Source organism: Thamnophis sirtalis, unplaced genomic scaffold (genome assembly GCF_051295495.1).
Source record: "Thamnophis sirtalis isolate CommonGarterSnake01/CBP01778 unplaced genomic scaffold, rThaSir2_p1.2 scaffold_19, whole genome shotgun sequence".
In the NCBI taxonomy this organism is placed as follows: Eukaryota; Metazoa; Chordata; class Lepidosauria; order Squamata; family Natricidae; genus Thamnophis; species Thamnophis sirtalis.
The window spans coordinates 1,041,741-1,184,790 of NW_028261399.1; the positions used below are offsets into that span (position 1 = coordinate 1,041,741).

The 143,050-nt window shown below is 45.7% G+C and overlaps 2 protein-coding genes, 1 long non-coding RNA gene and 4 pseudogenes across 8 annotated transcripts; all 7 read right to left on the reverse strand.

The window, feature by feature from the left end:
• Window positions 1–9,724: 9,724 nt before the first annotated feature.
• LOC148042278 (serine/threonine-protein kinase MRCK gamma-like) lies at window positions 9,725–12,874 on the reverse strand. 2 transcript variants are annotated; one of them, XM_087703055.1, is made up of 3 exons: window positions 12,825–12,874; window positions 10,987–11,117; window positions 9,725–9,991 (listed from the first exon to the last, which is right to left on the reverse strand). In XM_087703055.1, the coding sequence occupies exons 1-3, from the start codon at window positions 12,864–12,866 to the stop codon at window positions 9,781–9,783; spliced, it is 384 nt and encodes a 127-aa protein (XP_087559181.1). In that variant the 5' UTR covers window positions 12,867–12,874; the 3' UTR covers window positions 9,725–9,780. The 2 variants fall into 2 exon arrangements, with proteins under 2 accessions (XP_087559181.1, XP_087559180.1); XM_087703054.1 differs by having other exon boundaries at window positions 12,786–12,873.
• A 736-nt stretch (window positions 12,875–13,610) lies between these two features.
• On the reverse strand, window positions 13,611–21,077 carry LOC148042279 (uncharacterized). Its single transcript, XR_015695224.1, has 4 exons — window positions 20,833–21,077; window positions 18,247–18,367; window positions 14,070–14,114; window positions 13,611–13,650 (listed from the first exon to the last, which is right to left on the reverse strand). It is a non-coding gene; the product is annotated as an uncharacterized LOC148042279 (long non-coding RNA).
• Window positions 21,078–24,577: 3,500 nt separating this feature from the next.
• LOC148042280 (lymphocyte-specific protein 1-like) lies at window positions 24,578–40,559 on the reverse strand. Of its 4 annotated transcripts, none has more exons than XM_087703058.1 (6): window positions 40,430–40,559; window positions 38,453–38,534; window positions 36,849–36,986; window positions 29,855–29,935; window positions 27,632–27,747; window positions 24,578–26,139 (listed from the first exon to the last, which is right to left on the reverse strand). In XM_087703058.1, exons 1-5 carry the CDS (start codon window positions 40,447–40,449, stop codon window positions 27,655–27,657), a joined length of 414 nt encoding a protein of 137 aa, XP_087559184.1. In that variant the 5' UTR covers window positions 40,450–40,559; the 3' UTR covers window positions 24,578–26,139; window positions 27,632–27,654. The 4 variants fall into 4 exon arrangements, with proteins under 4 accessions (XP_087559184.1, XP_087559183.1, XP_087559182.1 ...); XM_087703057.1 differs by having other exon boundaries at window positions 27,626–27,747; XM_087703056.1 differs by lacking the exon at window positions 27,632–27,747.
• Window positions 40,560–40,676: 117 nt separating this feature from the next.
• Window positions 40,677–109,450, reverse strand: LOC148042281 (serine/threonine-protein kinase MRCK gamma-like; annotated as a pseudogene). The gene is made up of 26 exons (XR_015695223.1): window positions 108,054–109,450; window positions 107,530–107,635; window positions 106,705–106,838; window positions 104,903–105,033; window positions 103,826–103,907; window positions 100,365–100,581; window positions 98,740–98,802; window positions 97,753–98,340; window positions 96,363–96,460; window positions 95,726–95,810; window positions 92,364–92,484; window positions 88,971–89,088; window positions 81,423–81,540; window positions 80,782–80,867; window positions 77,800–77,937; window positions 77,499–77,579; window positions 76,740–76,838; window positions 75,678–75,788; window positions 74,361–74,492; window positions 72,533–72,642; window positions 61,851–61,932; window positions 60,238–60,375; window positions 59,935–60,015; window positions 59,176–59,274; window positions 58,114–58,224; window positions 40,677–40,798 (listed from the first exon to the last, which is right to left on the reverse strand). The product of XR_015695223.1 is annotated as a serine/threonine-protein kinase MRCK gamma-like (transcript).
• On the reverse strand, window positions 43,596–56,907 carry LOC148042282 (prelamin-A/C-like; annotated as a pseudogene).
• Window positions 109,451–120,030: 10,580 nt separating the features above from the next.
• On the reverse strand, window positions 120,031–133,694 carry LOC148042283 (prelamin-A/C-like; annotated as a pseudogene).
• Window positions 133,695–137,800: 4,106 nt separating this feature from the next.
• The window catches only part of LOC148042284 (prelamin-A/C-like), a 6,240-nt pseudogene continuing 990 nt past the window's right edge, over window positions 137,801–143,050 (reverse strand).

Here is a 143,050-nt window from a genome sequence, read left to right on the forward strand (position 1 = left end):
CAATATTTTATTCAAAACAATTTAGCCGAATAAATGCATGTAGCATTCAAATATATAGGAACTTAATTTTTAAGATTCTAATCCATACAGTAATAACAGTAATGATCAAGTAATCTCACAGATTCTTTCAAACTTATGGAAATAATTATGTTGGCAATGATTTTAAAATAAGTTGGTAATTACATAGAAGCTGCCTGGCTTTGATTTGGTGAATAATATGGCAAAGTTATTAACTTTCATTATTTATCTTTCTAAGCAGATGGATAATTTCTCTTGTACTGTATAGCTTTCTGAGGACTATATAATTTGCTATAAATATTGAATGCATTAGAATGTGAACCAACTTTACGTGGATTTTTTTTTCAATAGGTAGAGGATCGTAGAGTAGAAATGGAACGTAATCTAATTAGCATGAAAGTAAAATATCAGTCATTGCAAAAACAGCATAATTTCACCAGAGAACAGTTGCAAATACTCGAGGTATGTTAATTTAAAATTTATTCTAGAATTTTATTCTTTCTAATAGCTAAGCATTTCTGTTTTGTACATATATAAAATTGTTACAGAATTAAGATGAGATACAGCTATGGAATTAAGAAAGCTGTGTTTAGGTAACAAAGCTATTTCATCTGTGTAATATTAATATCACTTACTATGTAAATGCTACTTTTTTAGAAACAAGTTGCCTTCTAGCGCAAATTATTTTTGAATTCTTAAAACAAAAAAAAATGGTGAATGGTGCCTTCTTTAATCATGAACCAGCAAAATGTATCGTTACCTTCCTGGCACAAATATCCACATCTTGCTTGGGGAATTCTGGGAGTTGAAGACTACATATCTTAAAGTTGTCAAGATTGAGAAATGCTTATCCATTCTATTTCTGTTGTAGAAAACAAAGTATTAGTATGAAATATTAGGAAGATTTTAGCTTTGGTTGATGTGCTATTCTTAGTCAAAACATTTTCCAGAGTACCCATGCTTGGTATTTTCAGTTGATATTTTCAGTACAAACGAATACTTACAAGAACTGGTGTTAAATCTCATAGAACTGACTTGGCTAACTACAGGTAATCCTCGACTTATGACCACAATTGAGCCCAAAGTTATGTTGTTAAATGAGAATTTTGTTAAGTGACGTTTGCCCCATTTTTTGACATTTCTTGCCACGTTAAGTGAATCACTGCAGACGTTAAGTTAGTCACATGATTGTTAAGTGAATCTGTCTTCCCCATTGACTTTGCAAAAGGGTTTGCAAAAACTACGATCACATTACTCTGGGACACTGCAACCATCGTAAAATCAGTTGCTGAGTCTGAATTTTGGTCATTTGACCATGGGGATGCTGCAAATGGTCATAAGTCTGAAAGTTTTTCTGTGCCGTCGTAACTTTAAATGGTCACCAAATGAAAAGTTGTAAGTCAAGGATTACCTTTACTTTTTGAACAGATACTGTATGAACCAGTGTCCAAGCATCTGAATTTTGATCATATGATGATGGGGATACTGCAAATATTGTAACTGTGAAAAACAGTCATAAGTCGCTTTTATCAGTGCAGTTATAACTTTGAACAGTCATTAAATGAACTGTTGCAAGACGAGGACTACCTGTATATTTCATATACATGTAATTAAAAAATGACCAAAATTTGGTTTGATTTGTAGCTGCAGATGGCTGCAGATCTTCGAAGAATGATAGGTTCACAGGGAGAACATGACCAGCTGGACCCTTTACCCAACATGCTTCAACAAAGAAATGGTGAAATAGAAGAAATGAAAGTGAAACCATTAGAAAAACCAATGGTATGTACATGACTAAATTATCAAATCCTTTATTGGCAGTTAGTGAAGGAATGATTTAGAACTAATCTGGAAAACGTTACATAGTATAAGCCCATGCAGCAAAAAGAATCATGAAATAAGAGTGAGTGGCTTAACCATAAATACCTGAGATGTACAACTGAAGAAAATAGATCTCCCATAAAGGAATTTATGCCGAAAATAACATGGGGCCCATCTCTCTCTGACACACAGGGAATAGTGGAGAGTACGCCAAAAGTGAGGGATTCCCAGGCATATAGGTGATGGCAGCAAGAACTATGAAATCAAGGCAAGAGGCACAAGCAGGGTGTTTAAATGCAAAAGGTTTCAGGAAAGGAGTGTGTGAGGGAGCTCCCCAATGCATCATGGATATTCAGTGGCAAAATACCGTAATTAAATTATAATCATGCAATTTCTGTTTCTCAGTTTATAATGTGGTTTTAAGAATGAAATAGGAGCAATTTGCTTTAGAGAGCCCCAAAATTGGAATAAAAATGAAACGGGGCCATGCTTCTTCCAACGATTGTCAATCCTGAAGTGAATGTGGCTGAGGCCATCTTTGAAGCTTTAGGGTTGCCACAAGGAAGAAGAAGGGACAGGACAGGGGAAAATAACTAACTGGGGGCTTGTAGTCAAACCAAGAACATTCCAACACGTGACTGGGGGAGAGGAGGAGTGGAGTGACCAAGCAACTGGCCAGCACCTCTATTGGACAATATAACTGATGACTTGGGGGAAGGGTAACTTTTTAAATTTTATAATTAAAAAGTAATTAGATGAAAACCACAGGAACTTTCAGAGTTGGTTTTCACCAGTTGTGTCAATATGATGTATCCAATAAAATGTTCTTTGAGGAATCTACTTGCCTTGGAGTTCTGCTTTCTATGGGTGCATTACTTGGAACACTGACAGATACAGAAGAATGACTTTGGGTTGTTTTTACCCTTATCCCAAGCATTGTTCATCATGATTGTAGATGATACTGAAAGACTTGAGGAACTCCATTACTGAGGAATAGTACACACAATAGTTTTCTCTGTCAATCTCAGTTCCAGGAAGTACAATAAAGAAGGGAAGTGGTGTTACAACTTTGCATTTATATAAAGACAAGCTTTAATATTCGTTGAGCAAGCCATTTTGGAATAAGATAAAACCCAAAACGTGTTTTCATGGTTGTGTTTTCTAGGCTGATTTCACGAAGCATAAAAGCAATAAAATACCACAAATATCTATTTGGTGTGTAAGCTGTTAATTTCATTAATCATTTGATAATTTTCCTCTTGAAGATAGTTGAATTTATATATTCCCTTATACATATTTTTACCTCAGGCTATAGCATAATTTCATACATTGAATGGGATGATTTTCTTCAAAGATATTTTCATTTGTTGCCATACCTTTTTGTTGTGAACTGATAACTGAAATTACCAAAAGCCAATAGTGTATTAGTTTTAATTTTTTAAATAATTGTTTACCCAGAAGGTATCTGAGAACTCAAGAGAGCTGAAACAGTGTAATGCCTCAGAAGATGCTGAATTTGAACCCGACTATTATCTTGATTTGCTTCAAATGAAACTTGAAAATTCAGAATGAGTCTTGTGAATTCTAATTGTGGAAATTGACAGCCTGAGTAAGCCATGGCATATTCGTTTAAATTAGAGTATTAGTTCCTTCTTATCTAAATGCTAAATTGTTAGATTTTCTTGATTGTTGTTTTTTAACTTTTTTAATTTTTGAACTTTCTTGATTAAAATACCAAGTTAACTATTAACTATTTTAGTAAAATAAGCCTTGGTTATACATTACATAATGTTAACATTTTTAATTGAAATCAAGTAATACTACAGAGCATATTGTGTGAAATCAGCCACCATTGCTTATAAGTAGTGATTTATGGTATATCATGTGTGAATTTAGCAAGAACATAATACATAATACCTGTATTCAGCCTTAGTATCTTAGTATAAATCATCCCAGGGTCACACAGTAAGACATAGTTTGTTGAATAAGATATAATGGCTGGGCACAATTTGTTGTTGTTTGTTGTTTATTAGTTTTGTATGCCGCCCACTCCCGAAGGACTCCGGGCGGCTCACAATAAAATAGGGAAAGGAAAATAAATAAGACAATATCGGATTCCAACAAAAGAGCTGAGTTAATGTGTAGGTAGCCTTCAACTTACATTATGACAAATACTTCCCCTCCAAAAAAGCATTTATGACATGGATTCCAGTGATCATGTGATTACATTTTGGGTATTCAACCCACTTGCATTTATGATTTTCAGTATCCCAAAGTCACGTGACCATATTTTTTTATTTTTGTTGCTGGAAACCGGCATTTACTTCTGGTTTCTGGAAGAAGCTCCCATTAGGGACACTGAATTTGCTTGACACCTGTGCCACTGGCTTAATGACCATGGTGATTTGCTTAATGATTGCGGCAAAACAAATGTAGAATTAAGTTAGTTACTTTATGTTTAACAACCAGCACTTTTTAGTATTGTAATTTCAGGCTAAATTACAGTCATAAGTCATAGATTAACTGTAATATCCTAAACTAAACAAATCATATCTTACTTACCATGTTGTATATGAACCCAATATCCATGTCCAAATGTTTTACTTGGATTAGAAGACTACATATAGCATAAAATGTAATTTCTTTATCCTGCCACTGATTCAACTTTCAGAGGATAAAAAAAATAAATAAGGAAAAAAACACCTGTATGCAACAAGAAAGCCAGAACTTTGAATATTAGTAGATATTTTAGAAATAAATAAACCATGTTCTTTAGAATATTAACATGAGTTCAGAATTCTGGATGTTTCTTCCCTGTTTATCTTCCTCTGCCATACACAGTAGAGCTAAGCCGAGAGAAAGGCACTCACTGATTTCCCCTATCTGAAGGTGGGCCCAAGCTGATCTTTCCTGGTCTTAGTCCAATACCTTAATCATACACCACTTTCAATGTTTTAATATTACTTTATGAGCCAGATTCAATGATATTTTTCAATGATAATTGAAGTTGTTCTCTTCCTTCAATTTTTTTCTTCTGTATTCTCTCCTGAAAGCGACAGATTTTCGCTGGCTAGAAAAGTCACTATTGTTCTGTACTGAGAGCGTCATAAATCTTTTTGAATGGTTTTGGCTGCTAATTTTGCTTCATATATTACACGTTTTTAATCCTAATATCTTTATATGGGGATTAAGTGAAAAAGATGGAAGGAACTGAGACCTGCGATGTGAAGGTTGACTTTATGCAATTGTATGTTTTCTAATACTTACTTTTTGTTTCCTTATTTTTAGTAAAGAGAAAGAAAATTTGAAAAAAGAATTATCTTTACAGCGGATGAAAGCTTTATTTGAAAGTCAGAGAGTCTTGGAGATGGAGCGAAAGCTTTTTGTAACTGAAAGGAAACTTAAAGCTTGTCGGAGTGAGAACACCAGGTCAGTGCAAAGACAATCATCACAGACCTGCATCTCTGTACTGCTCATGCTTTTTGTTTGTTTGTTTGTTTGTTGTTTTTTATTATCATTTATAGGCCGCCCTTTTCACTGAGGGGACTCAGGGCGGCTTACAATTAATGGGCCACGGCCCGGCGTCCACCATGTGCCTGCGCGTAGCACACGGATGCATACTTACAGCCCACGATGCTTCAGCTGCTGGGCGGAGCATCGCGCAGATGCCGTATGCTCCGTGAGCATGCGCAAAAGCCTCGATCAGCTCAAATACAGGCAGGGAGGGCGGGTGGTAGTATTAACAAATACTTCCCCAAAATGTTGGAAATGCGAATCAATACACGGAATATATTACCATTTATGGTGGACCTGTGAGGAGGCTAAAAAGTTTTGGGAAAGGATCAAAAATTGGCTGGAGGCAATAATAGGGGTTAAAATAGAATGGAAACTGGAAGTTTTTTTAAATTAGGAATAATGTCTGCGAAATACAAAAAAGAAATCCAGTATTTAATATTACATATAGTTACAGTGGAAAGGATCACCAGAAGGCCCCAGTATGCCCGTACTGAGGTGTACCGGTTGTATCTCATCACTGGCCCCCACCCACCCACAGTGCTGACCCATAAAACTGGGAAGGTTGGAGACCCCTTCGTGCACTCCACCGCAAATCAAGGCCACTGTCCCTGCTCCAGAAACTGGGGGAGCAGACCAGACCTGTTGGGAGTATACTCCTAGTGTTGGGTAGGCAATATAGATTTGTATACAATAACAAATGGTCGATGTTGCTTTAAATGAGTGAATGTACTTATCAGCTGTGATTAACTTTGCAATAAGAGGGAGTCAGGAAAGCTCACTCCCTCTCTCTGCTTGATACTACTTACTCGCTTGATGGCTGGAACGTGAACTGCAACTGTAAGCAATTGTTTGTTCTTTGAATTGTGTTTGGACGAATATCTACTATCACTGCTTGTGAAGCTATTAGTAGTAATAAAGCTACTTGATTTTACTGACAGTGTCTGAGACTCTATTCGTGTGTTTTCTACTACTAGCAACGTTCCTTTTCTCTCAGTGTACATTCCACTGCACTACTTTCTGTCTCCGAACGGAGAGACCCCTAACAAGACCCACCCACTCCGATCTCCCAGAACCGTAATTTCAGGAAACACCTATGATTGCGGCTGAGAGGGCGTGGGGGATGAAGGGCAGCCCGTTGTCGTAGGCCTCCTTCAGCATGTAGACCGCGCGGTCGCAGTGCCGGTTCTGTCGCAGCAGCTGCTGCAGCTCGCTCAGCACCTGGGTCCACCTCCGCATCTCCGCCTCGCTGTCGGCCAGGAAGAGCACGGAGCTGGTGGTGGGAGGGCAGGAGAGCTGAGTGGGCGTCACCTGCGGAAGGAATGGGGTAAGTGAGCAGGATGCCAGCCGGTGCCCGGCAATGCTCCAAGCCGCACCCCTCCCAAACCGGCTGTAGTAATTTGAGATCTGACTCCGCCGACAGCATGCGTGGAATCCCCCCCCCCCCATTCTGTCCCCATGACGACACTGAGAGTTGACACCCCTTTTTATAACAGGTCTTTTTATTCACAAGGATAAACAAAAAAACCCAACATAATTAGTCCCAACAAACCAAGTTAATCCAAGAAATCCAAATTGCTGTATACTGAAAACGAGCGGTTGTTCATTTCCTATTTATTTCCTCCTATTTATTTCCCAGCCAGGGAGGGACTGGATAGTGTCTGCGTCTGCTTTTCCCTGAGAGCCGTCTTATTCCTTTCCTTTGCTCTCCTCTCCTCTTTGCACATAAGCACATCTGGGCCCCATCTGTTCCTCCCCCTCCCTCAGCTCAGGCCCTGAAGGCAGCTGCCTCTCCACCTGGGGGAGGACGGAAGGCCCCGGCTCTGCCTCCCCCTCCTCCTTGCCTGGCTCTGCTGCTACCTCTGGCAGCCGACGGGCCATGATAGGTTTTTGTTTGTTCCTATAGAAATGGCTAGTAAAAATTTTGGGGAACAAACTTAAAAATGACTGCTTAAAAAAAGTTGACTGGCGGTGAAATACAAAAAAGAAAAAATTATGTTGGTGAAATACAAAAAAGAAATCCAATATTTAATACTACATATACTTACAGCGGCAAGGATCACCTTCGCCCAGAAATAGAAAAACAAACTAACCCCAAATGAAGATGAAATAATAAGAAAGATTATGGACTGTGCTGAAATGGATAAATTAACGAAAGAAATACAGGGAAAGAAAGAATCAGAATTCTACCAGATATGGGATAAATGGTACAGGTGGATGGAGGAAAGAAACAAAAATCAATGATAGAATTTAACAATACTCAAAAATAATAGTTATGAGTAAATAAGAGGGTTAAGAATGATGAAATCTAAATGAAATACGATAGAAGGGGAAATAATATAAGGTGAGCGATATCGATTGATGATTGCTAAGATAAAAAACAGGAAGTTCCTGTTCGCACTGTATTGTATAAATGTGGTGTACGTCTAATGTTTGTGTGTGTGTATTTTACATGCTTGTTAATAAAAATCTTTAAAAAAAAGTTGACTGGCTAACTTACCTCCAAATCAAAACTAAATACAATAATGATACTAAATTATATAACGTCGAAACACAACCACACGAATTGAATAAAATTATTCAAAGCGCAGATAGAAAGATGATAGGGAGAATATATAAATTTCTCCTGAAGTATAAAATGGAAGAGGAAATTGTAAAAGAACAAATGATAAAATGGGCACAGAACTTTGACTATAATATTGAATTAGACAAATGGGAAAAATTTTGGGGAACAAACTTTAAAATGACACTATCAGTTGCGTACACAGAAAACCAGTGCAAAATGTTTTACAGATGGCACCTGGCACCAACAAGGTTAGCTAAAATCTTAACAAATACTTCCCCAAAATGTTGGAAATGCGAATCAATACACGGAATATATTACCATTTATGGTGGACCTGTGAGGAGGCTAAAAAATTTTGGGAAAGGATCAAAAATTGGCTGGAGGCAATAATAGGGGTTAAAATAGAATGGAAACTGGAAGTTTTTTTTAATTAGGAATAATGTCTGCGAAATACAAAAAAGAAATCCAGTATTTAATATTACATATAATTACAGCGGAAAGGATTGCCTTTGCCCAGCAATGGAAAAACAAATTAACTCCAAGCGAAGATGAAATAATAAGAAAGGTTATGGATTGTGCTGAAATGGACAAACTAACTAAAGAAATCCAGGGAAAAGAAGAATCAGAATTCTACCAGATATGGGATAAATGGTAAAGGTGGATGGAGGAAAGAAACAAAAATCAATGAAAGAATATAACAAAACTCATAAATAATAAAGTTATGAGTAAAATAAGAGGGTTAAGAATGGTGAAATCCAAATGAAATACAATAGAAGGGGAAATAATATAAGGTGAGCGGTATCAATTGATGATTGCTATTAGAAAGAACAGGAAGCTCCTGTTCGTATTGTATTGTGTAAATGTGGTGTACGTCTAAGTTGTGTGTGTGTGTATTTTACATATTTGTTAATTAAAAAGAGAAAAGAAATGGCTACAATAGTTCATTTAGCGATTGTTCAAAGTAACAACGGCACTGAAAAAAGTGACTTGTGACCATTTACGACATTTACGACCATTGCAGCCTCTCCATGGATACACAATTGAAATTAGGATGCTGGCGGCCACTGACTCGTATTTATGACAGCTGCCGTACCCTTTTGTGACCTTCTGGCGAGCAAAGTCAATGGGGAAGTCAGATTCACTTAACAACCGTGTTACTAACTTCACAACAGCAGGGATTCACTCAACAACTGCGGCGAGAAAGATCGTAAAGTGAGTCAAAACTCAAACGATTCGCTTAGCAACAGAAATTTGAGGCTCCACTGACTACCTACATATAGCATCTTGCAAAAGTAAAAAAGATGAGGTAAACTTATTCTACTGGGCTCACAAGAGTCCGAAGTCAATGCTTTTTCTTCTTCTTCTTTTTCCATTTTCCCGTACACTTTTTCCTCTTCCCCTTTCCCTCCCCTACTTCCCCATTATTTTCATTTTTCTTGGTATTCGATTTTTGGATAAACTAATAAAAAATTGAATGTCAAAAAAAACCCAGTTGGGGCTTTGAACACATCCTTGTCGCCACCGTATAGGCTTTTATTTATTTTTTTCAGCGTACTGCCTTCAGACATTTTCAAATCCTGATTTTTCAGAGGCTCTTTTCCCACAAACCTGGCACAGACCCCCCCTTTTTTGAGCTTTAGTCCTGGGAAGCCCCCCTTGGGACTCAGCAGCTGCCCCACATGGAGAAACCACAGTTTAGAACAGTGTTTCTCAACCTTGGCCCACCTGAAGATGCGTGGACTTCAACTCCCAGAATTCCCCAGCCAGCGAATGGGAGTTGAAGTCCACGCATCTTCAGGTGGGCCAAGGTTGAGAAACACTGGTTTAGAATCTGTGCTCTCTTTGCAAGTGAGCTGGGAGACCCTCAAAGGCCACTCAACAGGACTCGTTCATTGCTCTGAGATCTTGCACTAACCACAACTCGAAGGTCCCCATTGGGTACCAGACAAAGGCATTCCCATTCCGGATGTTTCCTGTCCCTTCTGGTTCTTACCCGGAAGATACAAGGCACATCTTTATTGTTGGCGTGGATGACATCGGAAGCCAGGACAGGAGCCACGGAAAACTGCTCATCCCTGTCAAAATGAGTAAGAAAAAAATTGTACCCAGTTCCTCATGAGGAGTGATTAAGAATAACAGTATAATAGTTGGAAAGGGACCCTGGAGGTCTTCTAGTCCAACCCCTGCTCAAGCAGGAGACCTTGTGCCATTTTGGACAAATGGCTGTCCAGTCTCTTCTTGAAAACCTCCAGTGAGGAAGCACGCACAACTTCATAAGATAAGTCATTTCACTGATTAATTCTTCCCACGGTTAGAAAATTCCTCCTCAGTTCTAAGTTGCTTCTCTCCTTGATTAGTTTCCACCCATTGCTCCTTGTCCTGCCTTCAGGTGCTTTGGAGAATAGTTTGACTCCCTCTTCTTTGTGGCAGCCCCTGAGATATTGGAAGACTGCTATCATGTCTCCCCTGGTCCTACTTTTCATTAAACTAGACATGCCCAGTTCTTGCAACCGATCTTCATATGTTTTAGCCTCCAGTCCCCTAATCCTCTTTGTTGCTCTTCTCTGCACTCTTTCTAGAGTCCCAACATCTTTTTAGTATCAATGAGTAGAGAAAATGTCTAAGTGTAATATCATAGAGGTTGGGAACTTCCACCCCAGGAGCCTAATGTGGCCCATCAATCTGATCCAAACCTCAGATTCCTCTAAAGCCACTCTACGCATCATTGCTGGGTTTGCCTAAGATATCTAAGAAGGCTGCCAACGATCTAACCCAGAGCTTCTCAAATTTGGCAACTTGAAAATGCGTGTGCTTTAACTCCCAGAATGCTTTAAGAGGGGTGGACTCCCACTCCCAGAATCCCCCAGCCAGCATGTTTTAAGAGAGATGGACTTCAACTCCCAGAATCTCCCAGCCAGCAGGTTTTAAGACGGGAGGACTTCAACTCCCCGAATTCCCCAACTAGCATGCTTTAAGAAGAGTGGACTTCCACTCCTAGAATCCCCCAGCCAGCATGCTTTAAGAGGGGTGGACTTCAACTCCCAGAATCCCCCAGCCAGGATATACTCACCGCATATCTGTGACATGCATGACACCCGGTGAGATCTTCCCTTCCGAGGCATCGAAGAGAAAAATCTTAAAGTCACTGACCACCACGAAGGCCTTCTGCCAGCCCTTCCTCACCCCGGAGGGTTTGGGCACCTTGGGATAAAAAGAGAAACAGGCAAACTCGTTTTCGCCAGAGAAGCAGCTTCGAGTCCAGGAAATATTTTCATTCCTGCAGGGCAGGAGATCCACTCAGAGCATGGGACGTAGAATAACAAGGCGGGAAGGGACCTTGGACGTCATCTAGTCTAACCCCATACCCAAGGCAGGAGACCCTTTGCCATTTCGGACTAATGGATGTCCACTAATTTCTTTAAAAGCCTCTGGTGTTGGAGCACCCGTATCTTCCGGAGGCAATTGATTAATTGTTCTCACTGTCAGGAAATTTCTCGTTAGTTCCAATTGGATCTCTCTCTAACCATCTTCCACCTGTTACATCCTAGGCCAGTGATGGCGATCTTTTTTAGCACCAAGTGCTCAAACTGGAACATGCTTCCATGTGCATGTTTGCGTGTGCCAGGGCACCAGAAACCCCAAACACCAGCTAGCTGGTGTGCGCATGCCTGTTTTGGGGCCATTTTTGGCTGTTCTCAGGGTGTAATTGGCCAGGAAACAACCAAAAAACAGCCTGAAAAATGGTCTGGTTTTTGGCTGTTTTTCATGCTGGTTTTTTGACCATTTTCATGCTGTTTATTTGGGCTGTTTTCATGCTGTTTATTTGGTCCATTTTCATGCTGTTTTGGGGGAGCATTTTCATGCCGTTTTTCGGGCCGTTTTCTGGCACTCTTTCACCCATGAAGAGCAGCTGGCGTGTGTGCCCCGGAAACCACATGTGCCCACAGAGAGGTATTTGCATGACAGCCCTGGCACGCATGCCATAGGTTCGCCATCACAGCCCTATGCCAGTGGTTCCCAAACTTGGCAACTTTAAGACTTGTGGACTTCAACTCCCAGAAGCTCTGCTGGCTGGAGAATTCTGGGAGTTGAAGTCCACAAGTCTTAAAGTTGCCAAGTTTGGGAACCACTGCCCTATGCTATCACTTCATATTTAGTCTGGAAAAGATTTATTCCCATCTTGCTCATTTTTTTCTAATTCATAATCCAGCTTCCAGCCTCGGATCTCTTAGTGGTGTCCCATCCAGGCTCTAACCCAGCCCACCCCTTAGCTTTTTTTTTTCCCACGGTCAAGCAAACTTTGAATTACAATCCTGAAGTTGGACAACTGCCATTCCCAAGATCTGCCCTACGCAACAAACTTGAGTCTCTTACTGTTCTGTCCCAAGCCTCTACAATATATATGGACGCAGACTTGGCTGTCTGCCACAACTAAGGAGGGAGATAAGGAACCCCTTGGCTGGGAGCCCAGAAAGCTATCTCTATGAAACAATCTTCTCCCAATCTTTCTCTATGGCTGGATCAGTAAATTGTTGTTTTCTGCAAAATTCTTCTCTCGTTGCCCCACCTATAAGCTCTCCGGGAGGGGCCAATCAGTAGCCACCTGTCCCTATTTCCTTCTGTGAGCCTTTTTCCAAAGCTGCTCCCTCCTCCTCGCAGCATACGTACGTCAGGGTCAGCCTCCCTTTGTTCTTCCTCACTGCTCCCTGACTCAGACGCCACCTGGTGGCCAACAGGCATCTCTAGTCCCTGCTCTGACTCCGAACACCCACCAGAGTCTTCCTCAGCCTCCAGGGCAGTCCCATCGTGGTCATCGCTGTCAGGTTCCACCAACAGCTCAGCCGGCCGCTGTTGGGTCACAACACTTACCGACAAATACCCCTCAAAGGCGGTGCCAGTTCCATTTACCGGATTCACCCCCAGGGTTTTCTGCAGCTGATCCGGGGGCATGGGGCAGATGGAGGTTCCGGCCGCCCAGGACACGTGGCAGACAAAGTTGCAGGCTGAAGAAGAAGGGGGAAAAGCGAGAAAAAACATTTTCTTGGTCTGTTTAAATTACTTAGCCCTTGCAGGAAGAGAGCTGTGTTGTCCTAGAGTGGCCAAAAATCAGGGGGAGGCTTGTAACCACTTTTCCAACCTCTCTTTCTCAACCTCACCAACTTTTAGAGGTGTGGACTTCAACTCCCAGAATTCCCCAGCCAGCCACTGTGTTGCTTGAAATGGCCCTTTAAGAGGTGTGGACTTCAACTCCCAGAATTCCCTAGTCAGTCACTGTGTTGGTTGAAATGGCCCTTTAAGAGGTGTGGACTTCAACTCCCAGAATTCCCTATCATTTTAGTTGAGATTGCCCAAAGCCTTTTGATGTACATCATAGCTAAGCTGTAGGCGAAGAACCAGCTGGAGCAATCATTTCCCTGGCTTTTAATTAAGCTATGGTCTGTTCTCCTGCAATCAAGTTAAGTTTCTAGTCCTCATGCACCACAATGAAAACGTGCCAAACAGGAATGTAGAGAGATTGCCGTGATAAGGGTCTGTGTTTTGGGGGGCCTCGGGAGTCATTCCCAACCTGCCCCCCCTTCCCTTGTCCCCCTCCTCCCCATGTACGGTGTCCCATAAGATGCCACTCACCCTCACACGCCAGGCCTTGGCGGACCAGGCCGAGCATCAGCGATGTACAACGCATGCACTTGGTGTGGGCCGAGAAGCTGTGGGTTTTGAAGCTGTGCGTTTTGGGCTAGGAAAAAAACAACAGGGAGAAAGTTTGCAGGATGCTTTCAGGTTAACAGATTAGCAGAGTTGGAAGGGACCTTGGAGGTCATCTAGCCCAACCCCCAGCCCAAGCGGAGACCCTACACTCTTTCTGACAGAGGGCAGTCCAGTCTCTTCTTGAAAGCCTCCAGGGATGAAGCTCCCACCACCTCCGAAGGCAACTTCTGTTCTTTACAGATTAATAGACTTGGAAGGGACCTGGTAGGTCATCTAGTCCAACCCCATCCCCCCCCCCGCCCAAGCGGAGACCCTACACCATTTCTGGCAGATGGCAGTGCAGTCTCTTCTTGAAAGCCTCCAATATATATGTCTTTTCTTTGCAGAAAAAGGACAACAAACTTTTAAATTTCAAAAACTTTCACGATGAAGCCCTTAAGTCTTCACCTTAAGGGATGCCGAATGGCCACTCTCGCCAACGGGGGCTCCTGCCTGCATGAGAAAAACACAAAAGCGTAAGAAGAAGTTACGGGGAGCAGAAAACATAGAAATTGAAATACTTTGCGCTAACCTGGTTTCTGAGTTTTGCCCATATTTTTTTCCCAGGTTCAAGGGGGAATCTCTTCCCACTGTCCTCCGGCCCCACATCTAGCCCCAAGCCACGTTTTATCAATCCTTTGCTGATTGTTTTGGCGAAATCGTTTATTAAGCGATGCCAGCTGGACAGAGAATGAAGAAAAGGGGCCAGGGAGAAACACAACAGCCGTAGTTTTGGATAACTATATTGGTTTTAAAAAATACAAATACTGCCCAGTTGCCATCAGAGCACAAAGCACCCCTTGGCAGACCCCTCCCCCGACAGCACCCCAAGTTAACAGCACAAGGAAAAAGGGAGGGGCTTCCGGGGGGAGGGGAGAGCTTTCCGAGAAGGATGGAGAAAGAGCGTCCGGCTGGAGCAAAGACCCCTCCTCAATCAGTAAGCATCTGCACCAGGCAGGAGCAAGCAGTGGGCTGGTTTAGTTGGTGCCCCCTCCTCCTTTCCCACCCACCCCCAGTTTAAAGGCAGGCTTGCTCTCCCCACGAAGGAGGCAGGGCGCCCCTCAGCAGCCGGGGGTCTCCCTCCTGCCAGGGTTCCTGAGGAAAGAGCTTTCAAAAGGCGCCTCTCTCCAAGTGCAAACGAGATCAAGGGCAGGAGAAAAGGGGGGCTGGGGGGGACCCCCGAGGGATGCAGAAGTCAGAGGGACCAGAACTGGTTCCGACTGCAATCCCAGCTGGAAGCAATAGCAATAGCAGTAGACTTATATACCGCTTCATAGGCCTTTCAGGCCTCTCTAAGCGGTTTACAGAGAGTCAGCATATTGCCCCCAACAATCTGGATCCTCATTTTACCCACCTCGGAAGGATGGAAGGCTGAGTCAACCCTGAGCCAGTGAGATTTGAACCGCTGACCTGCTGATCTAGCAGTAGCCTGCAGTGCTGCATTTAACCACTGCGCCACCTTGGCAGAGAGGCAAAGAACCATCTCCTCTGGGCCAACTGGGCAGGATAGGTTAGGGGGTGAGGCTCAGGATTGGCTCCCTCCGGGCATATGGGACGTACGTGAAGGGGGGCAGAGGAAGTCCAGGGGTGCCTCTAGAGGAACTCTGCAGCTCTTCCTCCTCCCTGGGAAGCCGTGCAGAGTCGGGGGAATCGTCATCCTTGGTGAGAAGTCCTTCCCCATAGGAGGGTCCACCGTTTCCCAGCAAATTCTCAAAGGGGGAGAAGGGCCCAGAAGAGCCATCCAAAAGGACTCGGGGGGCAGGGATCCCATCCATGGATCCTCTGGGGTGGGGGGCAATGTTCCCTCTAATTTTTTTTCAGTGTGTGCGGAAAAGTATAGTGTTTGAGGATTTTCATTCCTGAGCACCTGAATTTTTTTCACAGATTTCACCCAAGACAACAACAAAATCAGTGTTATTTGAAACTCAAAGTTATGTTTATTCAAGGTATTAGCTTAATTTAAAGTGTTATATAATATATAACTATATAATATATATAGTAAATTGAGGACTACTTGTATTCAAGTTCAATGGATGACTCTCTATGGGGAAAGGATCAAAACTTCCCTCTATCCACATTTTCCATACTATGAATTACTTTATATGCTTTATACTTCCCCCACTTACTATCCAATAGTCTGCAGTGATATTAGCAAGTTATGAATAAATTACCCATTGATGTAGATTAGCAATTGGGGTACATAAACCTATTATTTATTGAGTTGCACGTATACAACATTTATATATTGGATGGCTGTAAACTATATTTAACCATTTGTTTTTATATGATGATCCAAGAACTGGAACCATTTGCTGTATCAATGCTATGGATGGTAACACCTAGCTGACCATGGCTGATCCCCCAAAAACTAGTAGAATCTTTACTGCTGTCAAAACAATCCACATGGAGGTTAGGCCAATTTGAACTTGCTAAAGAAATCTGATCAGTCACCTTTGAGAGGATGAAGCAATAGAAAATAAACTTGGCTTTCAATATATTAAATGGCTCATTTAATATACAGCCCTTTCATATGCAAATAGTATAATAATGCATGGAATGTGTGATGATTTGTAAGTACTAATTTTCAGATGTAAAAATACAAAGATGCATAAAAGATGCGAACCAATACCGTAGCTTAGTTTTCTATTTCCTGAAAATTATCCCTTTCTTCTCTTGTGCCATTGGTAAAAAAACAGAAGACTAATTCAAAGCATTTAAAAAGAAAATACATAATGACAGCATGCAAGTGTCAGCAAAACCCTCCCCCTGACAGATAAGGGAAAGAGGTATATGACCCTACACTTTCAGAATCAACCAGAAAGGAAACCCCTCCCAGACTAAACGTGGGTGTGTGTTGGCCCTGATCCAAGCTCTTTCTCCAGGTCCTTGGCGAGAACAGGGGAGCGCCACTCCTTCCCCCTTCCCCAACATTGGCTGTTGCGCTTCCGCTTCCATTAGCAACGTGGTTGTTAAGTGAATTGCGGTAGTTTTTAAATTAGTAATGCAGTTGTTAAGTGAATCACTGCAGTTTTTAAATTATTAACACGGTTGTTAAGTGAATTACTGCAGTTTTTAAATTAGGATCACGGTAGTTAAATGAATGGCTGCAGTTTTAAAATTAGTAACACGGTTGTTAAGTGAATCACTAGTTCTTAAATTAGTAACATGGTTGTTAACTGAATTGCTGCAGTTTTTAAATTAGCAATGCTGTTGTTAAGTGAACCATTGAAGTTTTTAAATTAGTAACATGGTTGTTAAGTGAATCATTGCAGTTTTCAAATTAATAACACGCTTGTTAAGTGAATCACTAATTTATAAATTAGTAACACGGTTGTTAAGTGAATCACTCGTTTTTAAATTAGTAACAGGGTTGTTAAATGAATCACTGCAGTTTTTAAATTAATAATGCAGTTGTTAAGTGAATCACTAATTTATAAATTAACACGGTTGTTAAGTGAATCACTAGTTTTTAAATTAGTAACAGGGTTGTTAAGTGAATCACTAGCTTTTAAATTAGTAACACAGTTGTTAAGTGAATAACTGCAGTTTTTAAATTAGTAATGCAGTTGTTAAGTGAATCACCGCAGTTTTTAAATTAGTAACGGTTGTTAAGTGAATTGCTGCAGTTTTCAAATTAGTAATGTCGTTGTTAAGTGAATCGTGGCAGTTTCTAAATTAGTAACACGGTTGTTAAATGAATCAGAGTTGGAAGAGACCTTGGAGGTCATCTAGTCCAACCCCTCCCCCCCCCAAGCCGGAGAGCCTACAGTGTAGGCGGGGCCAGGGCTGCAGGCGGCGGCGAACAGGAAGGGAAGCGAATGCCAGTCAGCATCCCTGCCTTCTTCCTCCGAGAGCCGCTTCTTTGCCAGCCTTTCAGCTGATCGTTGCCAGGCAGCCCCCGTGACACGCGGACCCCTCTGCCAACAGCAGAGAGCCCTATGGGCAAGAACTAGTGAACCTAACTCCCGATTTCCCCTCATGAATGGAATAGTATCATATAAATATTCCTGCCAGAACCTTAACTAAAATTAAAGTCTCTCCTGGGCTAACTCATTGCTCTAATCAAAAGGACCGAATAATATGTGACCTCCATATACTCTTCAGAATGGACAGAGCAAAAAATTCTGCACTTAGGGAAAAAAAACAGACTATGAAGGAATTTAAAAGACTTTAAGTCATAAAACATATTTTTTTTCCATTTAATCCATTAAACATTTCTATTTCTTACCCCAATTGAGCCCATTTGGTGGTACTGCCCTAGTCAACCCACAGCTATTCTCATGCCATAAAATATCCAATGTGGCCATTCAATGTAAAGAAATTACAGTATCCCTTTGAATAATACTATAGAGCTTGGTGTGGTTTCGTATATCCAATAAGTCCAAATACGGGGGTTATAAACCCTGGTTAGTATATTGCATGAATTTAGCCAACTGTGTTTTATTCTATAAACCATGGCTTAATGTGACTTTATAGTCTAAGCATTCTTAATGAGTGAAAAACATTCATACATGACCCTTAAAATATGTCTCATTGTCAATCAGAGAAGAACTATGTCCATAGAAATTCTTCACATAATACTTACTGAGAGACAGAAAAAGTCCTATTTGGAAATGATAGTGCTGCAATGAAAGGTAAGTAAAACATAAGCAGACTATGTGGAAAAACACTAGAGTTAAAATCCAGGGTTCAGACCAATCCGTGTCCTATGAAAAAAACCGAAGATAAATTTATCAGAATTATAATTGCAGATGAGAACCATTCGCTGACAAAAGTTTCCAACCACATCTATGTTTACAAATATACTGAATGAATGCAACCTGCAGCCCATTAGAATCCTAGGTCTGCCTTATATCCCCCCACCCTCAAACAAGAGTCAAATGTTCAGGAACAAAGGAACAAAGAAAGGGTTGCCTCCCCCCCTTTCTCTCTCTCAATTGTTTCTTTTTCCTCTCTCTCATTCTCTCCCTCCATCGTTTTCTCATTTCTCTTTCCCCCTTTCTCTCGTATTGTTCTTTTTCCTCTTCTCCTTCATTTGTTTCCCTCTCTCATTTCTCTTTCATTTGTTTCCCTCTTTTCCCTCTCTCTCATTCTCTCCCTCCATCGTTTTCTCATTTCTCTTTCCCTCGTTCTCTCTTATTGTTCTTTTTCCTCTCCCCCTTCTCTCTCTCATTCTCTCCATCATTTTCTCATTTCTCTTTCCCCCTTTCTCTCTCTCATTCTCTCCCTCCATCGTTTTCTCATTTCTCTTTCCCCCTTTCTCTCTCTCATTCTCTCCCTTCATCGTTTTCTCATTTCTCTTTCCCCCTTTCTCTCTTATTGTTCTTTTCCTTCCCCCTCCTCTCTCTCATTCTCTCCCTCCATCATTTTCTCATTTCTCTTTCCCCCTTTCTCTCTCATTCTCTCCCTCCATCGTTTTCTCATTTCTCTTTCCCCCTTTCTCTCTTATTGTTCTTTTCCTCTCCCCCTCCTCTCTCTCATTTGTTTCCCTCTCTAATTTCTCTTTCATTTGTTTCTCCCTTTCCTCTCTCTCATTCTCTCCCTCCATCATTTTCTCATTTCTCTTTCCCTCGTTCTCTTATTGTTCTTTTCCTCTCCCCCTCCTCTCTCTCATTTGTTTCCCTCTCTCATTTCTCTTTCATTTGTTTCCCTCTTTTCCCTCTCTCTCATTCTCTCCCTCCATCGTTTTCTCATTTCTCTTTCCCCCTTTCTCTCTCTCATTCTCTCCCTCCATCGTTTTCTCATTTCTCTTTCCCCCTTTCTCTCTTATTGTTCTTTTCCTCTCCCCCTCCTCTCTCTCATTCTCTCCCTCCATCATTTTCTCATTTCTCTTCCCCCTTTCTCTCTCTCATTCTCTCCCTCCATTGTTTTCTCATTTCTCTTTCCCTCGTTCTCTCTCTCATTCTCTCCCTCCATCGTTTTCTCATTTCTCTTTCCCCCTTTCTCTCTTATTGTTCTTTTCCTCTCCCCCTCCTCTCTCTCATTTGTTTCCCTCTCTCATTTCTCTTTCATTTGTTTCTCCCTTTCCTCTCTCTCATTCTCTCCCTCCATCATTTTCTCATTTCTCTTTCCCCCTTTCTCTCTTATTGTTCTTTTCCTCTCCCCCCTCCTCTCTCTCATTTGTTTCCCTCTCTCATTTCTCTTTCATTTGTTTCTCCCTTTCCTCTCTCTCATTCTCTCCCTCCATCATTTTCTCATTTCTCTTTCCCCCTTTCTCTCTTATTGTTCTTTTCCTCTCCCCCTTCTCTCTCTCATTTGTTTCCCTCTCTAATTTCTCTTTCATTTGTTTCTCCCTTTCCTCTCTCTCATTCTCTCCCTCCATCATTTTCTCATTTCTCTTTCCCTCGTTCTCTTATTGTTCTTTTCCTCTCCCCCTCCTCTCTCTCATTTGTTTCCCTCTCTCATTTCTCTTTCATTTGTTTCCCTCTTTTCCCTCTCTCTCATTCTCTCCCTCCATCGTTTTCTCATTTCTCCTTTGCTCTCTCATCTCTCTCTAGAAACCTGCACTAGACCACGGAGGTGATGCAATGGTCCCATGTGGGGAAAATGGTTATAAATCACTTTCGGTGCCTTTGCAAACTTCAAACAGTCACTAAATAAACGGTTGTAAATTGCGGACTGTCTGTACCTGCCTGGCTACCCAAATCTCTCCAGCTGCTCATCGCATGGCAAAAACTACTATAATCACCCCCCCCCGTCGTGCTTTTTACCCCCGCAGACGCCCATACAATAACAACTGTCCTTGGGTGCCAGATTACAACCGTCGTTGCCTGCCGTTGCTTATCGGTCGCCCCGATTTCTTCCTGAAACCACACGGGGAGCGGGCAGTTGGGAGAGACAGCGAGCTCAGCCTGACTGGCTGGCAAAGCGGACGATCCTCCCCACTCGGGATTCTCTGGACCCCCCCCCAAACCCCCCCCTTAAGCCCCTCCCCCCTCTGGACAGCTGCAACCTCCCGCCCCCCCTCCCCGCCTGGCAGGGTCAAAGAACAAACCCCCCACCCACGCTTTTCATTGCAAAGCGCTGGTTTCCCCACCCAAGAAACCGCAGAGCTCCTTCTCCTCTGGCTCCAACTAGGGAACGGCTCCACCCGCGGGATGATCGTGGCTCAGCCCAGCAAGAGCCGGTCACCCCGCACCCTTCCAGCAAAGGCTCCGCGGCCAGGAATTACCGTGAGGACCCTGGTGACCCCGATGCCCGGCAGGCGCCCTGGGGACTCCAGGATTGGGGAAGAATTCCTCCACCTCCTCAGCCGAACAGGCCTCCCGAGTCTGTCGGTGAGGGACGAACGGAGGTTGACTATGAAGCACAGAAGAGGAATTGGCTCCACGCGCAGCCCAAGGCTCGCGCCCCCCTTCTTCGCCGTCGCTCTGCGGTCCGTTCCGAGAGAAAGCCGGAAGTGTTCGTTGCAACTACTTTCACCTGTGGCTCTTTGGGAACGTGGGATGGGTATTCTCGCGAGAGCCGGCCAGCTAAGGTTCCTCCCTCTCACCCGACGCTGGCAGTGACTTCTTTCTCGCGAGATTTCGCTAGCCTACGGTTATGTAAATGGGGCGGGGCGGGTGTGGCGCGGCGTTAAAGGTGGTGGCGGGAGGGCCCGCCGGGCGCGCCTCCCGTGGCGGTCTTGGCTGAAAGACGGGCGGGAAGGGGGAATAGGAACAGGCGCGAAGGGGGAATAGGAACAGGCGCGGCGGCTTCTCTGAAAAAAAAGGAAAGCGTCGAGAAGGGCAGGAAAGTCAAACTAAGCTCTGAGGAAAACGCTCGTGTAATTTGAAGGGCAGAACCGCTTTTGTAATGGCGTCTCTTGGGAAGGAGGCCAGGAAATTGGGGAGGGGGGGCGGGGAGAGATGAATGCAGGTTGTTCGGGCGACAGCTGCGCCTTGAACGCTTAGCCTCATTTCAGGGACTTAGTATTTACCGTGTGTTCCATTCGAGCACTCGAGGCACCGACAGACGTTGCGGAGGAGAAGCGAAAGGAAAGCCGTGAAGAAGGCTGAGGGGGGGGGGGCAGAAAAAAAGCAGGGAAAGACGCCTATGAGAGCAGCCCGTGTGATTATTGTGAGTGGAAAGTTAATGTAGAGGACTGGAACGAGAATTTTAGGTGCGGCTTCCTTGAACTTTACGGGTGGCCTATACACTTTATTCTCTCAGGCTGCTTCTGCCCATCTAATTCTGCCTCCTTTTGCTTAGCGGCATCGATTTTTAAAAACAAAAAAGAGCTGAGATCTTGTGGAGTTAATAAAACCCTGAGTAAAGTAAATACATATATATATATAAAGGAGAGTTTACTGACAATACCTTACGGTTTGTCCCACTTGTTGCAATCAAGGGCTCAGATAAAAAACACCTGATATTCTCAGTCTCTCCAAGCGCACAAAATGTCTTTTCTCTAGCTAGTATCGCTGTGCCTGCAGGAATAACTTTTTGTCTTTTTCATTGTCGCTCTAGCAGACAAGTTTGGTTTTTGGTTTTATTAGAATTTGGTTTTATTAGAATTTGTAGGCCGCCCTTTTCCCTGAGGGGACTCAGGGCGGCTCACACAAAACCGGGAAGGGGGAATACAGACATTAAGATACAACATATAATAAAATAGTAGGCAACATACATTCATCATTCGGGAGGGGTAACTATCCTTATCCCCAGGCCTGACGGGCGAGCCAGTTCTTCAAGGCTATGCGGAAGGCTTGGACGGTGGAGAGGGTACGAATCTCCACGGGGAGCTCGTTCCAAAGGGTCGGGGCAACTGCTGAGAAGGCCCTCCTCCTTGTAGTTGCCAGCCGACACTGGCTGGCTGATGGAATGCGGAGGAGGCCTAATCTATGGGATCTTATTGGTCGCAGGGATGTAATTGGCAGAAGGCGGTCTCTCAAGTATCCAGATCCACTGCCATGTAGGGCTTTATGGGTGACTAATAGCACCTTGAAGCGCATCCGGAGATCGACAGGTAGCCAGCGCAGCTCGCGGTGCGCCCTGGTGCGTTGTCAACGTTACTACTAGTCTTGGATGCCGGCTGCTTTGGCTGCTGCATGTTGGCCTTCTGAGCAAGTCCATTTCCAAGTGTTCTGGAAGCTCCACTAGGAACTGAAGGAAGAGCAGCTACAGGGGCTGCTGGCTGCTTCTTGCTGGGAACCCTGTTTGGTGGCTGGGGGGGCTTGCTGGCCTTTTGCTTGGCAGCAGGGGGACAAGCAGTTGCCACCCCACTGGTCTGCGAAACTGAGGTTCCGCTAGCAGCTCTGCCACCGTCATCCATCTTCACATTCACAGGCTCCAGGCGGGTGGGATGTGTCTGAATGGCTTGGCAGGTTGTAGTTTTCACTTTGGTCCTTTTAGGGAGCCCACGTCAAGAGCAAAGCAACTTTCAGCTTGCTGTGGCCAAGGTAAACCACCTCATTCAAACCGCACACTGCCAGGAGCTCGCTTGCCTTGCGCCGGGGAGCAGCGCTAACCGTCCGTGCAGCCTGAGTCTGTTCTCAGCCCCCGCCAGCCACAGTCCACCTCAGTCCACAATTCCTGCAAGAGGGCTTTGGCCTCCAACCTTGTTAGCTAAACTCATTTGGACTGCAGTTCTTCAAACTCTGTTTGGCAGTAAGCTAGTTTGAAGACGAATGTAATTCCAGTTGCTCTTGGGAAAATTTGCTCAGTAATGTGGAATACACCGCCCCCCCCACGAAATTTTTGGGGATATTCAAAGGGGGGGATGGAATATTTCCCCTAAAGGAGAAATGGGGGGGGAACCTTAAGGGAGGCAGAAATCAGCCTGTTTCCCTGCCCCAAGAAGAAACTGAAGCCAGTTTATAGAAATGCTGATTTGTTAATCTATTCAGAAGGAGAAGGAAAGAACTTCAGATAAGCAACACAAATCAAGCGTTGATAAAATTAACTTGAAAGCCTAGAATTTATATTTCCCCTTTTGCCTACAAAACTAGCCATGACCCCATAGGAATATAGACCGTATAAAACCCATCCACTCTAAACTTCCCAGAACCTCACATGGTTGGTGGTTCTGCCGCTTCATTATATCCTGGCTTGGAACGGAATCTGGATATTTCTTCCAACGACAAGTTTGCTATCTGAACTGAAATGTATTTTTTTATCTTCAGAAAAATCTGAAATGTCAATTGGGGAGAGAAGGCATATTGTGTCGCTTTTTCTTCAAATAGTTCTGAAAATTGCAGCCAGAAGGGGATTGTTCACTTTGCCTCTAGTAGTCGTAAATAAAACCTGGTTAGATCTAGCACTCAATTCTATCATTAACCACATTGTAAATAAGGCATTTAAGCACCCTATTGTTGAAAGGGGGAAAGCATTTTAAAATCAGAACAGCTGAAGGTAAATTTCGCCTGCTGCTTCATTGGAGGGGGGGAGGTGTTGAGTTGAAGATCAGGTAGTTCAGTCATTTAGAATTTGTTAACAAAAACATCTTTATGCTCGATTAGTGGAATGTGAGGAAGGTGCCCTCTTGGAAAAGATTGTGATTTGCCTGAGGAAGTTTTAGCTCAGATCATAGTTGTTTTTTTGCCTCCTTGCACCAACTTAGGTGGCAATTTACTAGCAAGCAATCGGTTTATACTCTAGCTTTGGAGTTTGGAAAAAATCTCTCATCCAAAAAGGCTTAGTTAAAAATCAAGATTATTTCTAACACCCTCTAAATCTTCCCTTGCGTTTCCTATTTTTAATTAGTTTTTCCCTTCTGAGATCTTTAATACGCTGATTCTCCGTTTCCAATAAACTGACTTGGGTTTTTTCCATAAGGGGGGGGGGGCATGCATGTTCTTTCATTTTGGTAACCTGATTCCAGAGTGATTTTGGGCTGCTCCCAATATAAAGCAGTAAAATGTAACAAATTCAATAAAAGTAACACAATGGCAGCCTGTAAAGACTTTTAATTTAGTAAATAACATCACATGTCTGAAGGTGAATCTACATCTACACACAACTACATATATTAAAATGCTGTATTTGTATTAAAACAGTTCATTTATTTTGTAAGGATATAGATTTAAGGGCATAATGGGTTATGTACAAAGTATTTAATTATTCCATACTCCACCTGAACTCGCATTGAAATTTGATAAAAAGCATAATTTTGTTTTAATAAACGGGTTCAGAGGAATGTTTGTAATGATTACAAAAGAACATTAAAATATACTTTTTGCTAAAAATTTTCATCTTTTTCCAGAAACCTATCTGATACTAAGAATTACATTGTTAATTAGCCAAATAGGTCATATCAAAGGAACAGAATAAACCACAAAACATTATATAGAAAAGCCATCTGCATAAAATGGAATACAAACATTAAATGAAGAAAACATGATACAATGTTTCTGTTGTCCCTACAGTTTACTTCTTCTGACCCACGATATGTAGATTTCAACTATTTTATTCAAATAGAGGATTGCTATATGATTTTCAAATTCTGAGCACATGAAATATGCTGCTTTTAATATAAGTGTCCTAAATAACCAATATGTTAAAAGTTCTGGCCTAGAAGTCAAGAGACCAGTTCTAGTCCACTTTGGGGGATCATCACCTGGTCCTACAGACAAACAGGAATGCAATCCCAAAGTATTTACAAGAATCTGAAAAATGATAAGAGCCTGATGAACCCATAAGCATTTAATTAAAAAACAGGAACAAGTTCATATGACAAACACAGCAACCCACATTATTAAATTACACTTCTCATATAAAAGTTTGAATAAAACGTCCACAAAGTCCGACAAATTTACAACCAAGCAGATTTAGCCTAGGCATTCACAAAATGGAGGGAGACAAAGCATGTATTGCAACACAAACCACATGATTTATATACTGCAATACAAATATATTTATAACTGATATTAGGAAGGCTGAGGATTTGCCTCATGTCACAATGCAACATTTTCTCACTTTTGTTTTACTGAAGTTTGTACCAACAATAATTACTTTTGTATCATGAAAATGTATAAACTATTTGTTATATGCTATGATAATTCCTAAATGGAAATTAATCATGAGTGGCAATTATGTAGCTAACCAGTTTTATGAACTGGTACTTATTAAAATTTACTTGTTCATTTTGGCATATTTGATGCACATCATCATAAAACCACGAACAACTCCTGTATTGAGCTATGATAAAACAGTGCGTTAGAGAAATTCTAATAAACATATGAGATGCCTTATGACTGGTTCAGAATGAAATAGTAGTCTATATAGCAAAATGCCATATAAGAATTGCTCTAACAATGGGCTCAAAATGAACATGATTTTTTTTCATAGAACTGTGAGAACATAAGACCATTTATAAAGGAATGTAAAAATCCCTAACTTCCAACCTCAAGTTAATAAGGGTGACAGAATAGTTGGTAACATAACCAGTTACAAAAGATAGACTTATTCATTGACTTTTCTTATTTTCTCTCCTTGCTTTCCTTTTCTGCTGTATTGTCTTTAGTTCCGTCATTACTTTCACTGTTTTATAAACCCAAGCAATCTGAAAAGCAAAAACAGATTATGACATGTGAAATTCAATTCCTGATTGTGTTCTCATTTCTCCGGGGGCCTCTCTTTATGCAATCCAAATCTCCAGACATTAAGAGAAGATGCTATCAAGCTTGGTAAAGCCCAATATTTCAAGTACTGTCAATTTTTCCAAATGAGAACAAAACCTCATTAAAAATACAGAATGTTACGAAAATGGTAGTGAATAAACAGCAAAATCATCCTAAGTCTTTGTTTCCTCAAAAAAAAAAAAATCCCACTTTCTAGTTCTATCTACCTCAAACACCTCACTACTTAGGATTTTACAGATTAGAGAGATATTTTAATTCGTATAATCCTCTACAAGAGGGGTGAATTCCTGATTCTTCTTAGGTTTTCTAGTGAAACTTCTCGCATGCAAATACATTTAATGTTCTTTGAAAGGATGGGTATTGCTGGTTTCCATTACTACCCTGTTTTGAGATGATAATAAAAGACACGGAAGGTATGTTGAGCAATGAGGAAATAGAAATGTTTGGTTCCTGAGAGAAGCAGATATACGGTAAGAAAAGGAACAGTGATATGATGGAAGCAAAAGATGCTCTTAAGTTTTTTCTGAACTTATCATGAATAAGTGCTAGGATGGTTGCCATTACACCAACACGGAAAGAATTCTTTTCACAGCTTAAAAGGCAGTTCATATGAAATCCTGACTCAAGAACAATTTTTATAAACATTGAATATGTAGAATGAATAAAGTGTTTCTATGAAAAAAAATGGATTCTCATTGCTAGTAGAGAGTTGAGAAATGTTATTCTAAGTAAATGCATGCCTCCCCCATACATCCCTTAAAATACATCACCTAAATCATTCCTTAAATATTCCGTATGCCTTTGGGCTTAAAATGTGACTGTACCAATAAAGGTCCCTGTTTGAATTGTCCATTACCTTAGTAAGGGAGGAACATGACAAGGAATCGCTTTATAAAGGAGCACTCTCTGCTTCTGCTTATAGAAATCTGATAGCAAAGCCAGTCATTTTCATTTTTTTCATTTTATTAAGATTTATAGGCCGCCCTTTTCCCTGAGGGGACTCAGGGCGGCTTACAATCACAAGGGAGGGGGGTGCAGTATCAAAAGACAAAACAAAATGTGAACAAAGGAAAAATAATAAAACACAACTTTCGTTCAGCAATCAACACTCGGGCGGGTAAATTGGGAACCTATCCCCAGGCCTGCTGGGAGAGCCAGATCTTGAGGGCTGCGCGGAAGGTCTGGATGGTGGTGAGGGTATGGATCTCGACGGGGAGATCGTTCCACAGGGTCGGAGCTGCAACAGAAAAGGCTCTCCTCCGTGTAGTCGGCAGTCGACATTGACTGGCGGATGGAATTCGGAGGAGGCCCAGTCTGTGCGATCTAATTGGTCAGCCCTTGGTCAATTATTATTGACTTTATATGTGCAAAAAGAATTTGCAAATGCTATTTAGTACATCAGCCTACCTTTACCTGTGAGTTTGGTACCAGCACAGCTATTTTGCCCTCGCCCCATCTTCTATTGGCACCCTTTTGTACTGTCCATGTCCAGTTGCCACATACTTATATTTCTTGCCAGGAATCTTGACCTAAAAATGAGGATGAAAAATTGCAATTTCAGTGGTTAAAACCCAAATCCTTACTATTCTTCCACCCTACAGTTTTTGAAGTGCTTTGAAAAAAACTAAGTTTGACCATTAGCCATCAAATATGGGCTGATTTCATGCACTGTGCTTCTGTTCCTTTTTCTTTGGCCTGGAAGTTTAAACAACCGTTCATTATTTGATACCAGAAAAACCCGAACCTATGTCTGTGATGGCAAATCTATGGCATGCATGCAAGAGGTGGCATGCAGAGTCCTCTCTGTGGACTTGTGCGCTGTCGCCAGCTGATCTGATTCCTGGCATGCCGGCTAACTGGTCTTCATGGGTGCCAGAGCGCCAGAAAATAGGCCAAAAAACAGGCCATTTTCCAGACCATTTTCAGCCCATCTTTTGGGCATTTTTGGGCTGTCTTGAGCTAAAAGTAGCCACAAAAATGGTCCCAAAACCAGCCCAAAAACAGACATGGATGCCCAGCCAGCTGGTGTTCAGGTTTTCGGTGCTCCGGCATGGCCAAAGACCAGCTGGCAAGTGCATGCATGCACACTGGCCAGCTGTTGTTCAGGTTTCCAGTGCGCACACATGCATGTGCATGCATGCACAGTCCGGTTTGGGCACTCTGTGCCAAAAAAAATTCACCATCACTATCCTATGTCAAAAACCAAAATCACCTCAAACCTCTGCAGAAAAATAGCTCAAAAGTTAACAAGCAAATCTGCTGAATTGTTATTCCAGATGCTCCTACACTTTAAATCAGGAGTCCCCAATTCCCAGTCCAGGGATGGGTACCAGTCTGCAGTCATTCACAATTATTTATGTAAGATATGCAGTTGCATACATTCCCCCCCCCCCCAAAAAAAATAAATAAATAAAGGCAATAAATAAAATGAGAACAGGGTCAAGAATAAAGTTAGAAAAAGCAATATGGAAAAGAGAACATAAATATACATTGTAAAGGGGAATTTTGGTGAGTCCTCTATCCCCCCTTCTGTTTCCCATCCACTCTTCACTCCTTAAATATTTGTGTTAATACTTTACAAAGCATCGGAGGTTTTTCTTTATTTAAATCATCCATGGTTTTCGATCTCGACTCTCTTCCTCAAAACCATATTCCAAATTCCTGGATCCTCTTTACTGTGCAATATGTTCCATATAAGGGAGAATTTCATTATTATTATTTTATTGTATCCTGCCTGTATTATTTTTGCAAGTAACAAGCGGCAAACATACCTGAAACTCCTCCTCTTCTATTTTCCCACAACAACCACCCTTTGAGGTGTTGGGTTGAAAAAGACACAACCTTCTGAGGTTGAGTGGGGGGGACACAGTTGGCCACTAACATGGAATTAAAATTTATATCCAATCTATTTTCACAGAAAATTAAGAATATATTTGCACAACTAGCTTGGAGGTAGTTTACTTGCAAATTTTCCTTCCCTGCGTTCAATCCCTCTCCATCCCCTTTTTGGATAAAGACATTTATACCAACCAAACAGATGATGACAATGAAGAACATAGAATTCTGATTTGTGTGGAACTGGGCAGGAATACGTGACCCAGGATTAGTCAATGTGAACATTTGTTTTTAGCTCCATAGGTAGAAGCAATGTGCCTCTGTATGTCATTTGTTGGGAAGCGCAAGCAGGAAGATGCTATCACACTCCTGACCGGTTGTGAGCTTCCTCGGGCAGCTACTATGCTTCTGGCAAAATAAAACACTGAATTAAATACATATTTCACTTGATATAGTGGAACAATTTTCCTTTAATACCATGAACAGGAGAGCTTGCATTCAATGAGCTGAGGAGGAGCCAACTGCATACAGCCACAATAATGGGAGAAAAAATCTTTCTTTTAATAGTCACAGGGTGGCTATAGAAGTCCTTCAAGGGTGCTTTAATTTGACAATGCGTGAAGCATCTTTTCAAAGCTACATTAAGGAAGAGTAAAACTAAGCTCCTGTGTTGTTTCATTTTGCATCACTTCTGGGCCCTTTTCCAGCAAAGCCCCACCAGGCTTAACATGGATGGCCACTTATACAGAAAAAATTAAGCTTCATCATAGCATTTCTCCCAAAGGAAGCAGCAATCCTCACCTTAGAATTTGCATCTGTTTGGGGGTTCTCCTTTTGCTCCCAAAGGCTTCTTATGTTCACAATGTCTCCAGCCACAATGTCCTAGGAAGAACACAGACGTGATGAGAGATGTTTGAAGTGCCCTCTGTGAAAAGGTCTTTATGTTTTGCAAGTCAGGTCAAATCTAGAGTCCATATAGGTTCCATTTGGTTGATGACATTTATAACCGGACATCATTTTCATCACAAGATCAATCTCTGTAGAAGAAATTGTATCTTTCCAATGGTAGGGATTTGACCACATTTCAGACATTTCAGACATTTTCAGACATTTATTACGATTTATAGGCCGCCCTTCTCCCTGAGGGGACTCAGGGCGGCTTACAATCACGGGAGGGGGGTGCAATAATACAAGACAAACAGTGAGTAAACAAGATAAATTATAAAACACCAACTTGCATTCAACAGTCAAGCAACACTCGGGCGGGTAATTTAGAAACTTATCCCCAGGCCTGCTGGGAGAGCCAGGTCTTAAGGGCTGCGCGGAAGGTCTGGATGGTGGTGAGGGTACGAATCTCAACGGGGAGATCGTTCCACAGGGTCGGAGCTGCAACAGAAAAGGCTCTCCTCCGTGTAGTCGCCAGTCGGCATTGACTGGCGGATGGAATCCGGAGGAGGCCCAATCTGTGCGATCTAATCGGTCGAAGGGAGGTAATCGGCAGAAGGCGGTCTCTCAAGTACCCAGGTCCACTACCATGGAGTGCTTTAAAGGTGGTCATCAATACCCTGAAGCGCACCCGGAGATCGACAGGTAGCCAGTGCAGCTCGCGGAGGATAGGTGTAATGTGGGCGAACCGCGGTGCGCCCACTATCACTCGCGCGGCTGCATTCTGGACTAACTGCAGTCGCCGGATGCACTTCAAGGGCAACCCCATGTAGAGCCCATTGCAGTATTCCAGCCTAGAGATCACAAGGGCTCGAGTGACTGTTGTGAGAGCCTCCCGGTTCAGGTAGGGCTGTAACTGGCGGACCAGGCGAACCTGGGCAAATGCCCCCCTGGTCACAGCCGACAACTGATGGGTAAAAGTCAGCTGTGGATCCAGGAGGACTCCTAGATTACGGACCCTATCTGAGGGGTGTAAAATTTGACCCGCCAGCCTGAGTGTTGGAATATCAGCCAAATTGTTGGGAGGGAAACACAACAGCCACTCGGTCTTGTCCGGGTTGAGTACCAGTTTGTTAGCGCTCATCCAGTCCTTAACGGCCTCAAGGCCCCGGTTCATCACGTCCACCGCTTCATTGAGTTGGCACGGGGCGGACAGATACAATTGCGTATCGTCCGCATATTGGGGGTATTTTATCCCGTGCCTCCGAATGATCTCGCCCAGCGGTTTCATGTATATGTTAAATAGTAGGGGGGATAAGACCGAACCCTGCGGCACCCCATATGTTAGGGGCCTCAGGGACGATCTCTGCCCCCCCGACCAACACCGACTGCGACCTGTCCGAGAGGTAGGAGGAGAACCACAGTAAAACAGTGCCTCTCACTCCCACCTCCCGCAGTCGTCGCAGAAGGATACCATGGTCGATGGTATCGAAAGCCGCTGAGAGGTCAAGGAGAACCAGGATGGACGCATGGCCTCCATCTCTGGCCCTCCAGAGATCATCGGTCAATGCGACCAAAGCAGTTTCAGTGCTGTAACCGGGTCTGAGGCCGGACTGGAAGGGGTCAAGATAGCTAGCTTCCTCCAAGGCCCGTTGAAGCTGGAAGGCCACCACCTTCTCAACAACCTTCCCAATAAAGGGGAGGTTGGAGACAGGACGAAAGTTGTTTAAAATGGCTGGATCCAAGGATGGTTTCTTCAGGAGGGGTCTCACCACCGCCGTTTTAAGTACGGCGGGGAAGTGCCCCTCCCGAAGGGAGGCGGTCACGACCGCCTGGATCCAGCCATGTGTCACCTCCCTGCTGTTGGCAACCAGCCAGGAGGGACACGGGTCCAGAATACAAGTGGAGGCACTTACAGCTCGAATGGCCTTGTCCACATCCCCAGAGGCAACATCCTGGAACTCAACCCAGAGATGGTGTGGCAAATGGTCCTCCTGTGTCTCGGCTGGATCTACTGCGGTGGAGTCCAAGTCCGATCGAAACCGAGCTACTTTGTCCGCCAAGAATTGAGCATAGTCCTCAGCCCTACCCTGCAAGGGGTCTCCCGCATCCCTCCTATTGAGGAGGGAGCGGGTTATCCTAAACAGGGCGGCTGGGCGTGACTCGGCGGACGCAACCAAGGCAGAGATGTATGATCTTTTAGCAGTTCTTAGTGCTCGGACATAGTCCTTGGTGCAGGTAGTTAAAAGTGCTCGGTTCGCCTCGGACTTATCGGACCTCCACAGGTGCTCTAGGCATCTCCTCCGGCGTTTCTTCTCCCGGAGCTCCTCGGTAAACCAAGGAGGCCTCCGGGATCCACTGACCCGGAGGGGCCGTAGTGGCGCAATCCGGTCAAGAGATTCCGACGCCGCCGAATACCAGGCGGCAGCCAGAGTCTCCGCCGAACTGTGGGCGAGAGTATCAGGAATGACCCCAAGCTCCGTCTGGAACCTCAACGGGTCCATAAGTCGCCTGGGGCGGAACCACCTGGTCGGTTCCTCCTCCCTACGGTGGGGGTTTGGCCTCCGGAAGTCAAGCCTCAGTAGGCAGTGGTCTGACCACGACAGGGGTATGATCTCATTACCCCTCAGACCAAGATCACACATCCACTGCTCCGAGAGGAATACGAGGTCGAGCATGTGACCCGCTGCATGGGTTGGGCCCCGAATTACTTGGGTCAAGCCCATGGCTGTCATGGAAGCCATGAACTCCTGCGCCCCATCAGAGCGTTCACCGAGCGATGGCAAATTGAAGTCCCCCAGAACTATAAGCCTGGGGAACTCAACTGCCAGCTCGGCTACTGACTCGAGGAGCGAGGGGAGGGATGCTGCAACGCAGTTGGGAGGCAGGTACGTTAGCAGCAAACCCACTTGACCCTTGAGGTCCAACTTTATCAGCAGGGACTCACACCCGACAAGCTCCGGAGCAGGGACCGTACGAGGTAACAGAGACTCCCGGATTACAATAGCCACACCGCCACCCCTTCCCTGGGCTCTCGGCTGATGAAGCACCTGAAATCCCTCTGGGCACATCTCTACAAGGGGGACTCCTCCTTCTGTGCCCAGCCAGGTTTCAGTAATACATGCCAGGTCTGCCCTCTCGTCAACAATTAAGTCCCGGACGAGGGGAGCTTTGTGAACAACAGACCTGGCATTTAGCGACAACAGCCTGAGACCAGGGTCCTGACTGCTCGCGCCATCTGGTCTTGGAGTGGGACTCATAGGGCCGGAAGGAGGGATCTCTGTGATGTAGGGAACCCTCCTTCCCCGGTAATGGCCCGCCCTAAAGTCCCCGCCGTATCTGCCTCTCCCTGTCATGACCGCTATGCTCCGACCCACTCCCGTGGCCATGGTCCCCCCAACCACCCCGGTACCCCCCGCCTTCCCCAGCAGGTCCTCCGAGTCAAACATTCTCATTTATCCACACTAACAGTTCCCACGTGAAATTTAAAACATATAAAAATACAAAAGCAACAATTACTAAAAGTGGGCCATTCATTCAATTCCAACCAACTCCCATGCACTCAGCATACTATTTTAAAAAATTGCGCAGTTATAATATATAGTAATATGGAAACAGTGGAGGAAGCGGTAATCTGCTCCTCTCCCTTCCCATGTCCTGGGGAGGTGTCCTTGGCCACCAAGTCAAAAGTGCGTAACATATAAGGTGGCCGTACACAAGCAAGATTGAATGTGAAGCTCCAAAGTTCGTAAAAGGCAACCATGTAGTCTTACCCCGCTGGTGGAGGTTAGCGGGCTGTATATTCAAGAGTCTCTTTCCTAAAGGTAGATGAGGGCCCCAATGTAGGGGACCAAAGTTCGAGGCTGACTTGTGCCACTCTTGCAGATGGAGGGAAAAATGCTGGTGTTTTCGGGGCTCAATCCTCGTCACTGCAGCCGCCATCCTCTATCGCTCCCTGCCAGCCAAGCCACAATCCTACTCCTCCCAATGGTCAGGCAAGCAGGGAGCAAAGTCCGGAGGGGGCCACAACGACGCAGAGCCCAATTCGAAGACCGTCCTCTTCCCTGCCCGGGAAGCACACCAGTTAGCCTAGGACAGCCAGGTCTTTCCTAGGGGCCGCAGGAGAAGGCAGCAGATAATAAATAATAGAGTAGGTAACAGATAGTAAGGTGAGCAAAGATAGATCTGAGGGGGGGGGGCGTCTAGGACGGTAGCAAGCACACCATTCAATCCGCAGTTTCAATGCAGCCTCCGACAGCCCCCTTCTTTAAAATGAACAACTAAATTAAAATTAGCCCCTCTCAGCTCACTAGTCACCAGGGCTCACAGTCACAGTCACAGTCACTCAGCTCCAGCGAAGTCAACAGGCTGGCCAGAAAGGAGGATGTAAGGATGTAATGCTGTGAGTCAGCTGTTTGGCGCCGCCATTTCCCTCCATGCTTTCCTCCACATGAACAAGGATTCACTTGTGTCCAGTTTGTGGATTCATTGTGCAGCGTATTTTCTACATTGATTGGCAGAGGCTCTCTAGGGTAGCCAACAGGCTGGAGAAGGGGGCGGGTAAAAGCTGTCAACCGATCAATGGGGTGCATAGTTGGCCCAAATGCTGCTTTTCTTTGTACTTTGTACGTTCTTTGTTTCTTTCTTTTTGCTCCAGAACCATCCATTCGATTTGAGTTTTTGAGTTTTGAGTTTTGAGTTTTATTAGAATTTGTAGGCCGCCCTTTTCCCTGAGGGGACTCAGGGCGGCTCACATAAAACTGGGAGGGGGGGAATACAAACATCAAGATAGAAACATATAATAAAATGGTAGGCAACATACATTCATCATTCGGGAGGGGTAACTATCCTTATCCCCAGGCCTGACGGGCGAGCCAGTTCTTCAAGGCTATGCGGAAGGCTTGGACGGTGGAGAGGGTACGAATCTCCACGGGGAGCTCGTTCCAAAGGGCCGGGGCTACTGCTGAGAAGGCCCTCCTCCTTGTGGTTGCCAGCCGACACTGGCTGGCCGATGGGATACGGAGGAGGCCTAGTCTATGGGATCTTATTGGTCGCAGGGATGTAATTGGCAGATTTCTTATCCGACTTCTTATTCTCTGACATTTTGATTCTTTCTCTCAGTGATTATATTACTTTTTGACAGTGCCTCCCACCCCCACCTCCCGCAGTCGTCGCAGAAGGATACCATGGTCGATGGTATCGAAAGCCGCTGAGAGGTCAAGGAGAACCAGGATGGACGCATGGCCTCCATCTCTGGCCCTCCAGAGATCATCGGTCAATGCGACCAAAGCGGTTTCAGTGCTGTAACCGGGTCTGAAGCCGGACTGGAAGGGGTCAAGATAGCTAGCTTCCTCCAAGGCCCGTTGAAGCTGGAAGGCCACCACCTTCTCAACAACCTTCCCAATAAAGGGGAGGTTGGAGACAGGGCGGTAGTTGTTTAAAATGGCTGGATCCAAGGATGGTTTCTTCAGGAGGGGTCTCACCACCGCCGTCTTAAGTGCGGCGGGGAAGTGCCCCTCCCGAAGGGAGGCGGTCACGACCGCCTGGATCCAGCCATGTGTCACCTCCCTGCTGTTGGCAACCAGCCAGGAGGGACACGGGTCCAGAATGCAGGTGGAGGCACTTACAGCTCGAATGGCCTTGTCCACGTCCCCAGAGGCAACGTCCTGGAACTCAACCCAGAGATGGTTTGCCAAGTAATCCCCCTGTGTCTCGGCTGGATCTACGGCGGTGGAGTCCAAGTCCGAACGAAACCGAGCAACTTTGTCCGCCAAGAATTGGGCATAGTCCTCAGCCCTACCCTGCAAGGGGTCTCCCGCCTCCCTCCTATTAAGGAGGGAGCGGGTGATCCTAAACAGGGCGGCTGGGCGTGACTCGGCGGACGCTACCAAGGCGGAGATATACGTTCTTTTGGCAACTCTTAGTCCCCGGATGTAGTCCTTGGTGCAGGTAGTCAAAAGTGCTCGGTTCTCCTCGGACTTATCGGACCTCCACAGGTGCTCTAGGCGTCTCCTCCGGCGCTTCTTCTCCCGGAGCTCCTCGGTGAACCAAGGAGGTCTCCGGGATCCGCTGACCCGGAGGGGCCGTAGTGGCGCAATCCGGTCAAGAGACTCCGACGCCGCCGACTGCCAGGCGGCAACCAGAGTCTCTGCCGAACTGTGGGCGAGAGTGTCAGGAATTACCCCAAGCTCCGTCTGGAACCTCAAGGGGTCCATAAGTCGCCTGGGGCGGAACCACCTGGTCGGTTCCTCCTCCCTACGGTGGGGGTTTGGCCTCCGGAAGTCAAGCCTCAGTAGGCAGTGGTCTGACCACGACAGGGGTATGGTCTCATTACCCCTCAGACCAAGATCACGCATCCACTGCTCCGAGAGGAATACGAGGTCGAGCATGTGACCCGCTGTATGAGTTGGGCCCCGAATTACCTGGGTCAAGCCCATGGCTGTCATGGAAGCCATGAACTCCTGCGCCCCATCAGAGCGTTCACCGAGCGATGGCAAGTTAAAGTCCCCCAGAACTATAAGCCTGGGGAACTCAACTGCCAGCTCGGCTACTGACTCGAGGAGCGAGGGGAGGGATGCTGCAACGCAGTTGGGAGGCAGGTACGTTAGCAGCAAACCCACTTGACCCTTGAGGTCCAACTTTATCAGCAGGGACTCACACCCGGCAAGCTCCGGAGCAGGGACCCTACGAGGTAACAGAGACTCCCGGATTACAATAGCCACACCGCCACCCCTTCCCTGGGCTCTCGGCTGATGAAGCACCTGAAATCCCTCTGGGCACATCTCTACAAGGGGGACTCCTCCTTCTGTGCCCAGCCAGGTTTCAGTAATACATGCCAGGTCTGCCCTCTCGTCAACAATTAAGTCCCGGACGAGGGGAGCTTTGTGTTGTTTTTTTAAAAAAAAGTTACCTTGCAGGGCATTGATTTTGCAGATGCCTGAGCCATTTCACCAGTCTCCCAGAGGCTTTTTATGCTGGCCACTGCGGCACTATTGGTAGGAAGGTCAATGGAAGGTTGGCGCACTGGCTTCGGAGTTTTGCTGGAGATCTGCAAAATAATACAAGGGTGAACTGGCTTTCTAGTTTCAAAAAAACCTCTCTCTCATAGTCAAGTTTCTTTATGAAGCACTGAGTTGATGCATCCGTTAGGGAGAATCAGCATTATGGTAGCCATCCAATTTAGCAACTGATCAGAAAATGTCCATCCCTCACAGCCTTTGTGCCAATATAATAGCAATAGTGCTTAGAGTTATATACCATCCCATGGTGCTTTACTGTTCTGACCTAGGTTTCCTGAGAAAGCATAAACCACAATCTTAGTCCCCCAAACCCTCTTTTATTTATATGGCTGTGACTGATGATCATTCACAGCCCAACAGAAGATTCCGACAGATGTCTGCTCTAGTTGCCATAGTCTTTTTGGGTAACGTTGATAAGCACCCACCTTTATCTCCCTTAAAATGCTGCCAGAGACCTAATTGCCAATTAGTTTTGCAAGGCCAAACCTAGCAAGAGTCATATGGAACTTATCAGATCTTGAACCTACCAGATGAACTAATTGCTTCCTGCAAAGGCTCATGTACATTTGCTCCTTTTTTTGTCTTATGGGGGGGGGGGCAATCATCTCCAAGCCTTTCTCCCAAGTCATCCCTTTTTTCTTAATTGTTCTTGCCTTCTGGCAGCTCTGTGCATGTGCACACTGGGAACAGGCTCCCACTGTTCCTCTGCCTTGCTGATGTCAGGCTCCGGAGGCTGACATCACTATCAGATGGCCCTCGTTCCCTCTCTGCCTTCAACACAGAGCCTTTGTCCGAGCCTTCCCCAGACTTGAGGACTGGCCCATGTTCCTCCCCAACCTCCTCACTGTCCGACTCTGCTGCCGGCTCCACAGGCCGCTGGCAGACCACAACATTTACATCCCTCTCTGGGTAGTTTACAATATCAGCACATTCCCCCCTAACAATCTGGGTCCTCATTTTACCACTCTCCAAGGGATGGAAGGCTGAGTCAATCTTGAGTTAGTCAGGATCAAACTCTGCTGTGGGCAGAGTAACCTGCAATACTACATTCTAACCTCTGCACCACCATGGCTCTAATCTTTCATCAATGGCCATGCAAAGAAAAACAGTGCAAGAAAGCTCAAACACCTGTGGCGCACACACATTGCCTTCATTTCATAGTCATAAATCAGTTACATCAGATAAGACAAAGGATAATGCCATCATGGGTTAGAATACCAGAAGAAGGTGGATTTTAGCCCATTGGGAATTAATTGCCAAACAAAATATTATAATACAACTCTACTTTTTTGGCTGCCATGGAAAGGAGGACATCTGCAAAAACACATCAAAAGCTAAAATCTTGCATGGGTGACAGTAGTGCTCAGTTAACTTGCCAATGAGTGAAAATCAATGGACTTATGCTTTTGAATGGGCTTGCTGTAACACATTTTTTAAGATGACTCTGAAAGTACTTCTTTGAAAAGCTTGTCAAAGTCAGTGAGTTTAAACTCACCTCAACGGCTTGAGTGTATTGCTCAAGTTTATCATCAATCTTGGAAACTGGAAGTGGTGCTTGGGTCTTCTTCATACTGTTACTGGAAGGAAAGAAGATGGTAGAAAGGGTGCTTACCACAGACCCAACATTTCAGAGCCTAAACACCATTGTTTATTTAGAATTATGACCAGTGATTTCCACAATTTGCATAGAACACATAGCACGCTGAATGGCAATGTGGCTTACTTATTTATGGCTTAGTTTTTGGATGAACCCCAGCGAGGATGATTTTCTAAATCATGATTCATGGTTATCTGTATCAAATGGAGTTTATTTAGTAGCCTTTAGTTAAGCAAACCGCAGTTTACTATGTTATATAAGCATACACAAGAAGAACAAGTGGCAGCACAATTCAGAGTAATTTGTTGACTGAACCCTGATTAGGTTTGGCGGAGGGGCCCCCGAGGGCTGCCTTCCATGGGGAACAAGCACAACTCGGCAGCCATCCGGGGTGGTGGTAGTGGTGGGGTGTTTCCCAAATGCAAAGGGCTCTGGCTGTGGGGCCAGGACCCCCCCCGGGAGAAATTTTGGGGTTTTGTGTTGTTTGTAGAATTTTAAAAGAATTCTAGAGACGAGGTTCGGAGTAGAAGAATAAAGTTCATTTTTATTATCCAAAAATCAGAGCTAATTTGAAAACGGTTTGCAAAGCGTTGGTGGGTCTCACCCTGGCTTCACCTGAGTCACAAAGGAGAGCCACACCAAATTCGAAAGTGAAACAGTAGTTATACCCTCCCTAACTCCTCCTACTCCTCGTCAGCTAGCCTGACGAGGGTGGTTACAGACCAATCAGAGACAATAATTACCCTATCTTTTACCTTATTTGAGAATACAATTTTTAACCAATTAGCCCTTGGCATCCTTCTGGCCAATCAAGCAATCACATTTTCCCGCTCAATTCATAGCCACTCCTCTTACAGTTCATTGTTCTCCTCTCAAGTATTTACATATTCCTTCTCTCCGCCATTACCACGTGGTATAGCTCCCCCTAGGGGACTATTTCAGTAAAATATAAACACTTTATATTATATTATTACTCCAGTGTGACCGTGTTGTGCCCAGGATTTCTTCCGTCTGTTAGTCTGCAATGGAGATTAAGAGTCCGTTCAGAGGCCCCCAGTGACAATGAAGGCAAGCAGACAGCCGAAATCATCCTCAGTTGTAACAATTGTTTTCATTATTCTCAGGTGTAGAAATTGAAATATTTACACCAACAAAGGAGAATCTTTGTAGCTCAGAGCTGACACGAGGGATCCTGGGGGGCTCCCCGAGTTGGCTTGTTTTCTTGCAGGCGTTTCAAGGAAGCTCCGGCAGCACCAAGGATCCCTGAAATACTTGCCTGCCTCTCCTTGTTTTAAACAAAAGGGCCAAATAACTTTAGTAAAGCCAGTCCTTATTTATTGTTCATTTCATGAACTAAATTGACAGGCCATCCATGTCACAGACTCTGGGCAAACTTCCCCTCTGTGTGGACTGGGTGGAAATGAGGAGATCTCGGGAATCACAGGGTGGAATCTTCCCCAGCATTCACGGCTACTGAAAGAAAATACAAAACAAATGCCTCTTAATCAAAACCTGAAATGGGAAGAACGGAAGTTTTGCCTTTGTGTCCATTGGACACTTCAGACCACCTTGCAAATTTAGCCTTCAGCTGGTTAACCTGCTTCCGTTTAACAGGCTTGTAAATCTAACAAGTAAAGAGAGAAATGCGTTCAGCCTCAATTCCAGTGTAATCTTTTATTTCTGGAATAGTTAAATGTAACGTGGATTCTACACTGGGCTGTGTTTTAAAAAGTCATCGCGGGCTCCGGAGGAAGCCGGGGGGGTCAAAAGGGCCAAGTAGGAATCTGGTAGAAGAGAATAATTTTAGTTCAGGGTTGAACTGTGGGGGCCTTGGGGCTTTCTGGCCTTGGGGCTTTTCTGCGCTGATGAAGTTACCTAGTTTGGTAATGAAACATCCAGGTTCACAGAGCACCAAGGAGCCCCCAGATCCGAATCCAGCATCTCCAGCCCCAGGTGGGGTCTCGGTCCGGGTGGCGCCAAGCTCTGCTTCTTCCCCTCTTCCTCCCTTCTCCAGAGCCACTGCAGTGCCAGCGGAGATCCGGGCGAGTACAACCTGCGTTCTCGCACAGTGTTGTGTGGCACATGTGGGCAGCCGGCAGAGAAGTCATCCGGGGGCACGAATGTGGGCACCAGCACCATGTCCACCGGTTCCTCCTCCTCCAGCTTCACCATCATGCGCAGCTACCTCAGTGGAGGCACCAACCTCGGGGAGAGCCTCCTGCCCCGCTCCTACATCCTGGGCAGCTATTAGAAAGAATAAAATTCTAGAATAAATTTTAAATTAACATACCTCGACTCTTTGCAACTGTTCTTCAACTTGAACTTGAAGATCTCTATTATTATCTCTATATAACCTACTATTCAGTAGGGAGCGGGTTATCCTAAACAGGGCGGCTGGGCGGGACTCAGCGGACGCAACCAAGGTGGCTATATAAGATCTTTTCGCTGCCCTAAGAGCCCTGGTGTATTCCTTGGTGCAGGTGGTTACTATTGCTCGGTTCGATTCGGACTTATCGGACCTCCATAGGTGCTCCAGGCGTCTCCTCCGGCGCTTCATCTCCCGGAGTTCCTCGGTAAACCAAGGAGGTCTCCGGGATCCGCCGCCTCGGAGGGGCCGTAGTGGCGCAATCCGGTAGAGGGTCTCCGATGCTGCCGAGTGCCAAGCAGCAACCAGAGTCTCTACCGGACTGTGGGCGAAAGTATCAGGAATAACCCCAAGCTCCGTCTGGAACCTTGACGGCTCCATAAGTCGCCTGGGGCGGAACCACCTGGTCAGTTCCTCCTCCCTACAGTGGGGGTTTGGCCTCCGGAAGTCAAGCCTCAGTAGGCAGTGGTCTGACCACGACAGGGGTATGATGTCGTTACCCCTGAGACCAAGATCACAAATCCACTGCTCCGAGAGGAATACGAGGTCGAGCATGTGACCCGCTGAATGGGTTGGGCCCCGAATTACTTGGGTCAAGCCCATGGCTGTCATGGAAGCCATGAGCTCCTGCGCCCCATCAGAGTGTTCGCCGAGCGACGGCAAATTAAAGTCCCCCAGGACCATCAGCCTAGGGAACTCAATTGCCAGCTCGGCTACCGACTCGAGGAGCGAGGGGAGGGCTGCTGCAACGCTGTTGGGAGGCAGGTACGTTAACAGCAGACCCACTTGACCCTTGAGGTCCAACTTTACCAGCAGGGACTCACACCCGGCAAGCTCCGGAGCAGGGACCCTACGAGGAGCTAATGACTCCCGGATAACAATCGCCACACCCCCACCCCTTCCCTGGGCTTTCGGCTGGTGCAGCACCTGAAATCCTTCTGGGCACAGCTCTACAAGGGGGACTCCTCCCTCTGGGCCCAGCCAGGTTTCAGTAATACATGCCAGGTCTGCCCTCTCGTCTAAAATTAAGTCCCGGACGAGAGGAGCTTTATGTACCACAGACCTGGCATTTAGCGACAGCAGCCTGAGTCCAGGGTCCTGATTGCTTACGCCATCTGGTCTCGGAGTGGGACTCATAGGGCCGGAAGGAGGGATCTCTGTAATGTAGGGAACCCTCCTTCCCCGGTAATGGCCCGCCCTAAAGTCCCCGCCATATCTGCCCCTCCCTGTTACGACCGTGATACTCCGACCCTCTCCCGTGTCTCTAGTCCCCTCAACCACCCCCATGGCCCCCGCATCCCCCGCCAGGTCCTCCGAATCATACATACCCATGCACTCCCCCAAGCAGTCCCCACGTAAAAGTTAAAACACAGAAAATTACAACAGTATAATAATAAAAAGTGGGACATTCATTCATCTCATACATATCCCATGCATATCCCATACAAAGAGAGGAAAAAAAAGATGAAAGAAAAGGAAGAAAATAAAATAAGTTGCGCAGTTAATTACAGGTTTAAAATGCGAGGTCAGTTAACAGAGCTGGCTCTTAGTGTTCAAGGTTGAAGTAGCTGGAGACCAGTTACAGTTCGGGTGGAATATATGGGGGGGTGTCTTATAACCCCTCTCTTCTTCTGCAAATTTATAAAAGTTCAACCGGCCGGAGCAGTCCAAGATGGTAAAAGGTTTTCTTGTACAGGCACTGTCTAGGGCGATGGCACGAGGGCAGTCACAAAGGATAGTAATAGTGACAATAGTCCAAGTCAGATGGAAATATGCCAACAAGCCTAGGAGTCCAGAGGCTGTGGCAGAGAAAGGCCAGATGTTAAAATGCCACAGTAAGCGATAGTCCAGAGCCAAACAGAGAACACAGGGGGAAGCCTCACAACAGCGGGGGTAAGCAAAGATGGAGTCACTTCTATAGGGCCACCTGACCAGGCAAGAGCGGAAGAGGGGGGCAAAGACGGGGCGAAGGCAAAGCCATACGGGAGGGAGAGCCATCCGAAGGGACTGCCGCGGCACCAGGCAAAGCCAGCCGCCCAGCTTCCTCAGTCCCAGTAGTAATGATCGTCCACTCTCCCTCCGAAGCAGCAATAGTCCAGCAAAGCCCCTAAAAACCACAGCCAACACGCTCACCGTCAGCAGTGTTCTTATCCGTCTGCTCTCTCTCCAGAATAATGGCGGCTGAGCAGAGCCCCCACAGAGCGCTATCACCAGTTCCAGTAATTCCTCCATCCGTCCGCTTGCATTCCGGGGAGATGGTAAACAGAAAAAGCCCCCAGGGAGTGCAGCTAGCAAGACGAGGGCACCAGAACCTTTAAATAGCGCCGAGGAAAGTCGCTGCCAGCGAAAAACGCCAAAGACGCCGAAATCCGCTATCGCCGTTCCCAGCGTGGCTTCACTTCCTCTACCGTCAGGCAACACACAGACCTCCGATGATGTTTGAGCGAGTCGGGGGCGCCCGAGAATGGCAGCCCCCGCAGAGGTCTGGCCCCTTCGGATCCCCCAGACTTCGGACATCCCTAAGGAGCTCTTCATAGAAAAATTGGCTCGGTTTTCTTGGGGTTTCCAGCGTTTTTCCGTTTAAATCAGCACGGAGAAAAACGCCTAGCAGCCATCTCGGATCTCGCACATGCGCAGATCTGTTCTTCAACTTGAACTTGAAAATCTCGATTCATCTCACGTTCTTCCTGAATTTGAGTAAAACATTGTTAATTTATCCAAACTTAGCTCTGCTTCTTCCCCTCTTCCTCCCTTCTCCAGAGCCACTGCAGTGCCAGTGGAGATCCGGGCCATCTCCCGCTCCTTCTCCGCGGCTGGTATCCCGCTCCCAGGCCAGGGAATCCTCCAGGTCCCGCAGCTTTGCCTCCTTGGCTGCCAGCTTGGGGGGGGGGGGAAGGCAAGAGAGGGGTGAGGGCCTGGACGGGGGAGGGGGGGAGCAGACCCCTGCCCCAGATCCCCAATCCCTTTCCATCCCAACCCAAAAGGGTGGAGGGCAAGCAGGGTCTCCAACTGCGGCAGGGCTTGACCCTAAAGATTGCAGGGGGGGGGCACTGGATGTCCTCCCCCAGGGAGGGAAGAGGGGAGGCCTCCCATCGGGAGGGGGCCCCGTAAAGTGGCCAACGGGACGTTGCCCCCCAGAGCCAGTCCTCCACATACGGCGCTTCTGCCCATCGGCTGATTTTTTATTATTATATATATTTTTATTCTTTTTCTTTAAAAAAAACCCTTTTTTTCAGGGCCACCGTAACACTGAACGGTCACTAACAAATGGTTGTAAGTCCAGGACCACCAGCACCCCCAAACCTTCTAAGGGGGGCCCAGAACCAGGTGCCACAAAGAGACGCCCTTCCTGCGGCCGGAGCTAAAGCGGCTGGAGGCCGAGCGGCCGTGGGAGCTGCCCCCCTCCCGCCCCTCCCCCCGCGGGGCCCCTACCTGCTTCTGCAGCTGGCTGAGCTGGGCGGAGAGGCTGTCGATGCGAATCCGTGTCTGCTGAAGCTCCTCGTGAGCCGTCCCAGCCAGGCTGCTGTTCCTCTCGGCCGACTGCTTGGCGTTTTCCAGCTGCAAAGGCCAGAAAGAGGCTTATGGCAAAGGGGCTAGACCTCAAGGCTGCTCAGACTGCTCTGCAGGGCAGGAGTGGGGACCCCTCCCCCTCCAAGGCTAAGAGCTTGGCCCTGTCCTGTCTCAGTGCCCCCACCCCCCACCCTCTCAAGGCTGCGGTGAGGGGGAGCAGGGGGGCCTTCTCTGGACTCCAGAGCACCTGAAAGGGAGGGGGCAGCAGAAGGATGGCGGCTTGGGGAGGATGGGAGTGGGAGTCCACCCCCCAGCCACCCCCGGGCGACCTACCTTGGCTGCATAGGTCGTCTCCAGCTCATCCTTGTAGAGCCTGTCCTGGGCCTCGTGCTGCCCACGGAGGTCCTGCAGCGCATCGGCCAGCTTGTTCTCGAACTCCCGCTGGCGCCCGTTGTCGGTCTCTACCAGGCGCGTCTCGTGGCGGCGTTTGCTCTCACGGAGCTCCTGCCGGGGGCAGAGGGTGAGCAGGGCATCCCAGGACTGGCAGGGAGGCACAATCCCCCCCAACCGCAACCCCTTCCCCCCCCAGCCCCCCCTGCAGCCCCCAGGATCTCCAGCTCCTCTGTGGGGCCGTTCCCAGATGTGGGGAGAAGAGGCTGCAGGAGCTGGGCTGACTGCCTGGCCCAAGGCAGGGTGGCGAGTTCAAGTCTCCCAGCCCATGGAGAGGGACTCTCTGTCGCTTAGGTTCGGACGATTAGTGATTAGCTATTATTAGTGAAATGGCTTGAAATATTGGGAAATGTAAACTGGGGGGGGGGGGATTCTTTGCCACTGTACAGGTAGTCCTCAACTTACGTCCACTGTTGAGCCCAACATTTCTGTTGCTAAGTGAAACATTTGTTAAGTGAGCTTTGCCCCATTTTATGACTTTTCTTGCCACAGTCGCTAAATGAATCGCTTCAGTTGTTAACAACCTAGGTTGTTAAGTGAATCTGGCTTTGACTTTGTCTGTCAGCAGGTTGCAAAAGGGGATCAGGAAAGGACCCTGGGGATGGAGGCCACCGTCATGCAGGGGAAGGACAGTCCCACACCACGTTTTTCAGGGCCGTTGTAACTTTGAGCAGTCACTAAATGAACTGCTGCAACTCCAGGACTACCTGCATGAAAAAAGTTTGAAGTCTCCACTTTTTTCTCTCCGTCTCTTGTCTCTTCCTTCTCTAACTTCTGTTTTTTCTCTGTTTTTATTTTATAAGGAAACTTAACAATAAGCTTTATTTTAGAATGGGTGGGTCTTATACGGAGGGAAACCCCCAACTCAAAGTAAGGGGGAATTCGTGACTACGAGAGCTATGGAGCAGCAGGGTCCCCTTTCTAGACAGGGCAGGGTTGGGCTAGATGACCTCTAAGGGGACCTTCTGGATTCTGGGACTCACCTCACTGTAGATGTTTTTCTGGAATCCAGCTCCTCCTTCAGGCTCTGCAGCCTGTTCTCCGCATCCATCTGCCACAGCATTTTATCCTGAAGCTGCTTCTTGATGTTGGCCAAGGCTCCCTCCAACTGCAGGGGGACAAAGGAGGGACCCCCGTCACGCCCAGAAGGGAGAGCCCACCCTCTTTTTTTGGAAAAGTTTTTTTTATTGTTTTAATTAAACAAAAACAGAAAAAAAGAATCATCCTTCATTACATCTTGTAGAAAGCGTGTCGATTGGTTACAAATACGTTTTGTGCGTTTCTTCCACAATCATTACCTATACCATTCATATTGAATTGTATATTTTAAATCTTTATGCATTTTACTATCAATGTACCACAATTCTCATTTAACTACAATTATTTAAGTGTGCTTTAAAAAAGAGGGTTTTAGTTCAAGCCAAAAAATAAAGTGACAAAAAATAGAGGAAAAAAAATCAATCCGTTCACTTCAAGCGGAGAAACAGGAAACCTTACGGTCACTTCAATCCACAAAATATCGTTACAAAAAAACCCAAAAACTTTCCAAGGCAGTCCAATAAGAATTAAATTCGTCGCTTTATTCTTTTACTTAAAGGACTAATTTATCTTTTAAAAAAAGTTTCTTTGGCCAATCTTCTCAGAATAGAAAAACAAAAAACCTCACCCGATGGACTCACTTTCACTTCCTTCTTTCCGGAGCCGTCTCCGACTTCGTCAGCTTAGGGCTGCCTGTTTGCCGCCAGCTTGAAGCGCATCCCTTGGGTCAATCAGAGACTTTGCGATGTCCCTGAGACCAGCAAGGCTTTGTCTTCCTGTTCATCGTCTCTACGGGATGGTTTAGGTCCAACTGGACCGTCCAGTGGCAAAAGTGTTAACAGCGGTCTTGGACTGTCGAGACCGCACGTTGTGTTGTCGTGACATTGGCTCCTCCGAGGACACCTCCAACTGCAGGGGGACAAAGGAAGGACCCCTGTCACGCCCGGAAGGGAGAGCCTGTGTAGCCTCAGCTGCTCCAAAGGAGCACCATCCTCTTCAGGTACCTCTCCCCTAGTCAAGAACTGGGAGTTTAAGCCATCCATCCCGATTCAGCTTCTCCCACTGAAGGTCTCCTCAAGCCTCTTAAGAATCTGCAGGGAGGGAAAAACGCCAGAGAGTCTGAAGCAGAAGGAAAGCCAGAAGGCACCTGTCAGCAAATGAATACTAGCAGGAGGTTGGGAGTTCTAGTCCGGCCTTAGGCACAGAAGCCCAGGGTGACTTTGGTCTAATCACCAGGAGACTGGGAGTTCTAGTCCCATCTTAGGCACAGAAGCTCCTGGGTGTCTTTGGTCCAACCACCAGGAGACTGGGAGTTCTAGTCCCGCCTTAGGCACAGAAGCCCCTGGGTGACTTTGGTCCAATCACCAGGAGACTGGGAGTTCTAGTCCCGCCTTAGGCATCAAAGCCCCTGGGGGGACTTTGGTGTAATCACCAGGAGACTGGGATTTCTAGTCCCACCTTAGGCACAGAAGTCCCTGGGTGACTTTGGTCCAACCACCAGGAGACTGGGAGTTCTAGTCCCACCTTAGGCACAGAGGTCCCTGGGTGACTTTGGTCCAATCACAGGGGGACTGGGAGTTCTAGTCCTGCCTTAGGCACAGAAGCCCCGGGTTACTTTGGACCAATCACAGGGGGACTGGGAGTTCTAGTCCCGCCTTAGGCATAAAAGCCCCTGGGGGGACTTTGGTGTAATCACCAGGAGACTGGGAGTTCTAGTCCTGCCTTAGGTACAGAAGCCCCTGGGTGACGTTGGTCCAACCACCAGGAGACTGGGAGTTCTAGTCCCGCCTTAGGCATAAAAGTCCCTGGGGGGACTTTGGTGTAATCACCAGGAGACTGGGAGTTCTAGTCCTGCCTTAGGTACAGAAGCCCCTGGGTGACTTTGGTCCAACCACCAGGAGACTGGGAGTTCTAGTCCCACCTTAGGCACAGAAGCCCCGGGTGACTTTGGTCCAATCACAAGGGGACTGGGAGTTCTAGTCCTATCTTAGGCACAGAAGCCCCGGGTTACTTTGGACCAATCACAGGGGGACTGGGAGTTCTAGTCCTGCCTTAGACACAGAAGTCCCTGGGTGACTTTGGTCCAATCCCAGGGAGACTGGGAGTTTTAGTCCTGCCTTTGGCACAGAAGCCCCGGGTTACTTTGGACCAATCACAGGGGGACTGGGAGTTCTAGTCCCGCCTTAGGCATAAAAGCCCCTGGGGGGACTTTGGTGTAATCACCAGGAGACTGGGAGTTTTAGTCCTGCCTTAGGTACAGAAGCCCCTGGGTGACTTTGGTCCAACCACCAGGAGACTGGGAGTTCTAGTCCCGCCTTAGGCATAAAAGCCCCTGGGGGGACTTTGGTGTAATCACCAGGAGACTGGGAGTTCTAGTCCTGCCTTAGGTACAGAAGCCCCTGGGTGACTTTGGTCCAACCACCAGGAGACTGGGAGTTCTAGTCTCACCTTAGGCACAGAAGCCCCGGGTGACTTTGGTCCAATCACAGGGGGACTGGGAGTTCTAGTCCTGCCTTAGGCACAGAAGTCCCTGGGTTACTTTGGACCAATCACAGGGGGACTGGGAGTTCTACTTGGGCGTGAAAGCCGACCGTGTGACTTTGGCACCGCTCCTTCTCTCTCAGCCCAGCCCACCTCACAGGGTTGTTGTGCTGGGAAAAACAGGAAGGAGGAGTAATTTGGTATTGTGGCCAATTTGAGTTGTTCATAAAAATAATAAAGGCAGGATATAAATAAATAAACTATAGAAACAAACAAACAAATGGAAAATGCCCCTGGGCAGGGAGGAAGATCCCTGGCTGGGGATGATGGGAGCAAGAGTCCCCACAGCCAGATCCTCTGAAAGGCCGGTGAATGGAAGAGTCCATTTGCTGTCCAGCTGTCCATTCCTCCTCTCTGCCTTGGCAAATGGTGGGCTCCACCGCCCCCTGCTGGCCTCACCTGGTGCCTGCAGACGTGAATGTCAACTGGTAAAGCATTTACACAATGAGCTTCTCCAGCCCCCCCAGCCAGTTTGGGGGAGCAAGTGGGAGGGTGGGGGGAGTGAAGGTAAAATGAAGCTGATCTTAAAATCCAGACTGTCCTGGAGCACAGCCCAGAGAGGGTGCAGGACGGACATAAAGTGGGGAAAGCAGAGGCAAGGAGGGACTAAATTCAGGACAGTCGATGGCACCTCTGTGGCCAGGAGCAGTCTACCTTTGAAGGGCCACAACTGAGCACAGTCAACAGCTCTGCTGGTCCTCACAGACCAAGGAAATCCTCAACCTTGGCAGCTGAATGATGGGTGGACTTCAACTCCCAGAATTCCCCCGTCAGCTGCCAAGCTGAAGAAATATTCTTCTGTATCTTCCTGCTGTTTTGGCCTCCTTCCGGCACAGCACACGTTAAAGCCACGATTACAGAAGCCACCCAAAGAGGAAGCATGGCCAAATTAAAAGCATCGCAGGAGCCCAGCCACCCATTGTCCGGGAGGGGGAAGAAACTCAAAGACCACCAGCCTGCCTTCTGTCCTGGAAGCCTAAAAAGGTCGACCAGCCTAGGAAGGACCTGGAAGGCTGGTGACCGGTCTCCTAGCACAGTGGTTCCCAAACTTGGCAACTTTAAGACTTGTGGACTTCAACTCCCAGCTCTGCTGGCTGGAGAATTCTGGGAGTTGAAGTCCACAAGTCTTAAAGTTGCCAAGTTTGGGAACCGCTGTCCTAGCAGAAGGACCCTTCCCCTTCTGCACAAGAGACATTTACAGGCATAGTCTACCTGAGCCTACAAACTCACTCCTCCTGGCACGTTTTGGGACCGGGAGTCCAAAGATGGACGCGGGAGGGAGGCCCAGAAGGAGAAAGAGGCCCCCTCCCATCTCGAGGGCGGAGCAGAGGGACCCCCGGGGTTCTTCGCAGGTGTGCCTGGTCTACCTTGGCCAGCTGGCCTCTGAGGTCACGGACTTCAGCCTCCAGGTTGCGCTTCTCCCCCAAGGCGGTGCTGAGCGCAGCCTCCTTGGAGTTGAGCAGGGCCTCCACATCCTCCAGGCGGGCCTGGGCAGCGAGCAGGTCTCCTTCCTTCTTGGCGTTCCTGAAAGGGAAAGAAGCGGCGATGGGGTCAGGAGGAAAGAGCCTTCCCAGCAGCCCCCCCGGAAGGCAAGATGGACTTTGGCAGTTATTCACTTAAGAACTGTGGCAAGAAAGGTGGTATAGTGACCAAAGTGACAATGGCATTGAAAAAAGTGACCGATGGCCATTTTTCACACTTAGCAACCATTTTCACACTTAGCGACCGTTGCAGCATCCTCATGGCCACGTGATCAAAATTTTGATGTTTGGCAACAGTTACAATTTATATTTGTAAATTGTAGTTTTGCTGAATTTTTTTTAAAAAATTACAATACTATTTTTGCGTTGTATGAAAAATTTTGTTGCTCCGTATAACATTTTTAATCAACCCCCCTCCCCCCCCCGGTCAAAGGTGTCCCTCTTTACCAATCTGAAAATCTGGTCACCTTACCCTTCGGGGGGGGTCCTGGGAGGGGAGCTGCTGCTGCTGCCAGGGGGCTTTGGACCCCCCACCAAAAAAGACCTGAGCAGGAAGAGGAATAGGTGACCGTGATTGTTTTAGGTGGCCATGATGGGGGCTTTGGGCAGCAGGGAGCTGGGCTGGGTGGGGAGGGCTGGGTCTTTCCTGACGGTTGCAGCCCCCCCCAGCCCCCTCCCCTCCCTCCACTGTGACATCAGAGGTGACCCCACCAGGGGTCACTAAGCAACGGCCACTGGGAGGGCAGCCACAGAGGTTTGAGGCAGGATGACAGTTGGCAGAGGCTGGCAACCACAGTCCCCTAAATCAGTGGTTCCCAAACTTGGCAACTTTAAGACTTGTGGACTTCAACTCCCAGAAAAAAAAATAACGCGCATGTGCGAGGAAGATGGCTGCTTGAGCTTTTCGCTCGGGCATGAAGAAGAACAAACAACAGCTGATAATTCGAGTTTTGCTGCAGTTTGATGCCGGAAGAGCTAGGCCTGGTAAGAGGAACTTGAGAGGAACAGGGAACGGCGATTGTTGATGAGAAGCCTTCCCGGACAGCCCCTGACAGCCCCAGACAGAGCAACTGTCGGAGTGGCAGCGAGTGGTAGCAAGAGACTGTGAACGGCCTCCCCCCCCCCCCCCAGAGATGATACGGGCGGCTTGCAGCCGAAAGAACTGCTGTGCTTTGTTTTGAGCCCTGGGAGGTGGTGGGGAAGAAGCATACGAATGGCTCCCCTCCTTCCTCCCCCCCCCAGAGACTGCGAGCGGCGGCTGTCTGGAGTGGCAGCGAGAGACTGTGAACGGGCTTTCCCCCTCCCAAGGAGACAATACGGGCGGCTCGCAGCCAAAAGAACTGCTGCGTTTTGTTTTGAGCCCTGTTTTTGAGCCCTGTGAGGTGGTGGGGAAGAGGTATACGAGTGGCTCCCCCCTCCTCCAGACGGCCCGGGTGGTGCGAACGGCGAACGACGACCGTAGTTACACATGAATGGCCTTTCCCATCCCCCCAGGCGAACGGGGGCAGCACGAGGGCTTTTACTCTATGCCGGCTACAGCAAGCCTAAACCTCCTGGCTGCCGGTTTTTTTTTGGAGTGTGAAGTGAGGAGCAAGGAGTGAGGAGCGCTGAAGGGGGGTTGCCCACGCGCCCCCTGGACACCTGCACGCTCCGGAGAGTCCCCCCCCCACGCTGGATGCAGAAAATGGCGGTGGCACTTTGAACTCCCTTTAGTCCGGCGTTTTTTTTCAATGCAACGGTGGTGGCAGGGACAGCGCTAAGACGGCAAGACCACGATTAGACCCTGGCTCGCTAGTTTTGGAGGAGAGGAAGTGAGGAGCCTTCACTGTGGGATTGGGAGAAGCGATAAGACGGTGTGTGACCAGGAGGGTGTGCAATATTTAACCTTCGCATTGGACTTAGATCTGACCACAGACCTGGCTGAGTAACCATGCTGCGCTGGGGCCTGAGGAGGAGTGGTATGTGGTTTGTCACCAACTGGACCATGGTTATCATGGTTGGGTGGGTGATTTGGGCTGCTGACCTTGCTGCCTCAACCTCAGTTGCTTTGACTATTATTATGTGCATCTACCTCTGGATTCCTATCTTGGACAGCGCTTGCTTAATTTTACTCGGACCACTGGTGAGAAACAGAGGGGGGGTGAGGCTTCGGCCTACAGACGCTGTGAACCTGCGCGACTTTTTCCTATATCTCTTTTAATCGGTATGTTGAGTGCATGGGATTGCTTGAGATGATATGAATGATCTCACTTTTTATTATTAAATAGTTGTATTGGTGTTTTAACTTTTTCAGTGAGGACTGTTTGTGTGAGAGTTTGGGTATGAGTGATTCGGAGGACCTGGCGGGGTATGCGGGGGCCATCGGGGTGGTTGGGGGAGCTATATCCACGGGAGAGGGTCGGAGCATCGCGGTCATAACAGGGAGAGGCAGATATGGCGGGGACTTTAGGGCAGGCCATCATCGGGGAAGGAGGGCTCGCTGTGTCATAGAGATCCCTCCTTCCGGCCCTAGGAGTCCCACTCCAAGGTCAGATGGCGCGAGTAATCAGGACCCTGGTCTCAGGCTGCTGTCGCTAAATGCCAGGTCTGTCGTTCATAAGGCCCCCCTCATCCGGGACTTGATAACTGATGAGGGCGCAGACCTGGCATGTATTACTGAAACATGGCTGGGCACGGAGGGAGGAGTCCCCCTCGTTGAGATGTGCCCAGCCGGATTTCAGGTGCTGCATCAGCCGAGAGCCCGGGGAAGGGGTGGCGGTGTGGCCATTGTCATTTTGTCATTTGTCATTTATTGGACATTTATAGGCCGCCCTTTTCCCTGAGGGGACTCAGGGCGGCTTACAATCAAAAAGGAAAGGGAGTGTAGGACAATACAAAAGAAATGTGAACAAAATAAATTAAACAGTAAAACTCAACATTCACTCAGCATTCGGGAGGGGCAAAAGTAGACTTATCCCCAGGCCTGACGGGCTAGCCAGTTCTTGAGGGCTGTGCGGAAGGCCTGGACGGTGGTGAGGGTACGAATCTCCACGGGGAGATTGTTCCATAGTGTCGGAGCCGTAACAGAGAAGGCTCTCCTCCGAGTAGTCGCCAGTCGGCACTGACTGGTGGATGGAATACGGAGGAGGCCAACTCTATGCGATCTGATGGGACGCAGGGAGGTAATTGGCAGAAGGCGGTCTCTCAAATAGCCAGATCCACTACCATGGAGCGCTTTATAGGTGGTGAGTAGGACCTTGAAGTGCACCCGGAGATCGACAGGTAGCCAGTGCAGCTCACGGAGGATCGGTGTTATGTGGGCGAACCGTGGTGCGCCCACGATCACTCGCGCGGCCGCATTCTGGACTAGCTGAAGTCTCCGGATGCTCTTCAAGGGCAGCCCCATGTAGAGCACATTACAGTATTCCAGCCTGGAGATCACAAGGGCTCGAGTGACTGTTGTGAGGGCCTCCCGATTCAGGTAGGGCCGCAACTGGCGCACCAGGCGAACCTGGGCAAATGCCCCCCTGGTCACAGCTGAGAGATGGTGGTCAAAAGTCAGCTGTGGGTCCAGGAGGACTCCCAAGTTGCGGGCCCTTTCTGAGGGGTATAAGTTTTGTCCCCCCAGCCTGAGTGATGGTATGTTGGTCAAATTTTTGGGAGGGAAACACAACAGCCACTCGGTCTTGTCTGGGTTGAGTATCAGCTTGTTTGCTCTCATCCAGTCTTTAACGGCTTCTAGACCCCGGCTCATCACGTCCACCGCTTCATTGAGTTGGCACGGGGCGGACAGATACAACTGTGTATCGTCCGCATATTGGTGGTATTTTATCCCGTGCCTTCGGATGATCTCGCCCAGCGGTTTCATGTAAATGTTAAATAGTAGGGGGGATAGGACCGACCCCTGCGGCACCCCATAAGTTAGGGGCCTCAGGGACGATCTCTGCCCCCCCACCAACACCGACTGCGACCTGTCCGAGAGATAGGAGGAGAACCACTGCAAAACAGTGCCGCCCACCCCTATCTCCCGCAGTCGTCGCAGAAGGATACCAGCTGTAAAGATAATTCATTCTTCAAATTTTCTTTCTCTTTACTAAAAATAAGGAAACAAAAAGTAAGTATTAGAAAACATACAATTGCATAAAGTCAACCTTCACATCGCAGGTCTCAGTTCCTTCCATCTTTTTCACTTAATCCCCATATAAAGATATTAGGATTAAAAACGTGTAATATATGAAGCAAAATTAGCAGCCAAAACCATTCAAAAAGATTTATGACGCTCTCAGTACAGAACAATAATGACTTTTCTAGCCAGCGAAAATCTGTCGCTTTCAGGAGAGAATACAGAAGGAAAAAAAATTGAAGGAAGAGAACAACTTCAATTATCATTGAAAAATATCATTGAATCTGGCTCATGAAGTAATATTAAAACATTGAAAGTGGTGTATGATTAAGGTATTGGACTAAGACCAGGAAAGATCAGCTTGGGCCCACCTTCAGATAGGGGAAATCATCCCATTCAATGTATGAAATTATGCTATAGCCTGAGGTAAAAATATGTATAAGGGAATATATAAATTCAACTATCTTCAAGAGGAAAATTATCAAATGATTAATGAAATTAACAGCTTACACACCAAATAGATATTTGTGGTATTTTATTGCTTTTATGCTTCGTGAAATCAGCCTAGAAAACACAACCATGAAAACACATTTTGGGTTCTTATTCCAAAATGGCTTGCTCAATGAATATTAAAGCTTGTCTTTATATAAATGCAAAGTTGTAACACCACTTCCCTTCTTTATTGTACTTCCTGGAACTGAGATTGACAGAGCAAACTATTGTGTGTACTATTCCTCAGTAATGGAGTTCCTCAAGTCTTTCAGTATCATCTACAATCATGATGAACAATGCTTGGGATAAGGGTAAAAACAACCCAAAGTCATTCTTCTGTATCTGTCAGTGTTCCAAGTAATGCACCCATAGAAAGCAGAACTCCAAGGCAAGTAGATTCCTCAAAGAACATTTTATTGGATACATCATATTGACACAACTGGTGAAAACCAACTCTGAAAGTTCCTGTGGTTTTCATCTAATTACTTTTTAATTATAAAATTTAAAAAGTTACCCTTCCCCCAAGTCATCAGTTATATTGTCCAATAGAGGTGCTGGCCAGTTGCTTGGTCACTCCACTCCTCCTCTCCCCCAGTCACGTGTTGGAATGTTCTTGGTTTGACTACAAGCCCCCAGTTAGTTATTTTCCCCTGTCCTGTCCCTTCTTCTTCCTTGTGGCAACCCTAAAGCTTCAAAGATGGCCTCAGCCACATTCACTTCAGGATTGACAATCGTTGGAAGAAGCATGGCCCCGTTTCATTTTTATTCCAATTTTGGGGCTCTCTAAAGCAAATTGCTCCTATTTCATTCTTAAAACCACATTATAAACTGAGAAACAGAAATTGCATGATTATAATTTAATTACGGTATTTTGCCACTGAATATCCATGATGCATTGGGGAGCTCCCTCACACACTCCTTTCCTGAAACCTTTTGCATTTAAACACCCTGCTTGTGCCTCTTGCCTTGATTTCATAGTTCTTGCTGCCATCACCTATATGCCTGGGAATCCCTCACTTTTGGCGTACTCTCCACTATTCCCTGTGTGTCAGAGAGAGATGGGCCCCATGTTATTTTCGGCATAAATTCCTTTATGGGAGATCTATTTTCTTCAGTTGTACATCTCAGGTATTTATGGTTAAGCCACTCACTCTTATTTCATGATTCTTTTTGCTGCATGGGCTTATACTATGTAACGTTTTCCAGATTACCGTATTTTCACGACCAAAAGCCGCACCGGATTAAAAGCCGCAGTATCAATTAACGTTAATTTTTTTAACTTTTTCCACATATAAAGCGCACCGGGTTATAAGCCGCACATTTCCCGACGCTTCTGGACATCGCGAGGAGCGGCACGAGGGTTCTTGGCGCTCCGGGGGGCGCCGAGGGCGGCTGGGAGGGGCGCACGGCTTGGTTTCTCCTCCCTGGACGTCGCAGCGGCGGCCCCGGGCTCACCGATCTCTGTGTTTTTCGCATCGGGGCATGCTCTTGCAGCGCGCCCCGATGCGAAAGGCACTGGGATCGGTGAGTTTGGGGCTGCTGCTGCGGCGTCCAGGGAGGAGAAACCAAGCCGCGCGCCTCTCCCAGCTGCTTTCGGTGCGTCCTGGAGCGCCGGGAGCCACAGATGTCCAGAAGCGGCTTTTGGGGCTGGTGGGGATTGGATTTCCGGCTCGGTGGCCCCTGTCGCTTCTGGACGTTGTGGGGAGCCGAGGAGAGTGTGGGGGGGAGCGCGCGGCGGTTCTTGGCGCTCCGGGAGGCGGGAGAGGCGCGCGGTTTGATTTCTCCTCCCTGGACGTCGCCCGATCTCTGTGTTTTTCGCATCGGGGCGTGCTGCAAGAGCATGCCCCGATGCGAAAAACACGGGGATCGGCGCGCCCGGGGCCGCCGCCGCGACGCCCAGGGAGGAGAAACCAAACCGCGCGCCTCTCCCGCCTCCCGGAGCGCCAAGAACCGCCGCGCGCTCCCCCCCACACTCTCCTCGGCTCCCCACAACGTCCAGAAGCGACAGGGGCCACCGAGCCGGAAATCCAATCCCCACCAGCCCCAAAAGCCGCCTCTGGACATCTATTGCAGTCGCGAGGAGCAAAGCAGCTGGGAGATCTTTTTCCACATATAAAGCGCACCGGGTTATAAGCCGCACTGCCGATTTTGGATCAAAATTTAGGATTTTTAGTGCGGCTTATGGTCGTGAAAATACGGTAGTTCTAAATCATTCCTTCACTAACTGCCAATAAAGGATTTGATAATTTAGTCATGTACATACCATTGGTTTTTCTAATTGTTTCACTTTCATTTCTTCTATTTCACCATTTCTTTGTTGAAGCATGTTGGGTAAAGGGTCCAGCTGGTCATGTTCTCCCTGTGAACCTATCATTCTTCGAAGATCTGCAGCTATCTGCAGCCACAAATCAAACCAAATTTTGGTCATTTTTTAATTACATGTATATGAAATATACAGGTAGTCCTCGTCTTGCAACAGTTCATTTAATGACTGTTCAAAGTTATAACTGCACTGATAAAAGCGACTTATGACTGTTTTTCACAGTTACAATATTTGCAGTATCCCCATCATCATATGATCAAAATTCAGATGCTTGGACACTGGTTCATACAGTATCTGTTCAAAAAGTAAAGGTAATCCTTGACTTACAACTTTTCATTTGGTGACCATTTAAAGTTACGACGGCACAGAAAAACTTTCAGACTTATGACCATTTGCAGCATCCCCACGGTCAAATGACCAAAATTCAGACTCAGCAACTGATTTTACGATGGTTGCAGTGTCCCAGAGTAATGTGATCGCATTTTGCAACCCTTTTGCAAAGTCAATGGGGAAGACAGATTCACTTAACAATCATGTGACTAACTTAACGTCTGCAGTGATTCACTTAACGTGGCAAGAAATGTCAAAAAATGGGGCAAACGTCACTTAACAAAATTCTCATTTAACAACATAACTTTGGGCTCAATTGTGGTCATAAGTCGAGGATTACCTGTAGTTAGCCAAGTCAGTTCTATGAGATTTAACACCAGTTCTTGTAAGTATTCGTTTGTACTGAAAATATCAACTGAAAATACCAAGCATGGGTACTCTGGAAAATGTTTTGACTAAGAATAGCACATCAACCAAAGCTAAAATCTTCCTAATATTTCATACTAATACTTTGTTTTCTACAACAGAAATAGAATGGATAAGCATTTCTCAATCTTGACAACTTTAAGATATGTAGTCTTCAACTCCCAGAATTCCCCAAGCAAGATGTGGATATTTGTGCCAGGAAGGTAACGATACATTTTGCTGGTTCATGATTAAAGAAGGCACCATTCACCATTTTTTTTTGTTTTAAGAATTCAAAAATAATTTGCGCTAGAAGGCAACTTGTTTCTAGAAAAGTAGCATTTACATAGTAAGTGATATTAATATTACACAGATGAAATAGCTTTGTTACCTAAACACAGCTTTCTTAATTCCATAGCTGTATCTCATCTTAATTCTGTAACAATTTTATATATGTACAAAACAGAAATGCTTAGCTATTAGAAAGAATAAAATTCTAGAATAAATTTTAAATTAACATACCTCGACTCTTCGCAACTGTTCTCTGGTGAAATTATGCTGTTTTTGCAATGACTGATATTTTACTTTCATGCTAATTAGATTACGTTCCATTTCTACTCCATGATCCTCTACCTATTGAAAAAAAAATCCACGTAAAGTTGGTTCACATTCTAATGCATTCAATATTTATAGCAAATTATATAGTCCTCAGAAAGCTATACAGTACAAGAGAAATTATCCATCTGCTTAGAAAGATAAATAATGAAAGTTAATAACTTTGCCATATTATTCACCAAATCAAAGCCAGGTAGCTTCTATATAATTACCAACTTATTTTAAAATCATTGCCAACATAATTATTTCCATAAGTTTGAAAGAATCTGTGAGATTACTTGATCATTACTGTTATTACTGTATGGATTAGAATCTTAAAAATTAAGTTCCTATATATTTGAATGCTACATGCATTTATTCGGCTAAATTGTTTTGAATAAAATATTGTCCTAAAGCAGGGGTGTCAAATGCAAGGCCCGGGGGGGGGGGGGTCACCTCACAGCCTCTGCTGTGTTGGAATATTTTCAGGGAGGGCTTATTTTAGTGCATGTGCTCAAAAACCAGATTGGCCTTATTATCCGGAGAGGTCTTATTTTCAGGGAAACAGGATAGACAAACTTACTAATGAATAATTGGCATGAGAAATTTTTGTTACCGAGTCTAGAGAAGTATTTCTCAACCTTGGCAATTTTAAGATGTATGGACTCCCAGAATCCTCCAGCCAGCATAGTGGCTTGGGAATTCTGAGATTTGCAGTCCATACTTTTTAAAGTTGCCAAAGTTGGGAAACCCTGTTCTAAAGGATTCAGCAGTGTTATATTGTTTCCAAACATGTAATAACTTACTACATGTACTACTAAATGTATTAAGACTTTGGTTAAAATGCTTTTTCAGAATCTTTGGAATCTGCTTTGAATGAAAAATATAATTCAAGAGAATTGATACTGAGAAGTGACTCAATATAAGAAGGCTTTGAAACTAACAATGGCTTTGTTGCAAGTAATATATTATGATTATGAAAATCGGTACCTCAGCAAATAGAGAATTGCCTTGACTGGGAAAATCCTGGGCCTGCTGTAGTGCATGGTCAAGTTGAACTTGCAGATCTTGATTCATCTCACAGGCTTCCTGAATTTGAGTAAAACATTGTTAATTTACCCAAACTAAACTCAATTTAAATTTACCCAAACTAAATGTATCTTATTTACAGAACTCTCCAATCCTGTAAATATTCCAAATTTTGAAAACACATGATAATGGCATTACATGTCACAAAACATCAACCATGGTCAGTTTGATCTAGTGTTCAAGGCATCGGGCTAGAAAGCAGGAGACTATGAAAACAAGTTGGGTGATTATTGGGCAGCTTCCTCGGGCAGCTACTATGCTTCTGGCAAAATAAAACACTGAATTAAATACATATTTCACTTGATATAGTGGAACAATTTTCCTTTAATACCATGAACAGGAGAGCTTGCATTCAATGAGCTGAGGAGGAGCCAACTGCATACAGCCACAATAATGGGAGAAAAAATCTTTCTTTTAATAGTCACAGGGTGGCTATAGAAGTCCTTCAAGGGTGCTTTAATTTGACAATGCATTACGTGAAGCATCTTTTCAAAGCTACATTAAGGAAGAGTAAAACTAAGCTGCTGTGTTGTTTCATTTTGCATCACTTCTGGGCCCTTTTCCAGCAAAGCCCCACCAGGCTTAACATGGATGGCCACTTATACAGAAAAAATTAAGCTTCATCATAGCATTTCTCCCAAAGGAAGCAGCAATCCTCACCTTAGAATTTGCATCTGTTTGGGGGTTCTCCTTTTGCTCCCAAAGGCTTCTTATGTTCACAATGTCTCCAGCCACAATGTCCTAGGAAGAACACAGACGTGATGAGAGATGTTTGAAGTGCCCTCTGTGAAAAGGTCTTTATGTTTTGCAAGTCAGGTCAAATCTAGAGTCCATATAGGTTCCATTTGGTTGATGACATTTATAACCGGACATCATTTTCATCACAAGATCAATCTCTGTAGAAGAAATTGTATCTTTCCAATGGTAGGGATTTGACCACATTTAAAAAAAAAAAAAAGTTACCTTGCAGGGCATTGATTTTGCAGATGACTGAGCCATTTCACCAGTCTCCCAGAGGCTTTTTATGCTGGCCACTGCGGCACTATTGGTAGGAAGGTCAATGGAAGGTTGGCGCACTGGCTTCGGAGTTTTGCTGGAGATCTGCAAAATAATACAAGGGTGAACTGGCTTTCTAGTTTCAAAAAAACCTCTCTCTCATAGTCAAGTTTCTTTATGAAGCACTGAGTTGATGCATCCGTTAGGGAGAATCAGCATTATGGTAGCCATCCAATTTAGCAACTGATCAGAAAATGTCCATCCCTCACAGCCTTTGTGCCAATATAATAGCAATAGTGCTTAGACTTATATACCATCCCATGGTGCTTTACTGTTCTGACCTAGGTTTCCTGAGAAAGCATAAACCACAATCTTAGTCCCCCAAACCCTCTTTTATTTATATGGTTGTGACTGATGATCATTCACAGCCCAACAGAAGATTCCGACAGATGTCTGCTCTAGTTGCCATAGTCTTTTTGGGTAACGTTGATAAGCACCCACCTTTATCTCCCTTAAAATGCTGCCAGAGACCTAATTGCCAATTAGTTTTGCAAGGCCAAACCTAGCAAGAGTCATATGGAACTTATCAGATCTTGAACCTACCAGATGAACTAATTGCTTCCTGCAAAGGTACATTTGCTCCTTTTTTTGTCTTATTGGGGGGGGGGGCAATCATCTCCAAGCCTTTCTCCCAAGTCATCCCTTTTTTCTTAATTGTTCTTGCCTTCTGGCAGCTCTGTGCATGTGCACACTGGGAACAGGCTCCCACTGTTCCTCTGCCTTGCTGATGTCAGGCTCCGGAGGCTGACATCACTATCAGATGGCCCTCGTTCCCTCTCTGCCTTCAACACAGAGCCTTTGTCCGAGCCTTCCCCAGACTTGAGGACTGGCCCATGTTCCTCCCCAACCTCCTCACTGTCCGACTCTGCTGCCGGCTCCACAGGCCGCTGGCAGACCACAACATTTACATCCCTCTCTGGGTAGTTTACAATATCAGCACATTCCCCCCTAACAATCTGGGTCCTCATTTTACCGCTCTCCAAGGGATGGAAGGCTGAGTCAATCTTGAGTTAGTCAGGATCAAACTCTGCTGTGGGCAGAGTAACCTGCAATACTACATTCTAACCTCTGCACCACCATGGCTCTAATCTTTCATCAATGGCCATGCAAAGAAAAACAGTGCAAGAAAGCTCAAACACCTGTGGCGCACACACATTGCCTTCATTTCATAGTCATAAATCAGTTACATCAGATAAGACAAAGGATAATGCCATCAGCCAGGTTAATCATGGGTTAGAATACCAGAAGAAGGTGGATTTTAGCCCATTGGGAATTAATTGCCAAACAAAATATTATAATACAACTCTACTTTTTTGGCTGCCATGAAAAGGAGGACATCTGCAAAAACACATCAAAAGCTAAAATCTTGCATGGGTGACAGTAGTGCTCAGTTAACTTGCCAATGAGTGAAAATCAATGGACTTATGCTTTTGAATGGGCTTGCTGTAACACATTTTTTAAGATGACTCTGAAAAGTACTTCTTTGAAAAGCTTGTCAAAGTCAGTGAGTTTAAACTCACCTCAACGGCTTGAGTGTATTGCTCAAGTTTATCATCAATCTTGGAAACTGGAAGTGGTGCTTGGGTCTTCTTCATACTGTTACTGGAAGGAAAGAAGATGGTAGAAAGGGTGCTTACCACAGACCCAACATTTCAGAGCCTAAACACCATTGTTTATTTAGAATTATGACCAGTGATTTCCACAATTTGCATAGAACACATAGCACGCTGAATGGCAATGTGGCTTACTTATTTATGGCTTAGTGTTTGGATGAACCCCAGCGAGGATGATTTTCTAAATCATGATTCATGGTTATCTGTATCAAATGGAGTTTATTTAGTAGCCTTTAGTTAAGCAAACCTCAGTTTACTATGTTATATAAGCATACACAAGAAGAACAAGTGGCAGCACAATTCAGAGTAATTTGTTGACTGAACCCTGATTAGGGTTCTGTAAATTCAATGAATATTTTAACTTGCTTGATAAATTCTGACTGCCTAGAAAGAATGCATAATAGAATCCTGGGGAGATGGAGAAATTGCCTCAACTGGAAATATTTTCTGCAGGTCAACACATTAAAAAGTGATCTTTCAGACACACAATGATAATGAACAAACCATCAGTCTTGAATTATTTGCAGAGTTCACAGCAAAGCTCTTTCAATAGGTGGCATCATAACTCTTGATCTTTCTTCTAAATGTTATCCACATGCATGTGCCCTGTTATTTGGCATTTGAAGTGGCATTTTAAAAGTTTCTTATTGCTTTCTTATGGTATAAGGGAACTAAACCACATGGTTATTTTAGAAGACATTATATAAGGGAGGCGTTGTTGTTAAATTGGGGAAAGGTTAAAAGATTACATTATTTAAAAATTCCAGTCTGGACATCAACAATTGAAGCATTTTCGTATCCGATAATATATAAAAAGGAACAAACAGTTAGATATACAGAATTATTGAATACAGAGGGTGAGCTCAAATCTAGTCAAGAGTTGAAGCAAGAAGGGATGGAAATGAACTGGTATTCATATGTACAGATACAATCTAGATATAATGAAGATAGAAAAACTAAAGGTCTCTATAACAAAATGACTGAGTTAGACAAAATTCTAACAGGTACCGATGAAAAAGTAATTAAAAAACTATATGGATATTTATTGGAGTTTAAATTGCATGAAGAACAAGTTAAAGAAACTATGATTGCTTGGGGGAAAATTTTTAGGTATGGGATTGATTTAGAGAATTGGCAGAAATTGTGGTCTCAAAATTACAAAATGACAATGTCTACTGCATATAGAGAAAACTTGTATAAGATGTTTTACAGGTGGCACCTACCCCCGACCAGAATCGCAAGAATGTTTAAGAATAAATCAGAAAAGTGTTGGAAATGTCACCAGCTACCTGGCTCATACTACCACATGTGGTGGACTTGCACTGAAGCCAAAAGATACTGGACTAAAATCCACATGTGGTTGGAGAAAATGATACACAAACAAATAGACTTTAAACCAGAGGTCTTTTTATTGGGAATTTTACCAGAAACCTACAACAAAGACTTAAAATATTTGATTGTAAATGTGTTAACAGCAGCCAGAATTGTATTTGCAAAAAACTGGAAAAATGAAACAATACCAAAAGAGGAAGAAATTATTCGAAAAATAATGGACTGTGCCGAAATGAGTAAATTGACATTTGAAATTAGAGAGCAAGAGGATGAACAATTTTATAAGATATGGGACTTGTTTTATCAATGGCTAAGGGAAAAAAAACAAAATTTTGGAAATGAAAAATGATACACTTATGCCTTAATTGGAAAAAGTAAATGATGATATAATTATGATGTGAAATAATTCAACAATGATATAAGGAAGTACTAATATAAGGTCTGGTGATATAATGTATAAGGTCAAGAACTTATTATAATGATATTTCGCTGCTGATAAGGCAATTCTAATAGGGGAACAAATGAAAACTGGTATATATAGGCAGCGATGCCTTGTTGAACAATGAAGGAATAAGATCTCTGTTTGAAGGTATGAAATGCAAGATTAACAATGAATAGAAGTATATTCTCTGGGGGAAACAATGCTAATGTTAACTGAATATATATGGTAGAAGGAAAATGAGACCTTTAGTTACATTAGAGGAAATATCTGAGATGGTAAACATTATTTGAAGATGTAGATGTTAAAACAACCGTAATCAAACGACATGCTGCATGTGAGGATGGTTTTTTTCCCCCCCCTTTCCTTCTTGGACCTTTTTTTGTCCTTTTTGGCCTCCCCCCTCCCCCCACCCCCCCCCTTTTTTAAAACCCTAGATTATTGTGGTACTTATTAAATATACAATAGAGAGATACGGCAAGTATAAACTTAGTAGGGATGCACCTGTGATTAAACGACATATTGTATGTGAAGATGGGTTTCCGCTCCCCCCCTTTTTTTTCCATCCTCTCCCTTTCCCATTGTTGTCTGTGTAACAAAAAATAAAAATAATTAAAATAAATAAATAAATAAATAAAGTTATTTAAAAAAAAAGCTGAAGAAAAATCAATGCCTTTGAATGGTAGTGTTGGAAAAAATTGCTACGAATACCTTAGACTGGAAGAAAAAATAGTTCATCGATAGATAACAGAATGCTTGCTGGAAGCACACATAACGAATCTAGTTTAAATATTGTGGTCACATAAAGTGAAATCTATAGTCATTGGACAATATCCTGGCACTTGGAAAGTTCAAGAGATAAGAAAAAAATACCTACATGACTAGATGGCATCAGCGATGAGACAAAATGACTTTAAAAGAACTCAAAGAAGCAGTTAATGACAATTGTGTCAAAGATTGGCATTCAGTAAAGTTTAGAAGTGATCAAACAATTGTAAAATGAAATCAAGAGATAAATTGACTGCTGATTTAGTTTTCAATGGTTTTTGTTTACAGTTAATATTTAAGGTAGATAACAGTATACTTGGAATTTAGCATCACAAAACAGTATTTGAAACTAAACTATGTATAAAAGAGGACCATTTAATTGCTAAAATGCATAAACTTTTGTTGAAATTTGAAATGGAAGAATAAGCGGAACAGTATGATAAAGTGAGCAAATAACTTTGGACAATATTTATTATTTTATTTATTCATTTATTTATATCCTGCCTTTATTATTTTCATAAATAAGTCAAGGTGACAAACATATCCAACACCTCTCTCTTCCTATTTTCCCCAAAACAACCCTTGTGAAGTGGATTGGGCTGGAAGTGACTGGCCCAAGGTCACCCACTTGGTATTTATGGACTTGAACTCACACTGCCTTGCTTTCTGGACTATTGCCTAAACTACTAGACCAAACTGGCTCTATCAATATAAAGAGAGAACAGTGGGAAAATATGTAACTATGAACTTTTATAAAATGATGTACCACTGGTACATGACTCCAGAAAAAAATATCCAAAATATATAAAGATGCTGCAAATTTATGATGGAAATGTGGAAAATATGAAAGGTCATTTTATCATGACTGGCAGACATGCACAAAAGCTAGAGAATCTTGGGTTAGAATATGTATAGTGATAGAAAGAATTTTAAAGAGTAATATATTCAATTGAAAGCAGAGATCTTATTGGAACTAATAGACAGACACTTAAAAAAGAGTCATGGAAGACTTTTTATATGTAGCTGCTGCAAGATTTTATGCTAAAAATGGAAAGCTTCCGAAATATGTATGATGGAGAAATAAATGGTAAAGATGACAGAATTAACAGAGAGATAGCAAAATTGTCTTATTAGAGAAAGGACAAAAATATATTTGTTACTAGCAGGAAGCTTCTTATAGACTTTTTGTTGAAAAATTAAAAAAATGAACTTGTGCTTTATGGATTTGATGATGAGAAAGGCTAAAGAATGGAAAAAAGGAAGTTATGTTGCGGTCTTAGAGAGAGCTAAATAGCACTAGCAATAGCACATAGACATATAGCACTTTACAGTGCTTTACAGCCATCTTTAAATGGTTTACAGAGTCAACATATTGCCCCCAACAACCTGGGTATTCATTTTACCCACCCCAGAAGGGTGGAAGGCTGAGTCAACTGTGAGCCTGCTGAGATTTGAACTACCAAATTGCAGGCAGCAGAAGTAGCCCACAGTACTGCACTTTAACCACTGCACGGCTCATATATTTGTAATTGCTGTTAAAGATTGGAAGCCATTTGTTTACAACATTATCTGTTTTTTCCTTTCTTTTCTCTATTTTTTCTTTGCAGTTTTTGTTCTTCTTTTTGTTCACTTCCCTTACTCTTCTCTTTCAAAATTTGCATTATTTTAAAAATCTTTAATAAAAATTATATAAAAATGAAAAGGTTTATAAGCGACAGAACAATGGATTAGTAAGTCTGTGTTATGTTGCTGTCTATACCTATTTGTCCTCAGCGAAGAGGTGCTCTGGTTGAAGTTGGGTTTATGGAAACAATAGGGATTGCTGCTGGTGTATTACCAGCCCTGTTTCTCAACAGCTTCTCTGCCTGAGTTGCTGAATTCCATTGCTAAGTTGGCAATAATATCTCTAAAGATGCTGCTCACGTATTTTCAAAACCTTGCAGTTCTTTCTCCTCCAAAAGTGAAAAAGTCAAATGAAATAAAATGACAGTCAAGCTGGCCAATATTAGTATCCTCCATTTTCTTGATGATGTCAAAGCAAGCAGTCTGGTTATTATGACCAGTTTTAAAGACAACTATGCAGCAGAAAGGTAACATAACACCACTGTATTACAATCTTAACACTATAGGAATGAGCCAAGGAATTACGACAAAATGCAATGGTAACTGGTAACCAATGGGTAACTGCCTTGAAGCTCTTGCATTCACATTGCAGAATCCTCCAAAGTATTTTAAAATATATCACAGCAGAGGCATAATCCATGAAAGCTCATTGCCCAATAATCGATTGCATGATTATGTAGGTATAATGCTAATCTGGCAGCAAAGCATCTGAACATATACTTAATTGCTCATAGTTGCTATGAGTAATTTAGTAAGTACTTTAGAATGCAAGGAAATATAAGTGAAATATCTTTTTATAAGCCTTCAAAGCGGCCTAGCTTCTTCCCAAATTGACATGATTTCATATTCATAGGACAGCTACAAATAATCATGTGAATCTGGGAAGAGGCACAATGTAATAGTTCAAAAAGGAAGTGCTTGTTACTGGCCAAATGTTTTCCATAGTACCTCTTCTGAAAGCATTTTAAAGCCCTAAAAAAATATTAAAAGCTCTGTCAATTCATACAAAAGCTCTCATTACCAGGTTATACATCCAGTCGTTCCAATAGCTATGTTACACCCACTGCTTTAATGACATCTCTGGATGGAAGATGGCTGCCGAGTTTTTTCGCTCCGGCTCGGGTTGCTGAGAAATTGCGTGGGAGAAGGTGGAATCTTGGTCCAGGAACCCGGCTTCGTGCTTGAAGGAAGTAAGAACTCCTTAGAATACCCGTGCCAGCAGTGGACTGAGGAGATTTGCCTCCCCAGAGCTGCTAGGCTCGGAAGACGCGGACGAGAGAAGATATCCGGAAAAAAAGCGCTGGGCTGGGGCGGAGACTGCCGGCGCGGCTTGCTAGTGCAACTTGGAGACGTTGCTGCCGGGATCCTCGGAACCTTGGAACTTAGAGGGGCTTGGAGTTTGAAAGACCTAGGATACTCCAGAGTGGCCTTCGATGGTGTCGGACGTCCCCTTTCCCCCTCCCTTACAGCGGACGGTGGCTTGGCCGTGGGCGCTGTTGGATGCCCCCCCCCCGCTCATACGGGCGGTGATTTTTGGAGTTTTGCCGGCGTTGTCGGGCGCCCCCCCCCACAGCCCCCCAGCATGTTCCAAGCTGGCGGTGACGGTGGCAGCCGCTTTAGATAATTTTGCGGCTCGAATTGGTGTGGGCGAGTGGCACCAAGTGATCGGTGCAAACGCTGAAGACAACAAGGGCGTATTCCATACTGGTGGGCGGCGCTAGCGGATGGCGAGCATTTGTTTTGAACTGTGAGAGATTAAGATCAAAGACCTGGGCCTGTGTTAACCAGCATTTCATTAAAGAGGGAGTGGCTGATCCTTTACACCTATACAGCTGAGACTGGCTGTGACTGGTGCCTGATTTCTGGCCACCTTAGTTTTCGAGCTCTCCCCCCCCTCCTTTCTCTGGTACACCCCCTTCTCTGCTCGCTGCTGCGGGTGACATATGGACAATGGCGGCATCCCTTATGATTTTTTGGGCCGTGCAACATCTCCTGACTGCGCCCACCTGGTTGACTGACTCACTGAACCCTTGGGGACTGTTCCGGACTACTATCATCACCTTACCATCAGGTGGAAAAATCTATAAGAGGGGATTTAATGTTCTTAACATACTTCCCCTCTCCTTACGACCCACCTTGGCCTCCCTGGACCTTAGACTTTGGACTTTCAGACTCTGGACCCCCATTATTATACCGTCCAAGAACGTGATATACCATCTACGTACCCTATATCCCACGGTTGGTGTACAGCTACCTGAACCGCATTTCTAAGAAGCTGCGTAATCCTTCTTGTTTCCTCCCTTTTCTTTCTTTCTTTTTTTTCCTTCTTTGTATGGGATATGTATGTGATTGAGTGAATGTGCCCACTTTTACTACCTATTATTGCTGTATTTTTTCTGTTTTTAATAATTACGTGGGGATTGTTTGGGTGAACGGATGAGTATGCTTGATTCGGAGGACCTGCCGGGGAATGCGGGGGTCACTGGGGTGGTTGGGCGGACCACGGACACGGGAGTGGGCCGGACCATTACGGTCGTAACAGGGAGGGGCAGATATGGCGGGGACTTTAGGGCTGACCATTACCGGGGAAGGAGGGCTCGCTAAGTCACAGAGATCCCTCCTTCCGGCCCTATGAGTTCCACTCCGAGGCCAGATGGCGCGAGTAATCAGGACCCTGGTCTCAGGCTGTTGTCGCTAAATGCCAGGTCTGTAGTTCACCAGGCTCCCCTCGCCCGGGACTTAATTTTAGACGAGAGGGCAGACCTGGCATGTATTACTGAAAACTGGCTGGGCCCGGAGGGAGGAGTCCCCCTCGTAGAGATGTGCCCAGAAGGATTTCAGGTGCTTCATCAGCCGAGAGCCCAGGGAAGGGGTGGCGGGGTGGCTATGGTTATCCGGGAGTCATGGAGTTCATGGCTTCCATGACGGCCATGGGCTTGACCCAGGTAATTCGGGGCCCAACCCACTCAGCGGGTCACATGCTCGACCTCGTATTTCTCTCGGAGCAGTGGACTTGTGATCTTGGTCTGAGGGGTAATGAGATCATACCCCTGTCGTGGTCAGACCACTGCCTACTGAGGCTTGACTTTCGGAGGCCAAACCCCCACTGTAGGGAGGAGGAATCGACCAAGTGGTTCCGCCCCAGGCGACTTATGGACCCCCTGAGGTTCCAGACGGAGCTTGGGGTCATTCCTGATACTCTCGCCCACAATCCGGTGGAGACTCTGGTTGCTGCCTGGCACTCGGCGGCATCTGAGACCCTTGACCGGATTGCGCCACTACGGCCCCTCCGAGGCGGCCGATCCCGGAGGCCTCCTTGGTTCACCGAGGAGCTCCGGGAGAGGAAGCGCCGGAGGAGACGCCTAGAGCACCTATGGAGGTCCGATAAATCCGAATCGAACCGAGCACTCTTAACAACTTGCACCAAGGAGTACATCAGGGCACTTAGGGCAGCAAAAAGATCTTATATTGCCACCTTGGTTGCGTCCGCTGAGTCCCGCCCAGCCGCCCTGTTTAGGATAACCCGTTCCCTCCTAAATAGGAGGGATACGGGGGAACCCTTGCAGGGTAGGGCTGAGGATTATGCCCAATTCTTAGCGGACAAAGTTGCTCGGTTTCGGTCGGATTTGGACTCCATCTCTGCAGATCCAGCCGAGGCACAAGAGGATGAATTAGTTGACCACCCCTGGGTTGAGTTTCAGGATGTTGCCCCTGGGGACGTGGACAAGGCCATGAGAGCTGTGAGTGCCTCCACCTGTGTACTGGACCCGTGTCCCTCCTGGCTGGTCGCTAACAGCAGTGAGGTGACACGAGGCTGGATCCAGGCGGTTGTCACCGCCTCTCTTCGGGAGGGGCACTTCCCCGCCGCACTCAAAGCGGCGGTGGTGAGACCCCTCCTGAAGAAGCCATCTTTGGATCCAGCTGTTCTCAACAATTACCGTCCAGTCTCCAACCTCCCCTTTGTAGGGAAGGTTGTTCAGAAGGTGGTGGCCTTCCAGCTTCAACGGTCCTTGGAGGAAGCCAGTTACCTTGACCCCTTCCAGTTGGGCTTCAGACCTGGTTACAGCACAGAAACCGCTTTGGTCGCATTGACCGATGATCTCTGGAGAGCCAGGGATGGAGGCCATGCCTCCATTCTGGTTCTCCTTGACCTCTCGGCGGCTTTCGATACCATCGACCATGGTATCCTTCTGCGACGACTGCGGGAGGTGGGGGTGGGAGGCACTGTCTTGCAGTGGTTCTCCTCCTACCTCTCGGACAGGTCGCAGTCGGTGTTAGTTGGGGGGCAGAGATCGACCCCTAGGCCCCTAACATACAGGGTGCCGCAGGGTTCGGTCTTATCCCCCCTATTTAACATCTACATGAAACCGCTGGGCGAGATCATTCGGAGGCACGGGATAAGATACCATCAATATGCAGACGATACCCAGCTGTATCTGTCTGCCCCGTGCCAACTCAATGAAGCGGTGGACGTGATGAGCCGGGGTCTTGAAGCCGTTAGGGACTGGATGAGGGCTAACAAGCTTGTACTCAACCCGGAGAAAACCGAGTGGCTGTTGTGTTTCCCTCCCAACAATTTGGCTAGTGTTCCATCACTCAGGCTGAGGGGGGGTCAAACTTTATACCCCTCAGACAGGGTTCGCAACTTGGGAGTCCTCCTGGACCCACAGCTGACCTTCGACCATCATCTGACGGCTGTGACCAGGGGGGCATTTGCCCAGGTTCGCCTGGTGCGCCAGTTGCGACCCTACCTGAATTGGGAGGCTCTCACAACAGTCACTTGGGCCCTTGTGACCTCTAGGCTGGAATACTGCAATGTGCTCTACATGGGGCTGTCCTTGAAGAGCATCCGGCGACTTCAGCTAGTCCGCGAGCTGCGCTGGCTACCTGTTGATCTCCGGGTGCGCTTCAAGGTTTTCTAGCCAGCGAAAATCTGTCGCTTTCAGGAGAGAATACAGAAGAAGAAAAAAATTGAAGGAAGAGAAGAACTTCAATTATCATTGAAAAATATCATTGAATCTGGCTCATAAAGTAATATTAAAACATTGAAAGTGGTGTGTGATTAAGGTATTGGACTAAGACCAGGAAAGATCAGCTTGGGCCCACCTTCAGATAGGGGAAATCAGTGAGTGCCTTTCTCTCGGCTTAGCTCTACTGTGTATGGCAGAGGAAGATAAACAGGGAAGAAACATCCAGAATTCTGAACTCATGTTAATATTCTAAAGAACATGGTTTATTTATTTCTAAAATATCTACTAATATTCAAAGTTCTGGCTTTCTTGTTGCATACAGGTGTTTTTTTCCTTATTTATTTTTTTTATCCTCTGAAAGTTGAATCAGTGGCAGGATAAAGAAATTACATTTTATGCTATATGTAGTCTTCTAATCCAAGTAAAACATTTGGACATGGATATTGGGTTCATATACAACATGGTAAGTAAGATATGATTTGTTTAGTTTAGGATATTACAGTTAATCTATGACTTATGACTGTAATTTAGCCTGAAATTACAATACTAAAAAGTGCTGGTTGTTAAACATAAAGTAACTAACTTAATTCTACATTTGTTTTGCCGCAATCATTAAGCAAATCACCATGGTCATTAAGCCAGTGGCACAGGTGTCAAGCAAATTCAGTGTCCCTAATGGGAGCTTCTTCCAGAAACCAGAAGTAAATGCCGGTTTCCAGCAACAAAAATAAAAAAATATGGTCACGTGACTTTGGGATACTGAAAATCATAAATGCAAGTGGGTTGAATACCCAAAATGTAATCACATGATCACTGGAATCCATGTCATAAATGCTTTTTTGGAGGGGAAGTATTTGTCATAATGTAAGTTGAAGGCTACCTACACATTAACTCAGCTCTTTTGTTGGAATCCGATATTGTCTTATTTATTTTCCTTTCCCTATTTTATTGTGAGCCGCCCGGAGTCCTTCGGGAGTGGGCGGCATACAAAACTAATAAACAACAAACAACAACAAATTGTGCCCAGCCATTATATCTTATTCAACAAACTATGTCTTACTGTGTGACCCTGGGATGATTTATACTAAGATACTAAGGCTGAACACAGGTATTATGTATTATGTTCTTGCTAAATTCACACATGATATACCATAAATCACTACTTATAAGCAATGGTGGCTGATTTCACACAATATGCTCTGTAGTATTACTTGATTTCAATTAAAAATGTTAACATTATGTAATGTATAACCAAGGCTTATTTTACTAAAATAGTTAATAGTTAACTTGGTATTTTAATCAAGAAAGTTAAAAAATTAAAAAAGTTAAAAAACAACAATCAAGAAAATCTAACAATTTAGCATTTAGATAAGAAGGAACTAATACTCTAATTTAAACGAATATGCCATGGCTTACTCAGGCTGTCAATTTCCACAATTAGAATTCACAAGACTCACTCTGAATTTTCAAGTTTCATTTGAAGCAAATCAAGATAATAGTCGGGTTCAAATTCAGCATCTTCTGAGGCATTACACTGTTTCAGCTCTCTTGAGTTCTCAGATACCTTCTGGGTAAACAATTATTTAAAAAATTAAAACTAATACACTATTGGCTTTTGGTAATTTCAGTTATCAGTTCACAACAAAAAGGTATGGCAACAAATGAAAATATCTTTGAAGAAAATCATCCCATTCAATGTATGAAATTATGCTATAGCCTGAGGTAAAAATATGTATAAGGGAATATATAAATTCAACTATCTTCAAGAGGAAAATTATCAAATGATTAATGAAATTAACAGCTTACACACCAAATAGCAATAGCAATAGCAATAGCAGTAGACTTATATACCGCTTCATAGGCCTTTCAGGCCTCTCTAAGCGGTTTACAGAGAGTCAGCATATTGCCCCCAACAATCTGGGTCCTCATTTTACCCACCTCGGAAGGATGGAAGGCTGAGTCAACCCTGAGCCGGTGAGATTTGAACCGCTGAACTGCTGGTCTAGCAGTAGCCTGCAGTGCTGCATTTAACCACTGCGCCACCTTGGTATTTTATTGCTTTTATGCTTCGTGAAATCAGCCTAGAAAACACAACCATGAAAACACATTTTGGGTTTTATCTTATTCCAAAATGGCTTGCTCAATGAATATTAAAGCTTGTCTTTATATAAATGCAAAGTTGTAACACCACTTCCCTTCTTTATTGTACTTCCTGGAACTGAGATTGACAGAGCAAACTATTGTGTGTACTATTCCTCAGTAATGGAGTTCCTCAAGTCTTTCAGTATCATCTACAATCATGATGAACAATGCTTGGGATAAGGGTAAAAACAACCCAAAGTCATTCTTTTGTATCTGTCAGTGTTCCAAGTAATGCACCCATAGAAAGCAGAACTCCAAGGCAAGTAGATTCCTCAAAGAACATTTTATTGGATACATCATATTGACACAACTGGTGAAAACCAACTCTGAAAGTTCCTGTGGTTTTCATCTAATTACTTTTTAATTATAAAATTTAAAAAGTTACCCTTCCCCCAAGTCATCAGTTATATTGTCCAATAGAGGTGCTGGCCAGTTGCTTGGTTACTCCACTCCTCCTCTCCCCCAGTCACGTGTTGGAATCTTCTTGGTTTGACTACAAGCCCCCAGTTAGTTATTTTCCCCTGTCCTGTCCCTTCTTCTTCCTTGTGGCAACCCTAAAGCTTCAAAGATGGCCTCAGCCACATTCACTTCAGGATTGACAATCGTTGGAAGAAGCATGGCCACGTTTCATTTTTATTCCAATTTTGGGGCTCTCTAAAGCAAATTGCTCCTATTTCATTCTTAAAACCACATTATAAACTGAGAAACAGAAATTGCATGATTATAATTTAATTACGGTATTTTGCCACTGAATATCCATGATGCATTGGGGAGCTCCCTCACACACTCCTTTCCTGAAACCTTTTGCATTTAAACACCCTGCTTGTGCCTCTTGCCTTGATTTCATAGTTCTTGCTGCCATCACCTATATGCCTGGGAATCCCTCACTTTTGGCGTACTCTCCACTATTCCCTGTGTGTCAGAGAGAGATGGGCCCCATGTTATTTTCGGCATAAATTCCTTTATGGGAGATCTATTTTCTTCAGTTGTACATCTCAGGTATTTATGGTTAAGCCACTCACTCTTATTTCATGATTCTTTTTGCTGCATGGGCTTATACTATGTAACGTTTTCCAGATTAGTTCTAAATCATTCCTTCACTAACTGCCAATAAAGGATTTGATAATTTAGTCATGTACATACCATTGGTTTTTCTAATTGTTTCACTTTCATTTCTTCTATTTCACCATTTCTTTGTTGAAGCATGTTGGGCAAAGGGTCCAGCTGGTCATGTTCTCCCTGTGAACCTATCATTCTTCGAAGATCTGCAGCCATCTGCAGCCACAAATCAAACCAAATTTTGGTCATTTTTTAATTACATGTATATGAAATATACAGGTAGTCCTCGTCTTGCAACAGTTCATTTAATGACTGTTCAAAGTTATAACTGCACTGATAAAAGCGACTTATGACTGTTTTTCACAGTTACAATATTTGCAGTATCCCCATCATCATATGATCAAAATTCAGATGCTTGGACACTGGTTCATACAGTATCTGTTCAAAAAGTAAAGGTAATCCTTGACTTACAACTTTTCATTTGGTGACCATTTAAAGTTACGACGGCACAGAAAAACTTTCAGACTTATGACCATTTGCAGCATCCCCATGGTCAAATGACCAAAATTCAGACTCAGCAACTGATTTTACGATGGTTGCAGTGTCCCAGAGTAATGTGATCGCATTTTGCAACCCTTTTGCAAAGTCAATGGGGAAGACAGATTCACTTAACAATCATGTGACTAACTTAACGTCTGCAGTGATTCACTTAACGTGGCAAGAAATGTCAAAAAATGGGGCAAACGTCACTTAACAAAATTCTCATTTAACAACATAACTTTGGGCTCAATTGTGGTCATAAGTCGAGGATTACCTGTAGTTAGCCAAGTCAGTTCTATGAGATTTAACACCAGTTCTTGTAAGTATTCGTTTGTACTGAAAATATCAACTGAAAATACCAAGCATGGGTACTCTGGAAAATGTTTTGACTAAGAATAGCACATCAACCAAAGCTAAAATCTTCCTAATATTTCATACTAATACTTTGTTTTCTACAACAGAAATAGAATGGATAAGCATTTTTCAATCTTGACAACTTTAAGATATGTAGTCTTCAACTCCCAGAATTCCCCAAGCAAGATGTGGATATTTGTGCCAGGAAGGTAACGATACATTTTGCTGGTTCATGATTAAAGAAGGCACCATTCACCATTTTTTTTTGTTTTAAGAATTCAAAAATAATTTGCGCTAGAAGGCAACTTGTTTCTAGAAAAGTAGCATTTACATAGTAAGTGATATTAATATTACACAGATGAAATAGCTTTGTTACCTAAACACAGCTTTCTTAATTCCATAGCTGTATCTCATCTTAATTCTGTAACAATTTTATATATGTACAAAACAGAAATGCTTAGCTATTAGAAAGAATAAAATTCTAGAATAAATTTTAAATTAACATACCTCGACTCTTCGCAACTGTTCTCTGGTGAAATTATGCTGTTTTTGCAATGACTGATATTTTACTTTCATGCTAATTAGATTACGTTCCATTTCTACTCCATGATCCTCTACCTATTGAAAAAAAAATCCACGTAAAGTTGGTTCACATTCTAATGCATTCAATATTTATAGCAAATTATATAGTCCTCAGAAAGCTATACAGTACAAGAGAAATTATCCATCTGCTTAGAAAGATAAATAATGAAAGTTAATAACTTTGCCATATTATTCACCAAATCAAAGCCAGGTAGCTTCTATATAATTACCAACTTATTTTAAAATCATTGCCAACATAATTATTTCCATAAGTTTGAAAGAATCTGTGAGATTACTTGATCATTACTGTTATTACTGTATGGATTAGAATCTTAAAAATTAAGTTCCTATATATTTGAATGCTACATGCATTTATTCGGCTAAATTGTTTTGAATAAAATATTGTCCTAAAGCAGGGGTGTCAAATGCAAGGCCCGGGGGGGGGGGGGTCACCTCACAGCCTCTGCTGTGTTGGAATATTTTCAGGGAGGGCTTATTTTAGTGCATGTGCTCAAAAACCAGATTGGCCTTATTATCCGGAGAGGTCTTATTTTCAGGGAAACAGGATAGACAAACTTACTAATGAATAATTGGCATGAGAAATTTTTGTTACCGAGCCTAGAGAAGTATTTCTCAACCTTGGCAATTTTAAGATGTATGGACTCCCAGAATCCTCCAGCCAGCATAGTGGCTTGGGAATTCTGAGATTTGCAGTCCATACTTTTTAAAGTTGCCAAAGTTGGGAAACCCTGTTCTAAAGGATTCAGCAGTGTTATATTGTTTCCAAACATGTAATAACTTACTACATGTACTACTAAATGTATTAAGACTTTGGTTAAAATGCTTTTTCAGAATCTTTGGAATCTGCTTTGAATGAAAAATATAATTCAAGAGAATTGATACTGAGAAGTGACTCAATATAAGAAGGCTTTGAAACTAACAATGGCTTTGTTGCAAGTAATATATTATGATTATGAAAATCGGTACCTCAGCAAATAGAGAATTGCCTTGACTGGGAAAATCCTGGGCCTGCTGTAGTGCATGGTCAAGTTGAACTTGCAGATCTTGATTCATCTCACAGGCTTCCTGAATTTGAGTAAAACATTGTTAATTTACCCAAACTAAACTCAATTTAAATTTACCCAAACTAAATGTATCTTATTTACAGAACTCTCCAATCCTGTAAATATTCCAAATTTTGAAAACACATGATAATGGCATTACATGTCACAAAACATCAACCATGGTCAGTTTGATCTAGTGTTCAAGGCATCGGGCTAGAAAGCAGGAGACTATGAAAACAAGTTGGGTGATTATTGGGCAGCTTCCTCGGGCAGCTACTATGCTTCTGGCAAAATAAAACACTGAATTAAATACATATTTCACTTGATATAGTGGAACAATTTTCCTTTAATACCATGAACAGGAGAGCTTGCATTCAATGAGCTGAGGAGGAGCCAACTGCATACAGCCACAATAATGGGAGAAAAAATCTTTCTTTTAATAGTCACAGGGTGGCTATAGAAGTCCTTCAAGGGTGCTTTAATTTGACAATGCATTACGTGAAGCATCTTTTCAAAGCTACATTAAGGAAGAGTAAAACTAAGCTGCTGTGTTGTTTCATTTTGCATCACTTCTGGGCCCTTTTCCAGCAAAGCCCCACCAGGCTTAACATGGATGGCCACTTATACAGAAAAAATTAAGCTTCATCATAGCATTTCTCCCAAAGGAAGCAGCAATCCTCACCTTAGAATTTGCATCTGTTTGGGGGTTCTCCTTTTGCTCCCAAAGGCTTCTTATGTTCACAATGTCTCCAGCCACAATGTCCTAGGAAGAACACAGACGTGATGAGAGATGTTTGAAGTGCCCTCTGTGAAAAGGTCTTTATGTTTTGCAAGTCAGGTCAAATCTAGAGTCCATATAGGTTCCATTTGGTTGATGACATTTATAACCGGACATCATTTTCATCACAAGATCAATCTCTGTAGAAGAAATTGTATCTTTCCAATGGTAGGGATTTGACCACATTTTAAAAAAAAAAAGTTACCTTGCAGGGCATTGATTTTGCAGATGACTGAGCCATTTCACCAGTCTCCCAGAGGCTTTTTATGCTGGCCACTGCGGCACTATTGGTAGGAAGGTCAATGGAAGGTTGGCGCACTGGCTTCGGAGTTTTGCTGGAGATCTGCAAAATAATACAAGGGTGAACTGGCTTTCTAGTTTCAAAAAAACCTCTCTCTCATAGTCAAGTTTCTTTATGAAGCACTGAGTTGATGCATCCGTTAGGGAGAATCAGCATTATGGTAGCCATCCAATTTAGCAACTGATCAGAAAATGTCCATCCCTCACAGCCTTTGTGCCAATATAATAGCAATAGTGCTTAGACTTATATTCCATCCCATGGTGCTTTACTGTTCTGACCTAGGTTTCCTGAGAAAGCATAAACCACAATCTTAGTCCCCCAAACCCTCTTTTATTTATATGGCTGTGACTGATGATCATTCACAGCCCAACAGAAGATTCCGACAGATGTCTGCTCTAGTTGCCATAGTCTTTTTGGGTAACGTTGATAAGCACCCACCTTTATCTCCCTTAAAATGCTGCCAGAGACCTAATTGCCAATTAGTTTTGCAAGGCCAAACCTAGCAAGAGTCATATGGAACTTATCAGATCTTGAACCTACCAGATGAACTAATTGCTTCCTGCAAAGGTACATTTGCTCCTTTTTTTGTCTTATGGGGGGGGGGGGGCAATCATCTCCAAGCCTTTCTCCCAAGTCATCCCTTTTTTCTTAATTGTTCTTGCCTTCTGGCAGCTCTGTGCATGTGCACACTGGGAACAGGCTCCCACTGTTCCTCTGCCTTGCTGATGTCAGGCTCCGGAGGCTGACATCACTATCAGATGGCCCTCGTTCCCTCTCTGCCTTCAACACAGAGCCTTTGTCCGAGCCTTCCCCAGACTTGAGGACTGGCCCATGTTCCTCCCCAACCTCCTCACTGTCCGACTCTGCTGCCGGCTCCACAGGCCGCTGGCAGACCACAACATTTACATCCCTCTCTGGGTAGTTTACAATATCAGCACATTCCCCCCTAACAATCTGGGTCCTCATTTTACCGCTCTCCAAGGGATGGAAGGCTGAGTCAATCTTGAGTTAGTCAGGATCAAACTCTGCTGTGGGCAGAGTAACCTGCAATACTACATTCTAACCTCTGCACCACCATGGCTCTAATCTTTCATCAATGGCCATGCAAAGAAAAACAGTGCAAGAAAGCTCAAACACCTGTGGCGCACACACATTGCCTTCATTTCATAGTCATAAATCAGTTACATCAGATAAGACAAAGGATAATGCCATCATGGGTTAGAATACCAGAAGAAGGTGGATTTTAGCCCATTGGGAATTAATTGCCAAACAAAATATTATAATACAACTCTACTTTTTTGGCTGCCATGGAAAGGAGGACATCTGCAAAAACACATCAAAAGCTAAAATCTTGCATGGGTGACAGTAGTGCTCAGTTAACTTGCCAATGAGTGAAAATCAATGGACTTATGCTTTTGAATGGGCTTGCTGTAACACATTTTTTAAGATGACTCTGAAAGTACTTCTTTGAAAAGCTTGTCAAAGTCAGTGAGTTTAAACTCACCTCAACGGCTTGAGTGTATTGCTCAAGTTTATCATCAATCTTGGAAACTGGAAGTGGTGCTTGGGTCTTCTTCATACTGTTACTGGAAGGAAAGAAGATGGTAGAAAGGGTGCTTACCACAGACCCAACATTTCAGAGCCTAAACACCATTGTTTATTTAGAATTATGACCAGTGATTTCCACAATTTGCATAGAACACATAGCACGCTGAATGGCAATGTGGCTTACTTATTTATGGCTTAGTTTTTGGATGAACCCCAGCGAGGATGATTTTCTAAATCATGATTCATGGTTATCTGTATCAAATGGAGTTTATTTAGTAGCCTTTAGTGCAGAGAAGAGCAAGAAAGAGGATTAGGGGACTGGAGGCTAAAACATACAAAGAATGGTTGCAGGAACTGGACCTGGCTAGTCTAGGGAAGAGAAGGACCAGGGGAGACAGGAAAGCATCTTCTAATATTTGAGGGGCTGCCCCAGAGAGGAGTTAGGGGGTCAAGCTATTCTCCAAAGCCCCTGAAGGCCAGAGAAGGAAGAATGGATGGAAACTGACCAAGGAGAGATTCAACCTGGAAATAAGGAGGAATTTCCTGACAATCAACCCATGGAAGAGAAGTTGCCTTCGGAAGTTGTGGGAGCTTCATCCCTGGAGACTTTCAAGAAGAGACTAGACTGGACTGCCCTCAGCCAAGGTGGCGCAGTGGTTAAATGCAGCACTGCAGGCTACTGCTAGATCAGCAGTTCAGCGGTTCAAATCTCACCGGCTCAGGGTTGACTCAGCCTTCCATCCTTCCGAGGTGGGTAAAATGAGGACCCAGATTGTTGGGGGCAATATGCTGACTCTCTGTAAACCGCTTAGAGAGGCCTGAAAGGCCTATGAAGCGGTATATAAGTCTACTGCTATTGCTATTGCTCTGTCAGAAATGGTGTAGGGTCTGCTGTTTGGCCAGGGATTGAACTAGTTGACCTAGTCTAGAGAAAAGAAGGACTAGGGGAGACATGATAGCAGTCTTCCACTATCTCAGGGGTTGCCCCAAAGAAGAGGGAGTCAAACGATTCTCCAAGTCACCTGAGGGCAGGACAAGAAGCAATGGGTGGAAACTAATCAAGGAGAGAAGCAACTTAGAACTAAGGAGAAATTTCCTGACACAACAATTAATCAGTGGAACAGAAGTTGCCTTTGGAAGTTGTGGGAGCTTCATCCCTGGAGGCTTTCAAGAAGAGACTGGACTGCCATCTGTCAGAAATGACATAGGGTCTCCTGCTTGGGTGGGGGGTTGGACTAGATGACCTCTAAGGTCCCTTCCAACTCTGTTCATCTAAATCTTAAAGACACCCCCCCCCCCAGTTCCACACTCACAGCCTCCGTTTTTGCTCTCGCTTACCTCTCCCAGTGACGAAAGAGCAGAGAAGAAGGACTGTGGAGACCCAGAAGAATTGTCAGAGATTGATCTGGCTGACTGGAGTCTTACTGTGAAACGAGAAAATGGGGAAGACAATTAGCAAGAGACTGGAGCTGCAGGGGACGTTTTCTTCCAAGCGAGGCCCTTGGTGAGTGGACTTCAATTCCCACAATCCTCCTGCGATCATGGCTACCGCTGAGAATTCTGGGATTTGAAGTCCATGCAGATGGAAGACCACGCCTGTAATGTTAGTGAATGAACGAGTTTTTCATGCTTACGACTGCTTCAGTGTCCTTACGGTCACGCGGTCAAAATTCAAGCGCTTGGCAACAGGCACGTATTTATGCCGGTCCCCTTTTGCGATCTTCTGACAAGCCAAGTCCGGGGGGGAGCCGGATTCACTTAACGACCGTGTGACTAACAAACTGCAGTGGTTCACTTAAGCACGGTGGCAAGAAAGGTCGCGAAATGGGGCAAAACTCACTTAGCCACAGAAAATTTGGGCTCAATTGTGGTCGTAAGTCGAGGACTACCCTTACTCCCGACCCTGCTGCTCAAGGGCCCCTTAAAAGCCCCTCCACACACATTCCCAAGTGGCTCTTGTTTCCCTGGGTTCTTCTTACATGAGGAAACAGACCACAAAGGGGTCCTATTTTGGCCCTCGGGTGATGGCAGTCGCATCTCGGAGAGGCTGCTGTAGGGCATTCGGCCTTCGGCCTTCCTCTTCTTCCCTTCCTGCGCCTGGAAATTGGGTTAAGAAGTGGGATAATGTCAGGGTTCCAAATAGCATCCAAAATTAAACCAGAGTCCGAGGCAAAGGATTCCTCTAAGTTCCAATTGATTAAAAGAGCCATGTTGGCACATCGGGGGAAACCCGAATCTGAAAGCTTCCTGGTTTTCCCCACCCAGTTGAAAGTTCAAGATCTTGCCCCCCACACCCACAAGTCCATCCCATGGTCCTATCTTCCACTGCCACACTGGCAGTTCCACCCATCTACATCCAGCCAGGTGCAGGAACAAAAGTGACCTTGACTTTCTAAGAAGAATGTTGTTATGGCTACATATCATCTAACTCCTTACAATTCCCCCCTCCCGTTTTCCCACCATAGAAAATGCATAGTAGAATACTAGAAGGTGTGGCAGGCCAAAGACCCACAAGAAAAGATGGCTGCAGGCCTGACAGGTGGAGAATAAACAAATGTATGTTGGAAAGACTCCTGACTGAATTATCTACAGCAGCAGGTTAAGAAATGCCCAATTCTTGGGCTTCGAGGGGAGGAGCTGCCGCCGTCGGGAGCTCAACAAAGCTCCTGCCAGGACTCTGGTTCGTATATATTATAAGATCTATAGATATCTCCCCTTTCTGGCAGAAAGGGGCAGGGAGAAGGTCAGTCGTTAGGATCTCTTTGTAATTCATAGCTTTTCTTTTTGCTGTGAATGGAGAAGAGGTTCAACATTAGCTGAGCCTTTACTCCGGCCAGTTTTCCGCGCTGCCTTTTTTGCAGCCTAGGCAGATTGCCTCCCCCCCCAGGACAAAGCTAAGCTATTTAAAAGCCAATCCGGGCGGGGAACATTCCCGAGGAATTTCTTCTATTACTATTTAAAATACCAGCTTCAATTTCGCAAAAGGCTCCCTTTCTTTTTTAGCTGCGTCACAAGATGGCGATCTCGTAGCTTTTGTGTTTGATCTGACGTAGCTAGTTGACCCTACCCTCCTGAAGGCTTCTCCGTACTAATTGCTAAAAGATTAACTGAGGGGAGCACAGACTTTGATTTTTGGCTCGCTTGATTGCTTGTCTTTTATTTTTATTCTGGAATGGCTCCCAAACCTAAACAGAAGCGCTTCCTTAATAACATATCTCCAAAAACTGCTATGAAGTCGCTACCCTTGTCTCCTACACCCTCCACGGGAGACTTGCTAACACAAGAATTCCTTCTCAAAACGCTTAATGATTTCAGAGAGGAGATTAATCAACTGATATCGGATTTATGTGATCAATTTGATGCTAAAATTGCTCAGGCAAAGCAGGATATGATCGGAGTAATGACAGTCATGACAGATTATATTGCTGAAACGGAGGACAAATTGGAACTTTTGGAAGAAACTAACCTTAATCTGATATCAAAAATTCAAACGTTAGAACAGGAAATTGAATCTGCCCAAAAAGAACTTGTCATGATAAATTATAACAAGACTGCCTTTGCTATACGAGTTAGAGGACTGCGTGAAAACCAACAGGAGAATTTGAAACAGACATTCTTTGAGGCTTTCAGTCGCTTGGTGGGAAGTCCGGGACTTAACTTTGATTGGCAGATTCAAAGAATTTACCGCCAGAATTCCTGGGTAGCAAAACAGCGACAGCTTCCGAGGGACATAATAATATACTTTACTACAAGGGAATCTAGAAATGAGATAATACAGAGGCTCTACGGAAAGAGGTTGAGAATTGATGGGGAAGACTTGATTGTTTTTAAAGAGATACCATTTCAAATATTAAGAACAAGAAGACAGTACGCTTTCTTAACCGAAGAACTCAGAAACTCTCAGATTTCATACAAATGGGAAGTCCCAGCTGGTATTACAGTTACATTTGGCAACCAAAAACACCGCATTAACTCCGTCTGTGAAGCCCGAAAATTTTACTACGAGACCCTGAAGGCGGGACTTCCTGATTCATCCGGATCTGGGGAGAGACAAGGAGAAGGAGAAGACAAACAGCGAGACACGTGGCTACAAGGCGGAGGGTGTTGTTTTTCTCTTCCGGAAGGGCAGAAGACTAAAGAATAAAGACTAAGCGATGTTTTTAAAGTTTTATGATTTCCGTCTGGGATAAAATGGAAAAGTGGCATATCGATGATGAGACATGGAGACTGAAAGAAGCGTTGCTGATTGTGGACATATATTGTACAGAAGTTTTGTCTGAACTCTAACTCAAATTGTGCATGAATTATTTTCTTAGGCGAGGAGAGCGGAAATTGTGATCTTTTTGAGTTGCGGTTTGGGACGAACGGAGTTGGGAGGTGCGTGGGAGAGGGAAGGGCAGCGAAAGTTTAATTAGATTACCTGGGGCTAGAACGCAAGCTGATGTTTGTTTGAGTTGCTATATCAATATAAGGTTAAGAAAGATTGGTCGGAGAATCTTCAGGAAAGTGGAGTAAACATGGGAGGAGCAATGAATGTGGATAAAATATATATGTGGATATGGATAAAGGCAGGGTGGAAGGTAAAAAATTTATATGTGGAGGTGGGTAAGGATAGAAAGGGAGGTGTTGGAAATGAAAAATGAAAGAAGTATTTGAGTTTAATGGTGTTATAGAAAGGTTTGGATATTTGGATAAAAAAGAGATAAATTAAAGGTCTGAATAGATAGACAAAGCAAGGAGACTTTTAGTTGGGGAATTCTAATTGATCAACTTACCTGGCTCTAATACAGTTTGAAACCCTGCAAGTAGCAAAATAATCGAAATTTGGAATGAGTCACATTGTTTAAGATTTACAGATAATGGGAAGCTGTGTTAACGTAGTGGGTTTATTGACCCTTTTTGTTTCTTTCTTCTTTTTGTGTGTGAGTGTGGGTGTTTTTTTTTTTTTGTTTATTTCTTATTTTCTACTATTTTTCCTTTTTCTTTTTGGCTTTACTTTTACCTTATTTTTTTAATTTTAAAGTTAGCTGGCCTTATTATACTCAAATGCTTGTTAAAGAATTATGCCGGGCATGGGACCTGCGAAGCCGTAAGGGGGTTAGGGAGGGGGGATTATAGGGGGGAGGGGGGAGGGTGGAATTACAGCTTCAATCCTTAGAACAATAAGAATTCACTTGTGTACTGCGGCTCGTTTTTCTTTTTTTTTCCTTTTTTTCTTTTTCTACTTTTATTGTAAAAAACAAATTGAATTGTATGGATACACCAAAGTGAGGAGAAGAGGGAAAGAGAAGGGAGAAGTAAAGAGGGAGTGAGAGGGAATGTAAGGAGGGTGAAATGGAGGGAGGGGGAGATGTCTGAGGGGGTAGGGAAGTAGAAGAGGGGAATGCTGGAGGGGTGAAAGGAAAGTTGGAGGGGGAGAAGAGAGGGTGTATGGGGGAATGAAGTGTTATGTTGGTTTTTTTTTTCCTTTTTTCTTTTTTTTATGCACAGTATATAAGTGATTGTATAAAATGAAAATGAAAATGAAATAAAAATATCCAGTCAAAAAAAAAAAAAAAGAAATGCCCAATTCTTGCATTCAGAATAACCATAATTTTAAGATCAAACAATCGCAATCAATCACAGAAGGATCTTGATAAAACTTGAACATTGGGCACCATTGAAATTCAATGGTGAAAAAAGGAAGGTTCTACACTTACCAAGAAAAACGAAATGCACAGGTACAGTATATGTAGTACCTTGCTCAATAGTAGTAACTGAGAGAGGGATCTTGGAATCCTAGTGGACAACCATCTAAATAGGAGCCAGCCGTGTGCAGCAGCTGCCCAAAAAGCCAACCCAGTTCTAGGCTGCATAAAAAGAGGGATAGAATCAAGATCCCGTGAAGTGTTAATACCACTTTACAAGGCCTTGGGAAGGCCACACTTGGAATACGGCATCCAGTTTTGGTCGCCACGATGTAGAAAAGATGTGGAGATTCTAGAAAGAGTGCAGAGAAGAGCAAGAAAGAGGATTAGGGGACTGGAGGCTAAAACATGAATTATTGCAGGAACTGGGTGTGTCTAGTTTAATGAAAAGAAGGACCAGGGGAGACAGGATAGCAGTCTTCCAATATCTCAGGGGCTGCCCCAAAGAAGAGGGAGTCAAAATATTCTCCAAGGCACCTGAGGGCAGAACAAGAAGCAATGGGTGGAAACTAATCAAGGAGAGAAGCAACTTAGAACTAAGGAGAAATTTCCTGACAGAACAATTAATCAGTGGAACAGAAGTTGCCTCCAGAAGTTGTGAATGCCCCAACACTGGAAATCTTTAAGAAGAGGTTGGATAGCCATTTGTCTGAAAAGGTATAGGGCAGTGATGGCGAACCTATGACACGCGTGTCAGTGCTGCGTAGCCATTTGGGGTGACACGCACAGGATTTCATGCGATTCATCCTCGGCTCCTGCACGGAGCCGAGGATGAAAGAATCTGTGCTGGAGGAACGGGGGGGGGGGACGTGTGATCTCCCCCGCCCACACTCACTTACTGTATCGCCACCACCCCTTTCTGAGCGCAGGGGCTGCTGGTAAGGCGTGCGTGCCGTGCGCACACACGTCATCAGCGCGGCGAGGGAGAACCCACAGGAGAGGAGCGCGGGAACAGTGCGCGCCTCTCTCCAGTCAGGCCGGCACAGAGAGTCTACAAAAAAGTCACTAATAGGCAGGTTAGTTAAAGAATTCGCCCTCCCCCTCACTTATCTCAATTCACGGCAGGGCTGTGGAGTCTGCTGCTTCCAGCTCCACGTCCTCATCAACATGCCGCTCCAGCCCACCCCCGCTATGAATATTCATATTCTTCGCCCTCGCGTCACTAGGAATATTCATAGCAGGGGCGGGCTGGAGCGGCATGTTGATGAGGACGTGGAGCTGGAAGCAGCCGACTCCACAGCCCTGGTTCACGGCACCCCAAACAAGTTCAATAATATCAAGGGCAACACAGAAATCGACTGATGAACAAAGAAGTTACTAAGCAGGTATGTTAAATAATTTGTTTTTGGTTTATTAAATACAATTATATATTGCAATTATACATTTGTGTAGTTTAAACTATAAATTGCGCAAAATTATGTTTTTGTCAAAGTGACACACAACGCGAGTTATGCTCGATTTTTTGCCGATTTTTGACACACCACGCCAAAAAGGTTGCCCATCACTGCCCTAGACCATTTGAGACAAGTGGCTGTCCAATCTCTTGTTAGAAACCTGCAGTGATGAAGCACCCATGATTTCTGGTGGCAAGTTGTCCCACTGGTTAATTTTTTTTATTGTTAGGAAGTTTTTCCTTAGTTCCAGGTTGAATCTCTCTTGGATTAGTTTCTATCATTTCTTGTCCTGCCTTCTGATGCTTTGGAGAATAGCTTGACTCCCCTCCTCTTTGTGGCAGCCTCTCAAGTATCGGAAGAGTGCTATCATGTCTCCCCTGGTCCTTTTTTCTCTCCACACTGGCCCAACCCAAATCCTGTAGCCGTTCTTCGTATGTTTTAGTCTTTAATCACCTTAGTTGCTCTTCTCTGAACTTTTTCCAAAACCTCAACATTTTCCCATCGGAATGGGAAGTAATAAAGAAGATATTAGATTGTGCAGAAATGAACAGCTTGACATTGAGAATAAAGGACAAAGAGGAATTAGTGTACTACAGGACATGGGGGCGGTTTTACAAGTGGTTTGAAAAAAGGTATAAATAGAAAGAAAAAGGACCAAAACATGAAACAAAGATCTCCGACAACACATGATAAATACAGGGGGAGAGGAAATAAGAAAATATTAAAATGCAAATATACAGACGGAAAAATGATATGAATTGACATATGTTAAATAACAATTCTAAGAATGCATATCTAAGAATGAATTTGAAAGGAAAAATAAAAAACTCGCTACAAAAAAAAACATCTTTTAAAGCCATCTTCATTGACAATTTCATTTTGTAAATGAAGATGGCTTTATGTTGTTAGTTTTGTTTGTTTAAAAAAAATGTTTTTTTTTCGTAATGTGGGGACCAAAAATGGATGCAGTATTCCAGGTGCGGCCTCACCAAGGCTTTATAAAGCGGCACTAAGATTTCACGTGGTTTTGATTCTATGCCTAATCCTTTCCTTCGCTGGGGCTGCAAAGCTGAAGGATTCCAGGCTGGTTTTCCTTCTTTACAACCAAACCATCATTTGGTCAATTGTGAGCTTTTCTTGTCAATTGTGGCCTAGACCAGCTGTTCTCAAATATTTTGGAGTTGCGGGGGGCTTTGCATTCTTTAAAATGATGGGGGGACCCCCAAAGAGCATTGGTTCCTGTGGGTTATATCGATTGATATTTATTGTGTTAGATGTTTTTAAGTGTTTATTTGATTTCGGGGGTTCCCAGGAGCACTGGTCTAGGTCAGTGGTTCCCAAACTTGGCAACTTTAAGACTTAAGCTCTGGCTGGAGAATTCTGGGAGTTGAAGTCCACAAGTCTTAAAGTTGCCAAGTTTGGGAACCACTGACCTAGGTGATACAATACATGGATAAGAATATTATTGTGGCTTGTGGATTGCAGCTATTGGTTTCACGGCTGGCATGAAATCAGGAGGGCACAAAATATGATTCTTTTTTTTGTGGCACCCCCAGATTTCCCATAATGTGGGGCCAAACCTTGGCCCTTTGCTTGCATTAGGGGGTGGAGCTGTTTTAATAGGCAAATAGCACCAACACCCCGCCACCATCACAGTCAAACGCGAGCTGACTTGTGTTGTGACTTGGTGCAACAAACTCTGATTGTGTCACTGGATCAGCGATCTCAATCCAACCGGAGGGAGGCTGGTGATAGATTGGGAGAAATCAGCCACGTGAAGTCATTGTCATGCTCCCGTTGGAGTCTGAATCTGCGGGGAAAATGAGCTGGAACTGGAGAGCGAAGGGGCGGCTTCGTTGGCTTGGGAGGAAAATGGGGAAGGGGAAGGCCACCAGGCCTTTCAGGATTGGGATGCCTTGTAGGCAGGGAGGAAGTGGGGACAGGAGGATCAAGAGAGACTAAGCGGCGAACATGAGAGACAGAGCTAAGACGAGGAGCAAGGACCACCCGCTCCTGACCCAAGAGCACGGAGAGTAGAGAGAAGGCGAGAACAGTGCAGAATGACCCGGCTACAAAGGAGGAGAACGCACAAGGCACACCTGGGACTGAGACTTCAGGAGATGCTGTGGGGAGGAACAAACACTAAATTCCTGAGGTATTTAAGTGCCGACGTTTGAACTTTCCTGGATTCCTTGCATTCTTTCGGGATTTCTTATAGTTGTTTGTGTGTGTGTTGCCTCTGTGCCGTGCCATCACAGTTGTGGTCCCCAACCTTTCCGACTTTGGGGAGCGGCCATGGATGAGAGACAGAACAGTTCCATGTGAGCAGCAGGAGAATGCATGCCTGTCACCTTTGCACGGCCAGGTCCAAATGGGCCACAGTCCAGTACCTGCCCGGGAACTGAGGACCCCCGATGCAAAGGGTAGCAAAACCGTGTTTACTCACCAAGTGTAGGTCCTGTAGTTGACGCTGCTTTTCGCTCGGCCCGACGTGGACGAGGTGGTTGAAGTCGCTCGGGGAAGAGATGAGCTTAGCGCGGAGGCTGGGGTTGCGCATCATTTCTCTGTGAGGGAGAGAGGAGGGGCAGCGCCTAGCACGGGGCACCCTGCTCAGAGGTGCCAGCCAGCTGGCAGCGGATCAAAGCCACACAACTCCCTGAGACGCTTCCCGGCGGGGTTCACCCAACTACCTTCACTTCCTCCCTCCCTTCGGTCTTCCACCTCAACTTAACGACGGCGCTCAGGGACTAGAATTTCCATTGCTAAGCAATGCAGAACTACATTCTTTATTTAGCATACGGTCAATGTTCCCTCTAATTTTTTTTCAGTGTGAGCGGAAAAGTATAGTCTTTGAGCTGCACAGTTTCATGCCTGAGCACCTAAGAGAGCAACAGTTTGAACTGCTGTCTCGTCTGCTGGACATTTGCGCAACATTCCAAGCGTCAAGCGCCAATTGCGAGCGAGGTTTCAGCCTGAGGAATGCCAGGCATGAAATGTGCCACTCAAAGACTATACTTTTCCGCTCACCCTGAAAAAAAAAGGCTCTCTGCTCAGCTTTTAGATTGTTAGACTGGCTAGAGAGAGACATGGCACCAACAGGGTCCTGGCCTGGGTCCTGGCATTTTGCAGGCAACCTGTCCTCTCACATTCCTTTGGAATGCAACCCATCACATTTGAATCAGATTTTGCAAATTATCCTATTAAAAGATAATCCTATTATTCTAAAATATGACTAACTCGATATTAAAAATGTAAATATTTAATCCTGATAAATAATAGCAGTAATTGTTATTTAGTATGATTAAAATCAGTATTGATATATCAATATAATATCTATCAAAATTGACAATAAACACTAAAATAACAATACAAATATATAATGTGGAATATAAATGTAATAAATATAATATATAAATGCAACATAAATGTAATAAAATAATTTATCATGAAACTCTCCCCCTTTAAAGTAGTAAGATCAATTAAATAGTCTAGCAAGTTTGGACAATATGCTATATGTTATGTTACTTAAGAATATATATACCTCAGAATCAGATACAACATCCACATCATTTCCAACTGAGTCAATAAAATCATATGCCATGCCAAAACTATTTTAAATAAAGATATGAAATTAATCAAGTATTGCATTTATTTTTCAAAATGAATGTACAATTTTTTTTATTATTTAAGTTTTGTACCCTATCTTTTCTAACTAACGTTAACTTTAAAAAGATGTTACATCAGACTACAATACAAGTAATTAAATGAAGACTAAAATAAGTGTTTTGGCATATTGAGCTTTTTATATTTCTTTCTTATATTGCTTCCTTAGTTGAGAACTTGCTCCTCAGCTTACTTATGCATTAACTGTTTGTTGCTTTTATGGTTTATTCATTCACTGCTCCATCTTCAGTTTTTTTCACAGGGGGCAGGGCTTCCTTCCTTCCTTCCTTCCTTCCTTCCTTCCTTCCTTCCTTCCTTCCTTCCTTCCTTCCTTCCTTCCTTCCTTCCTTCCTTCCTTCCCTCCCCTCCCCTCCTTTGGCCACCAATTTTGATCCAATTCTCTCTCTCTCTCTCTCTCTTTCTCTCTCTCTCTCTCACACACACACGTTCTTTGGGGGGGGTTGAATTACTCTGCCTCACTGCGCAAAGTCGGCTCAGCATGTGTTTGGCCCCCGCTTACGCCGAATCAAATCCGCAGCCGGCGGGACCAGGGGGTTGCATTTCAAAGCCGCCAGTCCTCTTGCTTCTTCTCCTTCACCGGCAAAGCTCCCGCTGGTGCCCCCGCCCATGACAGCGGTGGTGGTGCCTCCCCCTCCGCTCGGAGCACCTCAGCTGGGCTCTGGGTTATCCCTGCCGTCGCCTCCACCTCTGCCGCTTTGCTTTCCTACTAGCTCCCGCGGCCTCAAAAGCACGGCAGAGGAGCAAGGGGGAGGGATAACGCGGGGGCCAGCTCAGGTGCTCCGCGTGGAGGGAGAGGCACCACTGCCACGGGCAGCTCATCAAAACAAGTCTGGGGAGGTCCTTTGCGGGCGGCAAGTTCTAGCCGCCTGCAAAGGACTTCCCCACATTTGCTTTGGTAGAAATCTCTGCGCAGCAGTTAGAAACTGCTGCGCGGGGGTTTCGAGCCACATGTGTGGCCGCGCAGCCGCGCACCTTAGAGGGAACAGTGCATACGGTATTTATTTAGTCTACCCGTAGCCCTCGAGTTAGGGCCACAATTAAGTCCAAACTTTCTGCCGTTAAATGAGACAGTTAAGCGAATTTTGCTCCGTTTTGCAACCTGCCTCGCCCCCATTGTTAAGTGAAGCACTGCAGTGGGGAAGTTGGTAACATGGTTGTTAAGTGAATCTGACTTCCCCATTCACTTGGCTGGTGAGAAGGTCGCAAAAGGGGATCGTGTGACACCTCCCGCCCCCCAGGACACAGTGACCGGCATAATTTTGCCAAGCGGTTGAATCACATCACATGACCCTAGGGATGCTGCAACGGTCGTAAGTGTGGGAAAACTATCATAAGTCTCTTTTTTCAGTACCTGTTCTGACCGAGGCTTCCCGAGAGCCTGAAGCAAACTCCTTGTCTCAACAAAAACCCCTTTTATTAATTTGTTGTGAATTCTGCTCCTTCACATCCAGCAAAGTCTTTCAAAGGAGGATTTATGGTCACAGAACTTATCTGGCTTGGAGAGCTGCCACGCCGATCTCTGCAAAATGTGGCCAGGAGTCTCGGAGAGTCACGAACCAATGAAATGAACTAATTGTCTCTCCTGCAAACTCCACTCCCCTTTCGCTCCTCTTTTATTCCCTCTGGGAGGGGCCATTCACTGTCCACCTATGGCCTTACTCCCAAGTCAACCCCTGTTCTTTAGCTCTTCCCTTCGTCTGGCAGCTCTGCGCATGCGCACACTGGGAACAGGCTCCAGGACTGGCCCATCTTCCTCCCCAACTTCCTCACTGTCCGAATCTGCTGCCAGCTCTACTGGCCATGACAGTGCTTCTATAACTTTGAATGGTCATTAAATGAATTGTTGTAAGTCGAGGACTACTTGTTAAGCAAAAATTTGTTATAAGCTGCTGAGAGTCGCCTTGTGGTGAGATGGATGGCGAACAAATTTAATAAATCATAAGAATAAAAATATCCAACCATTTGGAGTTGCATTGTATGCTGAGCCACATCAAAACGAACCAGGGTTACAATTAACCAACCTCGGCCTGCAGCGCAAACTTTTTGCTTTGCTTAGCTAAATGAGAACGGCCGTGGGTTTTGCGACAGCTTGTGTAAGGTCTGAGTAACAGCGGTCAGAAAATCCCCAGGCTGCCCCTTCTCCGATCGGCCTCACCTCCTCTGATGTTGCCGCTCCTCCTCGGAGATGCAGAAAGAGAAGCACCGCTTGTGCCTAGTCCTCATGAGGTATCGCCGGCTGTTATCAGTGGTCTGAGGGATTTCGAACTCATCCTGGTCTGGAGAAGGAAGGAAGGAAGGAAATTTAGGCTCCTCACACACCAAATTTAGATTTGCACAAGGCACTGGCGTTAGTGAATGATTTAATTAGCAGATTAACAGAGTTGGAAGGGACCTTGGAGGTCATCTAGTCCAACCCCCTTGCCCAATCAGGAGACACTACACCATTTCTGACAGAGGGCAGTCCAGTCTCTTCTTGAAAGCTTCCAGGGATGAAGCTCCCACAACTTCTGAAGGCAACTTCTGTTCCATGGGTTGATTGTTCTCCCTGTCAGAAAATTCCTCCTTATTTCCAGGTTGAATCTCTCCTTGGTCAGTTTCCATCCATTGTTCCTTCTCTGGCTTTCGGGGGCTTTGGAAAATAGCTTGACCCCCTTCCTCCTCTCTGGGGCAGCCTCTCAAATATTGGAAGATGCTCTCCTGTCTCCCCTGGTCCTTCTCTTCCCTAGACTAGCCAGGCCCAGTTCCTGCAACCGTCCATCGTCTGTTTGAGCCTCCAGCCCCCTCATCATCCTGGTTGCTCTTCTCTGCCCTCTTTCTAGAGTCTCAACCTCTTTTTTATAGCATGGTGACTAAAACTGGATCCAGTACTCTAGGTGTGGCCTTACTAACGCTTTACAGAGCGGTAGTAGCACCTTTTGGCTAGTTGGTTAGTCTCAAATACAATGCAATGTGATAACTTCTCATTGCACTTTTATTGTGAACTTTAAAAGTATAAAAAGAGATGGTCCTTGACTTACGACCACAACTGAGCCCCCAAATTTCCATTGCTAAGTGAGACGTTAGTTAAATGAGTTTGGCCCCATTTTACCTTTCTTGCCACAGTTGCTAAGCAAATCACTGCAGTTGATAAGTTACTTGCCTGGTCGTTAAGTGAATCTGGCTTCCCCATGACCCCGGGACATTGCGACCATCATAAATATGAAACCAGCTTCCAAGCATCCAAATATAAACCACATGACCAACAATGGTCGTAAGTGTACAAAACGGTCGTAAGTCAGATTTTTCAGTGCTGTTGTAGCTTTGAACAGTCACCAAAGAACTGCTGCAAATGTGTGTGTGTGTGTGTGTGTATGTATGGATGGATGTATGTATGTGTGTATGTATATGTGTGTGTGTGTGTGTTGTATTTGTGCTGATAAATAAATAAAGGGAGACTAGTATAGATCTATTTCAAGCTATTTAGCTCTCATCAGCTAGCCGTAACCTTGCTGGGATTTGAACCTGTGCTGTATTACATATTAAGCAGTTGTGTTAACCACTAAGCCACAAGGTTCTCCTCATCAGCTGAGCCAGGGAAGTAGGTATGTATGTGGTGTCACAACACCTGGTATGCCCAAATATGGGAGGAAGCAGACCACTGTTCCCTCTAAGTTGCGCGGCTGCGCGACCGCGCACGTGAAAAGAAACCCCCGCGCAGCAGTTTCTAACTGCCGCGCAGAGATTTCTGTAAAGCAAATGTGGGGAAGTCCTTTGCAGGCGGCTACAACTGGCTGCCTGCAAAGGACCTCCCCAGATTTGTTTTGAAGAGCACGGCTCTTGAAAGGGGGATTCCTTCCTGCGAGACCCCGTCCAGAAAATGCAGGGAGAGGTAGCGGAGACCCGGGGCTGCTTCTCCTGCGTCCGCTGGGACTGGGAAGGGGTGGGAAGAGCGGCAGGGCTGGCGGTGGCCGGCGGTGGCAGGCTGGTTCACCTCCTCCTCCTCCAACAGCACTGCCGGATTTCCGCCCAACGCTGCGGGGGCGCCAGCGGGAGCATTGGCGGCTTCACTTCAGCTGCAGTGCTGGACAGCAAATGTGTTTGGTGCTGTTGGAGGAGGAGGAGGCGGCAGCAATAGCACCTGAGGAGTGAGGACAGGACAAGAAGCAATGGAAACTTGTCAGAAGGAGACTCAAGCTGGAAATAAGGAGAAATTTGACAGTAAGAACAATTAAAATCAATGGAATCTTAATTCATTTGCTACAGGTTTTCAAAAGACTGGACGGCCATTTGTCTCAGATGATATAAAGACTCCTGCCTTGGACAAGGGGCTGGACTAGAAGACCTCCAGTATCCCTTCTGATTCTATGATTTTAAAAACCACAAGCTTTTTACAGCTCGCTTGCAACTTTACCAAATTTAATTCAGCCATTTCCTTTTGTTATTAAATGGGTATTGCTAGTTCAATGCATATGCGCTCCACTTTTAAGATGCTGAAAAAATCCCCATGACCGGCAACAAAATTCATTCTTCCACTCTTATCTTGCCCTAACTTCTGAAATCCTGAAATATAGATCTATAAAATTTAGTGAAAATATTGCTATCTATTTTAATACAGAACTCGTAAAACAGATTGGGACAAATGATATTAGTGCTCTGGGATAATAGCAGGTTTACTCTATTTGGATTTTCAGATAAAAGATATCTTTTGTGCTAAGTTCTAACAATGTAGTTCTCTAATGTAACTATGAAACAGTCCAAATATATAATTCCCCTCAGGGAGGAATTCTGGGAGTTGAAGTCCACAAGTCTTAAAGCTGTCACGTTTGAAGACCCCTGGGGTTTTTTTCCCCTAAAGGGTTAGGGGTGCAAGGGTCTTGTAACAACAGCTTTAAGACTTGCGTGCTTCAAATGCCAGAATTTCTGAGCCAACATTTTGGTTGCTAAGCAGGAGCGTTGTTAAGTGATACTGATATTATATAACACTTTTAATTAAGCGGGTACCTTGAATAAACATAACTTTGAGTTTCAAATAATACTGATTTTGTTGTTGTCTTAGGTGACATCTGTGAAAAAAATTCAGGTGCTCAGGCATGAAAATATGCCGCTCAAACACTATACTTTTCTGCTCACACTGAAAAAAAATTAGAGGGAACATTGAAGCAGACTGCTTCCATTCGCTGTCTATCGGCTCGTCACAAGAGACCAAGAGAACTTTACTGGGATACCTTTACTGGATGGTCTCTTGTGACGAGCCGATAGACAGAGAATGGAAGCAGTAGACTTCCTCTCATATTTGGGCATACCAGGGGTTGTGACACTAAATAAATACATACATACATACATACATACATATACTGGTTTCATTTTAATGTAAGCTGCTCAGCGAGATGGATAGCAAGCAAATTTAATAAATAAACCTGCAGATTCCCAAAATAATCACACTTAAAGCTAAGTTGGACTGTTGTGGGAATGCAGCCTCGAATTCCCTCCGCAAAGTCCTGGGTTTCGTGCTTTACCTGCTTGGAGGCCCCTCCTTACCTGCGGCTTTGTTCCCGAGGTAGGTCAGCCGGACTTTTTCGCTGCCAAAGGTGCACAAGGAGCCCTCGGGATTCAGTGCGCGCACCTGAGCGGAGGAAACAGGGATGAGCCAGGGTGGTTAGAGTGCAGTCCTTCAGGCTAACTCTGCTGACTGCCTGCAGTTTGGCAGTTCAAATCCCAACAGGCTCAAGGTTGACACAGACCGCCATCCTTCCGAGGTTGTAAAATGAGGACCTAGATTGTTGACTCTGTAAACCGCTTAGAGCGGGCTGTAAAAGCACTGTGGAGCTGTATATAAGTCTAAGTGCTATTGCCTTTCCTTCCTTCCTTCCTTCCTTCCTTCCTTTCTCCCTCCCTCCCTCCCTCCCTCCCTCCCTCCCTCCCTTCCTTCCTTGTTAGAATGCAATATTACAGGCTAATTCTGCCGCCTGCCAGCAGTTCGATCCTGATCGGCTCAAGGTTGATTCAACCTTCTGTCCTTCCAAGTAGGGTAAAATGAGGACCGAGCACTGTGAAGCTGTATACGAGTCTAAGTGCTATTGCTCTTCCTTCCTTCCTTCCTTCCTTCCTTCCTTCCTTCCTTCCTTCCTTCCTTCATTCATTCCTTCCTTCATTCCTTCATTCGAACATGGTGCACCTTTTTCAGACAGATAGTCTGAATCCACTCCGCCTTCCGGACGTCAAAGATATCGAGGCTGTTTTCGCTGAATACAGACAAATAAGGAGCATTGTAACCTAAAACAGGAAAGAGCGCAGGGTTAATGCCGGTGTGCCAAGCATGCCCCTCATGCCGGCGGCCACCCACATCCTCCCGCAATCCTGCCGATTATGCTGCGATCGGCTTCATGCTGGTTTACCAAATAAGCCACCACGGGCTGGGCTTTGTAGCCAAGGGGCCATGCCCAGGGGTGGGTTCCGGCGGCTGCTACTGCCGGTTCGCCTTGCGCATGTGTGTGCTTGATGCGTGATTGATACATGCCTTGATGCGTGCTCCACGTGCATGCACAGTACTAAAAAATACTTCTGTGCATGCGCAGAAGTAAAAAACAAGACGGCAGTGCCTATGGCACCACGAAGAGAACCGGTTCAGGGGTGTGGCAGGCCAAGTTACTACCTATTTGGCTGAACCGGTCTGTACTGGCAGGAACCTACTTCTGGCCACGCCTCATTAAATTAGAATTACAAATATTGGAGTAGAATTCATATTCTAATACAGAAGATTCGTAAAAGTGAATATAAAGATAAAACCAGAAACTTTTCTTTGGGGTTTAATGGAAAAAGACTTTTGGGGGAAACTTTGATATTATATATGTTGATGGCGGCAAGATTACGTCACGCACAAAAACGGAAGGGCATTTCGATTGGCCCAAGGGACGAATGGCTGCAAAAGCTGATGGAGTTAGCAGAGATGGATAAATTGACTGCTTTGATCAGAGAAAAACAATAATTACTTTTGATTGCACTTGGAAACCACTTCTGGACTTTGTGCTCGAGGTGGGAAAAAATTATGAAACTTTGATTTTGAGTTTTACCGATTAGATAGATTTATTAAGAGCGAAATGGCTAATTTATGCTATTATGTAAAAATAGAAAGTTGAGGTTGGATGTTAGTATCTTGTTTTACTGCATCAAAAAGGAATCGGAAGTCACCGCCTTTTCTTCTTTTCTGCACTCTTCCCTTTCCCTTTCCTATTTTTCCTACTGAAAATAGAATAGAATAGTATAGGATAGAATAACAGAAGTTGGAAGGGACCTTGGAGGTCTTCTAGTCCAACCCCCTATTCAAGCAGGAAAACTGACCTACACAGATAAGTGACTATCTAGTCTCTTCTTAAAATGACCAGTGATGGAGCACCCACAATTTCTAGTGGCAAACTGTTCCACTGGTTCTGTTTGCTGTGAGCGTGTTACTTGGAACCCTGATAGAGCCCAGTGGCAAACACAGGCCCCACCAGAATGGACGGACCACCGCACCCTTCGTACCCAGCCAAAGCCCCCACCCTCCTCCAAATTTGCGACCCACTCACAGCAGCTGAGAGGAGTGGCTGGCCACATCAGCTCTTGGGCACGGCTGCGGTGTCAGTGCGGGTCCACGTAGAGGCCGAAACCGCTGAAGCACAAGATGAATTCGCTCAGGCTGACCTCCACGGCTTTCAGCGCTTCCATCTGGGCCACAGCATTCGCCCGAACGTCGTCCGCGTGGGGCAGACTGACTGGAGATCCTTCGTTGAGCAGAGGGTAGAGGGAGAAGCCGGACGGGTAGCCCACGCAGAGCCGGTCCCCCAATACATCCAGGCACTGGACGTATCCTGGCGCTTGGATCTCCTTGATACGGCGGTGGGGCGGGTGCGTGGCCGTCAGCTGGAAGCACAGCACCTGCCGTTTGCAGGCCACACACAGCACGGGGGTCATGCCGCGGCAGATCAGCCCCACGGCCACCGCTTGGCAGTCTTCGGCCTCCACCACCTTGGTTCCCTGCGCCTTGGGGGTCTCCAGCTCTGCCCACGAGAAGATGCGCAGCCCATGGTTCTTGACGCAGAGCACGGACAGCAGCTGAGCTTCGGGGGAGACCAGCAGCAGCTGCACCCGCCGGCAGTCGCCCACCCGCAGCACATCTGGAGGGGAAGCGAAGCTCATGGTCAGGGCTTGGCAGTTGCAGCCCCCACAAAGCTCTCCAGCCACAATAGCGGGAAATCAGGAGCAGGAAAATTGTGATGTGAACATTAGGATGTGCTGTTTTCACACTTATGACCATTGCAACTTCGTGATCAAAATTCGGCCACTTGGCAATTGACTCATATTTATGACCGTTGCAGTGGGGGGAGGGGTTAATGTGATCCCCATTTGCGATCTGACTAGCAGGGGAGTCGGATTAATTTAACGTCCATTTTACTAACTGAACAACTGTAACGATTCACTGATCGTAAAATGGGGCAAAATTCACTTAACAACTGGAGAGAGAGGGGGGAGGGAGGGAGAGAGAGAGAGGGAGGGAGGGAGAGTGAACTGCTCACCGTTTGTCCTGAGATTAACGAGAAAAAGTCCGTAATCCGTACCCAGAGTAAGCCTTTCCCGGTCTGTAAAAAAAAAGACACACTGTCACAATTAGTGTAGACCGGGGTCCTCCAACCCCTAGGCTGCGATACTGAGGCATGGTCCATTCAGAACCGGACTGCACAAGCAGTGGGCGAACACGGGAAGTTCCGTTTGCATGAGTGGTGCACGCTCGTGTTTGAGTGGGAATGTCCGATCCCTAAAAGTGACACTGCCATTCAATTGGGAGGAGGGGGGCCTTGGAGTCGATTTATTAGCAGTTCCAGTGACAACTGACATTTTACAACTGGTTTCGAAGCACCCTGAGATCCCATCACCTTTTGGGGGGAATGTTTATGATGGCCATGTGGGACGGTCCACTTTAATGTCTAACCAGGAAGATGGGAATTTGGTTCTCAGGGCGGTTGATAAAGGAACCATCTTCACACTTGTGTATTGGCTAAAATCTGCATTCCGACTAATGGGAGGGGTCTCGACTGCTTTAATTCCACTTGCATTGCCTAAGGGGATTCAGACGTTGCTTTGAACTTATTGTTTTCACTTCGGCTTAAAAAAAGCTTCCTTTTGAAATGCTCCGTTTCAAGAGTCTTCGCTTTCTTAAGCTAGAAGGAGAGGCGATCCTTACAGGGAAGCTCCATTTCTGCAAGTGGCATTCATGTGCACCCGCTGGAGCTGTGCACAAGAGTGCACACAACCACTGCTTGCACACAACCATTTGCACCACCACCCCCCGTGATGGGTTCCGGATCCCGTTGCAACCAGTACGCTGCTACACGGCCCGGCGTCCACCATGTGCCTGCGCGTAGCACACGGATGCATACTTACAGCCCACGATGCTTCAGCTGCTGGGCGGAGCATCGCGCAGATGCCGTATGCTCCGTGAGCATGCGCAAAAGCCTCGATCAGCTCAAATACAGGCAGGGAGGGCGGGTGGCTGGGCCGGAACAGTACCTGGTGCCCCCAGAAGGCCCCAGTATGCCCGTACTGAGGTGTACCGGTTGTATCTCATCACTGGCCCCCACCCACCCACAGTGCTGACCCATAAAACTGGGAAGGTTGGAGACCCTTTCGTGCACTCCACCGCAAATCAAGGCCACTGTCCCTGCTCCAGAAACTGGGGGAGCAGACCAGACCTGTTGGGAGTATACTCCTAGTGTTGGGTAGGCAATATAGATTTGTATACAATAACAAATGGTCGATGTTGCTTTAAATGAGTGAATGTACTTATCAGCTGTGATTAACTTTGCAATAAGAGGGAGTCAGGAAAGCTCACTCCCTCTCTCTGCTTGATACTACTTACTCGCTTGATGGCTGGAACGTGAACTGCAACTGTAAGCAATTGTTTGTTCTTTGAATTGTGTTTGGACGAATATCTACTATCACTGCTTGTGAAGCTATTAGTAGTAATAAAGCTACTTGTTTTTACTGACAGTGTCTGAGACTCTATTCGTGTGTTTTCTACTACTAGCAACGTTCCTTTTCTCTCGGTGTACATTCCGCTGCACTACTTTCTGTCTCCGAACGGAGAGACCCCTAACAAGACCCACCCACTCCGATCTCCCAGAACCGTAATTTCAGGAAGCACCTATGATTGCGGCCGAGAGGGCGTGGGGGATGAAGGGCAGCCCGTTGTCGTAGGCCTCCTTCAGCATGTAGACTGCGCGGTCGCAGTGCCGGTTCTGTCACAGCAGCTGCTGCAGCTCGCTCAGCACCTGGGTCCACCTCTGCATCTCCGCCTCGCTGTCGGCCAGGAAGAGCACGGAGCTGGTGGTGGGAGGGCAGGAGAGCTGAGTGGACGTCACCTGCGGAAGGAATGGGGTAAGTGAGCAGGATGCCAGCCGGTGCCCGGCAATGCTCCAAGCCGCACCCCTCCCAAACCGGCTGTAGTAATTTGAGATCTGACTCCGCCGACAGCATGCGTGGAATCCCCCCCCCCCATTCTGTCCCCATGACGGCACTGAGAGTTGACACCCCTTTTTATAACAGGTCTTTTTATTCACAAGGATAAACAAAAAAACCCAACATAATTAGTCCCAACAAACCAAGTTAATCCAAGAAATCCAAATTGCTGTATACTGAAAACGAGCGGTTGTTCATTTCCTATTTATTTCCTCCTATTTATTTCCCAGCCAGGGAGGGACTGGATAGTGTCTGCGTCTGCTTTTCCCTGAGAGCCGTCTTATTCCTTTCCTTTGCTCTCCTCTCCTCTTTGCACATAAGCACATCTGGGCCCCATCTGTTCCTCCCCCTCCCTCAGCTCAGGCCCTGAAGGCAGCTGCCTCTCCACCTGGGGGAGGACGGAAGGCCCCGGCTCTGCCTCCCCCTCCTCCTTGCCTGGCTCTGCTGCTACCTCTGGCAGCCGACGGGCCATGATAGGTTTTTGTTTGTTCCTATAGAAATGGCTAGTAAAAATTTTGGGGAACAAACTTAAAAATGACTGCTTAAAAAAAGTTGACTGGCGGTGAAATACAAAAAAGAAAAAATTATGTTGATGAAATACAAAAAAGAAATCCAATATTTAATACTACATATACTTACAGCGGCAAGGATCACCTTCGCCCAGAAATAGAAAAACAAACTAACCCCAAATGAAGATGAAATAATAAGAAAGATTATGGACTGTGCTGAAATGGATAAATTAACGAAAGAAATACAGGGAAAGAAAGAATCAGAATTCTACCAGATATGGGATAAATGGTACAGGTGGATGGAGGAAAGAAACAAAAATCAATGATAGAATTTAACAATACTCAAAAATAATAGTTATGAGTAAATAAGAGGGTTAAGAATGGTGAAATCCAAATGAAATACGATAGAAGGGGAAATAATATAAGGTGAGCGATATCGATTGATGATTGCTAAGATAAAAAACAGGAAGTTCCTGTTCGCACTGTATTGTATAAATGTGGTGTACGTCTAATGTTTGTGTGTGTGTATTTTACATGCTTGTTAATAAAAATCTTTAAAAAAAAGTTGACTGGCTAACTTACCTCCAAATCAAAACTAAATACAATAATGATACTAAATTATATAACGTCGAAACACAACCACACGAATTGAATAAAATTATTCAAAGCGCAGATAGAAAGATGATAGGGAGAATATATAAATTTCTCCTGAAGTATAAAATGGAAGAGGAAATTGTGAAAGAACAAATGATAAAATGGGCACAGAACTTTGACTATAATATTGAATTAGACAAATGGGAAAAATTTTGGGGAACAAACTTTAAAATGACACTATCAGTTGCGTACACAGAAAACCAGTGCAAAATGTTTTACAGATGGCACCTGGCACCAACAAGGTTAGCTAAAATCTTAACAAATACTTCCCCAAAATGTTGGAAATGCGAATCAATACACGGAATATATTACCATTTATGGTGGACCTGTGAGGAGGCTAAAAAATTTTGGGAAAGGATCAAAAATTGGCTGGAGGCAATAATAGGGGTTAAAATAGAATGGAAACTGGAAGTTTTTTTTAATTAGGAATAATGTCTGCGAAATACAAAAAAGAAATCCAGTATTTAATATTACATATAATTACAGCGGAAAGGATTGCCTTTGCCCAGCAATGGAAAAACAAATTAACTCCAAGCGAAGATGAAATAATAAGAAAGGTTATGGATTGTGCTGAAATGGACAAACTAACTAAAGAAATCCAGGGAAAAGAAGAATCAGAATTCTACCAGATATGGGATAAATGGTAAAGGTGGATGGAGGAAAGAAACAAAAATCAATGGAAGAATATAACAAAACTCATAAATAATAAAGTTATGAGTAAAATAAGAGGGTTAAGAATGGTGAAATCCAAATGAAATACAATAGAAGGGGAAATAATATAAGGTGAGCGGTATCAATTGATGATTGCTATTAGAAAGAACAGGAAGCTCCTGTTCGTATTGTATTGTGTAAATGTGGTGTACGTCTAAGTTGTGTGTGTGTGTATTTTACATATTTGTTAATTAAAAAGAGAAAAGAAATGGCTACAATAGTTCATTTAGCGATTGTTCAAAGTAACAACGGCACTGAAAAAAGTGACTTATGACCATTTACGACATTTACGACCATTGCAGCCTCTCCATGGATACACAATTGAAATTAGGATGCTGGCGGCCACTGACTCGTATTTATGACAGCTGCCGTACCCTTTTGTGACCTTCTGGCGAGCAAAGTCAATGGGGAAGTCAGATTCACTTAACAACCGTGTTACTAACTTCACAACAGCAGGGATTCACTCAACAACTGCGGCGAGAAAGATCGTAAAGTGAGTCAAAACTCAAACGATTCGCTTAGCAACAGAAATTTGAGGCTCCACTGACTACCTACATATAGCATCTTGCAAAAGTAAAAAAGATGAGGTAAACGTATTCTACTGGGCTCACAAGAGTCCGAAGTCAATGCTTTTTCTTCTTCTTCTTTTTCCATTTTCCCGTACACTTTTTCCTCTTCCCCTTTCCCTCCCCTACTTCCCGATTATTTTCATTTTTCTTGGTATTCGATTTTTGGATAAACTAATAAAAAATTGAATGTCAAAAAAACCCAGTTGGGGCTTTGAACACATCCTTGTCGCCACCGTATAGGCTTTTATTTATTTTTTTCAGCGTACTGCCTTCAGACATTTTCAAATCCTGATTTTTCAGAGGCTCTTTTCCCACAAACCTGGCACAGACCCCCCCTTTTTTGAGCTTTAGTCCTGGGAAGCCCCCCTTGGGACTCAGCAGCTGCCCCACATGGAGAAACCACAGTTTAGAACAGTGTTTCTCAACCTTGGCCCACCTGAAGATGCGTGGACTTCAACTCCCAGAATTCCCCAGCCAGCGAATGGGAGTTGAAGTCCACGCATCTTCAGGTGGGCCAAGGTTGAGAAACACTGGTTTAGAATCTGTGCTCTCTTTGCAAGTGAGCTGGGAGACCCTCAAAGGCCACTCAACAGGACTCGTTCATTGCTCTGAGATCTTGCACTAACCACAACTCGAAGGTCCCCATTGGGTACCAGACAAAGGCATTCCCATTCCGGATGTTTCCTGTCCCTTCTGGTTCTTACCCGGAAGATACAAGGCACATCTTTATTGTTGGCGTGGATGACATCGGAAGCCAGGACAGGAGCCACGGAAAACTGCTCATCCCTGTCAAAATGAGTAAGAAAAAAATTGTACCCAGTTCCTCATGAGGAGTGATTAAGAATAACAGTATAATAGTTCGAAAGGGACCCTGGAGGTCTTCTAGTCCAACCCCTGCTCAAGCAGGAGACCTTGTGCCATTTTGGACAAATGGCTGTCCAGTCTCTTCTTGAAAACCTCCAGTGAGGAAGCACGCACAACTTCATAAGATAAGTCATTTCACTGATTAATTCTTCCCACGGTTAGAAAATTCCTCCTCAGTTCTAAGTTGCTTCTCTCCTTGATTAGTTTCCACCCATTGCTCCTTGTCCTGCCTTCAGGTGCTTTGGAGAATAGTTTGACTCCCTCTTCTTTGTGGCAGCCCCCGAGATATTGGAAGACTGCTATCATGTCTCCCCTGGTCCTACTTTTCATTAAACTAGACATGCCCAGTTCTTGCAACCGATCTTCATATGTTTTAGCCTCCAGTCCCCTAATCCTCTTTGTTGCTCTTCTCTGCACTCTTTCTAGAGTCCCAACATCTTTTTAGTATCAATGAGTAGAGAAAATGTCTAAGTGTAATATCATAGAGGTTGGGAACTTCCATCCCAGGAGCCTAATGTGGCCCATCAATCTGATCCAAACCTCAGATTCCTCTAAAGCCACTCTACGCATCATTGCTGGGTTTGCCTAAGATATCTAAGAAGGCTGCCAACGATCTAACCCAGAGCTTCTCAAATTTGGCAACTTGAAAATGCGTGTGCTTTAACTCCCAGAATGCTTTAAGAGGGGTGGACTCCCACTCCCAGAATCCCCCAGCCAGCATGTTTTAAGAGAGATGGACTTCAACTCCCAGAATCTCCCAGCCAGCAGGTTTTAAGACGGGAGGACTTCAACTCCCCGAATTCCCCAACTAGCATGCTTTAAGAAGAGTGGACTTCCACTCCTAGAATCCCCCAGCCAGCATGCTTTAAGAGGGGTGGACTTCAACTCCCAGAATCCCCCAGCCAGGATATACTCACCGCATATCTGTGACATGCATGACACCCGGTGAGATCTTCCCTTCCGAGGCATCGAAGAGAAAAATCTTAAAGTCACTGACCACCACGAAGGCCTTCTGCCAGCCCTTCCTCACCCCGGAGGGTTTGGGCACCTTGGGATAAAAAGAGAAACAGGCAAACTCGTTTTCGCCAGAGAAGCAGCTTCGAGTCCAGGAAATATTTTCATTCCTGCAGGGCAGGAGATCCACTCAGAGCATGGGACGTAGAATAACAAGGCGGGAAGGGACCTTGGACGTCATCTAGTCTAACCTCATACCCAAGGCAGGAGACCCTTTGCCATTTCGGACTAATGGATGTCCACTAATTTCTTTAAAAGCCTCCGGTGTTGGAGCACCCGTATCTTCCGGAGGCAATTGATTAATTGTTCTCACCGTCAGGAAATTTCTCGTTAGTTCCAATTGGATCTCTCTCTAACCATCTTCCACCTGTTACATCCTAGGCCAGTGATGGCGATCTTTTTTAGCACCAAGTGCTCAAACTGGAACATGCTTCCATGTGCATGTTTGCGTGTGCCAGGGCACCAGAAACCCCAAACACCAGCTAGCTGGTGTGCGCATGCCTGTTTTGGGGCCATTTTTGGCTGTTCTCAGGGTGTAATTGGCCAGGAAACAACCAAAAAACAGCCTGAAAAATGGCCTGGTTTTTGGCTGTTTTTCATGCTGGTTTTTTGACCATTTTCATGCTGTTTATTTGGGCTGTTTTCATGCTGTTTATTTGGTCCATTTTCATGCTGTTTTGGGGGAGCATTTTCATGCCGTTTTTCGGGCCGTTTTCTGGCACTCTTTCACCCATGAAGACCAGCTGGCGTGTGTGCCCCGGAAACCACATGTGCCCACAGAGAGGTATTTGCATGACAGCCCTGGCACGCATGCCATAGGTTCGCCATCACAGCCCTATGCCAGTGGTTCCCAAACTTGGCAACTTTAAGACTTGTGGACTTCAACTCCCAGAAGCTCTGCTGGCTGGAGAATTCTGGGAGTTGAAGTCCACAAGTCTTAAAGTTGCCAAGTTTGGGAACCACTGCCCTATGCTATCACTTCATATTTAGTCTGGAAAAGATTTATTCCCATCTTGCTCATTTTTTTCTAATTCATAATCCAGCTTCCAGCCTCGGATCTCTTAGTGGTGTCCCATCCAGGCTCTAACCCAGCCCACCCCTTAGCTTTTTTTTTTTCCACGGTCAAGCAAACTTTGAATTACAATCCTGAAGTTGGACGACAACTGCCATTCCCAAGATCTGCCCTACGCAACAAACTTGAGTCTCTTACTGTTCTGTCCCAAGCCTCTACAATATATATGGACGCAGACTTGGCTGTCTGCCACAACTAAGGAGGGAGATAAGGAACCCCTTGGCTGGGAGCCCAGAAAGCTATCTCTATGAAACAATCTTCTCCCAATCTTTCTCTATGGCTGGATCAGTAAATTGTTGTTTTCTGCAAAATTCTTCTCTCGTTGCCCCACCTATAAGCTCTCCGGGAGGGGCCAATCAGTAGCCACCTGTCCCTATTTCCTTCTGTGAGCCTTTTTCCAAAGCTGCTCCCTCCTCCTCGCAGCATACGTACGTCAGGGTCAGCCTCCCTCTGTTCTTCCTCACTGCTCCCTGACTCAGACGCCACCTGGTGGCCAACAGGCATCTCTAGTCCCTGCTCTGACTCCGAACACCCACCAGAGTCTTCCTCAGCCTCCAGGGCAGTCCCATCGTGGTCATCGCTGTCAGGTTCCACCAACAGCTCAGCCGGCCGCTGTTGGGTCACAACACTTACCGACAAATACCCCTCAAAGGCGGTGCCAGTTCCATTTACCGGATTCACCCCCAGGGTTTTCTGCAGCTGATCCGGGGGCATGGGGCAGATGGAGGCTCCGGCCGCACAGGACACGTGGCAGACAAAGTTGCAGGCTGAAGAAGAAGGGGGAAAAGCGAGAAAAAACGTTTTCTTGGTCTGTTTAAATTACTTAGCCCTTGCAGGAAGAGAGCTGTGTTGTCCTAGAGTGGCCAAAAATCAGGGGGAGGCTTGTAACCACTTTTCCAACCTCTCTTTCTCAACCTCACCAACTTTTAGAGGTGTGGACTTCAACTCCCAGAATTCCCCAGCCAGCCACTGTGTTGCTTGAAATGGCCCTTTAAGAGGTGTGGACTTCAACTCCCAGAATTCCCTAGTTAGTCACTGTGTTGCTTGAAATGGCCCTTTAAGAGGTGTGGACTTCAACTCCCAGAATTCCCCAGCCAGCCACTGTGTTGGTTGAAATGGCCCTTTAAGAGGTGTGGACTTCAACTCCCAGAATTCCCTATCATTTTAGTTGAGATTGCCCAAAGCCTTTTGATGTACATCATAGCTAAGCTGTAGGCGAAGAACCAGCTGGAGCAATCATTTCCCTGGCTTTTAATTAAGCTATGGTCTGTTCTCCTGCAATCAAGTTAAGTTTCTAGTCCTCATGCACCACAATGAAAACGTGCCAAACAGGAATGTAGAGAGATTGCCATGATAAGGGTCTGTGTTTTGGGGGGCCTCGGGAGTCATTCCCAACCTGCCCCCCCTTCCCTTGTCCCCCTCCTCCCCATGTACGGTGTCCCATAAGATGCCACTCACCCTCACACGCCAGGCCTTGGCGGACCAGGCCGAGCATCAGCGATGTACAACGCATGCACTTGGTGGGGGCCGAGAAGCTGTGGGTTTTGAAGCTGTGCGTTTTGGGCTAGGAAAAAAACAACAGGGAGAAAGTTTGCAGGATGCTTTCAGGTTAACAGATTAGCAGAGTTGGAAGGGACCTTGGAGGTCATCTAGCCCAAACCCCAGCCCAAGCAGGAGACCCTACACTCTTTCTGACAGAGGGCAGTCCAGTCTCTTCTTGAAAGCCTCCAGGGATGAAGCTCCCACCACCTCCGAAGGCAACTTCTGTTCTTTACAGATTAATAGACTTGGAAAGGACCTGGTAGGTCATCTAGTCCAACCCCATCCCCCCCCGCCCAAGCGGAGACCCTACACCATTTCTGGCAGATGGCAGTGCAGTCTCTTCTTGAAAGCCTCCAATATATATGTCTTTTCTTTGCAGAAAAAGGACAACAAACTTTTAAATTTCAAAAACTTTCACGATGAAGCCCTTAAGTCTTCACCTTAAGGGATGCCGAATGGCCACTCTCGCCAACGGGGGCTCCTGCCTGCATGAGAAAAACACAAAAGCGTAAGAAGAAGTTACGGGGAGCAGAAAACATAGAAATTGAAATACTTTGCGCTAACCTGGTTTCTGAGTTTTGCCCATATTTTTTTCCCAGGTTCAAGGGGGAATCTCTTCCCACTGTCCTCCGGCCCCACATCTAGCCCCAAGCCACGTTTTATCAATCCTTTGCTGATTGTTTTGGCGAAATCGTTTATTAAGCGATGCCAGCTGGACAGAGAATGAAGAAAAGGGGCCAGGGAGAAACACAACAGCCGTAGTTTTGGATAACTATATTGGTTTTAAAAAATACAAATACTGCCCAGTTGCCATCAGAGCACAAAGCATCCCTTGGCAGACCCCTCCCCCGACAGCACCCCAAGTTAACAGCACAAGGAAAAAGGGAGGGGCTTCTGGGGGGAGGGGAGAGCTTTCCGAGAAGGATGGAGAAAGAGCGTCCGGCTGGAGCAAAGACCCCTCCTCAATCAGTAAGCATCTGCACCAGGCAGGAGCAAGCAGTGGGCTGGTTTAGTTGGTGCCCCCTCCTCCTTTCCCACCCCCCCCCCAGTTTAAAGGCAGGCTTGCTCTCCCCACGAAGGAGGCAGGGCGCCCCTCAGCAGCCGGGGGTCTCCCTCCTGCCAGGGTTCCTGAGGAAAGAGCTTTCAAAAGGCGCCTCTCTCCAAGTGCAAACGAGATCAAGGGCAGGAGAAAAGGGGGGCTGGGGGGGACCCCCGAGGGATGCAGAAGTCAGAGGGACCAGAACTGGTTCCGACTGCAATCCCAGCTGGAAGCAATAGCAATAGCAGTAGACTTATATACCGCTTCATAGGCCTTTCAGGCCTCTCTAAGCGGTTTACAGAGAGTCAGCATATTGCCCCCAACAATCTGGGTCCTCATTTTACCCACCTCGGAAGGATGGAAGGCTGAGTCAACCCTGAGCCGGTGAGATTTGAACTGCTGACCTGCTGATCTAGCAGTAGCCTGCAGTGCTGCATTTAACCACTGCGCCACCTTGGCAGAGAGGCAAAGAACCATCTCCTCTGGGCCAACTGGGCAGGATAGGTTAGGGGGTGAGGCTCAGGATTGGCTCCCTCCGGGCATATGGGACGTACGTGAAGGGGGGCAGAGGAAGTCCAGGGGTGCCTCTAGACTAGAGGAACTCTGCAGCTCTTCCTCCTCCCTGGGAAGCCGTGCAGAGTCGGGGGAACCGTCATCCTTGGTGAGAAGTCCTTCCCCATAGGAGGGTCCACCGTTTCCCAGCAAATTCTCAAAGGGGGAGAAGGGCCCAGAAGAGCCATCCAAAAGGACTCGGGGGGCAGGGATCCCATCCATGGATCCTCTGGGGTGGGGGGCAATGTTCCCTCTAATTTTTTTTCAGTGTGTGCGGAAAAGTAGAGTGTTTGAGGATTTTCATTCCTGAGCACCTGAATTTTTTTCACAGATTTCACCCAAGACAACAACGAAATCAGTGTTATTTGAAACTCAAAGTTATGTTTATTCAAGGTATTAGCTTAATTTAAAGTGTTATATAATATATAACTATATAATATATATAGTAAATTGAGGACTACTTTTATTCAAGTTCAATGGATGACTCTCTATGGGGAAAGGATCAAAACTTCCCTCTATCCACATTTTCCATACTATGAATTACTTTATATGCTTTATACTTCCCCCACTTACTATCCAATAGTCTGCAGTGATATTAGCAAGTTATGAATAAATTACCCATTGATGTAGATTAGCAATTGGGGTACATAAACCTATTATTTATTGAGTTGCACGTATACAACATTTATATATTGGATGGCTGTAAACTATATTTAACCATTTGTTTTTATATGATGATCCAAGAACTGGAACCATTTGCTGTATCAATGCTATGGATGGTAACACCTAGCTGACCATGGCTGATCCCCCAAAAACTAGTAGAATCTTTACTGCTGTCAAAACAATCCACATGGAGGTTAGGCCAATTTGAACTTGCTAAAGAAATCTGATCAGTCACCTTTGAGAGGATGAACCAACAGAAAATAAACTTGGCTTTCAATATATTAAATGGCTCATTTAATATACAGCCCTTTCATATGCAAATAGTATAATAATGCATGGAATGTGTGATGATTTGTAAGTACTAATTTTCAGATGTAAAAATACAAAGATGCATAAAAGATGCGAACCAATACCGTAGCTTAGTTTTCTATTTCCTGAAAATTATCCCTTTCTTCTCTTGTGCCATTGGTAAAAAAACAGAAGACTAATTCAAAGCATTTAAAAAGAAAATACATAATGACAGCATGCAAGTGTCAGCAAAACCCTCCCCCTGACAGATAAGGGAAAGAGGTATATGACCCTACACTTTCAGAATCAACCAGAAAGGAAACCCCTCCCAGACTAAACGTGGGTGTGTGTTGGCCCTGATCCAAGCTCTTTCTCCAGGTCCTTGGTGAGAACAGGGGAGCGCCACTCCTTCCCCCTTCCCCAACATTGGCTGTTGCGCTTCCGCTTCCATTAGCAACGTGGTTGTTAAGTGAATTGCGGCAGTTTTTAAATTAGTAATGCAGTTGTTAAGTGAATCACTGCAGTTTTTAAATTATTAACACGGTTGTTAAGTGAATTACTGCAGTTTTTAAATTAGGATCACGGTAGTTAAATGAATGGCTGCAGTTTTAAAATTAGTAACACGGTTGTTAAGTGAATCACTAGTTCTTAAATTAGTAACATGGTTGTTAACTGAATTGCTGCAGTTTTTAAATTAGCAATGCTGTTGTTAAGTGAACCATTGAAGTTTTTAAATTAGTAACATGGTTGTTAAGTGAATCATTGCAGTTTTCAAATTAATAACACGCTTCTTAAGTGAATCACTAATTTATAAATTAGTAACACGGTTGTTAAGTGAATCACTAGTTTTTAAATTAGTAACAGGGTTGTTAAGTGAATCACTGCAGTTTTTAAATTAATAATGCAGTTGTTAAGTGAATCACTAATTTATAAATTAACACGGTTGTTAAGTGAATCACTAGTTTTTAAATTAGTAACAGGGTTGTTAAGTGAATCACTAGCTTTTAAATTAGTAACGGTTGTTAAGTGAATAACTGCAGTTTTCAAATTAGTAATGTCGTTGTTAAGTGAATCGTGGCAGTTTCTAAATTAGTAACACGGTTGTTAAATGAATCAGAGTTGGAAGAGACCTTGGAGGTCATCTAGTCCAACCCCTCCCCCCCCCCAAGCCGGAGAGCCTACAGTGTAGGCGGGGCCAGGGCTGCAGGCGGCGGCGAACAGGAAGGGAAGCGAATGCCAGTCAGCATCCCTGCCTTCTTCCTCCGAGAGCCGCTTCTTTGCCAGCCTCTCAGCTGATCGGTGCCAGGCAGCCCCCGTGACACGCGGACCCCTCTGCCAACAGCAGAGAGCCCTATGGGCAAGAACTAGTGAACCTAACTCCCGATTTCCCCTCATGAATGGAATAGTATCATATAAATATTCCTGCCAGAACCTTAACTAAAATTAAAGTCTCTCCTGGGCTAACTCATTGCTCTAATCAAAAGGACCGAATAATATGTGACCTCCATATACTCTTCAGAATGGACAGAGCAAAAAATTCTGCACTTAGGGAAAAAAAACAGACTATGAAGGAATTTAAAAGACTTTAAGTCATAAAACATATTTTTTTTCCATTTAATCCATTAAACATTTCTATTTCTTACCCCAATTGAGCCCATTTGGTGGTACTGCCCTAGTCAACCCACAGCTATTCTCATGCCATAAAATATCCAATGTGGCCATTCAATGTAAAGAAATTACAGTATCCCTTTGAATAATACTATAGAGCTTGGTGTGGTTTCGTATATCCAATAAGTCCAAATACGGGGGTTATAAACCCTGGTTAGTATATTGCATGAATTTAGCCAACTGTGTTTTATTCTATAAACCATGGCTTAATGTGACTTTATAGTCTAAGCATTCTTAATGAGTGAAAAACATTCATACATGGCCCTTAAAATATGTCTCATTGTCAATCAGAGAAGAACTATGTCCATAGAAATTCTTCACATAATACTTATGTGAAGGGGCAATATGCTGACTCTCTGTAAACCGCTTAGAGAGGCCTGAAAGGCCTATGAAGCGGTATATAAGTCTACTGCTATTGCTATTGCTATTACTGAGAGACAGAAAAAGTCCTATTTGGAAATGATAGTGCTGCAATGAAAGGTAAGTAAAACATAAGCAGACTATGTGGAAAAACACTAGAGTTAAAATCCAGGGTTCAGACCAATCCGTGTCCTATGAAAAAAACCGAAGATAAATTTATCAGAATTATAATTGCAGATGAGAACCATTCGCTGACAAAAGTTTCCAACCACATCTATGTTTACAAATATACTGAATGAATGCAACCTGCAGCCCATTAGAATCCTAGGTCTGCCTTATATCCCCCCACCCTCAAACAAGAGTCAAATGTTCAGGAACAAAGGACCAAAGAAAGGGTTGCCTCCCCCCCTTTCTCTCTCTCAATTGTTTCTTTTTCCTCTCTCTCATTCTCTCCCTCCATCGTTTTCTCATTTCTCTTTCCCCCTTTCTCTCGTATTGTTCTTTTTCCTCTTCTCCTTCATTTGTTTCCCTCTCTCATTTTTCTTTCATTTGTTTCCCTCTTTTCCCTCTCTCTCATTCTCTCCCTCCATCGTTTTCTCATTTCTCTTTCCCTCGTTCTCTCTTATTGTTCTTTTTCCTCTCCCCCTTCTCTCTCATTCTCTCCATCATTTTCTCATTTCTCTTTCCCCCTTTCTCTCTCTCATTCTCTCCCTCCATCGTTTTCTCATTTCTCTTTCCCCCTTTCTCTCTCTCATTCTCTCCCTCCATCGTTTTCTCATTTCTTTCCCCCTTTCTCTCTTATTGTTCTTTTCCTTCCCCCTCCTCTCTCTCATTCTCTCCCTCCATCATTTTCTCATTTCTCTTTCCCCCTTTCTCTCTCATTCTCTCCCTCCATTGTTTTCTCATTTCTCTTTCCCCCTTTCTCTCTTATTGTTCTTTTCCTCTCCCCCTCCTCTCTCTCATTTGTTTCCCTCTCTAATTTCTCTTTCATTTGTTTCTCCCTTTCCTCTCTCTCATTCTCTCCCTCCATCATTTTCTCATTTCTCTTTCCCTCGTTCTCTTATTGTTCTTCTTCCGGATGCGCTTCAAGGTGCTATTAATCACCCATAAAGCCCTACATGGCAGTGGATCTGGATACTTGAGAGACCGCCTTCTGCCAATTACATCCCTACGACCGATAAGATCTCATAGATTAGGCCTCCTCCGTATTCCATCGGCCAGCCAGTGTCGGCTGGCAACTACAAGGAGGTGGGCCTTCTCAGCAGTAGCCCCGACCCTTTGGAACGAGCTCCCCGTGGAGATTCGTACCCTCTCCACCGTCCAGGCCTTCCGCATAGCCTTGAAGAACTGGCTCGCCCGTCAGGCCTGGGGATAGGATAGTTACCCGCCCGAATGATGAGTGTTTGTTGTTTGCTATTTTATTACATGTTTTGTCCTACTGTCTGTATTCCCCTTTCCCAGTTTTTGTGTGAGCCGCCCTGAGTCCCCTCAGGGAAAAGGGCGGCCTACAAATTCTAATAAAATTCTAAAATTCTAAAAATTCTAAAATTCTTTTCCTCTCCCCCTCCTCTCTCTCATTTGTTTCCCTCTCTCATTTCTCTTTCATTTGTTTCCCTCTTTTCCCTCTCTCTCATTCTCTCCCTCCATCGTTTTCTCATTTCTCTTTCCCTCGTTCTCTCTTATTGTTCTTTTTCCTCTCCCCCTTCTCTCTCTCATTCTCTCCCTCCATCATTTTCTCATTTCTCTTTCCCTCTTTCTCTCTCTCATTCTCTCCCTCCATCGTTTTCTCATTTCTCTTTCCCCCTTTCTCTCTCTTTCTCTCCCTCCATCGTTTTCTCATTTCTCTTTCCCCCTTTCTCTCTTATTGTTCTTTTCCTCTCCCCCTCCTCTCTCTCATTCTCTCCCTCCATCATTTTCTCATTTCTCTTTCCCCCTTTCTCTCTCTTTCTCTCCCTCCATCGTTTTCTCATTTCTCTTTCCCCCTTTCTCTCTTATTGTTCTTTTCCTCTCCCCCTCCTCTCTCTCATTCTCTCCCTCCATCATTTTCTCATTTCTCTTCCCCCTTTCTCTCTCTCATTCTCTCCCTCCATTGTTTTCTCATTTCTCTTTCCCTCGTTCTCTCTCTCATTCTCTCCCTCCATCGTTTTCTCATTTCTCTTTCCCCCTTTCTCTCTTATTGTTCTTTTCCTCTCCCCCTCCTCTCTCTCATTTGTTTCCCTCTCTCATTTCTCTTTCATGTTTCTCCCTTTCCTCTCTCTCATTCTCTCCCTCCATCATTTTCTCATTTCTCTTTCCCCCTTTCTCTCTTATTGTTCTTTTCCTCTCCCCCTTCTCTCTCTCATTTGTTTCCCTCTCTAATTTCTCTTTCATTTGTTTCTCCCTTTCCTCTCTCTCATTCTCTCCCTCCATCATTTTCTCATTTCTCTTTCCCTCGTTCTCTTATTGTTCTTTTCCTCTCCCCCTCCTCTCTCTCATTTGTTTCCCTCTCTCATTTCTCTTTCATTTGTTTCCCTCTTTTCCCTCTCTCTCATTCTCTCCCTCCATCGTTTTCTCATTTCTCCTTTGCTCTCTCATCTCTCTCTAGAAACCTGCACTAGACCACGGAGGTGATGCAATGGTCCCATGTGGGGAAAATGGTTATAAATCACTTTCGGTGCCTTTGCAAACTTCAAACAGTCACTAAATAAACGGTTGTAAATTGCGGACTGTCTGTACCTGCCTGGCTACCCAAATCTCTCCAGCTGCTCATCGCATGGCAAAAACTACTATAATCACCCCCCCCCCGTCGTGCTTTTTACCCCCGCAGACGCCCATACAATAACGACTGTCCTTGGGTGCCAGATTACAACCGTCGTTGCCTGCCGTTGCTTATCGGTCGCCCCGATTTCTTCCTGAAACCACACGGGGAGCGGGCAGTTGGGAGAGACAGCGAGCTCAGCCTGACTGGCTGGCAAAGCGGACGATCCTCCCCACTCGGGATTCTCTGGACCCCCCCCAAACCCCCCCCCTTAAGCCCCTCCCCCCTCTGGACAGCTGCAACCTCCCGCCCCCCCTCCCCGCCTGGCAGGGTCAAAGAACAAACCCCCCACCCACGCTTTTCATTGCAAAGCGCTGGTTTCCCCACCCAAGAAACCGCAGAGCTCCTTCTCCTCTGGCTCCAACTAGGGAACGGCTCCACCCGCGGGATGATCGTGGCTCAGCCCAGCAAGAGCCGGTCACCCCGCACCCTTCCAGCAAAGGCTCCGCGGCCAGGAATTACCGTGAGGACCCTGGTGACCCCGATGCCCGGCAGGCGCCCTGGGGACTCCAGGATTGGGGAAGAATTCCTCCACCTCCTCAGCCGAACAGGCCTCCCGATTCTGTCGGTGAGGGACGAACGGAGGTTGACTATGAACCACAGTAGAGGAATTGGCTCCACGCGCAGCCCAAGGCTCGCGCCCCCCTTCTTCGCCGTCGCTCTGCGGTCCGTTCCGAGAGGAAGCCGGAAGTGTTCGTTGCAACTACTTTCACCTGTGGCTCTTTGGGAACGTGGGATGGGTATTCTCGCGAGAGCCGGCCAGCTAAGGTTCCTCCCTCTCACCCGACGCTGGCAGTGACTTCTTTCTCGCGAGATTTCGCTAGCCTACGGTTATGTAAATGGGGCGGGGCGGGTGTGGCGCGGCGTTAAAGGTGGTGGCGGGAGGGCCCGCCGGGCGCGCCTCCCGTGGCGGTCTTGGCTGAAAGACGGGCGCGAAGGGGAAATGGGAACAGGCGCGAAGGGGGAATAGGAACAGGCGCGAAGGGGGAATAGGAACAGGCGCGGCGGCTTCTCTGAAAAAAAAGGAAAGCGTCGAGAAGGGCAGGAAAGCAAACTAAGCTCTGAGGAAAACGCTCGTGTAATTTGAAGGGCAGAACCGCTTTTGTAATGGCGTCTCTTGGGAAGGAGGCCAGGAAATTGGGGAGAGATGAATGCAGGTTGTTCGGGCGACAGCTGTGCCTTGAACGCTTAGCCTCATTTCAGGGACTTAGTATTTACCGTGTGTTCCATTCGAGCACTCGAGGCACCGACAGACGTTGCGGAGGAGAAGCGAAAGGAAAGCCGTGAAGAAGGCTGGGGGGGGGGGCAGAAAAAAAGCAGGGAAAGACGCCTATGAGAGCAGCCCGTGTGATTATTGTGAGTGGAAAGTTAATGTAGAGGACTGGAACGAGAATTTTAGGTGCGGCTTCCTTGAACTTTACGGGTGGCCTATACACTTTATTCTCTCAGGCTGCTTCTGCCCATCTAATTCTGCCTCCTTTTGCTTAGCGGCATCGATTTTTAAAAACAAAAAAGAGCTGAGATCTTGTGGAGTTAATAAAACCCTGAGTAAAGTAAACATATATATATATATAAAGGAGAGTTTACTGACAATACCTTACGGTTTGTCCCACTTGTTGCAATCAAGGGCTCAGATAAAAAACACCTGATATTCTCAGTCTCTCCAAGCACACAAAATGTCTTTTCTCTAGCTAGTATCGCTGTGCCTGCAGGAATAACTTTTTGTCTTTTTCATTGTCGCTCTAGCACAGTGTTTTTCAACCTTTTTTGTGCAAAGGCACACTTTTTTCATGAAAAAAATCATGAGGCACACCACCATTAGAAAATGTTAAAAAAATTTAACTCTGTGCCTATATTGACTATATAAAAAGTGTTTTTCCCACGGCACACCTTACACTATGTCACGGCACACTAGTGTGCCACGGCACAGTGGTTGAAAAACACTGCTCTAGCAGACAAGTTGTCAACGTTACTACTAGTCTTGGATGTGCGCTGCTTTGGCTGCTGCATGTTGGCCTTCCGAGCAGGTCCATTTCCAAGTGTTCTGGAAGCTCCACTAGGAACTGAAGGAAGAGCAGCTACAGGGGCTGCTGGCTGCTTCTTGCTGGGAACCCTGTTTGGTGGCTGGGGGGGCTTGCTGGCCTTTTGCTTGGCAGCAGGGGGACAAGCAGTTGCCACCCCACTGGTCTGCGAAACTGAGGTTCCGCTAGCAGCTCTGCCACCGTCATCCATCTTCACATTCACAGGCTCCAGGCGGGTGGGATGTGTCTGAATGGCTTGGCAGGTTGTAGTTTTCACTTTGGTCCTTTTAGGGAGCCCACGTCAAGAGCAAAGCAACTTTCAGCTTGCTGTGGCCAAGGTAAACCACCTCATTCAAACCGCACACTGCCAGGAGCTCGCTTGCCTTGCGCCGGGGAGCAGCGCTAACCGTCCGTGCAGCCTGAGTCTGTTCTCAGCCCCCGCCAGCCACAGTCCACCTCAGTCCACAATTCCTGCAAGAGGGCTTTGGCCTCCAACCTTGTTAGCTAAACTCATTTGGACTGCAGTTCTTCAAACTCTGTTTGGCAGTAAGCTAGTTTGAAGACGAATGTAATTCCAGTTGCTCTTGGGAAAATTTGCTCAGTAATGTGGAATACACCCCCCCCCACGAAATTTTTGGGGATATTCAAAGGGGGGGATGGAATATTTCCCCTAAAGGAGAAATGGGGGGGGGGAACCTTAAGGGAGGCAGAAATCAGCCTGTTTCCCTGCCCCAAGAAGAAACTGAAGCCAGTTTATAGAAATGCTGATTTGTTAATCTATTCAGAAGGAGAAGGAGTCGGGGAAAGAACTTCAGATAAGCAACACAAATCAAGCGTTGATAAAATTAACTTGAAAGCCTAGAATTTATATTTCCCCTTTTGCCTACAAAACTAGCCATGACCCCATAGGAATATAGACCGTATAAAACCCATCCACTCTAAACTTCCCAGAACCTCACATGGTTGGTGGTTCTGCCGCTTCATTATATCCTGGCTTGGAACGGAATCTGGATATTTCTTCCAACGACAGTTTGCTATCTGAACTGACATGTATTTTTTTAGCTTTAGAAAAATCTGAAATGTCAATTGGGGAGAGAAGGCATATTGTGTCGCTTTTTCTTCAAATAGTTCTGAAAATTGCAGCCAGAAGGGGATTGTTCACTTTGCCTCTAGTAGTCGTAAATAAAACCTGGTTAGATCTAGCACTCAATTCTATCATTAACCATATTGTAAATAAGGCATTTAAGCACCCTATTGTTGAAAGGGGGAAAGCATTTTAAAATCAGAACAGCTGAAGGTAAATTTCGCCTGCTGCTTCATTGGAGGGGGAGAGGTGTTGAGTTGAAGATCAGATAGTTCAGACAGTCATTTAGAATTTGTTAACAAAAACATCTTTATGCTCGATTAGTGGAATGTGAGGAAGATGCCCTCTTGGAAAAGATTGTGATTTGCCTGAGGAAGTTTTAGCTCAGATCATAGTTGTTTTTTTGCCTCCTTGCACCAACTTAGGTGGCAATTTACTAGCAAGCAGTCGGTTTATACTCTAGCTTTGGAGTTTGGAAAAAATATCTCATCCAAAAAGGCTTAGTTAAAAATCAAGATTATTTCTAACACCCTCTAAATCTTCCCTTGCGTTTCCTATTTTTAATTAGTTTTTCCCTTCTGAGATCTTTAATACGCTGATTCTCCGTTTCCAATAAACTGACTTGGGTTTTTTCCATAAAGGGGGGGGGGGCATGCATGTTCTTTCATTTTGGTAACCTGATTCCAGAGTGATTTTGGGCTGCTCCCAATATAAAGCAGTAAAATGTAACAAATTCAATAAAAGTAACACAATGGCAGCCTGTAAAGACCCCCCCCTTTTAATTTAGTAAATAACATCACATGTCTGAAGGTGAATCTACATCTACACACAACTACATATATTAAAATGCTGTATTTGTATTAAAACAGTTCATTTATTTTGTAAGGATATAGATTTAAGGGCATAATGTGTTATGTACAAAGTATTTAATTATTCCATACTCCACCTGAACTCGCATTGAAATTTGATAAAAAGCATAATTTTGTTTTAATAAACGGGTTCAGTGGAATGTTTGTAATGATTACAAAAGAACATTAAAATATACTTTTTGCTAAAAATTTTCATCTTTTTCCAGAAACCTATCTGATACTAAGAATTACATTGTTAATTAGCCAAATAGGTCATATCAAAGGAACAGAATAAACCACAAAACATTATATAGAAAAACCATCTGCATAAAATGGAATACAAACATTAAATGAAGAAAACATGATACAATGTTTCTGTTGTCCCTACAGTTTACTTCTTCTGACCCACGATATGTAGATTTCAACTATTTTATTCAAATAGAGGATTGCTATATGATTTTCAAATTCTGAGCACATGAAATATGCTGCTTTTAATATAAGTGTCCTAAATAACCAATATGTTAAAAGTTCTGGCCTAGAAGTCAAGAGACCAGTTCTAGTCCACTTTGGGGGATCATCACCTGGTCCTACAGACATACAGGAATGCAATCCTAAAGTATTTACAAGAATCTGAAAAATGATAAGAGCCTGATGAACCCATAAGCATTTAATTAAAAAACAGGAACAAGTTCATATGACAAACACAGCAACCCACATTATTAAATTACACTTCTCATATAAAAGTTTGAATAAAACGTCCACAAAGTCCGACAAATTTACAACCAAGCAGATTTAGCCTAGGCATTCACAAAATGGAGGGAGACAAAGCATGTATTGCAACGCAAACCACATGATTTATATACTGCAATACATATATATTTATAACTGATATTAGGAAGGCTGAGGATTTGCCTCATGTCACAATGCAACATTTTTCTCACTTTTGTTTTACTGAAGTTTGTACCAACAATAATTACTTTTGTATCATGAAAATGTATAAACTATTTGTTATATGCTATGATAATTCCTAAATGGAAATTAATCATGAGTGGCAATTATGTAGCTAACCAGTTTTATGAACTGGTACTTATTAAAATTTACTTGTTCATTTTGGCATATTTGATGCACATCATCATAAAACCACGAACAACTCCTGTATTGAGCTATGATAAAACAGTGCGTTAGAGAAATTCTAATAAACATATGAGATGCCTTATGACTGGTTCAGAATGAAATAGTAGTCTATATAGCAAAATGCCATATAAGAATTGCTCTAACAATGGGCTCAAAATGAACATGATTTTTTTTTCATAGAACTGTGAGAACATAAGACCATTTATAAAGGAATGTAAAAATCCCTAACTTCCAACCTCAAGTTAATAAGGGTGACAGAATAGTTGGTAACATAACCAGTTACAAAAGATAGACTTATTCATTGACTTTTCTTATTTTCTCTCCTTGCTTTCCTTTTCTGCTGTATTGTCTTTAGTTCCGTCATTACTTTCACTGTTTTATAAACCCAAGCAATCTGAAAAGCAAAAACAGATTATGACATGTGAAATTCAATTCCTGATTGTGTTCTCATTTCTCCGGGGGCCTCTTTATGCAATCCAAATCTCCAGACATTAAGAGAAGATGCTATCAAGCTTGGTAAAGCCCAATATTTGAAGTACTGTCAATTTTTCCAAATGAGAACAAAACCTCGTTAAAAATACAGAATGTTACGAAAATGGTAGTGAATAAACAGCAAAATCATCCTAAGTCACACGGCCTTTGTTTCCTCAAAAAAAAAAAAATCCCACTTTCTAGTTCTATCTACCTCAAACACCTCACTACTTAGGATTTTACAGATTACAGAGATATTTTAATTCGTATAAGCCTCTACAAGAGGGGTGAATTCCTGATTCTTCTTAGGTTTTCTAGTGAAACTTCTCGCATGCAAATAAATTTAATGTTCTTTGAAAGGATGGGTATTGCTGGTTTCCATTACTAACATGCTTTAGTGGTTCAAAAGGGTTACCAAGTTGAGTAATTGATGTCACACGTGTGTCAAGATGTCACTAAAATGATGTTATTTACATTATAATAGCTACTACTAAATGCCTGAGCATCAAACATTATGAAAGTATCACCAGACATCATAAATAGGAATGTTCTATAATAAAACAATCTTTTTCTGGTTCCTTTTGCATTTTGACTTGATATCAACATTTTGTAAGAAAGAGATTGGTGCTTACCACTATGAGGATAGATCAGGAAAAATCTAAATATATTTAGATTTGTTCTTTCCTCTTAAGTAAGCATGCAAAGTTTCTTGCTTCTAACAAATATCTTTACAGTAATTTGGAATTTACTTCAGATTCACAATTGAGCAATGACTTCTGAATTAGCATATTGTATGATTATTTGTAAACCCAATTATTTGTAAACCACGATTTAGGTTTGGTATGCCAAGCAATTCAGCCTCTTGTTTTTTAATTCAATAAATCAATTAAACGACAGCCCCTCATGTTTGGACTCAATGTAGCTGACATTACAGGACTCATTTATTTTTCACAGAATTTTTATTAAATTGTTAGGAAACATATCAGATCACACAAAAAATTAACAGATGAAAGCAAAAGAAAAATGAAAGATACAGAAAAGAACTGTTTTCTAAATGCAAGTCTTAGGAGAAGCAGGATATAATGGTCTTTTTTTTAACCTACAGGGTGGCAAATACTATTTGTAATAGAGAGGCAAAGAGATGCATTTATATTTCCAGGAATGGATCTATTCCACTAGGTCAAAAGGTATCAGCAGCTGTCGGGGGAGCTGGTAAAGGATTGTCCTGTAATTTGACTGGTCCTCAGAAGCTACCATTCATCTTGTTAAATGCACCACAATAAGAACTGTACCTCAATTGCCCCATGTTTCCTTCAAGAATTATTTAGATAAGGAAGACAAAGGTCAAATGGTACATTGGATCTCCACTCAAGCTCAGGATAATATCTTGCATTTACTCTCCAGTTGTTGTTTTTTTGTCAGAAAATATTTCAAGAAACAGTGCAGTGTTCCAGTTTCAATATCTACATCTGAGAGGATAGTAGATTATGAAGGGAATAAAGGCCCTAGCTTGTTAATCAGCCATCAGAAGAAAAAATAAGCAAAGCAAGCCAAGATGGCTTTCACTTTGTGGTTGGAGAAGGCACTTTGGGAGAAGGTATTTCCTGAAGTGCATTTTAGCCAGATACCCATAAGTGAAACAAAGTCTCACCACAAGAGCCATCTTAGAAATCTTCATTCAAAAAGAATACCACGTAGTATTTAAATAGAGTGGCACCAAAACAGTCTTCGGTTTAAAGTTCTGTGGTATTCCGTGGTATTAAGAAATTATGTTCCCACCTGCAACATGGGTGGGAACATAAAACATCATCTTATGGTGAAGAATAGACATTCTGGTATCTCTTGCCATTCAAGAGCGAAAGTAGACTTATCCCCAGGCCTGACGGGCTAGCCAGTTCTTGAGGGCTGTGCGGAAGGCCTGGACGGTGGTGAGGGTACGAATCTCCACGGGGAGATTGTTCCATAGTGTCGGAGCCGTAACAGAGAAGGCTCTCCTCCGAGTAGTCGCCAGTCGGCACTGACTGGTGGATGGAATACGGAGGAGGCCAACTCTATGCGATCTGATGGGACGCAGGGAGGTAATTGGCAGAAGGCGGTCTCTCAAATAGCCAGATCCACTACCATGGAGCGCTTTATAGGTGGTGAGTAGGACCTTGAAGTGCACCCGGAGATCGACAGGTAGCCAGTGCAGCTCACGGAGGATCGGTGTTATGTGGGCGAACCGTGGTGCGCCCACGATCACTCGCGCGGCCGCATTCTGGACTAGCTGAAGTCTCCGGATGCTCTTCAAGGGCAGCCCCATGTAGAGCACATTACAGTATTCCAGCCTGGAGATCACAAGGGCTCGAGTGACTGTTGTGAGGGCCTCCCGATTCAGGTAGGGCCGCAACTGGCGCACCAGGCGAACCTGGGCAAATGCCCCCCTGGTCACAGCTGAGAGATGGTGGTCAAAAGTCAGCTGTGGGTCCAGGAGGACTCCCAAGTTGCGGGCCCTTTCTGAGGGGTATAAGTTTTGTCCCCCCAGCCTGAGTGATGGTATGTTGGTCAAATTTTTGGGAGGGAAACACAACAGCCACTCGGTCTTGTCTGGGTTGAGTATCAGCTTGTTTGCTCTCATCCAGTCTTTAACGGCTTCTAGACCCCGGCTCATCACGTCCACCGCTTCATTGAGTTGGCACGGGGCGGACAGATACAACTGTGTATCGTCCGCATATTGGTGGTATTTTATCCCGTGCCTTCGGATGATCTCGCCCAGCGGTTTCATGTAAATGTTAAATAGTAGGGGGGATAGGACCGACCCCTGCGGCACCCCATAAGTTAGGGGCCTCAGGGACGATCTCTGCCCCCCCACCAACACCGACTGCGACCTGTCCGAGAGATAGGAGGAGAACCACTGCAAAACAGTGCCGCCCACCCCTATCTCCCGCAGTCGTCGCAGAAGGATACCAGCTGTAAAGATAATTCATTCTTCAAATTTTCTTTCTCTTTACTAAAAATAAGGAAACAAAAAGTAAGTATTAGAAAACATACAATTGCATAAAGTCAACCTTCACATCGCAGGTCTCAGTTCCTTCCATCTTTTTCACTTAATCCCCATATAAAGATATTAGGATTAAAAACGTGTAATATATGAAGCAAAATTAGCAGCCAAAACCATTCAAAAAGATTTATGACGCTCTCAGTACAGAACAATAATGACTTTTCTAGCCAGCGAAAATCTGTCACTTTCAGGAGAGAATACAGAAGGAAAAAAAATTGAAGGAAGAGAACAACTTCAATTATCATTGAAAAATATCATTGAATCTGGCTCATGAAGTAATATTAAAACATTGAAAGTGGTGTATGATTAAGGTATTGGACTAAGACCAGGAAAGATCAGCTTGGGCCCACCTTCAGATAGGGGAAATCATCCCATTCAATGTATGAAATTATGCTATAGCCTGAGGTAAAAATATGTATAAGGGAATATATAAATTCAACTATCTTCAAGAGGAAAATTATCAAATGATTAATGAAATTAACAGCTTACACACCAAATAGATATTTGTGGTATTTTATTGCTTTTATGCTTCGTGAAATCAGCCTAGAAAACACAACCATGAAAACACATTTTGGGTTCTTATTCCAAAATGGCTTGCTCAATGAATATTAAAGCTTGTCTTTCTATAAATGCAAAGTTGTAACACCACTTCCCTTCTTTATTGTACTTCCTGGAACTGAGATTGACAGAGCAAACTATTGTGTGTACTATTCCTCAGTAATGGAGTTCCTCAAGTCTTTCAGTATCATCTACAATCATGATGAACAATGCTTGGGATAAGGGTAAAAACAACCCAAAGTCATTCTTCTGTATCTGTCAGTGTGCCAAGTAATGCACCCATAGAAAGCAGAACTCCAAGGCAAGTAGATTCCTCAAAGAACATTTTATTGGATACATCATATTGACACAACTGGTGAAAACCAACTCTGAAAGTTCCTGTGGTTTTCATCTAATTACTTTTTAATTATAAAATTTAAAAAGTTACCCTTCCCCCAAGTCATCAGTTATATTGTCCAATAGAGGTGCTGGCCAGTTGCTTGGTTACTCCACTCCTCCTCTCCCCCAGTCACGTGTTGGAATCTTCTTGGTTTGACTACAAGCCCCCAGTTAGTTATTTTCCCCTGTCCTGTCCCTTCTTCTTCCTTGTGGCAACCCTAAAGCTTCAAAGATGGCCTCAGCCACATTCACTTCAGGATTGACAATCGTTGGAAGAAGCATGGCCCCGTTTCATTTTTATTCCAATTTTGGGGCTCTCTAAAGCAAATTGCTCCTATTTCATTCTTAAAACCACATTATAAACTGAGAAACAGAAATTGCATGATTATAATTTAATTACGGTATTTTGCCACTGAATATCCATGATGCATTGGGGAGCTCCCTCACACACTCCTTTCCTGAAACCTTTTGCATTTAAACACCCTGCTTGTGCCTCTTGCCTTGATTTCATAGTTCTTGCTGCCATCACCTATATGCCTGGGAATCCCTCACTTTTGGCGTACTCTCCACTATTCCCTGTGTGTCAGAGAGAGATGGGCCCCATGTTATTTTCGGCATAAATTCCTTTATGGGAGATCTATTTTCTTCAGTTGTACATCTCAGGTATTTATGGTTAAGCCACTCACTCTTATTTCATGATTCTTTTTGCTGCATGGGCTTATACTATGTAACGTTTTCCAGATTAGTTCTAAATCATTCCTTCACTAACTGCCAATAAAGGATTTGATAATTTAGTCATGTACATACCATTGGTTTTTCTAATGGTTTCACTTTCATTTCACCATTTCTTTGTTGAAGCATGTTGGGCAAAGGGTCCAGCTGGTCATGTTCTCCCTGTGAACCTATCATTCTTTGAAGATCTGCAGCCATCTGCAGCTACAGATGGCACGGAGAAAAACGCCTAGCAGCCATCTCGGATCTCGCACATGCGCAGATCTGTTCTTCAACTTGAACTTGAAAATCTCGATTCATCTCACGTTCTTCCTGAATTTGAGTAAAACATTGTTAATTTATCCAAACTTAGCTCTGCTTCTTCCCCTCTTCCTCCCTTCTCCAGAGCCACTGCAGTGCCAGCGGAGATCCGGGCCATCTCCCGCTCCTTCTCCGCGGCTGGTATCCCGCTCCCAGGCCAGGGAATCCTCCAGGTCCCGCAGCTTTGCCTCCTTGGCTGCCAGCTTGGGGGGGGGGGAGAAGGCAAGAGAGGGGTGGGGGCCTGGACGGGGGAGGGGGGGAGCAGACCCCTGCCCCAGATCCCCAATCCCTTTCCATCCCAACCCAAAAGGGTGGAGGGCAAGCAGGGTCTCCAACTGCGGCAGGGCTTGACCCTAAAGATTGCAGGGGGGGCACTGGATGTCCTCCCCCAGGGAGGGAAGAGGGGAGGCCTCCCATCGGGAGGGGGCCCCGTAAAGTGGCCAACGGGACGTTGCTCCCCAGAGCCAGTCCTCCACATACGGCGCTTCTGCCCATCGGCTGATTTTTTATTATTATATATATTTTTATTCTTTTTCTTTAAAAAAAAACCTTTTTTTCAGGGCCACCGTAACACTGAACGGTCACTAACAAATGGTTGTAAGTCCAGGACCACCAGCACCCCCAAACCTTCTAAGGGGGGCCCAGAACCAGGTGCCACAAAGAGACGCCCTTCCTGCGGCCGGAGCTAAAGCGGCTGGAGGCCGAGCGGCCGTGGGAGCTGCCCCCCTCCCGCCCCTCCCCCCGCGGGGGCCCTACCTGCTTCTGCAGCTGGCTGAGCTGGGCGGAGAGGCTGTCGATGCGAATCCGTGTCTGCTGAAGCTCCTCGTGAGCCGTCCCAGCCAGGCTGCTGTTCCTCTCGGCCGACTGCTTGGCGTTTTCCAGCTGCAAAGGCCAGAAAGAGGCTTATGGCAAAGGGGCTAGACCTCAAGGCTGCTCAGAGTGCTCTGCAGGGCAGGAGTGGGGACCCCTCCCCCTCCAAGGCTAAGAGCTTGGCCCTGTCCTGTCTCAGTGCCCCCACCCCCCACCCTCTCAAGGCTGCGGTGAGGGGGAGCAGGGGGGCCTTCCCTGGACTCCAGAGCACCTGAAAGGGAGGGGGCAGCAGAAGGATGGCGGCTTGGGGAGGATGGGAGTGGGAGTCCACCCCCCAGCCACCCCCGGGCGACCTACCTTGGCTGCATAGGTCGTCTCCAGCTCATCCTTGTAGAGCCTGACCTGGGCCTCGTGCTGCCCACGGAGGTCCTGCAGCGCATCGGCCAGCTTGTTCTCGAACTCCGGCTGGCGCCCGTTGTCGGTCTCCACCAGGCGCGTCTCGTGGCGGCGTTTGCTCTCACGGAGCTCCTGCCGGGGGCAGAGGGTGAGCAGGGCATCCCAGGACTGGCAGGGAGGCACAACCCCCCCCCAACCGCAACCCCTTCCCCCCCCAGCCCCCCCTGCAGCCCCCAGGATCTCCAGCTCCTCTGTGGGGCCGTTCCCAGATGTGGGGAGAAGAGGCTGCAGGAGCTGGGCTGACTGCCTGGCCCAAGGCAGGGTGGCGAGTTCAAGTCTCCCAGCCCATGGAGAGGGACTCTCTGTCGCTTAGGTTCGGACGATTAGTGATTAGCTATTATTAGTGAAATGGCTTGAAATATTGGGAATTGTAAACTGGGGGGGGGGGGGATTCTTTGCCACTGTACAGGTAGTCCTCAACTTACGTCCACTGTTGAGCCCAACATTTCTGTTGCTAAGTGAAACATTTGTTAAGTGAGCTTTGCCCCATTTTATGACTTTTCTTGCCACAGTCGCTAAATGAATCGCTTCAGTTGTTAACAACCTAGGTTGTTAAGTGAATCTGGCTTTGACTTTGTCTGTCAGCAGGTTGCAAAAGGGGATCAGGAAAGGACCCTGGGGATGGAGGCCACCGTCATGCAGGGGAAGGACAGTCCCACACCACGTTTTTCAGGGCTGTTGTAACTTTGAGCAGTCACTAAATGAACTGCTGCAACTCCAGGACTACCTGCATGAAAAAAGTTTGAAGTCTCCACTTTTTTCTCTCCGTCTCTTGTCTCTTCCTTCTCTAACTTCTGTTTTTTCTCTGTTTTTATTTTATAAGGAAACTTAACAATAAGCTTTATTTGAGAATGGGTGGGTCTTTTACGGAGGGAAACCCCCAATTCAAAGTAAGGGGGAATTCGTGACTACGAGAGCTATGGAGCAGCAGGGTCCCCTTTCTAGACAGGGCAGGGTTGGGCTAGATGACCTCTAAGGGGACCTTCTGGATTCTGGGACTCACCTCACTATAGATGTTTTTCTGGAATCCAGCTCCTCCTTCAGGCTCTGCAGCCTGTTCTCCGCATCCATCTGCCACAGCATTTCATCCTGAAGCTGCTTCTTGATGTTGGCCAAGGCTCCCTCCAACTGCAGGGGGACAAAGGAGGGACCCCCGTCACGCCCAGAAGGGAGAGCCCCACCCTCTTTTTTTGGAAAAGTTTTTTTTATTGTTTTAATTAAAAAAAAACAGAAAAAAAGAATCATCCTTCATTACATCTTGTAGAAAGCGTGTCGATTGGTTACAAATACGTTTTGTGCGTTTCTTCCACAATCATTACCTATACCATTCATATTGAATTGTATATTTTAAATCTTTATGCATTTTACTATCAATGTACCACAATTCTCATTTAACTACAATTATTTAAGTGTGCTTTAAAAAAGAGGGTTTTAGTTCAAGCCAAAAAATAAAGTGACAAAAAATAGAGGAAAAAAAATCAATCCGTTCACTTCAAGCGGAGAAACAGGAAACCTTACGGTCACTTCAATCCACAAAATATCGTTACAAAAAAACCCAAAAACTTTCCAAGGCAGTCCAATAAGAATTAAATTCGTCGCTTTATTCTTTTACTTAAAGGACTAATTTATCTTTTAAAAAAAGTTTCTTTGGCCAATCTTCTCAGAATAGAAAAACAAAAAACCTCACCCGATGGACTCACTTTCACTTCCTTCTTTCCGGAGCCGTCTCCGACTTCGTCAGCTTAGGGCTGCCTGTTTGCCGCCAGCTTGAAGCGCATCCCTTGGGTCAATCAGAGACTTTGCGATGTCCCTGAGACCAGCAAGGCTTTGTCTTCCTGTTCATCGTCTCTACGGGATGGTTTAGGTCCAACTGGACCGTCCAGTGGCAAAAGTGTTAACAGCGGTCTTGGACTGTCGAGACCGCACGTTGTGTTGTCGTGACATTGGCTCCTCCGAGGACACCTCCAACTGCAGGGGGACAAAGGAAGGACCCCTGTCACGCCCGGGAGAGCCTGTGTAGCCTCAGCTGCTCCAAAGGAGCACCATCCTCTTCAGGTACCTCTCCCCTAGTCAAGAACTGGGAGTTTAAGCCATCCATCCCGATTCAGCTTCTCCCACTGAAGGTCTCCTCAAGCCTCTTAAGAATCTGCAGGGAGGGAAAAACGCCAGAGAGTCTGAAGCAGAAGGAAAGCCAGAAGGCACCTGTCAGCAAATGAATACTAGCAGGAGGTTGGGAGTTCTAGTCCGGCCTTAGGCACAGAAGCCCAGGGTGACTTTGGTCTAATCACCAGGAGACTGGGAGTTCTAGTCCCATCTTAGGCACAGAAGCTCCTGGGTGTCTTTGGTCCAACCACCAGGAGACTGGGAGTTCTAGTCCCGCCTTAGGCACAGAAGCCCCTGGGTGACTTTGGTCCAATCACAGGGGGACTGGGAGTTCTAGTCCTGCCTTAGGCACAGAAGCCCCGGGTTACTTTGGACCAATCACAGGGGGACTGGGAGTTCTAGTCCCGCCTTAGGCATAAAAGCCCCTGGGGGGACTTTGGTGTAATCACCAGGAGACTGGGAGTTCTAGTCCTGCCTTAGGTACAGAAGCCCCTGGGTGACATTGGTCCAACCACCAGGAGACTGGGAGTTCTAGTCCCGCCTTAGGCATAAAAGTCCCTGGGGGGACTTTGGTGTAATCACCAGGAGACTGGGAGTTCTAGTCCCACCTTAGGCATAAAAGCCCCTGGGGGGACTTTGGTGTAATCACCAGGAGACTGGGAGTTCTAGTCCCACCTTAGGCACAGAAGCCCCGGGTGACTTTGGTCCAATCACAGGGGGACTGGGAGTTCTAGTCCTATCTTAGGCACAGAAGCCCCGGGTTACTTTGGACCAATCACAGGGGGACTGGGAGTTCTAGTCCTGCCTTAGGCACAGAAGTCCCTGGGTGACTTTGGTCCAATCCCAGGGAGACTGGGAGTTTTAGTCCTGCCTTAGGCACAGAAGCCCCGGGTTACTTTGGACCAATCACAGGGGGACTGGGAGTTCTAGTCCCGCCTTAGGCATAAAAGCCCCTGGGGGGACTTTGGTGTAATCACCAGGAGACTGGGAGTTCTAGTCCTGCCTTAGGTACAGAAGCCCCTGGGTGACTTTGGTCCAACCACCAGGAGACTGGGAGTTCTAGTCCCACCTTAGGCATAAAAGCCCCTGGGGGGACTTTGGTGTAATCACCAGGAGACTGGGAGTTCTAGTCCTGCCTTAGGTACAGAAGCCCCTGGGTGACTTTGGTCCAATCACAGGGGGACTGGGAGTTCTAGTCCCGCCTTAGGCATAAAAGTCCCTGGGGGGACTTTGGTGTAATCACCAGGAGACTGGGAGTTCTAGTCCTATCTTAGGCACAGAAGCCCCGGGTTACTTTGGACCAATCACAGGGGGACTGGGAGTTCTACTCCCGCCTTGGGCGTGAAAGCTGACCGTGTGACTTTGGCACCGCTCCTTCTCTCTCAGCCCAGCCCACCTCACAGGGTTGTTGTGCTGGGAAAAACAGGAAGGAGGAGTAATTTGGTATTGTGGCCAATTTGAGTTGTTCATAAAAATAATAAAGGCAGGATATAAATAAATAAACTATAGAAACAAACAAACAAATGGAAAATGCCCCTGGGCAGGGAGGAAGATCCCTGGCTGGGGATGATGGGAGCAAGAGTCCCCACAGCCAGATCCTCTGAAAGGCCAGTGAATGGAAGAGTCCATTTGCTGTCCAGCTGTCCATTCCTCCTCTCTGCCTTGGCAAATGGTGGGCTCCACCGCCCCCTGCTGGCCTCACCTGGTGCCTGCAGACGTGAATGTCAACTGGTAAAGCATTTACACAATGAGCTTCTCCAGCCCCCCCCCCCCCCAGCCAGTTTGGGGGAGCAAGTGGGAGGGTGGGGGGAGTGAAGGTAAAATGAAGCTGATCTTAAAATCCAGACTGTCCTGGAGCACAGCCCAGAGAGGGTGCAGGACGGACATAAAGTGGGGAAAGCAGAGGCAAGGAGGGACTAAATTCAGGACAGTCGATGGCACCTCTGTGGCCAGGAGCAGTCTACCTTTGAAGGGCCACAACTGAGCACAGTCAACAGCTCTGCTGGTCCTCACAGACCAAGGAAATCCTCAACCTTGGCAGCTGAATGATGGGTGGACTTCAACTCCCAGAATTCCCCCGTCAGCTGCCAAGCTGAAGAAATATTCTTCTGTATCTTCCTGCTGTTTTGGCCTCCTTCCGGCACAGCACACGTTAAAGCCACGATTACAAAAGCCACCCAAAGAGGAAGCATGGCCAAATTAAAAGCATCGCAGGAGCCCAGCCACCCATTGTCCGGGAGGGGGAAGAAACTCAAAGACCACCAGCCTGCCTTCTGTCCTGGAAGCCTAAAAAGGTCGACCAGCCTAGGAAGGACCTGGAAGGCTGGTGACCGGTCTCCTAGCACAGTGGTTCCCAAACTTGGCAGCTTTAAGACTTGTGGACTTCAACTCCCAGCTCTGCTGGCTGGAGAATTCTGGGAGTTGAAGTCCACAAGTCTTAAAGTTGCCAAGTTTGGGAACCGCTGTCCTAGCAGAAGGACCCTTCCCCTTCTGCACAAGAGACATTTACAGGCATAGTCTACCTGAGCCTACAAACTCACTCCTCCTGGCACGTTTTGGGACCGGGAGTCCAAAGATGGACGCGGGAGGGAGGCCCAGAAGGAGAAAGAGGCCCCCTCCCATCTCGAGGGCGGAGCAGAGGGACCCCCGGGGTTCTTCGCAGGTGTGCCTGGTCTACCTTGGCCAGCTGGCCTCTGAGGTCACGGACTTCAGCCTCCAGGTTGCGCTTCTCCCCCAAGGCGGTGCTGAGCGCAGCCTCCTTGGAGTTGAGCAGGGCCTCCACATCCTCCAGGCGGGCCTGGGCAGCGAGCAGGTCTCCTTCCTTCTTGGCGTTCCTGAAAGGGAAAGAAGCGGCGATGGGGTCAGGAGGAAAGAGCCTTCCCAGCAGCCCCCCCGGAAGGCAAGATGGACTTTGGCAGTTATTCACTTAAGAACTGTGGCAAGAAAGGTGGTATAGTGACCAAAGTGACAATGGCATTGAAAAAAGTGACCGATGGCCATTTTTCACACTTAGCAACCATTTTCACACTTAGCGACCGTTGCAGCATCCTCATGGCCACGTGATCAAAATTTTGATGTTTGGCAACAGTTACAATTTATATTTGTAAATTGTAGTTTTGCTGAAATTTTTTTAAAAAATTACAATACTATTTTTGCGTTGTATGAAAAATTTTGTTGCTCCGTATAACATTTTTAATCAACCCCCCTCCCCCCCCCGGTCAAAGGTGTCCCTCTTTACCAATCTGAAAATCTGGTCACCTTACCCTTCGGGGGGGGTCCTGGGAGGGGAGCTGCTGCTGCTGCCAGGGGGCTTTGGACCCCCCACCAAAAAAGACCTGAGCAGGAAGAGGAATAGGTGACCGTGATTGTTTTAGGTGGCCATGATGGGGGCTTTGGGCAGCAGGGAGCTGGGCTGGGTGGGGAGGGCTGGGTCTTTCCTGACGGTTGCAGCCCCCCCCAGCCCCCTCCCCTCCCTCCACTGTGACATCAGAGGTGACCCCACCAGGGGTCACTAAGCAACGGCCACTGGGAGGGCAGCCACAGAGGTTTGAGGCAGGATGACAGTTGGCAGAGGCTGGCAACCACAGTCCCCTAAATCAGTGGTTCCCAAACTTGGCAACTTTAAGACTTGTGGACTTCAACTCCCAGAAAAAAAAATAACGCGCATGTGCGAGGAAGATGGCTGCTTGAGCTTTTCGCTCGGGCATGAAGAAGAACAAACAACAGCTGATAATTCGAGTTTTGCTGCAGTTTGATGCCGGAAGAGCTAGGCCTGGTAAGAGGAACTTGAGAGGAACAGGGAACGGCGATTGTTGATGAGAAGCCTTCCCGGACAGCCCCTGACAGCCCCAGACAGAGCAACTGTCGGAGTGGCAGCGAGTGGTAGCAAGAGACTGTGAACGGCCTCCCCCCCCCCCCCCCCAGAGATGATACGGGCGGCTTGCAGCCGAAAGAACTGCTGTGCTTTGTTTTGAGCCCTGGGAGGTGGTGGGGAAGAAGCATACGAACGGCTCCCCTCCTTCCTCCCCCCCCCAGAGACTGCGAGCGGCGGCTGTCTGGAGTGGCAGCGAGAGACTGTGAACGGGCTTTCCCCCTCCCAAGGAGACAATACGGGCGGCTCGCAGCCAAAAGAACTGCTGCGTTTTGTTTTGAGCCCTGTTTTTGAGCCCTGTGAGGTGGTGGGGAAGAGGTATACGAGTGGCTCCCCCCTCCTCCAGACGGCCCGGGTGGTGCGAACGGCGAACGACGACCGTAGTTACACATGAATGGCCTTTCCCACCCCCCCAGGCGAACGGGGGCAGCACGAGGGCTTTTACTCTATGCCGGCTACAGCAAGCCTAAACCTCCTGGCTGCCGGTTTTCTTTTGGAGTGTGAAGTGAGGAGCAAGGAGTGAGGAGCGCTGAAGGGGGGTTGCCCACGCGCCCCCTGGACACCTGCACGCTCCGGAGAGTCCCCCCCCCCCACTGGATGCAGAAAATGGCGGTGGCACTTTGAACTCCCTTTAGTCCGGCGTTTTTTTTCAATGCAACGGTGGTGGCAGGGACAGCGCTAAGACGGCAAGACCACGATTAGACCCTGGCTCGCTAGTTTTGGAGGAGAGGAAGTGAGGAGCCTTCACTGTGGGATTGGGAGAAGCGATAAGACGGTGTGTGACCAGGAGGGTGTGCAATATTTAACCTTCGCATTGGACTTAGATCTGACCACAGACCTGGCTGAGTAACCATGCTGCGCTGGGGCCTGAGGAGGAGTGGTATGTGGTTTGTCACCAACTGGACCATGGTTATCATGGTTGGGTGGGTGATTTGGGCTGCTGACCTTGCTGCCTCAACCTCAGTTGCTTTGACTATTATTATGTGCATCTACCTCTGGATTCCTATCTTGGACAGCGCTTGCTTAATTTTACTCGGACCACTGGTGAGAAACAGAGGGGGGGTGAGGCTTCGGCCTACAGACGCTGTGAACCTGCGCGACTTTTTCCTATATCTCTTTTAATCGGTATGTTGAGTGCATGGGATTGCTTGAGATGATATGAATGATCTCACTTTTTATTATTAAATAGTTGTATTGGTGTTTTAACTTTTTCAGTGAGGACTGTTTGTGTGAGAGTTTGGGTATGAGTGATTCGGAGGACCTGGCGGGGTATGCGGGGGCCATCGAGGTGGTTGGGGGAGCTATATCCACGGGAGAGGGTCGGAGCATCGCGGTCATAACAGGGAGAGGCAGATATGGCGGGGACTTTAGGGCAGGCCATCATCGGGGAAGGAGGGCTCGCTGTGTCATAGAGATCCCTCCTTCCGGCCCTAGGAGTCCCACTCCAAGGTCAGATGGCGCGAGTAATCAGGACCCTGGTCTCAGGCTGCTGTCGCTAAATGCCAGGTCTGTCGTTCATAAGGCCCCCCTCATCCGGGACTTGATAACTGATGAGGGCGCAGACCTGGCATGTATTACTGAAACATGGCTGGGCACGGAGGGAGGAGTCCCCCTCGTTGAGATGTGCCCAGCCGGATTTCAGGTGCTGCATCAGCCGAGAGCCCGGGGAAGGGGTGGCGGTGTGGCCATTGTCATTTTGTCATTTGTCATTTATTGGACATTTATAGGCCGCCCTTTTCCCTGAGGGGACTCAGGGCGGCTTACAATCAAAAAGGAAAGGGAGTGTAGGACAATACAAAAGAAATGTGAACAAAATAAATTAAACAGTAAAACTCAACATTCACTCAGCATTCGGGAGGGGCGAAAGTAGACTTATCCCCAGGCCTGACGGGCTAGCCAGTTCTTGAGGGCTGTGCGGAAGGCCTGGACGGTGGTGAGGGTACGAATCTCCACGGGGAGATTGTTCCATAGTGTCGGAGCCGTAACAGAGAAGGCTCTCCTCCGAGTAGTCGCCAGTCGGCACTGACTGGTGGATGGAATACGGAGGAGGCCAACTCTATGCGATCTGATGGGACGCAGGGAGGTAATTGGCAGAAGGCGGTCTCTCAAATAGCCAGATCCACTACCATGGAGCGCTTTATAGGTGGTGAGTAGGACCTTGAAGTGCACCCGGAGATCGACAGGTAGCCAGTGCAGCTCACGGAGGATCGGTGTTATGTGGGCGAACCGTGGTGCGCCCACGATCACTCGCGCGGCCGCATTCTGGACTAGCTGAAGTCTCCGGATGCTCTTCAAGGGCAGCCCCATGTAGAGCACATTACAGTATTCCAGCCTGGAGATCACAAGGGCTCGAGTGACTGTTGTGAGGGCCTCCCGATTCAGGTAGGGCCGCAACTGGCGCACCAGGCGAACCTGGGCAAATGCCCCCCTGGTCACAGCTGAGAGATGGTGGTCAAAAGTCAGCTGTGGGTCCAGGAGGACTCCCAAGTTGCGGGCCCTTTCTGAGGGGTATAAGTTTTGTCCCCCCAGCCTGAGTGATGGTATGTTGGTCAAATTTTTGGGAGGGAAACACAACAGCCACTCGGTCTTGTCTGGGTTGAGTATCAGCTTGTTTGCTCTCATCCAGTCTTTAACGGCTTCTAGACCCCGGCTCATCACGTCCACCGCTTCATTGAGTTGGCACGGGGCGGACAGATACAACTGTGTATCGTCCGCATATTGGTGGTATTTTATCCCGTGCCTTCGGATGATCTCGCCCAGCGGTTTCATGTAAATGTTAAATAGTAGGGGGGATAGGACCGACCCCTGCGGCACCCCATAAGTTAGGGGCCTCAGGGACGATCTCTGCCCCCCCACCAACACCGACTGCGACCTGTCCGAGAGATAGGAGGAGAACCACTGCAAAACAGTGCCGCCCACCCCTATCTCCCGCAGTCGTCGCAGAAGGATACCAGCTGTAAAGATAATTCATTCTTCAAATTTTCTTTCTCTTTACTAAAAATAAGGAAACAAAAAGTAAGTATTAGAAAACATACAATTGCATAAAGTCAACCTTCACATCGCAGGTCTCAGTTCCTTCCATCTTTTTCACTTAATCCCCATATAAAGATATTAGGATTAAAAACGTGTAATATATGAAGCAAAATTAGCAGCCAAAACCATTCAAAAAGATTTATGACGCTCTCAGTACAGAACAATAATGACTTTTCTAGCCAGCGAAAATCTGTCACTTTCAGGAGAGAATACAGAAGGAAAAAAAATTGAAGGAAGAGAACAACTTCAATTATCATTGAAAAATATCATTGAATCTGGCTCATGAAGTAATATTAAAACATTGAAAGTGGTGTATGATTAAGGTATTGGACTAAGACCAGGAAAGATCAGCTTGGGCCCACCTTCAGATAGGGGAAATCATCCCATTCAATGTATGAAATTATGCTATAGCCTGAGGTAAAAATATGTATAAGGGAATATATAAATTCAACTATCTTCAAGAGGAAAATTATCAAATGATTAATGAAATTAACAGCTTACACACCAAATAGATATTTGTGGTATTTTATTGCTTTTATGCTTCGTGAAATCAGCCTAGAAAACACAACCATGAAAACACATTTTGGGTTCTTATTCCAAAATGGCTTGCTCAATGAATATTAAAGCTTGTCTTTCTATAAATGCAAAGTTGTAACACCACTTCCCTTCTTTATTGTACTTCCTGGAACTGAGATTGACAGAGCAAACTATTGTGTGTACTATTCCTCAGTAATGGAGTTCCTCAAGTCTTTCAGTATCATCTACAATCATGATGAACAATGCTTGGGATAAGGGTAAAAACAACCCAAAGTCATTCTTCTGTATCTGTCAGTGTGCCAAGTAATGCACCCATAGAAAGCAGAACTCCAAGGCAAGTAGATTCCTCAAAGAACATTTTATTGGATACATCATATTGACACAACTGGTGAAAACCAACTCTGAAAGTTCCTGTGGTTTTCATCTAATTACTTTTTAATTATAAAATTTAAAAAGTTACCCTTCCCCCAAGTCATCAGTTATATTGTCCAATAGAGGTGCTGGCCAGTTGCTTGGTTACTCCACTCCTCCTCTCCCCCAGTCACGTGTTGGAATCTTCTTGGTTTGACTACAAGCCCCCAGTTAGTTATTTTCCCCTGTCCTGTCCCTTCTTCTTCCTTGTGGCAACCCTAAAGCTTCAAAGATGGCCTCAGCCACATTCACTTCAGGATTGACAATCGTTGGAAGAAGCATGGCCCCGTTTCATTTTTATTCCAATTTTGGGGCTCTCTAAAGCAAATTGCTCCTATTTCATTCTTAAAACCACATTATAAACTGAGAAACAGAAATTGCATGATTATAATTTAATTACGGTATTTTGCCACTGAATATCCATGATGCATTGGGGAGCTCCCTCACACACTCCTTTCCTGAAACCTTTTGCATTTAAACACCCTGCTTGTGCCTCTTGCCTTGATTTCATAGTTCTTGCTGCCATCACCTATATGCCTGGGAATCCCTCACTTTTGGCGTACTCTCCACTATTCCCTGTGTGTCAGAGAGAGATGGGCCCCATGTTATTTTCGGCATAAATTCCTTTATGGGAGATCTATTTTCTTCAGTTGTACATCTCAGGTATTTATGGTTAAGCCACTCACTCTTATTTCATGATTCTTTTTGCTGCATGGGCTTATACTATGTAACGTTTTCCAGATTAGTTCTAAATCATTCCTTCACTAACTGCCAATAAAGGATTTGATAATTTAGTCATGTACATACCATTGGTTTTTCTAATTGTTTCACTTTCATTTCACCATTTCTTTGTTGAAGCATGTTGGGCAAAGGGTCCAGCTGGTCATGTTCTCCCTGTGAACCTATCATTCTTTGAAGATCTGCAGCCATCTGCAGCTACAGATGGCACGGAGAAAAACGCCTAGCAGCCATCTCGGATCTCGCACATGCGCAGATCTGTTCTTCAACTTGAACTTGAAAATCTCGATTCATCTCACGTTCTTCCTGAATTTGAGTAAAACATTGTTAATTTATCCAAACTTAGCTCTGCTTCTTCCCCTCTTCCTCCCTTCTCCAGAGCCACTGCAGTGCCAGCGGAGATCCGGGCCATCTCCCGCTCCTTCTCCGCGGCTGGTATCCCGCTCCCAGGCCAGGGAATCCTCCAGGTCCCGCAGCTTTGCCTCCTTGGCTGCCAGCTTGGGGGGGGGGGGGAGAAGGCAAGAGAGGGGTGGGGGCCTGGACGGGGGAGGGGGGGAGCAGACCCCTGCCCCAGATCCCCAATCCCTTTCCATCCCAACCCAAAAGGGTGGAGGGCAAGCAGGGTCTCCAACTGCGGCAGGGCTTGACCCTAAAGATTGCAGGGGGGGCACTGGATGTCCTCCCCCAGGGAGGGAAGAGGGGAGGCCTCCCATCGGGAGGGGGCCCCGTAAAGTGGCCAACGGGACGTTGCTCCCCAGAGCCAGTCCTCCACATACGGCGCTTCTGCCCATCGGCTGATTTTTTATTATTATATATATTTTTATTCTTTTTCTTTAAAAAAAAACCTTTTTTTCAGGGCCACCGTAACACTGAACGGTCACTAACAAATGGTTGTAAGTCCAGGACCACCAGCACCCCCAAACCTTCTAAGGGGGGCCCAGAACCAGGTGCCACAAAGAGACGCCCTTCCTGCGGCCGGAGCTAAAGCGGCTGGAGGCCGAGCGGCCGTGGGAGCTGCCCCCCTCCCGCCCCTCCCCCCACGGGGCCCCTACCTGCTTCTGCAGCTGGCTGAGCTGGGCGGAGAGGCTGTCGATGCGAATCCGTGTCTGCTGAAGCTCCTCGTGAGCCGTCCCAGCCAGGCTGCTGTTCCTCTCGGCCGACTGCTTGGCGTTTTCCAGCTGCAAAGGCCAGAAAGAGGCTTATGGCAAAGGGGCTAGACCTCAAGGCTGCTCAGAGTGCTCTGCAGGGCAGGAGTGGGGACCCCTCCCCCTCCAAGGCTAAGAGCTTGGCCCTGTCCTGCCTCAGTGCCCCCACCCCCCACCCTCTCAAGGCTGCGGTGAGGGGGAGCAGGGGGGCCTTCCCTGGACTCCAGAGCACCTGAAAGGGAGGGGGCAGCAGAAGGATGGCGGCTTGGGGAGGATGGGAGTGGGAGTCCACCCCCCAGCCACCCCCGGGCGACCTACCTTGGCTGCATAGGTCGTCTCCAGCTCATCCTTGTAGAGCCTGACCTGGGCCTCGTGCTGCCCACGGAGGTCCTGCAGCGCATCGGCCAGCTTGTTCTCGAACTCCCGCTGGCGCCCGTTGTCGGTCTCCACCAGGCGCGTCTCGTGGCGGCGTTTGCTCTCACGGAGCTCCTGCCGGGGGCAGAGGGTGAGCAGGGCATCCCAGGACTGGCAGGGAGGCACAACCCCCCCCCCCCAACCGCAACCCCTTCCCCCCCCAGCCCCCCCTGCAGCCCCCAGGATCTCCAGCTCCTCTGTGGGGCCGTTCCCAGATGTGGGGAGAAGAGGCTGCAGGAGCTGGGCTGACTGCCTGGCCCAAGGCAGGGTGGCGAGTTCAAGTCTCCCAGCCCATGGAGAGGGACTCTCTGTCGCTTAGGTTCGGACGATTAGTGATTAGCTATTATTAGTGAAATGGCTTGAAATATTGGGAATTGTAAACTGGGGGGGGGGGGATTCTTTGCCACTGTACAGGTAGTCCTCAACTTACGTCCACTGTTGAGCCCAACATTTCTGTTGCTAAGTGAAACATTTGTTAAGTGAGCTTTGCCCCATTTTATGACTTTTCTTGCCACAGTCACTAAATGAATCGCTTCAGTTGTTAACAACCTAGGTTGTTAAGTGAATCTGGCTTTGACTTTGTCTGTCAGCAGGTTGCAAAAGGGGATCAGGAAAGGACCCTGGGGATGGAGGCCACCGTCATGCAGGGGAAGGACAGTCCCACACCACGTTTTTCAGGGCTGTTGTAACTTTGAGCAGTCACTAAATGAACTGCTGCAACTCCAGGACTACCTGCATGAAAAAAGTTTGAAGTCTCCACTTTTTTCTCTCCGTCTCTTGTCTCTTCCTTCTCTAACTTCTGTTTTTTCTCTGTTTTTATTTTATAAGGAAACTTAACAATAAGCTTTATTTGAGAATGGGTGGGTCTTTTACGGAGGGAAACCCCCAACTCAAAGTAAGGGGGAATTCGTGACTACGAGAGCTATGGAGCAGCAGGGTCCCCTTTCTAGACAGGGCAGGGTTGGGCTAGATGACCTCTAAGGGGACCTTCTGGATTCTGGGACTCACCTCACTGTAGATGTTTTTCTGGAATCCAGCTCCTCCTTCAGGCTCTGCAGCCTGTTCTCCGCATCCATCTGCCACAGCATTTCATCCTGAAGCTGCTTCTTGATGTCGGCCAAGGCTCCCTCCAACTGCAGGGGGACAAAGGAGGGACCCCCGTCACGCCCAGAAGGGAGAGCCCCACCTTCTTTTTTTGGAAAAGTTTTTTTTATTGTTTTAATTAAACAAAAACAGAAAAAAAGAATCATCCTTCATTACATCTTGTAGAAAGCGTGTCGATTGGTTACAAATACGTTTTGTGCGTTTCTTCCACAATCATTACCTATACCATTCATATTGAATTGTATATTTTAAATCTTTATGCATTTTACTATCAATGTACCACAATTCTCATTTAACTACAATTATTTAAGTGTGCTTTAAAAAAGAGGGTTTTAGTTCAAGCCAAAAAATAAAGTGACAAAAAATAGAGGAAAAAAAATCAATCCGTTCACTTCAAGCGGAGAAACAGGAAACCTTACGGTCACTTCAATCCACAAAATATCGTTACAAAAAAACCCAAAAACTTTCCAAGGCAGTCCAATAAGAATTAAATTCGTCGCTTTATTCTTTTACTTAAAGGACTAATTTATCTTTTAAAAAAAGTTTCTTTGGCCAATCTTCTCAGAATAGAAAAACAAAAAACCTCACCCGATGGACTCACTTTCACTTCCTTCTTTCCGGAGCCGTCTCCGACTTCGTCAGCTTAGGGCTGCCTGTTTGCCGCCAGCTTGAAGCGCATCCCTTGGGTCAATCAGAGACTTTGCGATGTCCCTGAGACCAGCAAGGCTTTGTCTTCCTGTTCATCGTCTCTACGGGATGGTTTAGGTCCAACTGGACCGTCCAGTGGCAAAAGTGTTAACAGCGGTCTTGGACTGTCGAGACCGCACGTTGTGTTGTCGTGACATTGGCTCCTCCGAGGACACCTCCAACTGCAGGGGGACAAAGGAAGGACCCCTGTCACGCCCGGGAGAGCCTGTGTAGCCTCAGCTGCTCCAAAGGAGCACCATCCTCTTCAGGTACCTCTCCCCTAGTCAAGAACTGGGAGTTTAAGCCATCCATCCCGATTCAGCTTCTCCCACTGAAGGTCTCCTCAAGCCTCTTAAGAATCTGCAGGGAGGGAAAAACGCCAGAGAGTCTGAAGCAGAAGGAAAGCCAGAAGGCACCTGTCAGCAAATGAATACTAGCAGGAGGTTGGGAGTTCTAGTCCGGCCTTAGGCACAGAAGCCCAGGGTGACTTTGGTCTAATCACCAGGAGACTGGGAGTTCTAGTCCCATCTTAGGCACAGAAGCTCCTGGGTGTCTTTGGTCCAACCACCAGGAGACTGGGAGTTCTAGTCCCGCCTTAGGCACAGAAGCCCCTGGGTGACTTTGGTCCAATCACAGGGGGACTGGGAGTTCTAGTCCTGCCTTAGGCACAGAAGCCCCGGGTTACTTTGGACCAATCACAGGGGGACTGGGAGTTCTAGTCCCGCCTTAGGCATAAAAGCCCCTGGGGGGACTTTGGTGTAATCACCAGGAGACTGGGAGTTCTAGTCCTGCCTTAGGTACAGAAGCCCCTGGGTGACATTGGTCCAACCACCAGGAGACTGGGAGTTCTAGTCCCGCCTTAGGCATAAAAGTCCCTGGGGGGACTTTGGTGTAATCACCAGGAGACTGGGAGTTCTAGTCCCACCTTAGGCATAAAAGCCCCTGGGGGGACTTTGGTGTAATCACCAGGAGACTGGGAGTTCTAGTCCCACCTTAGGCACAGAAGCCCCGGGTGACTTTGGTCCAATCACAGGGGACTGGGAGTTCTAGTCCTATCTTAGGCACAGAAGCCCCGGGTTACTTTGGACCAATCACAGGGGGACTGGGAGTTCTAGTCCTGCCTTAGGCACAGAAGTCCCTGGGTGACTTTGGTCCAATCCCAGGGAGACTGGGAGTTTTAGTCCTGCCTTAGGCACAGAAGCCCCGGGTTACTTTGGACCAATCACAGGGGGACTGGGAGTTCTAGTCCCGCCTTAGGCATAAAAGCCCCTGGGGGACTTTGGTGTAATCACCAGGAGACTGGGAGTTCTAGTCCTGCCTTAGGTACAGAAGCCCCTGGGTGACTTTGGTCCAACCACCAGGAGACTGGGAGTTCTAGTCCCACCTTAGGCATAAAAGCCCCTGGGGGAACTTTGGTGTAATCACCAGGAGACTGGGAGTTCTAGTCCTGCCTTAGGTACAGAAGCCCCTGGGTGACTTTGGTCCAATCACAGGGGGACTGGGAGTTCTAGTCCCGCCTTAGGCATAAAAGTCCCTGGGGGGGACTTTGGTGTAATCACCAGGAGACTGGGAGTTCTAGTCCTATCTTAGGCACAGAAGCCCCGGGTTACTTTGGACCAATCACAGGGGGACTGGGAGTTCTACTCCCGCCTTGGGCGTGAAAGCTGACCGTGTGACTTTGGCACCGCTCCTTCTCTCTCAGCCCAGCCCACCTCACAGGGTTGTTGTGCTGGGAAAAACAGGAAGGAGGAGTAATTTGGTATTGTGGCCAATTTGAGTTGTTCATAAAAATAATAAAGGCAGGATATAAATAAATAAACTATAGAAACAAACAAACAAATGGAAAATGCCCCTGGGCAGGGAGGAAGATCCCTGGCTGGGGATGATGGGAGCAAGAGTCCCCACAGCCAGATCCTCTGAAAGGCCAGTGAATGGAAGAGTCCATTTGCTGTCCAGCTGTCCATTCCTCCTCTCTGCCTTGGCAAATGGTGGGCTCCACCGCCCCCTGCTGGCCTCACCTGGTGCCTGCAGACGTGAATGTCAACTGGTAAAGCATTACACAATGAGCTTCTCCAGCCCCCCAGCCAGTTTGGGGGAGCAAGTGGGAGGGTGGGGGGAGTGAAGGTAAAATGAAGCTGATCTTAAAATCCAGACTGTCCTGGAGCACAGCCCAGAGAGGGTGCAGGACGGACATA

Bases quoted from the DNA above. Each gene is read 5' to 3' on its own strand.
- LOC148042278 (XM_087703054.1), bottom strand. From the start codon at position 12,866: ATGCCCCCGGATCAGCTGCAGAAAACCCTGGGGGTGAATCCGGTAAAT. The intron at 11,118-12,785 runs GTAAGTGTTGTG...TTTTATCCCAAG, and splicing joins CCTTTGAGGGGTATTTGTCG to GTGCCCAAACCCTCCGGGGT. The intron at 9,992-10,986 runs GTGAGTATATCC...TCATTTTGACAG, and splicing joins ATGCATGTCACAGATATGCG to GGATGAGCAGTTTTCCGTGG.
- LOC148042280 (XM_087703056.1), bottom strand. From the start codon at position 40,449: ATGTTTCATTACCAAACTAG. The intron at 36,987-38,452 runs GTGAGTTTAAAC...ATTATTTTGCAG, and splicing joins AATACACTCAAGCCGTTGAG to ATCTCCAGCAAAACTCCGAA. The intron at 29,936-36,848 runs GTAACTTTTTTT...TGTTCTTCCTAG, and splicing joins CAAAATCAATGCCCTGCAAG to GACATTGTGGCTGGAGACAT.